Source organism: Antennarius striatus, chromosome 1 (assembly GCF_040054535.1).
Source record: "Antennarius striatus isolate MH-2024 chromosome 1, ASM4005453v1, whole genome shotgun sequence".
NCBI classification, from domain to species: domain Eukaryota; kingdom Metazoa; phylum Chordata; class Actinopteri; order Lophiiformes; family Antennariidae; genus Antennarius; species Antennarius striatus.
In genome coordinates, this window is record NC_090776.1 from 3,039,466 (window position 1) to 3,178,799 (window position 139,334).

A 139,334-nucleotide genomic window follows, 5' to 3' on the forward strand; every position below is an offset into this window, starting at 1 on the left:
ACAGTTGCGAAGATATTTGGTGGACTAACGGACGGACGGACAAACGAACTAACAGCGTAACGAACGAACACACGAACGCTGACAATTACAATACATGGCCGCTCGTTACTGCGAGTAACGAGTAGCGAGGGATTACTGAATTGGCCCCGGAACAGATCCTTGAGGTACTCCACAGGTCAGAGTCTCTCGAGGTGAAGATTTATTATTTACATGGACAAACTGAAATCGGTCGGATAGATATGAGCTAAACCAGTCTAGTGCTGAGGTCTTCATCTTCAATCTCCTTAAAGGAATATGATGATCAACAGTATTGAACGCTGCACTCAGGTCTAATCAGACTAGAACAGATAGAAGATCTTTATCCAACGCTATTAAAGGGTCATTTGTGACTCTTAGCAGTTTGTTCTAAAACCTGACTGAAAGTTCTCTAACAGATTCTTCTCTAACAGGTAGTCATTGAGCTGTTTGCCCACTACGTTCTCTAGAATCCCCTCCAGACTACATCCTCACGTTGGAATAACACCTCAACAACGTGGTCAAATCTGCTTTTATCGACTGCATCAGATTTGTTGTCTCCAGCTGTTGTCCAGGCTTGTGGAACTTCTCAGGTGGATGATGTGTTTGTTCCGGTTTGAGTCACACAGAAGAACCTCCTAAAATTACGTGAAATCATGCTGCATGTTCCTGTTCCTCCTCGGTGTCACCTGACAGCTCTGTAGAGCACCTGGTGATGCTACAGGAGCCTCCAATCACACCAGCTGCTGATGCTTCCTGTCAAAAGAACAGGAGGAGGCAGGAGAAGCTATAAGACTCCTCCTGGGGAGGGCAATAAACCCACCACCACCAGAATAATAAAGAGAGCTGTGACTAATTCATACACACACACACACACACACACACACACACACACACACACACACACACACACACACACACACACACACACACACACACACACACACACACACACACACACACACACACACACACACACACACACACACACACACACACACAGGTATTATTGTTCCCTGGGAGAATGAGTCAGTTTGGTCAGGAGAGACTAGAGAGGCGGTAAACAAAAACATGGAGAGAAAAGCGATAGATGGTTTGCTAATGGTTAGAGAATGGGAGGAGGAGGAGGGAGTGGAGAAGGGGAGGTGGAGAGGGAGAGGCAGGAGGAGGAGGAGGAGGAACAAGAAGAGGAAGTGGAGGAGGAGGAGGAAGACGTGTTTATGACTGGAGGTGGAGAAAGATGGGAAAAAATCATCGAATAGAAATGTGTAGATGAGAACTGTCTGTCTGTCTGTCTGTCTGTCTGTCTGTCTGTCTGTCTGTCTGTCTGTCTGTCTGTCTGTCTGTCTGTCTGTCTGTCTGTCTGTCTGTCTGTCTGTCTGTCTGTCTGTCTGTCTGTCTGTCTGTCTGTCTGTCTGTCTGTCTGTCTGTCTGACACCTGGCTGAGTTCCATCAGTTAATTGTCTTGAATGAATTTCTTCAGGACAACAAACCTGCTGCTGCTTCCCTCAGACCACACTGAAGGAGTTAGGGTTAGGTTATCTTAGGGCTAGGTTAGTTTAGGGTTAGGTTAGCTTAAAGGTTCGGTTAGGCTAGGTTAGGTCAGGTTAGGTTAGGTTAGGTTAGGTTAGGATAGGTTAGGTTAGGTTAGGTTAGGTTAGGTTAGGATAGGTTAGGTTAGGTTAAGTTAGGGTGAGGTTATTTTAGGGTTAGCCTAGATGAGGGTTAGGTTATGGTTGGGTTAGGTTGGTTTAGGTTTAAGATTAGATTAGGTTAGGTTAGGTTAAATTAGGTTAGGTGGTCTTAGATTATGATTAAAATGGGTGAGGATTAGGTTAGGTTAGTTTAGGGTTAGGTTAAGGTTAGGTTAGGATTAGGTTGGGGTAAGTTTAAACATCACGTGACTTAGTTTCCATCGATGTCACGTGATGAAACCGGAGTAATCATTTAACAAACCCAGATGAAGACGGGGTTTGTTGAGATGAAGAGGAGCTGTCTGTGTGCCAGAGTTACTTCCTGTCATCGTGAACATGTAAGCCGACTACATGTGATCGTTCAGCACAGGCTTACTCCAGTCGGGGCAATAAAATGAGCAGAGAGGCAGAGGGAACAGGTCGTCAGGGCGACAGGTGATGATGAGAAACTCAAATGTAGCCCATCTCACAACATAATGGACCATTTTCACATTGTTTAAAGTTTTTAGTGATAAATAAGCAAACACACGAGCACACACGCACGCACACACACACAAACCAGACACTGTTCACAAGACGCTGCGTTGGCTGTGGGATAATTATGAAGGCAGCTGCTTCCTGCTGTCAGACATTACTGACCTGTGTACACACACATATACACATACACACACCTCCAGGACACTTCAGTGTGCGTAGTGCTTTATCAACAGTTTCTGGAATGATCTTCTGTATTGTACTCGTGGGATGGAGTTAAACAAACACACACACACACACACACACACACGCACACACACACACACACACACACGCACACACACACGCACACACACACACACACACACACACCAGATCATACTGTCTGTCTGTGAGTACCTGGTGCAACACCAGGTACTCACAGACAGACGAGAGCTGGGGGTCACATCCCAGGGGGGTCTGGGTATCGTTGCTACTATTTAGTTCCTGGACCGGACCCATCAGTTGGAGGGGCGGAGCCAGAGATGAAGGCTTAGCAGAACGTTCAACGTTTCAGTCTGACGTGTGGGTTCCTGGGTTTGATCGGAACGGTGTTAGTTTATTAAGAGTGACTGAGACTCCTGAGAGTTTAGTTCTACAGGCCAGCGTTCACATTTACATCCCCAGCACTGTTTCTGTCTCACACTCCATCGGCACGCGAGCTACTTATGAAATGACAATGATTGCAAGCATATATCTAATTATACACTGTTAAAAGTAACACCCTGATCTTGAATAAGTAACATGGTTACATTGTACTTTTTGAGTTGAATCAACTTTCGATTTTTTTTTAAAGTAGAATGAACACCATAACATTACTTATCACAAACTCAACAAAATCAACTGGAGTCAACTAACATTAGGGACACTACTGTCTTAGATAAACTTAATATTCTTGGTAATATTACTTTTACTTCCATTGAACTTAATTAAAATGACTACAGGTTACTTGTAGCAACTAATAAACATGTAGAATAAACCTAATAATGCTATATATTAGCTCCATTAAATTGAGTCCAGGCTATAACTTCCAGTGAATACATTAAGCTGCATTAGTTTCTCTAAAAGTTTCATTGTTCTGAATTGTATATTTTTAGCACTACATTTTGATTAACTCTATATAGAGCATTGAACTTCTTGTCAATAATAATTTAAAATAGCAAAGAACTAGATGGAAAGACAGATTTAAATTGTACAATTTACATTTATTCAAGCAACAGGTTTCATATCAAACTGTAACCAGTGAACTGTCAAGGAACGGTGAAAACAGCAACTGTACTTGGCTGTAATGAAGGAGGTGGGGAGGAATCCCGTGGCGTCTTGCATGGTTGCGGCAGCTTCCGGTGTACCCGCGACCACAACCATGTGGATTGTAGTTCCGCGACTACAACCATGCGGGTTTCCAACTCCATCCTCTGCTGAATCACCGGCCACCAACCTGTGAATAAACATGCTTTAAAAATGAATAAATGAAATCTCGTGAAAATCATCTTCTGTTCAAGTGGTCAGAGATAACGTGAAGATCAGATCCAGAAATTTCTCCTCACCTTCTTCGGAGTAAGGAGATCAGGCTTTGAAGTTAATGGAGCAAAATTTAGCTTCAATCTTCAAAGTTCATCAGAACATTAAAGACCAGCTGGAATGAGAGACAGTCATATATATATAAGACTGTCTTACATATGAGTGTTTGACATTCCAACTGGTCAGTCACTGCTGTCATTCATCTGAGTCTAATGTTCAGAAATGGGTTTAAGACCTGGAACAAGTTATTCTCTCTGTTTAGATATGATTCAGGTGAGTTTCAAATCCTAGTCAACACCTGACCTGGAGCTTGTTATTTTGATGTGAATGCTCCCTGAACTACTCTTTAACAGTTCCCATTGTGTGTTGAAATGCTCTTACCTGCTGTACTTTAACTATTAAACATAGCCCTGAGTTCTATTGTTGTTTTACCTCCATCTGATTTCACCAATCAGTATTTGTGTGTAGGTTTCCTGTATACCCCAACACTCAGACTTCTGTCATCTTCCATGCTGGCCTCTGTCCAAAAAGTAAACTGTAGTCCTTTACGTCCTCTCTTGGTGAACTTAATGTTGCTGTCCACCAAGTTCATGTGCTCAGTGACAGGTTGCACCTCGTGGAATTCGATCTTGACCCATGTGTTGTCCACATACCGGAACCAGTGCCTTGGTTTTGTTCTTTTGAACAAGGTCAGGGCCTTGTGTTCCACTTGTTCCATGTACAAGTTGGCCACAGTAGGAGACACTGGTGAGCCCATGGTACATTTGTTAAATCCAAGTGGTGATTTCGTTTTGGCCAGGCAGTGTATGTACAGTGTACTCTTGGTTGTTCCTTCTACTTTTGATTTACAGTTCTTTGTTACAGGTGTAGCAACTAACTTATGGACGGACAAGTGCCTTTATAATATTTTCAGACATCCACTTCAACGTGGGTCACTGGGTTTATGTTATTTGTAGGGATCACCACCAAGCCCCGGACGGTGACCTGGTCCAAAACAAAGTGCACTGATGACCACCAGTCAGACGGACAGGCTGACGTCCAGCTTCAGAGGCTGAGGACCGCTGGTGATGCTGGTGATGTCCCAAAGGTTACTGTGGATTCGGTCCTGACAACTGAGAAGGAGAATCTTGAACATCAGCCAGACAGCACCACAGAAGAAGACTTCTGGATCAAGTCCCTCTCAAGAATTTCCAGCAGAGGTGAGCTGATAGTGTTGAAGAACTACCTTAGTGTGGAGCTGAACACATACACAAACTTCTGAACACAGATAACCTGTTCACAACTTTCTCAACCAAGTCATGTCAAACCATCTCTTTTTTTCCAAAAAGTAAACTGGAATGAAGGACTTTTCAATTTACAATGGGTGTATCGGGTGAGAGGGCCATGCCTCAGGGCCATTCAATACCCAAAGTAAGAGTTGTGTTCGAATTCTCAGCAGTAAGTCGGACTTGTTCCAAGTGGCTCCTGGCCTTCGCCAGGGCTGTGCTTTGTCGCCAGTTCTGTTTGTGATCTTCATGGACAGGATATCGAGGCGTAGTCGTGGTGAGGAGGATTTGCAGTTGGGTTTTTTCAGATGATGTGGCTCTGCATTATCGGCCTGAGACCTGCAGCACTCACTGGTCCAGTTTATAGTGGAGCGTGAAACGGCATGGATTAGGATCAGCACCTCCAAGTGAGGTGAGGGAACAATGGAGCGAGATTGGATGGAGAATTGGGGCAGCAGGAGCGGTATTGCAGTCGCTTTACCTGGATGCCTCCAGGGAGGGAGATGTTCCTGGCACGTCTAGCTGGGAGGAGACCTCCCACCGGCCTAGGAACGCCTTGGGACCCCCCAGTCAGAGCTGGTGGATGGAGCTGGGGAAAGGGAAGTTTGGGGCTCCCAGTTGAAGCTGTTGCCCCCGCGACCCGACAACGGATGAGCAGAAGAAGATGTATGGATGGACCCTTCAGACATAATGCACCACACAGTAGAAGATGTTAAAAAAATTAACACTCACTGGTTTCAGTCCTGGAGTTCATGAGGTCATATGTTCTCTATCGTCAAAGATGATTGTGTTTGTGTGTCTAGAGGACTTTAAGAAAACATATGTGCAACGTGAGGTAATCGGAATAGGATCGTTTGGAAGAGTCTTTGCTGGTTATCGCAAATCTGACAACTTACCAGTAAGTATGAGTGCTCACTTCTACACACACACACACACACACACACACACACACACACACACACACACACACACACACACACACACACACACACACACACACACACACACACACACACACACACACACACACACACACACACACACACACACACACACACACACACACACACACACACACACACACACACACACACACACACACACACACACACACACACACACACACACACACACACACACACACACACACACACACACACACACACACACACACACACACACACACACACACACACACACACACACACACACACACACACACACACACACACACACACAATCCCAACCTTTAACATCTAGCTGTTCATTTTGTCTTTTAGGTGGCGATCAAATACATCCCTAATGAAGACATTCAGCTTCAACCACTCGTGAGTAATTCTAATCGCTTTTCTCTTGAATTGTCTCAAAACTAAATGGTACTGATTTATTTTACATTAAAAACATCTTTCTGTACTTTTAACCTGAGAAGTGTCCAGTGTTTCGTAGCCTGACCATCCAAAGCTGTTTACGTCAATCCACTGGGCTTAAAGACAGTTTCTTGAAGTCGTTTCACCTTTCATCCAAGAGGCTTCTTCAGTTGTGGTGGTGGCTCCCTGTCCAGGATCTGAACATTGGTATCCTGAAATCAGGGTCCCTCTTTCTTGAAGGAAGACTGCTGAATCCAGTCCTGATGAGTTGGCTCTTCTGTGTTGAGCCATGTGCTTGTGTAGTGGTTGTTTAGTTTCCCCTATGTAGACATCGCAGCATTCCTCGCTGCATTTAACTACATATACCAGGTTGGTCTTCTGACTGTGGCATGGGGTCTTTTGGGTGGACAACACCTCACAGGTTCAATAAGTTGAGACAAGAACAGCCACCACTATACCTGAAGAAGCCTATTGTATGAGAGGTGAAACATCTTCGAGAAACCTTCTTAAAGTCCAGCAGATTTATTTGAACAGGTTTGGATAAACCATGACCTGGATAACTGAGAAATAATTTAATCCTGAATGTATATTTTCTCCTCTAGATCATAAATAACGAGGAATATATTATCCCAAAGGAAGTAGCGATCATGCAGCGAGTGGCAGGCAGACCAGAATCAGTGGGTAAATCACCAGCTGTGACACTGATTGACTGGTACACACTGGACAACCAATTAATCCTGGTAATGGAGAGACCAGAACCCTGTCAGGAATTGTTGGACTACATAGAGGAGGAACAACTATCAGACCATCAGGCTAAAGTAAGGATGAACTGAATGGTCCTCCATGTCTATTCTTCCTCACCTTTGTAACTGAACCAAACCTGATTGTATGTACAGTAAAAGCAAAGACCAAAAGCAGCGATCCCTTCCTCCCACACTGTAACTTTCTCTTTATCTTCTCCTCAGAACATCATGAGGCAGTTGGTGGCAGCATCCATTGACATAATATCCAAGGGAGTTTGCCACCATGACATGAATAGTAGAAACGTCCTTGTTGAACTACGTTCCGAGGTTCCTCGAGTGAGAGTCATCGACTTCGGCCTCAGCTACTTCTTGGGGGAGACATCTTTCACCAACGGTGTGATGACTGGTGACCCCAACAGCTTCTCCTCTTGTTGTTCATCCATCTTCCATGAAAGTCTTGCCTGTCAATGTCCATCTGTCTGTCTCAGTACGTACCTTCGAAAACCCTGCGCATATCCCTACAGATGACCAGCAACAGAAGATGGACTGGGCTGAGAAAATTCTAGTCTGGCATTTAGGTGAAATTCTTGAAGATATCGTGGAGCAAAGCTACATTTCCACAACTCGCAGGAGAGAAATGAAAGATATGACCCATGGTAAGACAATGATAGGCAGGGCAGGCAGGCAGACAGGGGCCCTCACTCCATGTATGATATATATACATACTATATACTGTATATACAGGTGTATATATAACCATGGAAACAGTCTAACGATTCAGCTTCCCATCGTCTGAATGTGAATATGGTCTACAGGTCACTGAAGCTTCTGACCATCTATGCTTTTTGTTCTCTCAACCTCAGAGTGTCAGGATTTCAGGAGGAAGTGTTCCCCTCTAGATCCAGTGATGCGTGCTACCCTAAAAGAACTGCAGCAGCATCCCTGGATCTGTGACAAATGACGTTCAGGTCACCCTGCTACCTGCATCAGAAGATGTCCATGTTAACTGCACCCCATGTCAGTTGTTCAAAAAAAATAAATCATGACAGGAAGTGCTTGATATTCCATATCTTTCAAAAGACCTCTGTTACATGAAAGACATGTATGAGTCCTACCTCTAAGTCACTTCCCAAGAAAAGAACACACTTCCAACACTGTCTTAAAATCAAATGTTAGTCAAGGTACTGTTGACCAACACAATTGGTCAACAGTACCTTGCCACTGGGAGGCTTCAAACATGATGATCTTATACTGCATCTTAAAAAAGACTATTCAGTTTTATTCCAAATAATAAAGTCTCTAAAATTATTTTTGTATTATCATTTTGTGTAACAAAATTCAAAATGTTACTTGTCTTACTACCTTTAGTAGATGTACTGTTTATATAACAAATAATGACATCTAAAATGTAACTTGTCTTTGTGACTGCTGTTTTGGATATATTCCAATCATTGTATGTGAATAAAAAGCACATTTCTTACAACTTTGAACGGTGCAAGCAGCAATTCTTTCAAATGTTTATATTAATTTATTATCGCACAAGGTACTTGTTGGACGTAGCAGCAGGGAAATAATTTTTGTTTCATTGACCTGATTGCTCCTTGGGCAATCCTTTGGGTCAGTGGGTATTCCTCTTGCTTCCCAGCAAGAAGGTTCTTGGTTTGTTTCCACTTGGGATCTGTGTGAGTTTAATGTTCTCCACATGTCTTTGAGGGTTCTCTCCAGGTTGTCTGGCTTCCCCTAACCCCCAAAAACAGTCATCTGAAGTGGATTAGTCACTCCAAATTGTACGTTGGTGCAAGTGTGAGTGGGTGTCTTTCCATGCAGCACTGCGATGAACAAACAACTTATCCAGAGTGTATCCATCCTCCTACCCAACGTCAGCTGGGATAGGCTCCAGTCTAAACTGATCCAGATTGGGATAAGAGGCAGAAGGCCAAACAACTACTAATTGTTACATCTTCAAAAAAATTTATGAAAGAATGAATGTCGTTATTTGCTGTTGGTGAGACATACACTACTCACAAAAGGTTAGGGGTATTTAGGCTCCGGGTTAAGTTTCAGGATGAATCTGAACCTAAGCTTGAACCTGACCCTTAAACCTGTTGGTTTTGGTCTTTTGTTTTCTGCTAAACAGAAGTATAATTATCTGGACTCTAGCACTCCATCAGAACTGAGGAAGCCTCTTGGATGAGAGGTGAAACATCTTCAACCAACCTGAAGCAAGTCCAGTTGACAGTATTAGATCAAGACGACACAAGCGATCAACAGTACCTTGCTACAGGGAGGCTTCAAACATGATGATCTCATACAGAATCTAGCGCTGAAGATGATGAATGAATGATCGAACGAAGGAACGAACGATTTGATTGCTCGTGTTCACCCCACATTGTTCTGTAACCAATGGGCGTCTTCCAGGACTCAGGATCTGAAAGAAGCTTAGAGGATGTATTTTTACAAACTGGAAAGTTTGTGAACTTAGTGATGAAAAACATGAGCAAACAATGCAGCCATATACTGTATATACAGTAATATATATTTTATATATATATATGAACACACAATAACCATGGAACAAACAACAGGAAACAGGTTTGTGTACATGTACAGCTGATTTATAGAGCCAATATAAAACCACATGGTACAGATTGTTTCTAGAAAAGACAACCAGAACACTGACGACATAAATAGTTCAGAATCTGATCAGTACAAACATCTTGGTCCCTGTCCAGAGCTGGTGGCTGAGGCAGAATGTGACAGTCAAGGGCAGGAAAAATTTTATTGCTACCTCACGTTTAAAATACTGAAGGGTTCTTAAAGGGCAGGAGATTTAGCCAAATTATGAGTTACTGGTGTAAAGACGCCGGGCCTGAACCCCAGCCAGCACGCTGGTACCCCATCCTCTACATGGAACCGTTTACTCAGTAAGACCCTTGGTCTGCTCCACAGGAAAAAAAAATTCACAACATGTGACCACAAACAACCAGAATGCATTGCACCATCGTGAACAAACTGGCTAGTTGCTGATGTCCAGCGAGATGGGCGGGGCTTTGGTTTGGATGGCGGCTGGCAACAAACAACTTTGTGTTTGATAAGAGTAAAAATGTCTTTTTGGAAACATGTTATCAAAGAAATTCCCAAAAAGGTTTGTGGTTCGTCTCCACTTCCTGGTCTTAGAACCTGATCTGCACAGGAAACAAAAAGGACGTGTCTCATTGTCATAGAAACGGATAAAAAAGAAGTCCAAAATACATTTGAGAATATTCTAGTAGAGAAACCAACAGCGGAGTTAAAAGCATTCTCTCAGCTCCGCCTCCAGAGCCGAGTGGGGGTGGAGTCTGAGTACGTCAGTGGGCGTGGACCACCTGAACCTCAGGAACCTTCCAGATGCCACCAAACATCGAGCGTTCTGTCGCAACGTGGACTCTGAACGCTGCATCAGTCCCAACAAAAAGACAAACCACGGGAATATTTCCAGTTTGTTCTGCCCTCGAAGCGCCGGGCTGAGGCTACCTGCTAAGCTAAGTAGCATTTAGTGAGCCAATAACTCACCAGATGCTAAACATCTTTCCACTTGTCCAGTTGCTCGTCCTCCTGTGATGTTATTCTTCATAAATACATTTCGATAACTGATGGTTGGAGTTTTAAACACCGGACGACTTTGGTGAACTCCTAACCGGGGCAGGATCGTCGCTCGCTCTGCGTTAGCTCAATCATGGGGGCGGAGCTCTGCTGTCAAGTGGAGTGGACTCTTCCTTGTCGAGGTGTTGCACATCCTTTTATTTAAAAAGGCCATGAGTTATGGAGTGATGCTGATTTGGGCTTGAACGCAGCCTGTTTGGCTCAACGGCGCCGCCATGAGGGAGCAAAGTGGAGCTGCGTGTTCCCGCCGGAGGACCGGGGCTGTGATGCTGAACGACGATCGTAAACGTGACGACAAACTGACTTTGGATTGTTCACAAACGCGTCTGAAAGGTGCGCATCACTTCCTTCAGTCCCTCGCACAAACAGGAAGTGAAGAGAAAGCTTTGGAGGAAGTTAAATGCCTGAGCAGCATTCAGTAATCCTGGAAATGTAGTGACCCTTGATCCCGTGCCCCAGTGGGGGTTCCTGGCGGGGGGGGTGTCAGGGGATCTGGAGCTGCAGTTCTTCGTCCTCCTCGTCCACGTCGCTGCTCGGCCCGTCGGGGTTCTCGGGGCTGAAGCGAGTCGACCTGATCTTCCCGAACAAACCCGGATTCTGCTGCTGCCGCCTCAGCCTATCAGAAACGAGGAGAGAGGCGGGGTTAACACCATCATCACGCTCATTACCTGTACTAACGGATCATCTATGTAGACTCCGCCACGCCTCCAGGACCAGCAGGAGGAACGACCCGTTTTGCCCCTGACTGGGGGTCATGTGACGTCAGAGAGTCAGTCTATCAGGAATAATCGGAAGATTCCAACCATAAAATATTTGCTGAAGTTTTGTAGTTTGGACCCCAGTGGTGAAGCGAGCCATTAACCCGTAATGACGTCCCCCGGTACCGGCTGCTAGCGTAGCTAAAAACAACAGCCTTAAAATCAGGCCTCGGTGGATCGAAATAAAAAGTTATGAGAGCAATTAACAGGAGCAGAGAGGAGCAGCGGCTCACTGAGCTGCCGTTGGTTTTATGGATTCCAGCCCTGATAGGTTCTGGACCGGCGCCCGTACCGCTGCAGCGAGGAGCACGGAACCGAACGTCAGAACCCTGAACGTCAGAACCCTGAACGTCAGAACCGATAACCCTCAGGTCAGATCTACAGTCCAACCCGCCTACACCCTCCAACAAAACACACACGTGTGTGTGTGTGAGTCTCTGAAGCCGTTACCACGCCAACATGCCTGCCATACTCTAGAGAGCAGAGCAACAGAGATCTCTGTTACTATGGTAACCTGCAACTGGAAGCTCTTTCATTAGCTGTCAGCTGGTAGAGTGATGACGTGGAGGAAACGGAGGGCAGGGTGGAGAGGAAGAAAGACGACGTGGAGGACGGACACGGATCAAACGTTCAGGTCCTGAGCGGCGCACGTTCATTACAGGAAGTAACCACTGGTTAGGTCCTGAGCAGTTCATTACAGGGAGTAACCACTGGTTAGGTCCTGAGCAGTAATTACAGGGAGTAACCACTGGTTAGGTCCTGAGCAGTTCAATACAGGAAGTAACCACTGGTTAGGTCCTGAGCAGATCATTACAGGTAGTAACCACTGGTTAGGTCCTGAGCAGATCATTACAGGCAGTAACCACTGGTTAGGTCCTGAGCAGTTCATTACAGGTAGTAACCACTGGTTAGGTCCTGAGCAGTTCAATACAGGAAGTAACCACTGGTTAGGTCCTGAGCAGATCATTACAGGCAGTAACCACTGGTTAGGTCCTGAGTAGTTCATTACAGGTAGTAACCACTGGTTAGATCCTGAGCAGATCATTACAGGCAGTAACCACTGGTTAGGTCCTGACCAGTTCAATACAGGAAGTAACCACTGGTTAGGTCCTGAGCAGAGCTTTGAGTTAACACCCACGTTAATTACAGGCGGTAATCTGTGTGTTTTAACATCAAGCAGCCAATCAATTAATCAATAATGATTCAGTGTGTGTCTGGGAGGGTGTGTATGTACGTGTGTAAGCCTTACCTTGACTGTAGGTGTTCCAGTTGCACCTGCAGGTTCTCAGATTGTTCCACCTGCTCATCTAGAGACCTCTGTAACTTCCTGGTCTGGTTATGAGACTCATCCAACTAGATGCCAGAACACACACACACACACACACACACACACACACACACACACACACACACTTTGGTGACATGAAACAACAACATGAAATATTTCCTGACAGGTGAGCAAACCAAGAGGAACGTGGATTTTTGCTGAAAACCCACTGAATGGGATTTTTGATAAAACGGAACCCCTAAAGCTGCATCTGTGGAAATTCTGATGTGTTTTTAATCGATGTCTTTAAGTTATGATGATCTTGTTTACAACCCCCGATTTATGACGACAAGTTTTCTCAAAGTCCAGTGAACTGGGTGTCACTGGGTGGGCGTGGCCTGTCTCCTACCTCATCCTCTGCCTGCCCCAGCTCCTTCTTCAGCTCTTCCACCCGGAGGCGGAGCTTCTTGACCTCTGCCTCGTGGACGTCCACCCGCCTGTGGGCGTGGCCCAGCTCGGCCGTCTTCTCCTGGAACTGCTTCTTCAGTTTGGAGTGGACGTGGCGGAGGTCAGCCAGCTCCTGAGGACACGAGCAGAGAGGAGGTGAGAACCTGAGCTGGAGGTCCCTCCAGAACGGTTTGTCTGAGGGACCCCTGACCTATCATCCCACACACACACACACACACACACACACACACCTTGCTCCTCTCAAACAGCTCGTTCTGGATGGCCTTCAGGTCCGAGTCGAGGGCGGAGGCGGCCTGCCGGCGTTTCTTGGCCAGCTGCTCCTCCAGGTCTTCGGCCTGAGCTCTCAGCTTCTTGTTGTCCCTCTCCAGGGCCAGTTTCTCCGTCTCCAGGCGCTCCCGGCGCCCCCACTCTGCAGCGTTCTCCACCTGCAGCCTCTCCATCTGAAGGACAGACAGAGAGAGCACACCCTCTTGAGCCGGATCCCAGTCCGACCATTGGGTGGGTTGGGGGGGATCCTCCAGTCTGACCGGCCTCACCTCAGCTCGGAGCTCGGCCAGCTTCTTGTCCATGCTGCTCCGGGCACCCAGTTCATCCTCCAGGTCTTCAGAGATGCGGCCGAGTTCATCCTGATGCAACTCCTTCAGGAGGTTCAGCTGGAGGGGAACAAACACAAAGATTGACGACACAACCAGCAACACAACCAGCAACGTCAGTACTGTAGCCAAGCGCTGTCCACCGACACATCTGGATGATCTTCCTGCACAAAAGAGTCATGTTTACCACAAGCTGAAGAAACGAGGGAGGAAACGTGTGAGGAGACACACGATAGAGGCAGAACAACCTCTCTGTGAAAGGATCTCAAGGACTTTTCCACACTATTGTCATGTTCAGCCTCAACACCCACTCAGTCCTTACAATCAGTGTTGGTGCTGGAATGAAGCGTGGGCAGCAGGCAGTAGTAGAACACCACCCCAAAGAATCCTGCCCTCAAGTCAAGCCCTGTGTTTACTGCCTGTAACAGGAAGCATCAGAACACCTGCACCAGGACACCTGCTTTACTGTACAGGTGAACCTCAACTTTGGTCGTTCTGGATTACAAGTTGGTTTTCAAAAAAACAACAACAACAAAAAACTAGGGACTGAGGATTACTTGTACAGTAATCCCTCACTTATTCGCGCTTCAAGATGCACGGCTTCACTGCATCGCGGATTGTAGGTAGGCGGTCACATGAGCACATTCTATTGGCTGACAGCATCCGGAAGTGCGCTACGTTCCGAAACTCACTGAACGAAACCGACTTCCGTGAGACACAAAAGTGTTTTAAACAGTCTATCAGAGTGTGGGAAAAGGTACCACAGATATAAGGTGATTTAATATCAGTATGGGGGGGTTCATTCATTCATTCATTCATCTTCCAACCTGCTTAATCCGCTAACACAGGTCGCGGGGTAGCCAGTGCCTATCCTGGCAGTCTCAGGGCGTGAGGCGGGGGACACTCCGGGCACAACGCCAGTGTACCGCGGAACTGGGGGGGGGGTTCATTAACATTAAAGTACCGTAAATAATAAAACAGGTTGTAGCTCTATCCCGGAATTCCGTTTTTCACGGGTGGTCCTGGAACACATCAACTGCGAGAAATGAAGGATTACTGTGTAAATTATTTTCCTGTGTGGACCAGGACTGTTTCACTGTGTGAACCTGGACCTGGATGGGGAGTGTGTGGAGACGAGGGGCCCACTCCCCTAATCAGACAAGAGAACCTGCTTCCAGAGAAAGCCACCAGCGTACAGAATTTGTACAGGAAGTGATGTGCTTCACCTGAACCAGGTGTTCCCTCACTCTTCTCTCTTAGCGGCACCAGTTTGAGCCTGAGCCTGAACTTCAGTCTCACGTCGTCACACCAGACGACCTCTTGAACCCATCGAACGAGAACCTTCAACAATCAGCCACCAAACCTGATGCTGGGTGGGGTTCAGCTTAGTTTAAACCTTTAAGGTGGAACCAAACTTCTGTCCTCTGCAGGTGTTGATCCGGGCGCTCCATTACACCTGGACTTCCTGGTCCCTTTCGTCCCAAATGCCCACCCCTTTGTTGTGCTGGACTGCCCCCCAGTGGAGTAACGCGGCCACTACAGTCCTACTTCTATCCAGGGGCGACGCCACACTGACTGTGTGTGACTGTTGCCTAGCAACCAGGGTGCCTCACCTGCTTGAGGGCCTCCTGTTTGCTCTTGCTGAGCTCATCGTATTTCAGTTTCCACTGACTGAGGTCCGTCTCCAGGCGCTCGATACTCCTGCTGAGCGCCAGCTTGTCTCTGTGGACGAAATGGAGACACCGCCCATTAGCTGGTGGACACAGAGGCGGTGTGTCGTGTGTGACCCATCAGAACCAGAACATGGCCTGAGGGTTCTGGATGTCCTACTCTCTCTCTTTCAGCAGGACCTTCTGGGACTCGTCCAGGCGGAGCTGCAGAGCGTTGACTTTGCTGGAGTCCTCCTCCGCCGAGCCGATGTCCTCCCACAGCTGTCTGCTGCGCTCCTGCCGGCTCAGACCCGACGAGGACCGGGACCCGGACAGGGTCACCGCTAGACCACCAGAACCACAACCAGGACGAGCCTCCCAGTCCTCAGAGTCACCGTCACGGGTTCTGGAGTGAAGGACTGTCTCCATCACGTCCACATCCTGAGAGACAGATAGAGAGACAAACAGAGACAGAGAGACAAATAGAGACAGAGACATAGACAGAGAGAAAGAGACAGAGGTCAACCAGTCTGTGTCTGTGTCTCTCTCTACTGATAGAGGACATTAATATTGGTGAATATGGGTCAGAATCTCTTGTGGTTTGTTCTGGAAACCCTTCCTGACTGATCCAGATCTTGAGGACGATGGTGTCGGTGGGTTCTCTGACCTACATGGCTGCTGTCAGACCTACAGAAATGGGCGTTGTTGAGGTGAACAATAATCCTGATTCACGTTCAGACTGTTCTCAGGTCAGTTATCCTACAGCGGGGCTAATCAATTAGCTTCAGACACGTGTGAGATGTGATGGAAGGCATCGGCATCATTTTAAACATCACATAAACCTGGTGGCTTATTTACGGTCATTACACATGACGTCCAGTAGGGGGCAGCGGTGCAGCAGTCAGAACACACAAGGCCACATGTGGGGATCCAGAACAATGGAGGCAGCGACTGGGTGGACCGGCTAACCACACGCCAACATGCTAACGTGTCATCAGGGGTTATTTAGAGCGCCGCAACCTCGGGGTGTATTTCTGTGTGTTGCTATGGAAACCTGAGCGAGCTGAAGGTTAAATCTGGCAAAGTGATCTCAGTCAAACAACCACATCGGGACGTCTGAGGCTATCCTGTTGTGTTCCAGACCAGCGGTCCCCAACCCCTGGGCCGTGGGCCGGTACTGGTCCGCAGCCCAGGGGTTGGGGACTGCTTGTCTAGGGCCCCCCCCCCATCCACCAGCACACAAACGTACCTTCTGCTGACTCATCCGTCGTCTTTCCAGGTCCACGTCCCTCACAGGTTCCGACTCTGGAGACTCCAACGGCCCCTCCACCCGGTCCAGCTTAGCGTCTGCATGGACCTGAGAGGAGGAGGAGGAAGAGGCGGGGGAGGAAGGATGGATTGATGGAGAGGAGGCGGAGGAAACTCCACTGGGGTGTGCGGGGGAGGAAGGCGGAGGCGGGGCTGCCAGCACCTCCTGCCGGAGCGTCTCGTTCTCTGCGGCCAGCTCCTGGCGCTCCCGGCGGACGCCGGTCAGCTCTTTGGTCAGGCCGTCCAGCCGCTGGCGGAGCTGCCGCACCTCGTCCCGGGCCCGGTTCCGCTCGGCGCGCACCTGGAGACGCGGAGCACACGCCGTCAGCCCCGGGGCGGCCACGCCCACACCTGCTCTGCTGGGGAACCCACCTTGCTCCACTTCTCCCTCCAGTTGGCCGTGCAGTCGGACCACCACCTCATGGTCTTCTCCATCTGCGCCGCCCGGGCCCGGGCCTCCTCCAGCTCCCGGAGCCGCAGCTCCTCCCTGCTCTCCCAGTCGGGCCTGGATTCCTCGCCCATGGCCCCCAGTGACCCCAGCCCGAGGCCCCCCAGCCCGGACGATAGCAGCAGCGGCGGGCTGGAGCTCGGGGTCCCCCCCGTGGGGCTGGGGGTGTGGGTGAGGCTGTCGGGGGAGCAGACCCCCCGGTCGGACCCCAGACCCAGGCTGCAGAGCAGAGCGCCGGCGGCGGACTTACCGCCGTCAGACAGGTGGGGGCTGGGGGTGTGGTTCATGATGACGAGTGGAGGTCAGAGGAAGTGAGAAGAGATTCAGGAGGACATCCTCATCATGGGGGTGGGGGGTCAGCCTGGACAGACAGATACACAGGTAGGGATCAATAGGACGTCCAGTCTGGACCACACCCACCAACATCACGGACTTAGTCGTGGTAGTCGACAACTACCATCCTGTCAGGAAGTAGTTCTGGGCTCTACATCCGTCTCTACAGAGAACTCTACAGGGTCATGATGCCCCGCCCCCACTGACTCAACTTGGGGCCGAAACAGACAGTCTTACCACATGGAGGGACGCTCCATCCAGCTGATCCCAGGTGTGAACAGACCCCCTCTGAAGCAGACTGAAGGTTTTCAGTTCTATGGATGTCTAAACCAAAACCAGACCGTTGCTGGTTAACTTCAACCAGACCGTTACTGGTTAACTTCAACCAGACCGTTGCTGGTTAACTTCACTCCCTGATCCGTCACGACATGCAAACACTTGTGGGTAAATGTGAGCAGAACACTTCCCGTTTGCTGACAGATGAAAACTGAAAGAACTTCTCAACACATTTCTCTCAGTCACACCTCCATCACGCCTGCCGGCGCCGCCACAAACCAATCAGGAAAGACTTCTCTGGTCCAAAGTCAGTTCTCTTTCCATGTCTTTTTTTTCTGGTTGCAGTTTTTCGTTTTCTCGTTCTATATCCTGTCATAGTTCGTCTCCTTCGTGGGCCAACCTACATGTGAACCCCACCCTCTGTCTTCACAGGGGCCATAAATGCCCCGCCGGCTACGGGGTAATAAAGTCTTTGACGGGACATCTGCCCCAGCCAACCACATGTTACCCAACCAGACTAGCATCTCAGCGCTAAAGACTCACACAGGATTTACGTGCCTGTCAGGCTGAGAGTCTGGGCTGTTAAGGTCACACACATACACACCACTGATTTACGTCAGTGTCACCATAAAGACATGGAGCGGCGAGGCACTGAGGGTTTCCCCCTGAGCTCTCCAACATTTCTGGGTGTGTTTCAGGGAAGGTTCTCTGGTCTCTGGCTGAGACCCGGGTCTGGACCCTCAGCACTCACACAAACCCACCGTCAGTGGGTTCGTGTGTCAGTCGTTGCTTCAGTCCAGTCGTCCTGATTGGACCTTCATCTCATCTTCACACACATAACACCGCGTGTGTGTGAACTTTGGACGGGTCGAGGGACGTTTAAAGACGATAGAGATTGACGGTCAAGTCAGAAACCAGTTATTAAATGATTGTTAGAACCAGAACGAATCAGCTGCGCAGCAGGTTGATGAGGTTAACTAGTTCTACTAGTTCTAAACGTAGAGACTCACTGAAGTTAAACAATAGTTAATTTAATGGAAAACATGCAGAAACAGAACCTAAACAGACGACACAACGGTTCTAATGCAGCTATCACGAGAACCACAGCTAGCGGTTAGCTACAGCTGTTGGCTACAGCGCCTCAGCGGTTCCATGAGGGACTGGTCTCCCTGGTAGCCGAGCAACGACACAATGGAGGGTATATGTGAAGGGTCTGAAAGGTCCATCTGGTCGCCCGACAGTCGACCAGGATTTAATACAGCCGCCCATCAGCTGAGCAGGTGTGAACCGGGTCCACAGTTACACACCCATCGGTGTCCCACCTGAGACATGGCCCACCAGAGGGTTGTGGTGGGACACTCAAGACGAGTCCATGCTAGTGGGATGGCGGCCCCAGGTGTTCCTGCAGCAGGGGGCCCACTGGGTCCATTTACACACAGCATTCCTGAACCATGACTCTGCCTCTGGGTTCCGCACAGAACAAACACACGCACGCACGCGCACGCACGCACGCACGCACACACACACACACACACACACACACACACGCTACAGAGCTAATCCAGCGGTAAAGACAGCACAAAGTGAGTGGAGTGGTTAGCAGTTCAGGGACAAAGAACGTGGAAGAACCGGCTCATTCAGGCCCCCTGGGACTGGAACCAGTGGAACTGGAACCAGTAAGGAATGAATAGATTAAATCAAAAGATTAAATCCATTGATTTAATCAAATTGATTCAACCACAGCAGCATGAGACCATCAGTAAACAACAACAACATCATGATGGAGGTCATCATGTGGTACCACAACACCAGCTAACAGAACAACATGTGACAGGACGAGAAGACGTCGGTCACAGTCCTGTTGTGTCCATCATTATCATCACCACCTTCATCATCATCAACACCATCATCATCATCATCATCAGTGTGTGACTCTACTGCCTCATCTCAGGAGAACGCCAAGCTAAAAACGGAGCATCGCTGCAGGGCAGAGCGGCTTCAAAGAGTCTCGCCTCCAAACAGCTGGGAGGGATCACGCAATCATGTGATCACATGATCCAGGAGGTGGAGTAGACGATGGTGGACCAGCACAGAGAGGAGAATCAGCCCTGTTCATGAAGACAGCAGGACAGTGCACCTCATGGGTGGACCGGGTCCACCACGCCGGACCCTGACCCGCTGGCCGATGGCAGACCTACTCGTTCTTCTCTGGTGCTGGAGCCTCAAACGTTTGGTGCACTCAGGAGTCTGAGCCAGGAGTCCTCTCTCCAGCAATGACCCCATGAGGTCACAGACAGACCAGGATCCTGGTCCACACTAGGAGACTGTCTGCACCTCACAATCCACAAGCTGCTATTTTAGTTTGACTACTGTCACCCGTGGACACCGACTGGAACGGTTTCTAGAAACCCAGAACAGCCAAGCACCAACAAGTACAGCTTAGTTCACAAGAAGCAGAAAAGGTTCACGGCGTTCACCTAGAGTATCTTTACAGCTAACCATTTAGCACCTCTGGAACTTTTTCTGTCTACTTTGGGAAAAGGTACAGAATGACGAATGAACTCCAACTCAAATTCAGAGACTGAAAACAAGTCCAGGTTGACCTCGGCTCACGTCGTCTGGAGGTCGGTCGTTCTCCATAACACGTCGGTGTTCAACAAAAATATACAGAAAATTTTTTAAAAAATCATGTTTACGTTACATCCACAGGTTAACCTGGAGGCTAGTTAGTTTTGCTAACATCACATCTCCTGGAACCGGTCAACGACGTAAACCGAGGTTCATCGGAACAAACTCTTCATCTGTAAATACGTTACTTTCATTCAGTGAAGATTGGCCGTCCTCAGATGGAAGCACTTACGCTAAGCTAAGCTAACAACAGTGGGGCTGTGGACAGGTCCAGGTGGGCCTCGGCAGGAGTTCTGACTGTAAAAGTCAAGCTGACACGCTTCAGCTCTGGACTGAAACAACCAGGAGGTTTTCTGATCGAATCCCGTCCCTCAACAGCCTGAGTGACATGAAGTGTATCAACACAGGAGGATTGGGGGGGTGGGGGTAGCAGCTGCTGATTCTAACATGAAAAAAGTCAAATCCAGGTCCATCAACAATCAGCTGACCCGGGGGCTTGACCCAGTTAAAACACACCGGAGGGGCGGGGCTAAAAAGAGGACTTGGGATTGGTCTTCCTGTTCTGAGACTGCCCTGTTCTGGTGTTGGATCCAGACGGTCTCTGGGTCGGACGGCGTTTCTCCTCTTCTTGGGTCACGTGATCGTGGAGGTTCCTATCCCTCACGGCTCCCGTTCACCACATCTGGCCGTGATGTCATCCTAACAAGACTCCGCCCACTGTCCAATGTGTGTTACAGGAAGTTATGAAAAGCCTCTTCCTGCTCCAGGAAGCCAGGATGACGAGTGTCCAGGAATTCAGAGGCACACACACACACACACACACACACACACCCTTTGGCTCAGATACGAGACAAACAGCTAACAGAACCCGTCTCGTCGCCGCCGTCCCGTCCACGCTGTCGTATTGATGCGTTTGACCGGCTGTCACCTCGTTCTGTTTAGCTACAGCTGGTGACCGTGATCAAACAGGCCAGAGCAATCGATCACAGTGAATCCACCCGATCGCAGACGAGATGAACAGAAACGGCTCCAACGAGGCTCCTCTGTGGTCTCAAAACACCCAGAGCATCATGGGATACCACCTGACAGGACAGCGTGTGTGAGAGGGTGGGTGGAGACATCAGAGAGGCGGTCCTTCACACGACGACAGCTTGACTTCCAGACCTCAGTCACTGAGGAAGAGGAGGAGGTGAGGAAGGGTGGGGCGCTGAGAGCAAACAGTATGAAGATCGGAATGTGTGTGAGCTGGCCCACAGGCGTCTCACACACACACACACACACACACACACACACACACACACACCGCTGGAACCAGAACAAACAGCTGACCCGGTACAGTCATGAAGAGCCAGGCTGGTCTGGGGGTGGGGGGGGCACCAGAGCACCAATGAGGTCCAGCCTGAGATGCATTCAGGGGGAGGAGGAACTACTCACAGGATGTTGATGCTCCACACAGGAAGTCACCTGTTGGGACCCCGGGTCACCTGTTGGGACCCCGGGTCACCTGTTGGGACCCCAGACACGGAACAACCTGAGAGTCCGTTGGAGATGGAGGCTCCACATGGACTCCAGGTGTCTGCAGGTTTTCCAGGTGCACCATGGGAATGGGGTCTGTCCTGACCGCACCTGGTGAAATCTGCTCAGCACATCACCAGGATGGCGCCGTCTCCTTACCTAGTTTTATTGATTATTAGAATATTTAGCCTCTGTTCACGCAATCAAACCCTGATTGATTGATTGATTGATTGATGAAGCATTATATGTGGAAATAGAACACCTCACGTGCCCCCCCCCCCCCCCCCCCACACACACACACAGACCAGCCCGGTTCTGGTTCCGACCCACATGAATAAAACTTCACCAAACTTCCGACCCCCGGTAGTTTGATCATCGGTCACACCTCAAACCTCCTGGGTGTGTCTGGACCCGCTCCGGCCGCGGGACAATGGGTCGCTGCTCCTGGTTCGTTTGTTCTCCACCAGAGTTTAAGTAAAGTTCGCGCATTCAAACAGTTTGTGCACGAGCCCCGCTACTCAACAGGAGGTCAACGGGGTCAAACCGAACCGTCACGGCGGCTCCAGCATCCACCAGTGTTTTCGCTCCCCCCGTGGACCGCAGTCCCGGGGACACCGGACACCGAGCCGAGCCCACAGCGGGCTAGCAGCTAACGCTCTCCCCTCCACGGAGGAAGGAGACGAGCACGGTGGGCTCTGATATCTGACACCGCCGCGTCAAAGCGGGGACTCGGCTCAAGCTAGACGTCCGGACGTACCGTGAACGAGCACCGGATGCCGCTTCCCTGCTTCTCTCTCCCCGTCTGGTACCCGACGTTCCCCCGCTAGCCGCCGGTGCTCCGTCCGCCGCTGGTCCGCTTCTCGCAGTTTTTCTGCTCGGTTCTGAACGGAAACCGTCGTCTGTCTGAGGATAGAAAAGAGGCGTGGCCTGAGCGCCCGGCTGACCAATAGGATACCGATATAACAGTCATCGAGCAAAATGAGCCAATCGGATGCAACGCTCTACGCATAGGTGAGCTACGATAGGTCAGCCAGGGAAATCCCGCCCAGTTGAAGTGATGGTGCATTCATGTACTCTGAGGCTGTGTGGGAAATTTGTGTTTCCTGAAAGAGAGCGGTGCTTTTTGTTGCTTAAAGCGTTTTTAAAGGGTCGTAAACTGTTTCCTGTGTGACGCTTTAGAATTAATTTACCGCTGAATCTGGCTGCAGACTGGATGCTGCGCAAAAAATTGAATAATAAACAATCTAATGTCAATTCACACGTTAAATAAATGAATAAACACAAAAATACGTCAATTAATACACATCCCGGCTATCAGATTAAACGCGTCAAATTTGTCGACGTCAATGTCGGAAAGTTGTCGATAAACTTTTCAATCTCAATGTTGTCGTTATGAGTTAAATCAGCATTCAAGTGATTTTTCACCACCGAATTTCTTTTTTCCGATTTCCAGGAAACCCTAAAATGCTCTGTTTTCTCCTCACTGGGAGCAGAGCGGTGGAATGTGATCTGATCTGCCCCCCTCCCATCAGTCCACTGCCCTCCTCTGCAGAGCAGGAAAACCCCTTCATGAGACCATTTATCACACCAGAAAGAGCAGAACTGATTCAACGCTTTGATCCAATAGTTTATCAGTGAGAAGCATGAAAGTGGATGCGTGCCCATCGCAGATTTAAATAGTGAACAGCTGAATAAAACGTTCTTTTGAGCCTGTACCTGTGTGTGCTGCATTTTTAAGCCAACCTCCACCCTGACGCTCAGTTTCTTCATGAAACTTTCCAGTGCTGACTTCTTAATGCTGTTTGTGGCTGCGCTGAAATCTCCCTGTAGCAAAGAGAACAGGAGAAAAACTGTAATCAAACAACAGAATTTTAAAAAAGAAAAGTTTTTCAAGTTGGTGGTCCTCCAGGAGGCCTGTGCGTGTTTCTTTGTTCAGGGCCTGTACACAATAACATATGCATGTGATTGGATTGGATTTGACTAACTAGAGTGTGCTCTTAATTTCCCTTCAGGGATCACTAAAGTATATTAAACCATCAATCAACTTTTATTTATATAGCGCTTAATCACATCTGAAGACATTTCGAAGCGATTTACAGATAGAAAGTCAACAATGCCCCCCAGAGCAAGCATACGTAAAATCTTAAATCTTAATTACTACAGATTTAGGCAGGATGCGGCGCACGATGATGATAACGGTAAATTGGTTTCTATATAACAAAGGTTGGACTTTGAACCGAAAATATACTGTTAATAGTGTTATTTTATAATTTAAACGTATTTTGCAGTTCAGGCTTCTGTCCACCAGAGAATATTGAGTTCAGTATTACAAATAAAAGACCATTTTAATGACATTATGTCATAAAAAGAACATTTTGTTCCATTGCAGCTGAACTATGTGTTAAAATGAGTATTTTTAATTTAAATTATTTTGAATATCAAACACATTCGTAAACGTTCAAACGCGAACACCAGTTTTTCTGCGGCTCCAAGCTCCCATTGGTTTAGCTCGGATCACGTGACCAGGAAGTTCAGACTACACCGCTCGTAGCGTCGAATTATTGAACCTAACTCTCTTGCTAAGCGGTTGTGTGACGTGTTGTTGGTTTCCCGTGTTTAATGTTAGTCCCGTGTCGCGGAGGGACTCCGCGTCGTGACTCGGTTCCGTGGACTGTCAGTGAGAAGGTCCGGGCGGTGGATGACTCCGCTGCCTTCGAGGCGGCACCGGCATCGCTTCTCGGCCTTTTGGCTAAGATCAAGTGTAGTATCTGTTCTTATCAGTTTAATATCTGATACGTCCCCTACCCGGGGACCATATATTAAATTGATTTTTGGAACAGGGAGATGGAATAGGGGCTTGCTCCGTCCACTCCACGCATCGACCTGGTATTGCAGTACCTCCAGGAACGGTGCACCCCCCAATGATGTTGAATAATAACATAAGAAGTGAAGCTGGTCATACAATATATTATTGATCTTTAAAGAGATGTAATGAATTCAAATTACATCTTAACAGTCAATCCACCAGACCTGAAGGAAGTTCTCTGGAGACGGTTCATCTCTTCTCCAGGAGCCTCTTCAGTTCTCCACTCAGGAACTTCTCTAAAGTCCAGCAGATCTGTCCGAACAAAGGAAGAGAAAATACACATTAAACAGTTTATTAAATCCTAAGGAGGGAAACTGTTGATTTGGTTCAACTGTGTCGCTGAATGAAGTTTGAGACATCACCAGTCTGATGCATGATCATACATGTACATTCACATGAACTCAGATAATATAACTGAAAACAAGGTGTCCCGCTTTCCTTAAGGTACAGCTTTGTAAAGTGGTTCTGTGTCGCCATCATGTGTTTGGATTCAGGTACTGCAGCTCCTGAACGTCTTCAATTCTGAATGTGTGTTAAACCCTAATTAACGGGTGGAATAAATTCCACGCGTTAATTACTCTTGTTTTGTAATCAAGAGTGATCTTGAGTTATATTAAGAAGTCAAGTTGTATCTACGTTGCCATATATAGGTTTTAAGTGATTTAATTTTTAAAAAATATTTATATTTAATTGTTAATGTTAAGAGCATTTTAGATAAAACCATTGGAGTTGTTTTTATCTTAAAATTATGCATATCTACATTTCAGAGCACTTCATCCGGGGGTTCATTGAGGTGTTTTTTGGCCTTTATTTTTTTTCAATATCTTTATATTTCATTTTCACATTTTCAATACAAATTCAACAAAACAACTCTTATAACCGGACACCCCTCAACCCTGGTGGTCACCTGGGGTGATCAAATCCTGGGTAGTGTTTATTAGCCAATGAGATGCGTGGGCCCCTTCTATGGTTATTTAAAGCATTTTTTGTTGTAAATATTTTTGTAGGTGGACACCAACATCTGTGAATTCTACATAAAGGGCAAAATCCAATCAATGGCAGTAGAATTGTACTGTTAGTCATCTGCAGATAGTAGTTCGTAACCTTATTTGAAGACTACATGGTAAGTGATATCTCATTTTAAGGACTGTCGTTAAAAGTTGATATTGTTGAGATAAAGGTAAGTTGTCTTTAGAAGCTGCAATTAGCAATTATCATATTAGTGAGACCACATCTGTACTCAGTGGGTACTGAGTTTAACCCGTGGATATTGTATAATTATATCCCAAGTGAGGTACAAAGAGAGGTCTTACCAGCTGCTCTGAGGTCGACTCCTGCCCACAGACGTGTGTTTTGGAAGGAGAATCTCCTAAGAAGGAAGACGGAGAAGTTGTCCTGAGCTCTGCTGGTTTTAAGTGGTGTGTGTCCCAAAGCTGGAAGCCCCTCATCTGAGGGGGGGATGTCCTAATCTCCTTAAATGTGGGAGGTTGCCTAGGAAACGTTGACACCTCAGGGGGAGGTGTGAAATCTTCATCAGGAGCTGTGAACTAAAAACTCAGTTTTCCACAAAGTCTTGGAGGCTCTGATGAGACTTAATGAATTGGGGGAAATTAAGTAAAGATTTAGATCCAAGATAACATTTGTCAATAATGTTTTTCAAGTTATGGCAAAGTAATCTTTAAATGGTACCTAAGAGGAATGGGTGACCCGCTGAGGTGGGCCCTTCCAAGTTTGTAGGGGTTGGGGGGATGGGGGGTGCCCAGGTAATGTCCACACCTCAGGGGGAGGTGTGAATGCTTCATTAGCATCTCTGAGGAAACCACTCAAAGCGTTTCACAATGTTTTGTAGGTGTTTAGAGAATCAGTGTCCTCCATCTAACCCAGTCTAACCAACTGCCTTTCCACTCTTCATCCCCTTCAGTTCCCTCCTCACTTCATCCTGACTAATCTTCACTACTTCCTGGTCCACAACAGCCATCTAATCTAGTCTCTTCAGTCTTCTAGTCTGGTTGAAGGTACTGAATTTTTTTTATTTTAATTTATTTTATATACTTTATTGTTCCCCAAAGTGAAATTAGTCAGTTGCACGCTCAAGGGCACACTGTTAACTCTAGTCATGCATTTACAGTTTCTTTCACCGTGAGGACTAGAGGTTCAACTCCCCCCCTGCTCTGCCCCCTGCCACAACCTTGAACTCTACCCTCACTCTGCCCTGCCCTCCCCCCAACACCTGAATACCCCTCCCCCCCTCAACACACCACTTCCCCTACGGGATTAGAGAGTGCAGAGATGTTTACCATCCCTTTGTGTTTCATCTCATACTTTGTGCTGTACTGTCTGTTCTACTGCTTGTGTTGTACACTTGACAATTAAACTGACTTTGACTTTTTATACTGGGTAGAGGAGAGCTCCTGCATGTTGCACCCCTAATTCTTATAATTCCATTAAAGAGTGTAATCTGAGATTAGATTTTTAAGAATTTATTTCAAGTTATGGTGAATTTATTATTATCTGGTATTGATCCAATACATCGTGATTGACGAAGTCCTGGTAATCCCGACATCTGATTGGGGTTCCTGAATGCATCACGTGTAGTCGAATACAAATGTCCCCCCCCCCCCGTAGAGTCTGATTTGCCCAACGACAGCGGTTTTATTTTGATAGGGCGTTTCCGGCTCCACATCCGGTTGTGACGCCAGCGGCGCTAGCTTGCCACCGTCTCACGCTGACATCCGGTGAAAACACACAAACAGGTAACCGCTGCGGAGGTTTACGCGACCCCGGTCGAACCGTAGCGTCTGTTCAGACATCGTTAACCCTACTTTAACGATCTGAGCGTCTAGCTGTTTGCCTCCGTGATGTTAAAGAAAGCAAACATTTGTTAAAGAAAACTTCCAGAGTTAGTTAGCAGAGCTAGCTGTTAGCTCAGGGTTAGCCACGATAACAATAGCTAGCCGCTGCTAGCTTACGACACAAATGTGCTTTCCAGCTGTCGCCCTGCTAACATTATTCCAGTAGCTGCGTTTATTACTATTTAAATTACATTTAAAATGTAAAAACGTAAATTCCACGGTGATAGTTTGTTTTCACACGTAACAAAAATGTTTCGAGTGTGTTTGAGGAGCTAACCAGGAACCACACGCTCCGACCGGGGGAACGTCACACCGGACTCCCCGCGGAGCATCACGGCGTTTAGAGGCCGCGGTCCGTCCGCGGGGACCCCGCGACACCAGCTCCACGTTCCCGGGGACGGTCGTGTGGAATGGGGGGGGGGTGTTACTTTGTTTGTGGATGTCTTGGTGTTTTTCAACTTTTTTCCAAGTTGCCTAGTTTACAAGTGATCAGCTGTGTGTGTGTGTGTGTGTGTGTGTGAAATGTTTCCGCCACGCTGAAAAAACACGCAGCTTGTCGATTGTGTCTGGATGGAGATGCTAACAGGCTAGCTCTGATGCTACAGGTTGGACATGTGGTGTCTTCGGATTAGACGGGTTTATTCTACTATGACGTCAGCGTTGAACAGACCGATGTCAGAGTCAGTCAAGGTCAAAGCTTTATTGTCAAGTGTACCATAAATGCATGGACCTACAGCACAGGTGAAATCGCAGTACTCTCTGACCCACGGTAAACAGGCAGTACAACAGGTAGTACAACACAGGCAGTACAACGCAATCAGTACAACAGGTAGTACAACACAGGCAGTACAACGCAATCAGTACAACAGGTAGTACAACACAGGCAGTACAACGCAATCAGTACAACAGGGAGTACAATACAGGCAGTACAACACAGGCAGTACAACACAGGCAGTATAATATGGGCAGTACAACAGGCAAAACAACAGGTAGTACAACACGGGTAGTACAATACGGACAGTACAACAGGCAGTAAAACAGGCAATACAACAGGTAGTACAACACAGCTCAGTTGTCTGTAGTGATGGAGGGTTAAAGTTGCCCCTTTTTGTCCCTTATCACTCCGTAATTAGCCAATGCTAATTGTCATTAGCTAGATAAGTTGTTGTTTGGCTTTAGCTGAGTGTTTGAGATGATGTCACTGAGCCTCAGCCTGTTTTACTATAAACCTAGTTTAGGACAAAGTGTTGTGACGTCAAAGTGTTGTGACATAATGCCAGACGTTGTGTCAGGCCAGAGACACACACACACACACACACACACACACACACACACACACGTCCCAGTTCCTGCTTCCTGTTCTACACACGTGGTTGACCTGTTGGTCCCATAGGGGTCACTGCATTCAGACACCACTATCCTCTCTAGCGAAGGGCTTCCACTCTTTTTTGAGATTGTCAAGAAATGTAAAAGTACATGTTAGTTTGGTCAGGTTTGACAAGTCCCACTGGAATAAAGATCCACCCTCCAGTTTTACACCTGGAACACATTCCACAGCTTCAGAAGTCAGTGCACAGTTTGAAATAGAAATGACACAAATCAAAGTGGGAAACATGAAAAATAACATTATTCAAATGTGATCTGGAACTAATGTTCACTGTAGTGTGTTATAGAGCTAAAACAATAGTTTTTACATCCCGCTTGAAAGCGGTGATGTATTGTAATTGTCAGTGTTCATGTGTACGTCCGTCCGTCCGTTTGTCCACCAAATATCTTCGCAACCATTGCAGATAGAAAGATGAACCAAAAATGAAATGATGACGTTGACCTTGACAAAACTAGTTCAAGGTCAAACTTTAACTTGTACACTCATGAACTGGATAAGATAGAAAGACGAAGGAGAAGGCCAGTGTGAGTGAGACCATAGATCAAAGCTATATATAAAGCTGTGTTGCTTATATATCTGACAGTAGATCAGGGCACTAGCTTTGATCTTTGACCTATGCCAGTAGGTCAGGGTAAAATTTTGAATTCAGGGGTGATGAACTGCATTTGTTCTAGTCATGAGGTTATGTTCAGATACTAATACAGAAATAGCTGAAGGATGACCTCAGACGCCATCGCTCTCCTGCTTCCTAACTGTGATTTCTGCATGTTTGTGATCAGGAGCGATGGAGACCACAGACGTTTGTGAGATGGACGTGGCCACCAGGAGGATCGTGGGGGGGAGCGAGACCCCTCGGGACCTGGACAGCCTATGTCAGGTAAACCCTCTTCATTACGTGTGTTTCTGTTTGGTTTTCTCTGACCTCCTATTGTTAACAACCGCTTTGCGGAGAGCGTCCTGCTCCTTATGTTCGATACGGGGACGGCTGATGAGAAACCCGACTGGACTCCGTCCGGACGAACCAGCAGCTCTTATGCTGCCACTTTAAAGCAGGCATTTCCTGTTGGAATGGGAACATCCTGTATGCATCCGCCAATCAGTAACTCCATGAGGGCTAGATCTGAATTAATACAGGAAACGATAAAAGGCAGGAAAACGACCCAACGACTAAAGGAGTAGTGCCCCTCCTTCACTAAGGAGGTAAATAATGGGAAATACAGGTCATGTTAATGTTTACTGGGAATTGTATGGTGGAACTGAAATGGTTAAAATCCAGATGAGGTCCCGACTGAGGACCTGAACAAATACAAGAACTTAGTGGGGTTTTTTTAACCAGTTTTGGTGTTTTATCACCATCGCTAACGGTTTGTGTGTGTTGTGTGAAAACGTCTTTGGAGTGTGTGTTCTCTGACATGTTGGAGTGTGTTTTCTTTGACGTGTCACAGTGTGTTCTCTGTCGTATTAGCGTGTTTTCTGACGTGTTAGTGTGTGTTCTCAGGAGGAGGTTGCGGGCTTCGCTCTGGGGGTGTGCTGCTCCGTGGAGGAGAGGGGGGAGACTCCGGGCCGGGAGGATAGCCCCAGCGATCTGGTGGAGGCGGAGCTTGATCTGGTGGAGGCGGAGCTCGACTCTGGAGGAGACGGCAGGGCCGCAGAGGACAAGGCCTTCGGTAGGAGGACAGACGGTCGGGTGTTTCCCTCACACACACACGTTAGTCAGCGGTGGGGCTGTGGCGTCGACATGACAACGTCAGTCAGACGGTCCATTATAGTTAAAGCCATTTGTTTTGTGTTGAACCTGTCCTCATTGGCTGTAGGGAAGGAGGTGGTGCTGCTGATGCAGGCCCTGAACGCTCTGGCCACGCCCGAGGAGAAGCTGGCCGCTCTGTGCAAGAAGTACGCCGACCTGGTAAGACCGCCAGTCCACTCCGAGAACCAGCTGATACCCACGATGCCGTCTGTCTGGCGCTGACTGTGGCGTTGCGTGTCTTCAGTTGGAGGAGAGCCGCCGCATGCAGAAGCGACTGAAGGCCCTGCAGAAGACCCAGTCTCAGATTGTGAAGGAGAAGCTCCACCTGCAGGGGGAGCACAGCAAAGCCATCCTGGCCCGGAGCAAGCTGGAGAGTCTGTGTCGAGAGCTGCAGAGACACAACAAGACCCTGAAGGTAGGAGGAGAGAAGGGCGTGATGGAGGCTCTCCAGCAGGGGGTGCTGACGCTCTCATGTCCATCCCGGACCCCACATAGGAGGAGAACGCCCAGCGCTCCAGGGAGTATGAGGAGCAGCGGAAGGAGGCCATGCTGCACTTCCAGATGACCCTGAGCGACATCGAGGTGCAGATGGAGCAGCACAGCTCCCACAACACCAAGCTGAGGCAGGAGAACGTGGAGCTGGCCGACAAGCTGAAGAAGCTGATCGAGCAGTACGAGCTGAGAGAGGAGGTAACGCGGCGCCGCACCGACCCGCCAGCCGCGGCGGCGGCCGTCGAGCGACGTCGCTGACGGCGTTTCTCTCCGCAGCACATCGACAAGGTGTTCAAGCACAAGGAGCTGCAGCAGCAGCTGATGGACGCCAAGCTGCAGAGGATCACCGAGATGATCAAGGAGGTGGAGGAGAAGCAGCAGAGAGAGAGAGACTTTGTGAGTACCTCCGGGGGTCTATGTGGGGGGAAAAAAGCAGACGGTAGAACCCAGACCTCAGTCACAACCAGTTAGCCCTGCTAGCCCTGTTAGCCGCCGAGCTAGCAGCAGGAGCTAGCAGATCTGTGACGCCCCACTGTGTGATCCCTCAGCTGCTGAAGGACGCCACCGAGTCCAGACACAAGTGTGAGCTGATGAAGGAGCAGGAAACACAGCTCAAACAACAGGTACACACACACACACACACACACACACACACACACACAGCTGTGACTGACGCATTCTGCTTTGACCTTTGACCCTGTCAGCTGTCCCTCTACATGGACAAGTTTGAGGAGTTTCAAAGCACTTTGGCTAAAAGCAATGAGGTCTTCACCACCTTCAGGCAGGAGATGGAGAAGGTGAGCCCCCCCTAACCCCAACACCCCCCCGCCCCAGTGGCTGGTTTAGTTGCTAGCTGCTAACGGTATGGGTTCCCTGCAGATGACCAAGAAGATCAAGAAGCTGGAGAAGGAGACGACCCAGTGGAGAACCAAGTGGGAGAGCAACAACCAGGCCCTGCTGCAGATGGCAGAGGAGGTGAGAACCTGACCCACAGCTGGACCCGGTCCAGGCTGGAGAACCTGACCCACATCTGGACCCGGTCCAGGCTAACCTAGCTTAGCTTGTGGTCCCATTAACACTGGTCACATGTTGAACATTGTTTACTGATGGTTCTCTAGATGCTGAGACGTTCTTTTCAGAACAGACGTAACAGCCTCCATCTCCTGATGTCCAACAGTATAGTAGTGTTAGCAGTATTGTGTACTGCTACAGTATTAGCAGTATTGTGTACTGCTAATACTGTAGCAGTACACAATGCTGTAGCAAAATAAACAGTATTAGCTTGTAGCAGTATGACCAGTATTAGCGTGTAGCAACAGTATTAGCTTGTACAGTATGAACAGGGACTTTGACTGACTGTCCCCTGATGTGAAGGTGATGTCTGTGGGCGGGGCTCTGAATCTGGGGGCGGGGCTCTGACTCAGACCGTGCTGTGTTGCAGAAGACGCTGCGTGACGGACACTTCAAGGCGCTGCAGGGGAAGCTGGAGCTGCTGGAGCGGCTGTGCAGGGCGCTGCAGAAGGAGAGGAACGACCTGAACAACCAGCTCAGCCTCCTGCAGAAGCAGGGGGGCCGGGTCACCGCGGCGCCACCTGACCCCCGACCCCCGGGGCCCCCAGCGCAGGAGGACAAGGTGGAGGAGGAGGAGTGTATGGGCCTGGCTGACAGCCCGGAGGCGGGAGACACCCACCGAGTCCCCAGACCCCCTGAACCGGACTCAAACACAGGACCTGCTGCAGCAGAAACACGGCCGTCAGCAGAACCAGCAGCCGCACAGGTCCAGGACTGAACCCACCTGGTCCAGAACCAGCGCAGGAACACCTGTGATGTTTTTTATCCTCCTGCCTCCGGGGCTCTGAACCCGTATATTTTTGGTGTGATAGATTCTGGAGATTAAAACCATTGTGTTCTCAAACGGCTCGTTGGTGTCAGGTTGGTTGTTTGGTTGGCGAGTCTCCGTTCTTCCAGACGCCCAATCAGAATGTGGGTCTGACAGAACAGGTGTGAAGCAGGTGGTCCTGGTGTCCAGTCCAACCCACAGACCTTCACCTGAGCTGGGGCGCTCCAGGACGCCACCTAGCAGCTGGATTGTCTGGCGTTAATGAAGCCGCGCCTACAGTTACACCCTCCCACTTCCTGTTGTGACTCTCAGGTGACGTCAGGATCTACCTGTACAGGTGAGACAACCTCCATTCCAGAATGTTCCTCTAGTCTGGCTTGAATAAACATTCTCTAGGACTACTTCCTGGGTGTGAGATTAAGTCCACAAACTAACGAAATGTAAAAGTTTTTATTCACAGAACATAAATGCGAAACAAACGGTGAAAAGTTATGAAAGTTTTATTGCAGTTTGGAGATGCAGGAAATAAAACGAGGAAGGCGTCGCCCTCAGTCTGAAGCATCAACAGCAGGAATGTTTTTAGGTCGACTCCCCGGCTACGTGTCACGTGTATCAGGTGGGGCGATGGTCGTCGACCCGTCACACGTGCGTCTGGAGGGAAGCTGCTCGCTGGTGGTGTCTGGTTGAATCTCAAAACGTGTGTTTTCTGGACGTGAAGTCACTTCCTGCTCCGCAACACAACACACTCCCTCAGCAGACATGCTGCCACCAGCAGGGAGAACCACTGGGCCACCAGGGGGCGTCAGCAGGATGGGACTGGACCCAGCGCTCTACTGGTACCTCTCCAGAATGGACTTAGACGGTGGAGGACAGAGGTTTCGTTTAGCTTGAACTGAGCCAGAGAGAAACGACCTGGAGCTCAGGGAGGAGGAGGAGCAGGAGGAAGAGGAAGAGTAGGGGTGGCCTACCGCTAGGCCTCCAGCTCAGATGCAGGGGTGTTGTCCAGCTCCTCGTCGTTGTAGATGTTCTCTGCCTGGTAGGAGGAGAACAAGGAGCATCAATGGTCGACAGGTGAGAGACCAACACTGACCTACAGGGAGGAGTCAGGAGAGAACCTCACCATCTGCCAGACTTGCATGATGTTGTCCTCGGACACGGAGCAGATGACCCACGGCTCATTGGGGTTCCAGGAGAAGTCAGAGATCTTGGCCGTGTGGCCCCCATGGATGAACTGGGGTAAAGAGGGGACGTTAATAACAAGCCAGCGACCGACTGGTGTTAACACGATGTAGGACAAGAAGGCGTGGCTTTAGGACACGACCTACCAGCAGCTCTGGGGGGCCGTCCTCTGCGTCTTCTGCTGACTGCTCCTCACCAATCTTACTAGAAGACAAAATTCAAAAAACTCAATGAGTCCCCAAGGGCCGATTGAAAGCACATGAAGCAGGATAGGTGTACAATATACACTGTAAACAGTGTAAACATAAACATAATAAACAATAAATATAAATACAATGTTTTTGTTAAATAACAATTCAAAACCTAGTTAGTACAGGACCTACTTTGTTGAAAACATAATAGGTTAGTCAGTTCAGAAACAAATTAGTTTAAAACCTACTGAGTTCAAAACTTTGTTTGAACCTAGTTAGTTTAAAACCTAGTTAGTAATAATTTTAATTTAACAAACACCAAGAAGATGCAGCGTGAGCTCCAGCCCACGACCCTCTGGAGGCCGTTAGGTGACGCTGAAATTGTTTTGACTCAAATGACGTTACCTCAGGTCCCAGACGTTGAGGCGGCGGTCGGTGCCGCTGGAGGCCAGGATGGTCTCGTTGTGAGGGGACCACTGAACCTGGTGGAACACATGGTTAGTCCCTGGTGGGTCAGGAACAGACGACCAGTAGAACACTGACGTTTACAGAACACCTGAGACCTTGAACACGGTTCTGCCGAACTCACATTAAAAGAACAGACCTGTTTCCGAAAAGGTTCTTACCTGGAAGATTTCATCTTTGTGGGACTCAAAGGAGTGGAGCTTCAGCTTGAGGTTCCTCAGATCCCACAATGCAACAGTCTGAGAGACACACATCAAATATTAGACACCGGGTAGACGGATGGAGCTCCGAGGGGACGCGAGCCTCCTCCCCACCTTGTCAGCTGACCCCGTCGCCAGGATGAACTCGCTGTAGGGGTTGAAGCTCAGACAGTTGACCTCAGCGGTGTGGGCGTCAACTGCATGGCTGGCCTTTGATGTGTTGTTGGACCGGGTGTCCCATCTGGTGGGGGACATGTATGTTATGGGAGCAAATACACCCCCCCCCAAGCCTGAAACACGCCCACACAGACGTGGGTCCTCCGGAGTCATCTGAGTCCACACCTGATGACTCCCTCTGACCCGAACCCACCCCACACAAACCTCAGGGGGACTAGAACACAACCCCTCCCGTCAGAACCAGACTCACATCATGAGCTTCTGGTCGTCGGCCACCGACCCGAACAGCGACTCGTGGAGCAGGTGCCAGGAGACGTCCTCCACCACCGCCGTGTGGCCCGTGAAGATAGTCTTGGCGTCCACGACCTTCCCCTCCTTGGGCCCGGCGCCGATGTCCCACAGACAGATGGTCTGGAGCGACAGGAGGGGGCACTGTCAGTTTGAGTCTCTGGAGTGGCCCCGCCCCCAAGTCGGGCACTCACGTGGTCGTCGGACGCGCTCAGCAGGTTCCCGCTCAGGTTGGGGTTCCAGGAGAGACCGTAGCCCTCCTTCTGGTGGCCCTTCAGCCTCAGGTCCGGGCTGCACTCCCCACTGGGATCTGGAACACACCCACACGCCTTCATTCAACAGTGGGACCGGCACCCACACCCCCACGTTTGCGCCCTGCGCGTCACCCCACCTGGTTTGGACGGGTGCTTGTTGTAGTCGAACACCAACACGTCAGAGGTGGGGGTCTTGGTGGCGATGATACAGTGGTTCTGGGGCATGTAGCGGGCCCGGTTCACCTCGCCCTCGTGGTTGATCTTGATCTCGATCTCGATTTTCCCGCTGACTGAACCGAACCCGCCGAACTCTGACGAGAGAACACAGACGTCCGGTGAGGCTGGAACACGTGACCACGCGTCAGCCCAGCCGCGCTGACTCAGCTGCCCCCGCCTGGGCATCGACCAACATACCTGCTGGGAGAGAAAACAAGTTTCAGTACAGACACAACAACACAAACCTCCTTCTCTAATATGATGTGTGTGTGTGTGTGTGTGTGTTACCTCCTTTCTCGCTGTCGTACTGCGAGGCGTCGAATTGGGCGTCGTCGTTGGGCACCTGCACGCTGGCGATCACCAGGTGGTTCTGCTCGTCAGAGGTGTGGGTCCCCAAGACCAGCCGGTGCACTGTGTAGTCCTTCCCCTCAGGCCTACACACACACACACACACACACACACACACACACACACACACACACACACACACACACACTCAGGAACCCGTTTGGTGGAACGCTTCTCAAGCAGAACCAGTCTGGATCCTTTTCAATGATTGAAACTTTATCGACACTGCAGTTCCAAAGTTACCGGGCATCGAACCCATGAAATAAATACCTGATTAGAACACACATCAACAGGTGTCCAGATGTTTGACAATCAAACTTCATTCAGCAAACAAAAGCGTCAAACCCAGAACGACCACCAGAACGTCACATGACTCAGACAGGGTGAGGAGCCTGAATCCAGCTCCAGCCACCTGTGGAGCGCTGCCAAGCTAACGGTCCGTTACTCCCTGAGGAACGCCGATCATCAGCTGATCGATGCCCATGAACGGGCGTCTGACGGGAGGACAGAAGAAACACGAACCCCCACCATGCTGCAGCTGCATCCTTAGAGGCTCCTCAAAGTGACCTGGGTCCTTGTTGGACTTCCCCAACACAGAATGAGGTTCTTTAAGAACCCATCACCTGATGGAGGACCTGGGTACACCAGACCTCATCAGGATCACACACGGATAATGCAAAGCTTCTGAACATCCGAGTCCCGTTGTTATGGTGACAGCTGACATGACGTTACTGGTCCGTGAATCAGATGAATCAAACCAGAACCGGTGTTGACCCTGTTCTAAAAGAACCGCAGACAGAACCACGAGGTTAGTGCTAACCCAACCGAACCTGATGGTGTGTGGACACACCCTGGAATTATACAGCACTGGTCTGATAACTGAGGAGGTAAACAACAGTCACGTAACGTTCGTAGGTTGAGTCCCACCTGTAGGTAGGTTGCGCCCTACTTGTTTGTACGTTGAGGACTACTTGTTTGTAGGTTGAGGACTAGCTGTACTGTCAAGGGGCGTGTCCTTGAAATAGATATTTAAACTTGTCACGATGTTGGGTTCTAGTCCATCCTCTCTCTGGCACCCTTCAAAAGGTCACCGTGAGGTCACGATGCCCGTGTTCCGCTGGTCACGTGGTCCTTTACCTGCTGACGTCAGGGAGCCACTGGACGGTCAGGCTGGGCCACTCCAGCGCGTGGGTCATCACCAGGTCGTACAGGAAGGGCGTGTTCTTCTTCCAGATCTTGTACTCCTCGTTGATGACGCGTTCTTCCACGGCATCGTCATAAACTGTGACGACAGGGCAGAGTGTGGGTTACATCCGGTCACTTCCGGTCAGCCAGCTAACCGGCTAACGCAGGCTAAAGCTGTGGCTCCGTCTGATCTGACGTGCACACACGCTGCTGTGGATGCTAACGGCTCATTGCCCCTGCTGCTAGTTGCCCCTCCTGTCCTGCCCTCCCGACGGAACCGAGAACGGCTCGTGTGACGTTCCCACCACGCTAGCATGTTAGCATTACGACAGTGAGAGGAAGAGGCTGCTCTTCCGTCGATAGTTGTGTCTGGTTAACCCGGTTGACCCGGTTAACCTACCCTCTTTATCAGCCATGGTCCAAACTCCGTGACGTGTCCAAACCGAGGGGCAGAGGGGCAGAAAGGCGAACTCTGTTTACCCCGCAGTCCGCGAGCTGGCGCCGCTCAGCTTCACTCGGAGTTGCCAGATCTGAAGGAAAAAAGCAAAATAGTGTTTTTTAAACGACACCCACGGAGGACGCGTCAACACCAAATTAACGGATACAGCTCAAATAAAGAATGTTTATGCGTTATTACTGTATTATAACTCCAGCGCGCCATACATCCCTTGTGAGCGAGTGTTTACAAAACTCTAACTGCCGGTAATTAGCGGACATGGCAACAACGCACTCTTTCCGTTTCCGCGGCAAAACGCAGGACGCCGGCTGCGGTGGCACCGCCCACATCCTACGTCATCCTGCTGCATTCTGAACGTATGGGTACGTTCCGTATTACTTTAAATATAAAGTATTCTTATAAAAATGTCTCAACACTGGTTTTTGCCTAACATGTTTACATTTTGAATATAAAATTTTGCTAAAATAATTAAAAGGTTTATAGTTTAAAAAAAAGTGTTATCTTTTGTTTTCTAAAAAAAACACATTTTCCCGTTGAAGTACACGAGTGATGAAGCTGCGAAATACGTGCAGACTGGTTAGCATCTGGTAGCATTAGCTTCGCTTTGGGGGTTTTCAATGGTCTTTTATTGCCACCGTTTTGACAAATGACTTGTTCGTTTTTTCACAGAGTCTCTTTCCTGTTAAACGCAATAAAAGCTTCCTAAAGTTCGTTCAGCTCGGCAGTAAACATCTTGAAACGCCCCTTGTGTTCTCCTGCTATTCGTCACCTACCGTATCTTCGACGTCACCGGAATTCATTCCATGACATAGACTCATGGGAAATGAAGTTTTTGGTAGCTTTGGGCGGGAGCTGCACTACCCTGCTATTCAGTTTTATAACTTTTTAAATACTTACAGGGAATGAAAGCGAAATTTGTAAAATTCAAAAAAATTATAGTATTTAAAATTAATACATTTTACTTAAATATTCGGGCGCTATCGAAACAGTGAGAAGCAGAAGACAATTTTTTAAAAAGTAGAACTTCCGGTGTAGACCCCGCCTCTCGTCTGTTGCCAGCTGGGATTGGCTCCAGCGTAGCGAGTATGAAGGGGCGGGACTTCCTATCGAAACTGCCCTATCCAGCGTAGCATTTCAGACCTGAGGCTGAAGGGGCGGGACTTCCTGCGGCTGTGTGGCTCCTGGTTGGCTGCTGCTCCGTTAGCCGGGAACTTTTTGAAGCGAGCTGGGTGTGTGTTCGTTAGCGTCCGCGGGGCTGACGGGAGGCTCCAGCTACACTTCAGACACCGGACCTTTCAGGTTCACTGCCGGTTCTGATCGCTGATGGAGCAGCGCGCCCAGGAACAGCCGCCTGCCGGGCCCCAGGAGGCCGAAGAGGCCAGGGACGTCCTGGTGACTGATCTGGAGTCCTTCGTAAACGTTGAATTTGACGAGGGAAACCACATGGACGTCCGTAAGGAGAGCCGCGACCCCAGCAGCGTGACCCAAGGTGTGAGTCCTGGTTCGGTTGGTGTCATCGGTTAGCTGCTAGGATGATGTCGGGGTTCGGGTCGGGGACTGGAGGTCTGATCATGTCCACCAATGCTGCTGTCAACCGGGCTTCAGCTCCATGCAGGAAATCAGATGAGATGATATTAGATTAGATCCCTGTTCTGTTGTCCGAGTCACTGCAAGCTGTGGGTTCTGGACGTCTCTGACGTCATCTTCATCAGCTGACCTGCTAAATGAAACCTACTAATAGTCACCCTGAAGTTTGGGACTGTGCCATTCATTCAGATCTTTGGTTTGTTTTTGTCTTCGACATCTAGAACAATCTAGAGGACTCACTAACACCAAGCCGATGACGTGACGCCGACACACCAGAATCCCTCTGCAGGACTCTCATCGCTCTTCTTTGTCACTCAAGCTCTGTTTCAGAACGAGGAAGGAGAAGAAGAAGAAGAAGAGGAGGAGGAGGAGGATGAAGAAGATGCCAGTGACGGCGGTGATGGGGCTGACAGCGGCACCGACCACTTCGGTCCTGGACAGTCTGGGACTCAGCTGCAGAGGTGTGAGCGCCACGGCGGGGGGGACCTTCCTGACACCTTCCAGACCAGCCAGCTGCTCTTCTACGAGAGGTTCAAGGCCTACCAGGACTACATGCTGGGTAACGGAGGGCGTCCCCTAGTGGAGGCTGCTAACGCCACAGCCTCCGTCCGTCCCTAATGCTGTCGTTTCTGTGTGTCCTGAAGGCGACTGTAAGCCCTCCGAGGTGAAGGCTTTCACCGCAGACTACCTGGAGAAGGTGATGGAGCCGTGTGATTGGCTGGCTCTGTGGTCCACCCACCTCTTTGATGTTCTGGTGGAGGTGAGACCATCACGTCTGAACGAAGACACTAAAACACATCTGTCAGTGCTGGCGGCGTGATCTCGGATGACCTTGTGTTGCTCCTGCTTCCAGGTGCGTGATGTGGACTGGGGGGAGCTGAAGGTGCGCGTGGCGCTGGTGCTGCCGCTGCAGTGTGAGGCCAGGGGCTGCGACCTGAACGAGGAGACCATGACGTGCCTGCTGGAAGCCACCCAGCACAAAGTCCCCCTGCAGGAGCTGCAGGCCGTCTACGAGCCGTCTGGAGACTTCGACCAGACGGCCCTCGCCCTGGAGCACCTCCGGTGGGTTTGGGGTCCACGCGTTGACGCGGTCTGTTGAAGGTCACGTCCCGCTGACGCTTCTGTCTGCAGGTTTTTCTACAAACACATCTGGAGGCAGTGGGACGAGGAGGACGAAGACGATGACTTTGACTACTTTGTGCGATGTGTGGAGCCTCGCCTACGGCTGTGAGTGCTCGTCGTGTCTGAGGTGACCTTGAAGTGACCTTTAGGTGCTGGACCTGACCTCCAGTGTCTTGCAGTTATTACGACATGCTGGAGGACAGAGTTCCAGCGGGCCTGGTGGCCGAGTACCAGTCCCTGGTGGAGAGGTGTTCCCAGTGCTTCCAGCAGTTCTCGGCGCTGCGCAACGGCCTGAGTAGCGACTCGGACTCGGAGCTGGACAACGTGTCCATGGTGGAGGGCCTGAAGCTCTACGAGCAGCTGGAGGTGCTGCGGCGCAAGCTGCACATCATCGAGAACCCCCTGCTGAGGTAGAACACAGGCTCACGTCCTCACCGCGTCTGCTGTGTGGTGTGTGTCAGAGTCACAGCCGAGTCACAGTCAGAATCAGAACCAGAACCAGAGTCACAACTAGAGTCAGAATCAGAACCAGAACCAGTAGCAAGGAAGACAGGAAGCTGCTGTCCGGCGGCTGGAGTCCCGGTCCGACACGTCCTCATCGTGGCTCTGATGTCCGAACGGGTTAACAGAACGGGATTGGGGGGGGGGGGGGTCGTAATGTTCTGTGTTCAGGTGTTTGACTGGCCCCGCCCATTTCATTTTGTGGTGTGGCAGCAACCGGGAGTCATTTATTTAAAGAACAGGAAATGATGCAACACTGAAGGAAGTGAAATAAACCAGCTTTCATGTCCACTGGGCAACCTCTGAAGACTGAACACACACACACACACACACACACATACTGTGAACACACACGCACTGAACACACACACTATCGCTCACGTTAGCTGCATCTAAACACGATGTGCTGTGGGCTAACCATTAGCTTCCTGCTCTTCCTTGTGGCGTTGGAGGTATGTGCTGGCCTACAAAGGCAATGCCCGGCAGCAGTGTGTTGAGCGCCGGGGGCCCAGGGACTCGGGTGTGAAGGTCATCCATGTGGTCGCCGCCTCCTGTAGCGCCGTGCAGCTGCAGTCCCTCCTCAGCGACAGGCTCCTCCCCCTGGGCTCCTCTGAAGACACGGAGATTCAGGTTGGTACCCAGAACTACGCGTGTGGTTACTGAATGTCGCTGGAGAAGGAAGTTCCGTTTTGATGCTAGCGCGGTCGTCATGACAGCAAAGGAGCCAACGTGACGACACTTGGGGTGTGTCCTCCTGAACAGGCTGTGTGTTCAGTTCCACAGAGATCCGGTGTCCGCCGTGGAGTCCTGCCACGATGGCGACGTGGTCTTCATCCTCCCAGGGTCCTACAGCGTCAGCAGCTCCATCTTCCTGCCGGACTCCGTCACCATAGAGGGTAAATGTCCTTTCAGATAGGGTGGACCTGAACGCTTTGGGGTGTCGTCTGCTTCCAATGTTCACTTGAATCTGGACAAGGTTCATGTATTCCATTAGAAGGGCCCCATGGAGCTGAATGCACCACCAGGGGCAGCGGCCGCTGACTGTGTTCTGTGTTTTAGGCTTCGGGCTGCCTGATGAGGTGGTGATTGAGAAGAAAGGCAAAGGGGACTCGTTTGTGGAGTCCACGGGGGCCCAGATCCGATTGTCCAATATCAAGTTCATCCAACACGACGCCATCGAGGGCATTCTGTGTGAGTAGGTCGGTCCAGGCTCGTAGGTGTCGGTCCAGAGTCGTGGGCGTCGGTTCAGGCTCGTAGGCGTCAGTCCAGGCTCGTAGGCGTCACAGGGTTCCCCCACTGATGACACCATCATGGGTTCATGTTCTCACTGCTGCCCATGGACGTCGTTAAAACCGACCAGCGCCTTACTGTCCTCTCCATCCCAGGTGTGCGTCAGGGAACCGTCACCATGGAGAACTGTGTGCTGCAGTGTGAGACCACCGGCGTCATTGTGCGAATGTCGGCCCACCTCACCATGAACATGTGCGACCTGTATGGCTCCAAGGTGGGTGCTGCCGGGGCGGGGCAGGACGCGAGTCTGGTCTTTATTAACGGTTGCGGGAATCCACTTGAAGGCACACAGCTGTTCACACCTGTACAGTCCCCTGACCTGTGTGTGTGTTTGTGTGTGTGTTGGCTCCAGGGGGCCGGTGTGGAGATCTACCCTGGCAGTGTTTGCAGTCTGGTTGGTAACGGGATCCATCACTGTAAGGATGGCATCCTCATCAAGGTGAGGCACGGCTCGCCCAGACATTTAGGCAAGGCTTTGATGTCGTCACCAGTTTGTAACTTCACCTCATTTTAATGTTGTATTTCAGAACACCTGCTTTGTAACCCCAGGTCGTGGACCGGACCGGTACCGGAAAGACTTCCTTTACCGGTACTGGTAAAGGAAGTCTTTCACTTCGTCGGATCCTGTCGGTCATCAGCATCCGACTGAACTGACGCTCCACAGCACCAGCTGGGACTCACGCTACCCTGTTTGTGTTTGCAGGACTTTGCCGATGAGTTGGATGTGATGCCGTCCATCACCATGGAGAACAACGTGATCCACAACAATGAAGGCTACGGGATGATCTTAGTGAAGCCCAACGACGGAGAACAGCACAAAGGTGAAGGTAGGTGGCGCCAGACTCACAAAGAGACGTGAAGGAAGCAAGACGTTTAGGAAGACGTCTGTCGTTTTGTTCCTAGACGACGCTGCTGGACTGACGCAGGACAAACAGGAAGCCGTTCCAGATGCTCCTCCCTCGTCTTCAGCGTCAGCCGTGAACCCGAGCAGCAGCTCAGCCGACATTCAGCCCGAAGCAGCAGAAAGCAACGATGGCGGCGGCGCCCCCGCCTCTGGCAGGAAATGGCAGTTTGGTCGTCAGCTGAGTAGAAACAAGGAGACGTCATGCAGCCGGGCGGTCCAGGACCTGATGGACCACCAGATCTTTGTCTCCATTAAGGGAAACCAGTTCCGACGCAACGGCATGGGCGACTTTGGCACTTTCTTCTACTGACACACACACACACACACACACACACACGTCACATCCTTCACTGTTTGATGACAGCTGATAGACGTCTCCATGTGGGCCTCGAACCCGTTTAACTAACACATTTGAAGTTCCAGGAATGGTTTTATTCTATTTATTCCTCGGGGCCCCGATACTGACTGTAAATGTTTTAACCTATTGTTAGATCCACGCACTGCTTTACCTTATTGTTGTGATTGGTTGTCGTGGAGGGGAGGGGCTTCCTGACAGCAACACATCATTGATGAGTTGCACATGTTGATTTTGTTCTACGTGACCTGCACACTTTGTCTTGGGTGAATTACGTCTGTTCTGTGTTCAAATGTTTTATGATGAATTTTAGAGTTGATTTACCAAAGCAGAAGCTCAATGAAAATAAAAAGTCTGGTTTTATGTAATCAGAGTCATTTGTTTTTATTTGCTCACACCATAATCCAGGTTTGTTTGATCCTGGAGTAGGACAATCAAGCTTGGATTTACCAAGACTCTTATTTACACATCTGAGAGACCAAACCTTCAAAATGGGAAACGATCTAAAAACCTGACAGTAGCTATCCTCTACCGAGGACGTCCTATCACAGTGTTCCACTTGTTGCGGTCCATCAGGTAGTTCTTATGTAGTCCTACTGACAAGATGGAGGTAAATGTGGATGAGTTTTGGTCATGTGAGGTTCAGGAAATATGCAGTTACATCAGCACTTCCATCGGGTTCTTGGGGTCCTGTTGAAACAGTCTAGAAGGTATAAAGTTAGAGTACTGATCAGGGATCAGCTCTGAGCCCCTTCCTGTTTGGTGATGGATAGGCTGACAGATGACAATAGATTAGAATCCTCCATGGACCATGATGGACGGATTAAGGACAGTGGTGAGGACAGCAATGAAGGATTAGAGACAGTGGTGAGGAATGTGGGGAATGGAACTTACCACCCTAGGATGCACGTCTTGAGGCAAACTTAATGATCAAGTGCGTCCAGATAGGGTTGTGAAGTCAGGGGTTGTTTTATATTTGAACCAGTTAACGATGAATGATGGACTCTGCCGTCTCTGGTGTCCAGTAGACAGTCTCTGGGATGAGAGTGGATTGGATCAAGTCCTGCCTGACAAAAAGATGCTTGTGGTTTTGATGATGTTGTTCAGTTTCACCTGCTGCTCCTTCTGCTGCCTACCCAGTCTGTCGCAGGGATTAGTGACACAGACGTGAAGACAGGGGTGAGGAAATGTTTCCTGGGCCTCTTCCAGCAGAGCCTCCAGCCGTTGGACCAGTCTCGAGGTTCTGTCATCTGACAACTGAGGCACCTGAGCAGGTGAGGAGCGACCGGCTGTTGAAGACCTTACAGACTCTACCTGTTGCCATGTAGACTTGCCCCGCCTCTGTTTAGATAGTGACAACATTTTTATACCGTTAAATACTGTATATTCATTCACGTCTAACAGTTTTTACTTTACAAATTAATATTTTGGTCATCTTGTCTTATCTCCTTTGCCGTTGCACCATAAATAAAGTTTTATCATTGTTGCACTGGAGAAGCCCAGTGAGGTAAATTGACGTGCGTTGGCCGTTAGGGGGCGCTACAGGGATGTGGTAGTTCTAACTGTCGGCTAAAGGTCAGCGACTGCTCGTTGGAATGTTTAACGTTAAAGTGAACATTTTTCAGTTATCAGAACATCCAAACAATTAAAAATATATTCTTTTTTACACAAAATAAAAGAGACTATTCTAATGACTATCTTTAACAAGTTGGTCATTAGAAGGTTTAAGGCAAATTTTAAATGAGAGCAACAAACATCCATCATGAACAAACTCCAGAAATGACATTTAGTCCATATGAAGTATAAACTCATCTTTGACCTTAAAGTCTTTTCTGGCCACCAACAGGTGAGTTTAGTGTTCCAGGTCAGCAGCGGTGAATCAGGGCAGAGGCACCTGTGAACACAGCGTTGGTGACTGAAAACCTTCGGTACCATCTGAGGACCCGGTGACGGGTCCATATGATCCACATGAGCGGAGCCACTCATCTCTACATCTGGGTGGCTTAAGCCAGGACACAGGATCTAACTGTGGAGTGGTTCTCACTGTGGAACGGATCTCACTGTGGAACGAAGCACAGACAAGATGAATAATTTCTAGTATTAAAAGATGGAGACGGGCCAAAAGTTTAACACGTCAACATAATCCAGAACACAAAAACAAAATCTCTAATTTGGCTTTTTCCGTTTTTCCATTGAAACAACCGCTGATGTATAGTTTTGGGGGGCAGGGGGCGTGGTTATGACCGGCCTGGACCAGGTTTCTGGCTCTGGACCGAGACTCTGGCTCTGGGTCAGGTCTCTGTCACTGGACCGGTTTCTGTCTCTCAGTTGGGTCTGTGTCTCTGGACCGGGTCTGTTGCTCTGGACTGGGTCTCTGGCTCCAGACCTGGGTCTCTTTCTCTGGACAGGTCTCTGTCTCTGGATGAAGACTCTGTCTCTGGACCGGTCTCTGTCTCTGGATTGGGTTTCTGTCTCTGGACTGGGTCTGTTGCTCTGGACTGGGTCTCTGGCTCCGGACTGGGTCTCTGTTTCTGGACTGGGTCTCTGTCTCTGGACCGGTCTCTGTCTCTGGACCGGGTCTCTGACTCTGGACTGCGTCTCTGTCCCTGGACCGGTCTCTGGACTGGGTCTCTAGCTCTGGACTGGGTCTCTGTCTCTGGATGGAGACTCTGGCTCTGAATGGAGACTCTGGCTCTGGGCCGGGTCTCTGTCTCTGGACCGGGTCTGTGTCTCTGGACTGGGTGTCTGTCTCTTGACCGTACTGTGGCTCTGGACTGGGTCTCTGGCTCTGGACCGGAGGTCACGCTCTGCTGTCCTCATGCCTGAAGCTCCATCTGGACAGCGGAGCCCCGTCCTCACTAGGACATGGTCTCCTGAGGGGACATCACTGCTTCATAGAACCGACAGTTCACGTTCCTATAGGTTCTAACACAGATCTGAAGCCTTAGAACGGTTCTGGATCAATTCTGGAGAGCCTTTAATCTTAGATGTCAGGAGAAACGTTCTGTCAGCTGCCAGAGACAGACTGACCCTCAGGAAACGACTGGAGTTATATGGTGACGAAACATCAGGAGGGACGGAGGGACGGCCCACAGACAATCTGGTTCATATCAGTGGAAAACAAAACCACATCTATGACCACGGAAAAGAAAGACTTGATCCACGTCACGAAAGAACAAAACAAAACGTCCAACGATCACGATATAAAATCAGGATAGATAGATAGATAGATAGATAGATAGATAGATAGATAGATAGATAGATAGATAGATAGATAGATAGATAGATAGATAGATAGATAGATAGATAGATAGATAGATATAGATAGATAGATAGATAGATAGATAGATAGATAGATAGATAGATAGATAGATAGATAGATAGATAGATAGATAGATAGATAGATAGATAGATAGATAGATAGATAGATAGATAGATAGATAGATAGATAGATAGATAGATAGATAGATAGACGTCATCACCGGAGGGTGATCCGTTCGAATCTCGGAGGTGGTTCTCGGAGGATGCTGAACCGCCTCCAGTCCGGTTCTGTTCCGGTTCTGTTCCGGTCGTCTGATCGACTTGGGTAGCCTCGAACATCGAGGAGCTTCGATCTGCTGGTGGACCTCATCTCCACCGAGTTCCACTTCAACCCGGTGAGGAGACTTGAACCGGAAACGGCACTTTTTTGTCGGAACTTTTTTGGTGCTGAGCGAAAGCAGAACCGGGACCCCGGATCGGTGTCGCGTCCGGTTCCTGGTTGCGTTCATCTGCTGTCGGAAATGTGTCAGTTGCTCGACGAGGAAGAACCAGGCATGGGCGACGTCGAGTGATCTGAGAGTCGAACCCACGACATAACGGATCTGCGGCCCCGCCATGGACGACGTGAGTAGCTGCGGGCCGGTCCCGGGGGGGGTCGGCGGGGTTCCGTCCGGTAACGTCCGACTAGACCCACATCTGCTCTTTTCACGAAGGCTCGTCTTCAGGAACGAACGCGGCCGGGGCGCGACCCCGTCCGTGTCGCTGTCCGGCCGGGTTCGAACCCGGTTTGGTCTGGATGCACACAGACCGGACCCGGACCGGACCCGGACCCGGACCGGACCCGGACCCGCCGATCCTCTGCAGCAACTTGTTGATGAGAGTCCGGATCGGATCCCGGAGAGCCTCGAACTCCGAGGAAAGTTGATTGTAGAGGTTCTGGAGGCTCAGGAACCGGTTCCGACCCGGTGGGAGCAGACCCGGTTGTCATTTTATTAAATACAGTTGGCTCGACGGATGCCAGAGAACACCCCCCCCCCCAGTTAGAAACAGCGCCCTTTGTGTGTGTGTGTGTGTGTGTGTGTGTGTGTGTGTGTGTGTGTGTGTGTGTGTGTGAGTAGGACTCTCAGATGAGTCCTGAATGGCTCCAGACTCCCTACATCATTGTTTTCACCCACTTTATACAAAAGAAAAGTCCTAAACTCATTTCAGTTTGTCAGAACCCATCATTTATAGAACCGATCATTTATAGAACCGATCATTTATAGAACCGATCATTTATAGAACTGATCATTTACCAGAAGTGAAGTGAAAACAGTTGTGTTTCATTTCCTTTCAACATCAACAGGAGGTGTCTGTGTAGGTTCTCAGTTATCCATGTCTGGTTCTCCAAAGCTGATGCAATGAATCCACTTCAAGAAAGTTCAAGAAACCTTCTTATCGTCCAGTGGATTCATTTAAACAGCTTTGGAAAAGTTAACAGGACAAGCGAACCCAACACAAACACACGCTGTGTGCATCATCTCTTCCTGCTGTCAGTGTCAAAACCAGTGTGGTGGTGCAACCAGAGCAACACCTCAAACACTTTCCCAACAGCTGGAGCAGAACCCATGAGGGTGGAGGGAGAGGGTCTGATGTTTACTCCACCAGCTGATTCACAGGGTTGGTCTGGACCTCCATCTCTACTGTTATCTGACATTTGTTCCGTTTGTTCCCAACTGGACACATTGAACCACAGGGGGGGTCTGGTTGTACCAGGGACAAGAAACAGATTAGAGATAACATCAGAAACAGATTAAAGATAACATCAGAAACAGATTAAATATAACATCAGAAACAGATTAAATATAACATCAGAAACAGATTAAAGGTAACATCAGAAACAGATTTAAGATTACATCAGAAACAGATTAAAGATAACATCAGAAACAGATTAAATATAACATCAGAAACAGATTAAAGGTAACATCAGAAACAGATTAAAGATAACATCAGAAACAGATTTAAGATAACATCAGAAACAGATTTAAGATAACATCAGAAACAGATTTAAGATAACATCAGAAACAGATTAAAGATTACATCAGAAACAGATTTAAGATTACATCAGAAACAGATTAAAGATTACATCAGAAACAGATTAAAGATTACATCAGAAACAGATTTAAGATTACATCAGAAACGGATTAAATATAACATCAGAAACAGATTAAATATAACATCAGAAACAGATTAAAGATTACATCAGAAACAGATTTAAGATTACATCAGAAAGAACCCAAATGAAATTAGTTGGAGCTCAAACAAGAGGTAGTGTATTATTGTTGTATTGTAACTGTGTCACACAGAGGTAATGTATTATATTACATACAGCTTCAAAGCGGTGATGTATTGTAATTGACAGTTTTCATGTTAGTCCACCAAATATTTTCGCAAACTATGCAGATAGAGATATGGAACAAAAAGCTCATTACTCAGGCAGCAAAGGGGATAAAAGTGAGATGATGACTTTGATCTTGAGAAAACTAGGTCAAGGTCAAATTTCAACTTTTGTACATTCAGGAACCAGATAAGATAGAAAGACAGAGGGGAGAAGGCCAGTGTGCGTAAGACCATAGATCAAAGCTGATGCTTTGATCAGTGACAGTCGGTCAGAGCACTAGGTTTGATCTTTAACCTATGCAAGTAGGTCAGGGTAACATTTTGAATTCAGAGGTGTTGCGGGATGTTGCAGTCTGACTGCATTGGTTCTTGTTGTTGTATTGTAACCGTGTTACACAGAGGTAGTGCTGTTGTTGTATTGTAACCGTGTTACACAGAGGTAGTGCTGTTGTTGTATTGTAACCGTGTTACACAGAGGTAGTGCTTTTGTTGTATTGTAACCGTGTTACACAGAGGTAGTGCTATTGTTGTATTGTAACCGTGTTACACAGAGGTAGTTTATTATTATTTTAACTCCTCAAATCTGGAAATGTCTGAAAATGTCTCGATTCATTTCTCGGGAGTGATTACCAGTAGTGACTGACATATCTTGGGCCTGTCTGCGAGAACATCTCCCCTCTCCCCGAAAAAAGGCCTTTTCGTCTCCGAGGTGCATTTCGTGTTAAGGCTAAGGTAGCAGCGTTTGGCAACATCCTAATTAAACACTGAACTAGTTAACTATATGTGGCTCTGCGGTGCACTGGTATCACGCCCGGAGTGTTCCCTGCCTCACACCCCAGTCAGCTGGGATAGGCTCTGGCACCCTGCGACCCACTACAGTGGAAGAAGCGGGTATAAAAAAATGGGTGGAAGTAGTTAGCTTTGCTTTGATCTGTGTATGTGTAGCCTGTCTATGTGTGTGTTCATGTGCAGTGTGTCCTTTGTAACATAGTGAACACACACACACACACACACACACACACACAGACAGACTTATCTTATTTAAGTCGAGACGAGGGGGGTGAGTGATTGAGATGCTCGTATGCAGCACAGCTGATCGGCGTGCGTTGCTGCAAAACGTGGAACTAGTTGGATACGATGCGCGGTCCAAAATATGAACTTGCGCTCGCAAGTACGGTATTTTGGATGGATTAGATTTATACATCGCTTTTCTGGACACCCAAGGACGCTTTACAGTGAATCCAGTATTCCTTCACACCTCATTCATACTTGGTGATGTTAAACTATATGTGTAACCACAGCTGCCCTGGGGCAGACTGACGGAAACGTGGCAGCCTCTCCGACCACCACTGGAACAATCACGCACTTAAAGTAAAGTGTCTTTAAAGTAAAGTGTCTTTAAAGTAAAGTGTCTTGCCCAAGGACACACTGACAAATGGCTAGGGGAGCTGAAAACGAACCACCGATCCTACGATCATTGGACGACCTGCTCTACCACTGAGCCACTGACCACTGACCGTCACTGGTTGTTTGTATCTACGAACGTTTGTAAGTTGGATGTTCGTATCTTGGGGAGCACCTGGTACATCAATCAGAGTAGTTTATTGATCCCCAAGGGGGAATTGCTTTTCATTACAGTTTCACTGCTGGAGAAAAAAATGATAGAGAATGTGAGAATAAGGAGAATTTAAGAATATCCATGCGTAACCATGTTTCACTGAAGCACATCAAGCTACTCTGTTTGAATCTGGGAAATGTTTTACGATAAGAGATCAGCCCATCCTTTATTCGTCCCACAGTAGGTAGGGTCATTTCTCTTGCCTTATTTGGTCAGAGGAGAAGCTGCCGCCCACAGACAGCTGATGGGAAGCATGTTTTAATAGTCGTTTGTCTTAAAACCGTCAGACTGACTCGCTGTGTTTTCCCTAGCCGTTGATTGTTGATGGTTGATCTTCTGCTTGTGTAGAACTGCGGTAAACTTGTGATCAAATCATTTTACGTGTTAAAGTTTCACAAGCCCAATGGTTTCTACCCGTCAGCCCTTTTTTTCAGGTGTTGTTGTTGATGTTGCAAGTTTGATGATAGTGTGAAGTCCGTTGTATTAACGTGTCCAAAAAAAATAAACTAAATACATGAAAAATAAAGTACCCCCTGCACCCCTGTTTCACCTTGGTTTAGTTAAAAAAACAGGACAGTTGACCTTTTGTCTATACTCCTAATTGATTACTGAACACTCAGTCCAACACTGATGACTTATAAATCTCTTTAATTTGGGTTAAGGCCAGGAGGAACCAAGCAGACAGCCGTGATTCCAGGTTCTAGATGTCTCTTTTCAAACGGTCGTCAACCGGCTGCTGGTCCAGGTGGTGCTGCTCTACCCATCTCTGTAGAATAATCGAGGTGTGAAGGGTGTCCGATGGTTCCACCTCTGTGATGGCTGCAGAGGAAGTCACATGTGCGCCGGGTGAACCGCAAAGAACCCGCTGGTGTGTGACGCTGGTCGTGTGTTAGAATGACACCCTAAAGATTCTAAAAGCTGCTCCTCACAAGCTAGAATGTTCGCATTCTCTCTAACCATCACAGTAAAAACATTTGTATTCCTGTTCAGTTGGATTTATGTGTCAAACAGCTGATTTTAATTAGAGAGAGTTACTTCCTGTTCCTCGTGGTTACACCGTGTTATTGCGTTGTTGTGGTCTCACTACACCGATTGGACGGCTCCAATCAGAAGCCATAAATCTGTGAAGCAGCTTCTTGTAAGAACATATTGTGACCGGACTGAATCTCATCAGCTGGGTCAGGGGTTGCCGGGTCACGAAGCTGTTGCTATGCGGATATAGACGTGAACACGCACCACATCTATTTCTGATGGAAGTCACGTCAAGTCAAACAGGAAGTCGGACACGTGAGCGTCAGGTCAACTACCAAATAAAGCATCCTGTTCCAACTTCCTGACTCAGAGAAACAGGCGACAGACACGCTTTAATGATGTGGCGCACACGCGTGATGCACGCACGAAAACATAAAGTCATTTCAAATAGTCGGAAAATTCAATTCCATTCAAAAAACTTTTAGTTAGTTGGTTAGTTCAAAACCTAGTTAGTTTAAAACCTAGTTAGCTAGTTTTAAAATCTAGTTAGTTTAAGACTTAGTTAACTAACTAACCAGTGTAAGACCTAGCTAGTTTGTTAGTTCAAATCCTAATTAACTAAATAGTTTAAAACCTAGTTAGTTAATTTTAAATCTAGTTAGTTTAAAAACTAGTTAGTTAGTTTTAAAATTGAGATAGTTAGTTCAAAAGTTGGTTATTTCAAAAGCTATTTAGTCAAAAAGTAGTTAGTTGAAAAACTAGTAAGTTCAAAACCTAGTTAGATCAAAAACTAGTTAGTTAATTCGAAACCTAGTTACTTTAAAATCTAGTTAGTTCAAAACCTAGTGAGTTAGTTCAAAACCTTGTTAGTTTAAAACCTAGTTAGTTCAAAAACTAGTTAGTTTAAATCGTAGTTAGATCAAAATCTAGTTAGCTTTGAACTTTGTTCAAAACCTAATGGGTTAGTTAGTTAGTTAGTTAGTTAGTTAGTTAGTTAGTTAGTTAGTTAGTTAGTTAGTTCAAAATGTAGTCAGTTATTTATTTAGTTCACAAACCTACTTAGTTTAAAAAGCAGTCTAGACCTAGTTAGTTGGTTTAAAACCTAGTTTGTTCAAAACTGGTAGTTTGTGCTTTCGTCACATTTGCCTTGAAGACTAAAGTCATGTCATGTCATGTCAACCAACAATAATGCCTACTCTACAAAATGAATCCACCGTAGAACATGAGTGTGACGGATGTTCCTGTTGACTGTGAGCTGCTTCAGGCTGTAGCGGCGTCTGGTTTGATCACAGTCACAGAATTCTACCGTCATCAGAACATTAACATTTGTCTGTTTCTGGTTAATTTTTTTAAGTTGGAATGGGGAGTCTTGATCACTCTGTTCAGCGGTGTGTTGATTGTTGATGGTTGAAGTCAGACGTGTTTTAACAGGTTCTACGTAGTGTCGTCATTGTGTCCCATCCACCCACCCCGGTCCTTCATCAGACGTGTGTGGTTGTGACCTCCATCCTCTTTATCATCGTAGGGTGCCAAAGAGGACCCGGCCCCGTGTAAAGGGCCAAACTTCCTGGGTAAGGCTGGCTGGGTGAAGAGAGCCACGGGTCGACTGTTTGCAGGCTACAAGGACCACTTCATCCAGGTGGAGAAGACGGAGGTGCTGGTGTACCAGGACCAGGTCTGCAGGTTTTATCTTAAGACAAGACACATTCAGACAACAGTGTGACACGTGACGCCCCAGAAGGTAGCCTGACCTCATGTGTACTGAGTGGGCTCCGGACCAGAACTTGATCATGTGACGTCAGGGAGGCCTTGTGAATCCGATGTCTAGCGGTTTCTGAACGCATTTCTGTTCATGGATTCCTGGATTTATAAATCCTGAGTGATGTCGGTTGTCAGCTTCACTCGGGCTAACACGTTTGCTGGTACTTAATATTTCAGGACTTGCAGAATTGCTTGGAAAAGATTGACCTGGAAAACTATGATAAGTGTGAAGAACTCAAAAGTACCTTCAAGAAGAAGCACAGACTGGTCCTGATCCGATCCGCCAAGTCTGGACGTAAGGTGAGCTGTTATAACACACGACATGAGGTTATAACCCTCGAGAGGAGGTTATAACACACGAGATGAAGTTATAAAACATTAGATGAGGTAATAACAAACGACAGGGGATTATAACACGAGAGAGCGTTATAACACACTAGATGAGGTTATAACACAGGAGATGAGGTTATAATATGAGAGGAGGTTATAACGCACGAGATAAGGTTAAAACACAGGAGATTTGGTTGTAACACACAAGAGACGGTTATAACACACGAGTAGCTTATAACACACAAGATGAGGTTATAACACAAAAGAGGTTATAACACACAAGATGAAGTTATAACACAGGGGATGAGGTTATAACACACAAGAGGAGGTTATAACACACGAGATTAAATTATAACACACAACATAAGTTGTAACACAAGAGAGGAGGTTCAGACAGGTTCAGGAAGTCAGACAGGGAGCTTTAGCTGCATGCTATAAGCTGCATGCTATTAGTTGTATGCTATTAGCTGCATGCTATTAGCTTCATGCTATTAGCTGCACGCTATACACCCACTTCCACCAATAATGATGTACCAACGATGATGATCCGACAAACACATCCGTCCCCGTCCGTCCACACCAACCTGTTGGCAGGTGGATGAAGATGTTAGCATCACTCATAAACATTTTGCTTCAGAATATCTGAAGCATAGTGGTGGTCTCTACATGGTCAATCGTTCTCATCTGCTAACACAAGTCTTTGTACGGTTTCCATGGCGACAGGTTCTTGACGTGAAGTTCCAGGTACAAAGTTCAGAAGAGAAGGAGGCTTGGATTGAAGCCCTGAGAGACGCCATCAATCGAGCAAAGAACAAAGTCTTTGATGAGGTCAGCATCCGTTTATCCCCGACTCATCATCACAGTGTGTTATAAAGCCAAGCGTCTGAAGGAAAGAACATTCTGGAACAGAACACGGCTGATCGAACCATATGCATCACGGTCATATGATCAGTAGGGAAGTGAAGCACCATGGTCCTTGAGAGTTATCACTACTGCATCACGTCATGCACGACTGCATGAGTGTGAGGGTGACTAACGACTATATTACCCAACATGCCGCAGCTTTACCGTCAGCGATGTCCCAATTTTTATTCAGTTGTACGACTGAGAAGATTCTTTTTTTGGCAGGTGAAGATCGATGAAAGCTGTAATTTAGAGCATGTGACTCGAACCCGACCCAAGGGGAACCAGAACCGCCGGCCCCCGAGCAGGATACACTTGAAGCAGGTGTGTGTGTGTGTGTGTGTGATAGACTCTGGTAGCCATACCTGAGGCAGGTGTGTGTCGGACATTAACATTAAATTTATCATCTTCTGAAGTCCTAACTTTGTTTTTTATGCTTCACAGAAGTTTGAAGCTTCTTTAGAGAAATGGGAAAAAAATTGTCTGACATATTTTTTAAAAATGTATTTGTTTATTTTATTTAATTTTTTGGAGAGCTTTGAGTTCTTACCATAGCAGCTTTAATTCAATTAACATTGTCTATCTACTCCTATCTTTGCCCCTGTAGGCCACCTCTGCACCATCTAAAGATGTCCTGGATTTGGATACTGTCCCTGATGAGACCTTGCCTAACGGAACCCATTGTTCCCATTGGGATGCCCCCCCTAAAGAGGCCATCCATGTTGGAATACCCCTGTCCCAGACCATTGAAGCTACAGAGAAACCAGAAGGTATCGAGGAGGAAGCTGAGGGTGAGCCTGAGCTTCAGCCCGAACCCAAAGCAGTGCCTGACGATGAACCTGGAACTGCTGGTTGCCACAAGAAAAAGGTCAGTGTACTGCTAGTTAACCACCGTCATTCAATGTAAAACTAGTTAGCTAGAGAACTTCATGGATGAAATGTGTTTGAATATTCCTCAGGTCCTGAAGCCACCCATGCCTCCGTCTAAAGACGCCAAGCCCTGTGTTTTATTTGTGGAGGAAACAGCAGTGGAGACGGGTCCTGATTCCAAGAAGTCAGACCCACCAGCAACCATTCCCAACAACCACACCCCAAAAGCCCACCCTCCTACCCCTCCGCCCAAAGAAAAGAAACCGTCCCATCCTGCTGTAGAAGGAGACCAACAGGACAGAGTCGTACCCGGTGACGATGAACCAGCTCCATCTCCGGTCGGAGGCCATGACTCTGAGAGAGCCAGTGGATCGTCTTCTGAAGAGGAGTCAGGAGAGACAAGAAGCAGCGACGTCAACAGGTTGTCCAACAGTCGGTCGGCGACCCCAACAGAGTCGCTCAGCGTGAACTCAAGTCCCCTTCTGACCGCAAAGGTCCAGGCTGAGGAAAGTGGGCCCCCTGGCACTGATCACAGAGAAGATGAGGAGACGCCACCTACTGAAGGCCAGGAGCCTACTGCCCTGCTGCCAGTAGCCACCGCCACTGAGACAGGCCTACCTGACGTCTTACTGACTGTCCCTGTCAATGACGGCTTCAGCCCCAGTCCAGCACTCTGTCTCTTTGAGGGGGGGGGGGAAGGAAGGAGAGAGGAGGAGAAATCTGTGGACAGTGGTCAAGACTCAGATGATGACAGTGAAGACACGCTGGGAGGTTCAACGTTCGCCCTGAGAGGAAGTCACGCGGTTCTGGAGGTGTTGTGCGATGAAGAGAATCTTCAAATTGGCACTAAGTTGGGGAAGGCAGTGGCCGCATGGGGGTCTCACGTTCCTTCCCAGGAACTTCCCCCTCAGTGCTCAGAGAAACCAAGCAAGGTCTGGTCCGCGTCGTCTGGAGACCTGACCAGCGAGTCTTCAGCTCGCATTCCAGAGAGGAAGCGTTCCAGAGCGGCGGCTTCCTGTGATGACGTCACAAACCTCAGCGCCGGATCACCTCTGGAGATGGAAGAGACCCACCTCCCGTTTCAGCCAGCGTCTCCGTCCCAGGACGACGAGGGCAGTCCGGCCGAGGCAACGGAAGAGCTGAAGATGGGCGACCCTCTTCTCAGGGGGGTCAAGAACCTGGAACCTGCCCAGAACTCCGGTTACAGGAAGAGCTGGTGAAAGCTGGTCATGTGATCACGATTGTCTCACTGCTTTGCAACGCGCAGGCTAATGGTTGCTAAGGGCTAGCCTTTCTCTCATACTGTTGAGCTGGCATGAAGCCGTAATGAAGTGTTTTATGTGGACGCACAGTTTGAGGGTTTATTTTTAGAGTAAGGACTAGGTTTAACAGATTTAACAGATTTAACAATGTGCTTACTGCAGTCATCAGTCTCTAACTAGTGTCTACCCAAAGTTAACTAACTCAAGACCATCATTAACTACCGACATGTGTTTGTGAAGGAACACTTCATAAACTAAATGCCTCAATTTTGACAAGTCAACTAAAAAAAATACTGTATGTAAATACTATATAAATTTATGTATGTATACGCAGGCTTGTAGCCAGCTGATGACGTCGACACGATGCAGCTGAAACCACTTTCGTCTTCGTCTGCCTGAAGCATCGTCATCGTCATACGCAACATGGCCATCATTGTGTAACGTGTGTGTGAGAATCACAGCGTTTACTGAACAGTGAGTCGATGGACTGTTACTAAACCTTGAAATGATGCCTTTGAAAGCTACAAAAGCAGTAACGTTCATGAAGACAGGAGAGTTTTTTCCTCTCTCCTGTCTTCATGTTGTTTCTGTTGTCAGGTTTAAATAAGAGCGTTTATATTTTATATGCAGCTCAGGACGTTTCTGATATTAATCTTCTTACTAATGAACTGCTAAATAAATTTAACAATTGCTACTCTATTGTTTTGTTATATTAATAAGTAATGCGTGAATTTTTCCTGACCACGGGTCACGGGGGTTGCTGGAGCCTACCACAGCGGACTAGGGGCGAGAGGCAGGGTACACTCCGAGCGCGACGCCGGTATAAATAAGTTCTAACTGCTGAATAAAGGCAAACGACAGCCGGTTCTCCTGGAGGGAACTCAAGTCTGTCCGTCCAGGAAGTGGCTGGGAGTCCGTTTCAGCCGCTGTGGTGCAAATAGAATGACAACATGGGGAAACGGGGCAAAAGTCAAATCCACCCCCAAAAACTGAGGTTCCTTTTTGGGCGTTGTGTTCCGCTCAGGTCTGGGTTGCTACAGGGAGCACAAAGCGGTTCCAGCACCAGAACCACGGCTCCAGGCCCCATGTTCTCTCAGAGAACAGGTTCTGAAGCGTGACGATACAAATGGGTTCTCATGTTCCTCACTGGTTCAGCATTTGTCACCATGAACAGAACCATATCTTAGAAACCCAGAGGTTCTCCACTAGAAATTTAGAAGACATGCCTTTAACAGTGAGCGTCTCAGTGACCCTTTAACCATGATGCTGTTCACCAGCTCCGGTCACATGACCTCTGAACTATTAATGAATATATTTGATGATAGAAACAGCAAGTCTGAAACCTACCTGCATTTTTTCACACCTGCTCATAATTTCATTCCCTTTACCTGAACTTTAAATATCAATGCAAAAACTTGTGACCTCAAACTTAAAACAGTAATTATTTCACGCCCCCCCCCATGTGACACATGTTGGACCCTCCTGAGGAGCAGCTCCAGTGGGACGGATGTAAACGGACAGGAAGCCACAGACAATATAAATTAATTTATTAAACGCTGACAGGCTGTATCGGACACAAACAGAACTTCTGACGACCCGCTTAGATGTTCTTGAATATTTCCCGACAGACGAGCGTCGGCCCTACATTTAGCTCCCATTAGCCCTACCGTCCTGCATTCACACCGACACCATGGCGAGCGTGCCACGAGTGCGGACACTCGGGAGTGGTTCATGAATGGAATACGAGCAAAGGAGAACGTTAAACTATAACCTTCTGGTCACTGATAACTCATCAGACGAACCTGTTGCCGAGCAGCGGTTACCGTGGTTACTCTGCTGTGTGTGGGGTTAGTTGTGGACCGCTCCTGTAGGTGGGACTTAAACCGACAACACAGGTCAGAAAAGGTTTTTATTGGGTCAGTCAGAAGGAAGCCACAGCAGCCAGCGGGTCCGGTCGGACGCGCTGGGGTCACATCCCTCCTTCAAAACCAACAACACATACGAGCAACTCGTCAACTCAACAAACCGATTATGAGATGCACACATTTAGGTCCCCTAAAAAGCGTGTGTGTGGGTTATTCTGCCCCCAGGACTCTGGAAAGTGTGGTCAGAACGGACGACCCCGGCTAACAGGAGATCACATGACCTCAGGTAGAACCGAGAACCCGGTTGGACGCGATCCGAAACACCTTCAGATTGGGTCTGAGCCAACGCCCCCTCCGGTGGCTAACGACACTACTTTACGCTGATGACCAGCGTCTGTTCATGAACCCTACCCATAAATTAATGGAATCTATTTTATGTCACATGGTCGGAGTGAAAACCCGATGCATACAAAAAAAAACAACTACCTAACAAGACTACGCAGCGCTTCGTCCAGATCAGATCCACCGTTGGTTCTGCTCCGACCCGACGATCCACTCAGTCCTGCTCAGGCTTAAAAAAATCTCTTCTGGTCGATTGCATACATCTTTCCTGCTGGAAGCTTCCGGAAAAATAAACCATTGCCTCGGCTCATGTTGCCCTGGTAGGAAGAGAAGAAGCTGTTGGTGACCCACCGACCAGCGGGTTTCAGCTACAAACCGGCACCAACCGGGTCGCCCTTACCTCCCTGCTTAGATGCCCCCAGCAGTCCAGCCACGTTGGATACACCGAAGCGTACGGGGGCAGGCCTGCAGCGAGCCTACGAGGACGGAGGAACCGGGAGTCCGTTAGCGCTAACACATTAGCATCGGGGACAGCAGCTCACCAGCTAACTTACCCGCAGTTATTGACGGCCATGAGGTTGGACACCAGGTAAAACGGGTAGGTTAGCATACTGGCCAAGAAGCCCGTCACCGCCTGGGAGCAGTTCTTCAGCTCTCCTGTGTGACTCATCTGGAAGAAGAAGGCAAGAAACCGACCGGTGAGGACCCGTCCAACAAGACCAACGACACCAGAACCAAACCACAGCCAGACTCAGAGGAGTCCAGGTCCAGACTTGTACTGCCCCCCCCCCCCAGAACCTTCAGTCTGTTTGGGACCGTTGTCTCAATTCAGAGACGTTTCTCAGGTCAGAGGTCAGTTTTCATCACTAAAGGTGACTAATATTAGCGTTCTGAACTGAAGAAGATCTGACTCCCACATATCAAAGGCATCAGGAGAGGGTTGACCTTTGACCTGTCCACCTTCACTCGCACGGGCTTACCGAGTCGTCGATGGCGTACGTGTTGATGAGGTGAGCCAGCAGGTTACAGATCCACAGAGACAGGATGTCACCGAGCAGACGGGGGATCAGCCCACTGAAACACACACACACACACACACACACACACACACACACACACACAGCGTGACCTTCACAAGGTCACGGCTCCACAAGCGCTCCAGCTTCACAGCCGGCTGACGAAACATCCGCTGAACACTGATCCATTTGGGCGGATCTCCCTTTCTGTAACGATGAGAGTCACACTTACGCCAAAAATCCCAGCATGCCTTCCTCTCTGTAGACCGTGACGATGGAGTCAAACACCCCACTGAGAACAGAAGAGGGTTACTCAGGTGTGCAACGGACCCCACTGCTGCTCTAGAGGGTCAGAGCTCTACCTGTATTTAGTCTCTCTCCCGATAAACTGGACCATACATCGCAGAGTAATCACTGAAAGACGAGAAGGGAAATAGTCCTGACTCACAGATCAGTGCAGCGCGCACACACACACACACACACACACACGCACACACGCACACACACACACGGGTTCCGTCCTGACCCACCATGGAAGGGATGCGTGACTATGGTGGCACAGGAACGAGCGATCATCTCCTTGGTCGTCTGCAGAACGCATGAAGACAATCAGCTGACAGGACTACATGTATAACAGTGACTCTTTGCAAATTCTCCTCTCCGATTGGCTGTTGAGGACACGCGACATGAGTGGGCGTCTCACCTCGTTGACGACGTGCTGCAGCGAACCCTCCGCAGCCTTCTGCTGGCCGCTCAGGACCTGGACACCGCGGCGACAAACAGAGACGAGGTGAGACTGCAGTCTGGAGCAGAGCCATTCTGGTTCACGGGTTAGCAGCTGATGCTAACACGCTAAACACCCCCACTGGATCACGACGGATCGGAGTGAGCTCTTACCTGTAGCGAGCCTTGTTCCTGACATTTCTGGAAGGAAGCAGAGATGAACGTGAATTTCATGTAAGTGTAAACTCTTATTGTCTGCTTTGATGAGATCAATTCTATAACCGACCTGCACGAACTTGCTGTGGACGACGGTGCCGATGGTTCCGGCGCAGAGCCTGGAGCCCAAACCCTTGAATAGACCCACTTTCCCATCAACTTTGATGATGTGTTTGGCTGGAACACCAAACGGAAAAGGTTAGAAAAAGGTTCTGGAAAACTGAAACGCACAAAAAATAAAGACAACAGAAAGGCTAATATTACAGCCAGGTAGCTATAAAAAAAATAAAAATAAAGCAATGTTGGAAGGGACTGATATATCAGGGGTAAAAGTGAGGTAAATAAAACTCTTTTGGGCACTTATGTAACCAAAAGGGTAAGTAGAACTCAAAATCATGAATCCGTGTCTGCTTTATTCCAGTAACGAGAAGCTTTCAGCTTCTAAAACCCAAAACCAGAAATGAAATTTGAAATAGTTTCAGCGACTTAAGATGTTCAACGAGCGGGACGGGAGGGGAAGGTTCCGCTTGAAGGTTCTTCATATAAAAAATAACTGAATAAATCAGGGGTTGTCAAACTCATCTTCACCGAGGGCCACATCAGCATCTACGGCTGTCCTCAAAGCGCCAGATGTAACTAATAAATGTAAATAAATGTGACTCAATGTAATGTAAATGTAACTACTACTTGATGTTACATAACTCTAAATTTATTACTCATTTTTCATTTGTCAGGTTATTAAACCCACAGAACTCCATCAATCAAGGATCAAACTATCCAAGAGAATAATAATAATAAAAAAAACAACCCCATCAAAAACAAGTCAGGACTCAAAGGAGTCAAGGCGTTTTTGTAAATGTTAAAATGGGCTGAATGACTGCATTGTGGGAAATGTAGTTTTCGGTCAAAGCGCACTTTTGACCGATTTATTTTTAGACACTCTGACCTTCTATACTTTCGCGGGCCACATAAAGTGATGTGGCGGGCCACATTTGGCCCGCGGGGCCATAGACCCGACACACTGCTAGCTCACAATGGATGTTTTTAATCTGCCACAGAAAATATATCCGAGGATAAAAATCACCGACAAAAGAAAGAACAGAAACAAAACAACTCAACACACACCGGAAGTTAAAGCTGAACATTTCTGAACGGATTTAACTTCCGGTGGGTCCGGAAGTGAGACCCACTCACCGTAAGCAAACAGCCCCGGCAGCTGGTACACCTGTCTGCCGAACAGGTTCCTGCCCAGGGTCGGAGGGAGGGGTTCGTGTCCCACCTGACAGGACAACAACAACAACAACAACAACGTCAGCTAGTCGCTGTGTGACGTCACACCGACGTCACGTCTCAGCTGCGCTACGACGTTTCACAGCTGGTCTTTATGCGTCTTTTAATCCTTTACATTTATTATAGTCATCAAGAGATCAAATTAAAAAAACAACCACCTTTCTTTCTGTGACGTCACTAAAACGCGACTGAGTCGTTAACGTCGCATTAACTAGCAAACAGCAGCTAATGCTAGCTAGCGAGCTGCAAGGAGTCCAAAGGGCACGAGCGCGGTTCCTGATGACGTCACCCCGCAGCACGTTCCTAGCTAGCAGACGTATAAACAAACAGTTAGCTCCAGCCGGCCCGGGGTGAGACCGGTAGCCGGTGCCCGGGTGACGCGGTAGCGGCTACCGGTACCGGCTGTGCTAGCCTGCTAGCCGAGCGGTCGGTGAACAGCAGCTGATCCGCCTCGTCTCCACAGACGAGCGGCTGAGAGAAGTGGAGCAAACATCCGGAGGCGGCGGACCGGGACACCGGGGGCTCACCTGGATCAGCATCTTAATGTACATGAGAGGGTGGGACAGCACCGTCAGCCCCGACCCCAGCAGCACCTGGCCACACGTGTCCGCCATGTTGGAGCCACAGCGAAGCCGGAAGTTCGCCTCTTTCTTCTGGAACCGGGGGAGGTCACAGCGCCACCGCCTGGTGGAAGAGGGTAAATACTGTCCAGCGGTGCTTCAGCCCAGCAGAACACAACATCACCCAGGACCACAAGGACATTCATTTTTAAAAATTAAATTTAAAATAAGATGTCACCCTGAATAATCTGGTGACTGCAGTAACTCAGTCTCAGATTACTGTCTCATATTTCTGTCTCAAATTACTGACTCAGATTACCATCTCAGATTGTCATCTCAGATTACTGACTCAGATTACCATCTCAGATTACTGACTCAGATTCCTAACTTGGATTACTGTCTCAGATGCTGTGCAAATCGATGAAGTACATCTGCTAAAGGTTGACAGAAACCTGTGGCCCAGTAGGAGTTCATATTAAAACTGTAGGACAAACACACACTGTCTGACTCACCATCAGCATCATGGGAACAAAAGGGAACCGCCAAAATGTTCACATCACTATATGTGAGAAATTAATCACGTAGCACTGAAAAATGAAGCTGTAGAATCTCAATCACGCCCATATCCAGGGAGAGGACGTGTCAACCGATCAATACGGCTCAGGATATGTCAATCACTCCTGTTCTTACGTCAAGACGGGAGTTGTTATGAATCGAGTCGTTCTGATTCTGAATTACTAAAGATTTCAAATATTTACTGATGCAGGAAATGTTTGTTTTCCAGATTCTAGGAGTTGGTCGGGTTAGGGAGGACTAGTATGAGTACAGTATGTAGAGACCTGAAAAAATGTGTTTTTCATGATAGGACCCTTTTAACAACATGAAGTGTAACATTGAGTGTTTATTTCTGTAAATACTGGAGCAACATTCCACAGAACTGCACATGTTCAACAGAAGTTCACATATGAAAGCCTTTTTATTGACTATTAATATTTAGTCTAGCTTGGAAGCAGTTACTATATGCTGATTTCAAAATGCAAATTTGCAAAATGATTTCACTGGACACACAAATTGTAATGCAGTCAGCGCAGAAGCAAAAACAATCAAAGTTTCATGAACGCATCCTGGAGTGAGACGCTTCTGGATTCACCTGTCGACCAGTCGGCTTCGTTTCCTCTGTATTTCCTGTTGGAACAAGAGAAAATATTGTGGATGCAAAAGATCCCCCCAAAACAGATTGATTGATCAATTGATTGATTGATTTCTCAACACCATGATTGCCCTAACAACTTGGCTTAATTTGTAGTTGAAGTTCTTTCTTCGGGGTTTCAGTCATGCTGGTTTGAGTTCAGTTTATTCCGCATGTATTTACATGTATTCATGATTTGAGTTTGTGTACTTACAAAAAACATCCAAACCAATTTACCTTCATTTAAAATTCGTACTTTTAAGGTGTGGTTGATTTTGCACGGATTGAGGGTCTGCTTTGGTTTGAATCTGAAATAATTTAAAAAAGAGCCAATGGAAACTTTGCGTTAACATACACAGACTGGCTGATCACGAGTATCCTGATGCTAACAATGGTCTGGGATATTTGGCGGTCTGGGATATTTGGCTGTTTAAATGTTGATTTATTTCACGTTTTTATTTAAATAAATTGTAAATTGCCTTGTAGATCCAGGTTTTCATTGTTTCAGGTTTGTTCTCAAAGTTTGTCCATTTTAGAGAGTGCTGAGTGTATGTGAAACTGTACATACTGCATCTATAAAGGAGGTTCACACGACGGATGTCAGTCGGACTCATGCTGGTGGCCCGGCCCATGAGTGCATTAGGGTCTGGGATGGGTACGATGGTTGGCCTCCTGTTTCTAGAGAAGGCAAACCTGTGGTGCAAATACACAGTGGAGAAAGAAGGTCTATGTTTTACTGCCACTCTTGAACTTTTCTGCCACCAAAGCTGCTCAGGTCACCTATGAGTTCCGAACTGCGTCAGGGGAAACAGTTAAACACAAACTGAAAAGGCCAAATTTGGCTAATGCACCTTCAATAGCTGTCGTGTTAATAATGAAATGCTATTATTATACCCTCATATGGATATTATGTCTCTTAATTTGGAGGCTGATTTGCTGTTCATATCCACAAAATGAACATAAGGCTAATATTTACTCTGCCTTTCTGCCTGTTCAGTAGCAAACACAGAGGGAAACACCAGCTGATTAGCGCATGGATCACAGCTGGAGCCACGATTGGAAACTGAAAACTGTTGGAACATGAATGAATATCGGAGATAAGGCCAAAAATGCTAATGTTGCTTTATATCTGTCCTACGAGCAAATACATATGTAACTGATATGACGCTGGCAGAGATCACGAAAAGTCATATGTACACAGCTTCTTGTGTCGCATTAGGACGGGTGGATAAATCGTTGTCCAATGTATGTATGACTGAATTCAGAAGCTACCTTGAATAATGCATGACAGACATGTAGTCATACGGAGTGCCAAGGTTCCTTGTTCGGATCTTGAAAAAATTACTCTCCCTTCCTGCAGGAGAAGAGAAATCGAGATTAAAATATTAATCTTCTTGAAGACAAGCCGATCGTAAATGTCTCATTTTCAGCCACTCATCCGAAGGGGCGTGGTCTTTGGATGTCCTGCACACAGTGTGCTGGTCAGGATGGTCTATGGGGCCGCTCACCGGGGAGGATGTTCTGGAACAAGATCCTGACATTTTCATCCCTGTCCGAGCGGGTCTGTTCATGGTTGAAGCCCAGAGCGTGGAGCATTTCATGTTGGATGATCCCCAGAAAAACACAACCCTGGCGAGCCAAAGATACTACCTGACCCCGACCACGACGCCCAACGAATGAGAAGCACCTGAAACAGAGCAGCAATGGTCAGTTATTAGTTCTGGAGGACATCCCTCAAGGCAGCTGTAATCTGGATCTTTCTGTGCATTCATGTGGGTATGTGTTCAATAAGAGGTGGATTTACCCGTCTTGAGACTGGATGTCCACAAAGTCCTCCTGACCATTCAAGGGGGTGAAACGGATGCAGGTGGAATTACTAAAGGACCTCAGACCTTGAACGATGTCATTTCTCTGTGTAGATGCTTGACAGGAAAAAAAAAAAAGTGCTTTAATCCTAATTCTACCGTTTGATTAATGCTATAATTCTATTTCTGTCCGTCTACAACCGCTGCCGTCAGTTTACCAGACGACAACGACTAGCCTACCAAGTACATCTGCTGCTGCTAATGCCACTAACTGCACAACCATGGCACTATTACTACTACTGCAGCGAATACTACTTCTATACTGCTATACTAACATAGCTCCAGTATGGTAGTATATATAAAGTAGTTCAATCAGGGCGTCTGATGGAGAGAAGAATCTTTACAGCCAATCATTCACAATGATCTCCTTGTTGGTTTGGACACGTTCAGAGGAGAGATGGTGAGGACGTTGGTGAAAGGGTGATGAGGATGGAGCTACCAGGAAAGAGGACAAGAGGAAGACCAAAGAGAGAGTGGATGGATGTAGTGAGGAAGACATGAGGGCAGTTGGTGTTAGAGAAGAGGATGAAGAAGATAGGCTGACATGCTGTGAAAAACCTAGTGGGCCACGCCCACAGAAAAAGCACCAAATGAAAGCGGTGTCTTCAGACATGGACCTGACTGATGGGATCTTACAGAATTGGTTAGAGATGCGGTAGGGAATGTAAACGTTGCCATCCTGAGACTTAGGCCAAAGGCATGATCGCGCTGTGCAGGGATCGGCATTCTGCAGACCAGTTGGCACTGCGATGTCTCCAAACATCACCAGAGGACCATCTGAATTCTTTCCTGCAAAATTAAGATGGATGAATTACTTTAAAAGTTTTTTTAAATTCAGGAGAGCAGCAAAAAAAAGAAAAGAAAAAGAGAATCCTGATCGTGTTGTACATCATGGACGTCACACATGCCATGACCAGAAGGCTGTGAGCCATTATCACCCACGTACCCAACATTATTGACATGGTTTATATTTAAACTGCGCTGTTGCAACAGAATCTGTAATTGCGTTGAGGAAAACGCAGTGGAGAACGACTCACCGAGATTAGCGTTAGCGCGCTCGATCAGCATGGAGACACTGTTGTCATCGTCAATGCCGTTGCCTGCAGAGAAAATTTGCTTTCATTCCTTGAAATATTCAATTTCATGTATACTCACAAAATTTGTCTGAAAAGTAGTCGTGCCTTACCGGACGAGTCTTCGCTTTTTGCAGGGTTAACCTGATAAAGTTAAAACATTGGTTATATAGGATAACTGACACGCAGCGATAGTCACGTCAACTACACTCAAAATATTGAATGTCTTTGAAGTGACCTTAGATGAAGATGTTTGTTCTGGCAGAAAATTAGCTTCAGTTTCAACATTCTGAACCAATATCTTTCCCGATTGATTCAATTTAGCTTCAGAATGTGTCAGAAAAGTGAGGTCTTGTTTAAATTCTGTGGGGATGTGCTGATGCTTACCCGTATGGAGAAACTGTTGGCAGAGCACAGGAGGACGCTAAGGACGGCTGTCTGGAGGATCATGGCTGTTAGCGGGACAGCGACGCACAAGGAAACCACCAAGGAACCAGAAGGGTTTGAACTTATATAGTCAACCAGCATTCATCCTAATATGGTGTCCTGCAAAACAACAACCTACCGACAACCACAGCTCGACTGGAGGTGGCAGTTATTTCTTCAGCTCAGAAGTGACTTGAGTAAGACGTGGGATTTGATTTGTGCAACTGGCTTTAGTGGTCAGTGATGTTCTCTAAGACAATGTGCTTTATGTGAGAATCTAACATGAAATACACGTAAACCTAAGCCTCAGATAACATAGAGACGTTTTATCGTCTTTACAATTGTTGAAAGGAAGGACTAAAAACCTTTTCACGAAAAAAAAAAAGGTTTTGTCATCTTATAAGAACCTGAACACGTCAGAGTTTCCACATGTCCAGAGCATCGTTCTACACCAGGGCTGGGCAAATGTTTTGACTGGTGGGCTAAACAGACTTCTAAAATGTGAGGAGCAGATGGATGGAGTGGGTTTTTTTTATTCTAAAGCTCTCCATTGCTCTGGACTGGTGACCCTAGGTACTTAAAATCCTCCACCTTCTTGATCTCTTCTCCCTGTAACCTCACTCTTCCACTTGGGTCCCTCTCATTCACACACATGTACTCTGTCTTACTGCGGCTAACCTTCATTCCTCTCCTTTCCAGGACAAACCTCCACCTCTCTAGCTTCTCCTCCACCTGTTCCCTGCTCTCACTACAGATCACAATGTGTAATGCAAATGATATGTAAAAAAAACCCATTAAATTAAAGGTTTTGATCTTTAACAGGCAGCAAAGCATGCATATGCATAGATTATTGTAAAAAGTATTTTACAATTGCATTTATTTCATAAAGTGAATTATATAGTTTAAACAAATTTGGTGAGCCATAAAAGGCCCTCAGGCTGTAGTTTGTTCCTGCCTGTTTTTTGTCTGAAACCCTGAGTCTACATTCAGAGAACTGTGACAGAGGAGAACATGCAGAGATCCACCTCCTCATGAAAACAACAGAACAGTCATGTTTACAGTTTATGGCTTCTGACTGATCAAAACATGTGGTTTCTTTACAGGTTATTGATCGTTTATCAGTCAGTCATGAAACACCTTCCAAGAAATCATTTAATTGACATTTGATTTTATATAAATGGTGTGACTTCAGCGAAAGAAAGCATCTGACCAAGATGTATGTATACATCAGTGTTGCATTAGAACTTTCTCTTACAAAATCCCTTTGTGTGGTTAGAACAGTGTTTCTAAAGCATTAACTTTCTTTGAGTTCTCCAATTTAGGGGCGGTTGCAATAAATGTTTACATATATATATATGTACTTTTGCCTTCAGAACTGCCTTACTACCTTAATCTTTCGTGTCGTAGATCCAACAAGGTTCTGGAAATGTTCCTCAGAGAGTTGGGTCCACATTGACGTGACAGCATCACGCAGGTGCTGCAGATTTGTCCATGCTGTCAATCTCCTGTTCCACCACATCCCAAACCTGCTCTGTTGGACTGAGATCTGGTGACTGGAGGCCATTAGAGCTGATGTTCTAGAGACCAGTCTGACATTATTGGAGCTTCATGACATGGTGTAATCCAGCTGGAAGTATCCATCAGAAGATGGGTACACTGGTCATACAGGAATGGACGTGGTCTCTGCTTTCATGTTTCTGACCCGACCATCAGAATGCCGCAGCAGACCTCCAGACGAATCAGACCAGGCAATGTATCTCCATATCCTATTGTCTGATTCTGGGGATTCTGTGTGAGTTGTTGCCTCAGTTTTCCTGTTCTTAGCTGACAGGAGTGAAACCTGGTGTGGTCTTCTGCTGCTGTGGAACATCTGCCTCATGGTTCCACGTGTTCAGAGATGCTCTTCTGCAGACCTCAGGTGTAACCACTGGTTATTTGAGTTACTCAACTCAAACCAATCTGGCCATTCTCCTCTGACCTCTGGTATCAATGAGGTGAACCGCTGCTCACTGGATATTTTCTCTTTTTTTGGACCATCATCTGTAAACCCTAGTGGAGGTTGTGTGTGACAATCCCAGTAGATCAACAGTTTTTGAAACACTCAGGGCAGGCCGTCTGACACCAACAACTACGTCACTCCCAGAGAGAACCTCAGCATCTTCATCTCTTTATTCTTATCTTCTTTACTCTTATGCAAATTAAATTTCTTCTTCTTCTCTGTTTGACTTTTCCCTTCAGGGGTCTCCACAGCGAATCAGCTGCCTCCATCTAACCCTGTCTTCTGCATCCTCTTCTCTCACACCAACTACCTTCATGTCCTCTTTCACTACCTCCATAAACCTCCTCTTTGGTCTTCCTCTAGGCCTCCTGCCTGGCAGTTCAAAACTCAGCATCCTTCTACCAATATATTCACTATCTCTCCTCTGGACATGTCCAAACCATCTCAGTCTGGCCTCTCTGACTTTATCTCCAAAACCTCTAACATGTGCTGTCCCTCTGATGTACTCATTCCTGGTCCTATCCTTCCTGGTCACTCCAGCATCTTCATCTCTGCTACCTCCAGCTCTGTCTCCTGTCTTTTCCTCAGTGACACTGTCTCTAGACCAAACAACATCACTGGTCTCACCACAGTTTTGTACACCTTTCCTTTCCTTTTAGCTGAAACTCTTCTATCACACATCACACCTGACACCTTCCTCCACCTGTTCCATCCTGCCTGGACACGCTTCTTCACCTCTTTTCCACACTCTCCATTGCTCTGGACTGTTGACCCTAAGTACTTCAAATCCTCCACCTTCTTGATCTATTCTGCCTGTAACCTCACTCTTCCACTTGGGTCCCTCTCATTCACACACATGTACTCTGTCTTACTGAGGCTAACCTTCATTCCTCTCCTTTCCAGGACAAACCTCCACCTCTCTAGCTTCTCCTCCACCTGTTCCCTGCTCTCACTGCAGATCACAATGTGTAATGCAAATGATATGTAAAAAAACCCCATTAAATTAAAGGTTTTGATCTTTAACAGGCAGCAAAGCATGCATATGCATAGATTATTGTAAAAAGTATTTTACAATTGCATTTATTACATAAAATGAATTATATAGTTTAAAGAAATTTGGTGAGCCATAAAAGGCCCTCAGGCTGTAGTTTGTTCCTGCCTGTTTTTTGTCTGAAACCCTGAGTCTACATTCAGAGAACTGTGACAGAGGAGAACATGCAGAGATCCACCTCCTCATGGAAACAACAGAACAGTCATGTTTACAGTTTATGGCTTCTGACTGATCAAAACATGTGGTTTCTTTACAGGTTATTGATCGTTTATCAGTCAGTCATGAAACACCTTCCAAGAAATCATTTAATTGACATTTGATTTTATATAAATGGTGTGACTTCAGCGAAAGAAAGTATCTGACCAAGATGTATGTATACATCAGTGTTGCATTAGAACTTTCTCTTACAAAATCCCTTTGTGTGGTTAGAACAGTGTTTGTAAAGCATTAACTTTCTTTGAGTTCTCCAATTTAGGGGCGGTTGCAATAAATGTTTACATATATATATATATATATATATATGTACTTTTGCCTTCAGAACTGCCTTACTACCTTAATCTTTCGTGTCGTAGATCCAACAAGGTTCTGGAAATGTTCCTCAGAGAGTTGGGTCCACATTGACATGACAGCATCACGCAGGTGCTGCAGACTTGTCCATGCTGTGAATCTCCTGATCCACCACGTCCCAAACCTGCTCTGTTGGACTGAGATCTGGTGACTGGAGGCCATTAGAGCTGATGTTCTAGAGACCAGTCTGACATTATTGGAGCTTCATGACATGGTGTAATCCAGCTGGAAGTATCCATCAGAAGATGGGTACATCGGTCATACAGGAATGGACGTGGTCTCTGCTTTCATGTTTCTGACCCGACCATCAGAATGCCGCAGCAGACATCCAGACGAATCAGACCAGGCAATGTATCTCCATATTCTATTGTCTGATTCTGGTGATTCTGTGTGAGTTGTTGCCTCAGTTTTCCTGTTCTTAGCTGACAGGAGTGAAACCTGGTGTGGTCTTCTGCTGCTGTGGAACATCTGCCTCATGGTTCCACGTGTTCAGAGATGCTCTTCTGCAGACCTCAGGTGTAACCACTGGTTATTTGAGTTACTCAACTCAAACCAATCTGGCCATTCTCCTCTGACCTCTGGTATCAACGAAGTGAACCGCTGCTCACTGGATATTTTCTCTTTTTTTGGACCATCATCTGTAAACCCTAGTGGTGGTTGTGTGTGACAATCCCAGTAGATCAACAGTTTTTGAAACACTCAGGGCAGGCCGTCTGACACCAACAACTACGGCACGTTCAGAGTCACCTCAATCACTGTTGAGGTGATGCGCGGTTTGAACTGCAGGAGATCGTCTTGACCACGTTTACAGGCCTAAAGGCATCGAGCTGCTGTCATGTCATTGGATGATTAGAAATTTTCGTTAACAAGCAGTTGGACAGGTGTGACTGATAAAGTGGCCGATGTGTGTGTGTGTGTGTGTGTGTGTTCTGCATAAATAAAGCTGCAGAGAGATTTTAACACTACGTCCATCATGTGCTGGAGGACGAGTCTACTTCCTGATGTTTCCTTCACTGTGTCGGACACAGCAGCTCCATCGCTGGCGTTTCATCAGCTTCTGAAACGGAGAAGTTGTGGTGGGGGTGTCACCTTAAAATGAGGAAAACCAGTGTGTTCCTCTGCTGGGGTGTTACATAAACTGTTGTGTGCTCTTACTGGTAAAATCTGGATCCGTATTCTCTGTTACATCATTACGATCCATTTGGACAGAAGTGTCAGATACAACAAATGATTCCTGGACGTAGCTAGTGTTCTGACAGCGTTCTGGTTGCTTGAATCCATGGTGACACGAGACATTATTTAACATTATTAATTAATTCCACATGTCAATCAGAATTCTGTGAAGACTCAAACGTGACTCAGGTGGTGTAATGACTCAACAACCTCGCTGAGGTTCTTGTCATGCTATCAGGTGTTTCTGCAAACAGGAGCGGTTGGATTGCAGAACATCAGCACAACAAAAGCTTCACGTGAAAACATTTAAGAAAAAGGAAATCAAACTGGTTGGAAATATCAATCCTGCACCATTAAAAAAAAAAAAAAATCTTCTCTTCTCTTCTCTTTCAGAATTCTGGCCAAGCCAAATGTTCTTTTCCCAAACACTCCTTTAGTTTTTGCTCATTACGGTACTTTTTAAAAATCTTTTTTATTTATAAAACAATCGTAATATTACAATGTATGAATGCTGTTATGTATATTTATACATTTATTCAAATCCACCTGGGACTTTTCTGTGTGGAGAATGATAAAGGAACTTAAACATGATTATAACTGTAGTTACTGACTAAGGGTGAGTTTAATCACTTGAAGTTCTGCTGATGGTGTTCTATGAAGGGCGCCATCAGCGTCACATGGTTCCTGGTGTTTCCTGTTGTGTGTTGTGTTTTATATAAAACAGTGTGTTGAATGTCTCACACTGATAAGGTCAGAACAACAACATATGTTCCCAACTCAGAATCTCTCAGCTCTCCATTTTAATACTGGGAGGGTACAAAAAAACAAAAAATATTCTCAAGTTCTCCAAAGTTGTCCCTGAAAATATTCTGTAGAATAAGAAAACATTTATTACTTGGATTAACATTGAGCACAGGAATCATGCTCAGTGTTTTATTCACTTAGAAAGATCAAGTTACTCACAACAGGTTGGCTTCCTTACTGAAGGAATATCAAGAATCTAAAATCATAAATATAGAAATCATAAAATAAAGATTGTTATTGTATCATTGTTAAAAATATTATTTGACACATTAGTTCAATCCTGCTCTTTACTGGAGGTGGAAGTTTTGCAGTAATTGAAGCAACTGTTTGATATTTGTGATTTTATCAAACATAGTATAGATGATTGTGGTATTGTATGAGGAAGTCTGGAGTGGCAGAGAAGTATGTTAGAGCGGTGCAGGACATGTATGAGGACTGTAAGACAGTGGTGAGGTGTGTGTAGGTGTGACAGAGGAGTTCAAGGTGGAGGTGGGACTGCATCAGGGATCAGCTCTGAGCACCTTCTTGTTGCTATGGTGATGGACAGGCTGACAGACGAGGTTAGACAGGAATCTCCATGGACTATGATGTTTGCAGATGACATTGTGATCTGCATGAGAGCAGGGAACAGGTGGAGGAGAAGCTAGAGAGGTGGAGGTTTGTCCTGGAAAGGAGAGGAATGAAGGTTAGCCGCAGTAAGACAGAGTACATGTGTGTGAATGAGAGGGACCCAAGTGGAAGAGTGAGGCTACAGGGAGAAGAGATCAAGAAGGTGGAGGATTTTAAGTACTTAGGGTCAACAGTCCAGAGCAATGGAGAGTGTGGAAAAGAGGTGAAGAAGCGTGTCCAGGCAGGATGGAACGGGTGGAGGAAAGTGAGTGTGGGTTGCCACAGCAAATCAGTGTCCTCCATCTAACCCTGTCTTCTGCATCCTCTTCTCTCACACCAACTACCTTCATGTCCTCTTTCAATACATTCATAAACCTCTACTTTGGTATTTTACTTTGGCAGAGATGAAGATGCTGAGGTTCTCTTTGGGAGTGACCAGGAAGGATAGGATCAGGAATGAGTACATCAGAGGAACAGCACATGTTAGAGGTTCTGGAGATAAAGTCAGAGAGGCCAGACTGAGATGGTTTGGACATGTCCAGAGGAGAGATAGTGAATATATTGGTAGAAGGATGCAGACTTTGGAACTGCCAGGCAGGAGGTCTAGAGGAAGACCAAAGAGGAGGTTTATGGATGTAATGAGGGAGGACATGAGAGAAGAGGATGCAAAAGACAGGGTTAGATGGAGGCAATTGATTCGCTGTGGCGACCCCTGAAGGGAAAAGCCAAAAGGAAAAGAAGATCAAGAAGTATACGTAGATGATTTTGATTTACTAAATTGTAGTAGGGCGGCACGATGGTGCAGTGGGTAGCGCTGTCGCCGCGCAGCAAGGCGGTTCCGGATTCGAGTCCCGCTCTGTGTGGAGTTTGCATGTTCTCCCCCGTGTCTACGTGGGTTCTCTCTGGGTTCTCCGGCTTCCTCCCACCTCTAAAAACATGCACTTCAGCTTAATTGCCCATTCCACATTGCCTGTAGTGTGTGAGTGTGAGCGTGCATGGTTGTCTGTCTTTGTGTGGCTCCGTGGTGCACTGGCGTCACCCCCAGAGTTTGCCCCGCCTTGCGCCCTATACCAGCTAGGATAGGCTCCAGCTATCCGTAACCCGCAACAGTGGATAAAGCGGGTCAGAAGATGAATGAATGAATGAATGAATGAATGAATGAATGAATCATAGTAATGAAGCATTTTTTTGCACCAGCTCAGTTTATGGGACAACATGGCTCACATCTGGGTTTCCACATATATTTTTAGCCAGACAAGTCCTACTATATGGACTCATGCACATAGCTGCAGGCTGTTATAGAGAATTATACTTCACCCTTTCACACAGAGACCGTAGGACACCCCACCGACGTTCTGGCGTCCATCTGGAACAGATGTGACGTTTCACACATGTTGCAACAGCTCTTGATTCTGTTCACAGTGATAAAGGTGTGCAGTTGTATTTGCACATTTATTATTAGCTCTTCAGGGACGTGGCCTGTATAAAAAGTCTTACTGGAGAAGAGAGAGACATCGTCTCTGCAGTCTTTCAGGTCAGTCCTCACCTCCTTCACTGTGAAGGAACTCGTGTTTCAGCTGAAGTGATTCAGGTCATTTTTGAAGCCTTGTAGTTCTACCCTGACTTTCTTTTTCATGTGTTTCTCTGGTTTGTCCAGATCTCTTGCAGACATGCTGGTTTTCTCGTGGACCCTCCTGGCGCTGCTGCTGGTGTCCTCTTCCAGAGCTGAGGTAGAAAAGTCCAAACCTCACTTCACCTCTTACCTGAAGGACAGCAGTTGTCCTTCAGCTACACCTGGAGACGAGTACAGACATGTTCCTATGTAGGGTGAAACATCACGGTCATGATCTTATGTCTCATCCGTCATGTCAGTACTCTTCTACTTCAAGAGGCCAACGACTTGCCGGACTTAGCCTGTTGGCTGCTTACCTAGCATGTCTAAAGTGTAATAAATGTGTCATAGAGTAAATCTCAAAAACGTCTGCTAAAAATAACAATGACACAAAGTTAGACTTTACGTACGTTCAAGTACGACTAGTCTGAGCTAGTGACACTCGGTTGGCCCAAAATCTTTAATACTAATCTAATCTCAATAATAATCTTAAAATACAGAAAATCCATTTTTCCAGGGTTGACATGTAAATCACTACGATTTATACGACACCTATAAATCTCTATGAAATCATCAGGTAGTGTGGACTGCCGGATCCTTGGTCTATCACTATCACTTTTAATATTACTATCACTATCAGTATTAATATCACTATTACTATCACTATGACTATTATTCTCACTATTGCTATCACCATTGCTATCACTGTGACTGCTGAATGGGAATACTAGTCCGTAAATATTCCCCAATCCGGCTTCGTATCAAGCTGTCAGCTCCATGACATGTAATAATCAGGTGTCAGGAGGTTCGACTGTCTTCCTAAAACTATTGTTTTTTCCTTTTCCATGTTCCTGTTGGTGAAAACAGGAAGGTAAGAACGCTTTAAAACCTCTCCTTTTCACATGAATGAAGTATTTTTTGGGAGTTCCTTAAATTCTCAGTGATTGAAAGTGGTTCTGATGTTCCACATGATGTTGAGCACAGCTCATACATGTACCTGTTGTGTAGAAGTCGCTACCATAGAGGAAGTGATGTCTCAGGAACTTCCTGTTGGCGAGCTGTTGGACAGAGCCAACCGAGACCGCGGTGAGTAACCCTGTCTCTACTGGATTACCCCTGAACCAGACCTGAATGTTGCACACATCATCCTGAAACACTCCACATGCACCGTGAACACTGGTGCTGCCACCTGTGGGCCGGTTTGGACACGCCCACACCGGTTGTACCTGCATGTCCCCGACTCACCTGTGTTGGTCCGGCAGTCCCTGACCTGGATGAACCCGTCCTGATCGGAGGCGACATCGCTATCGACCAAGAATCGGACAGGAACGCCGACCCCTGCACCTCCAGAGGCTGCATGTGGCAGAAGTGGACCGATGGGAAAGTCTACATTCCCTACTACATCGCCAATCACTACTGTAAGAACTGGCTTCTGTTGGGTTTGGTTTCATGAGGCAGACACATGACTTCACCAGGACATTTATATTATAACTATATTACATCATGAAGCCTAACACTAACAGCAGCAAGTGGAATTTATCCCCCCAGATAAAACATGAAAAATATTTTAGTAATACAGGTAAACCTGTGTTTATATCATTAGCTGGTTCTAGGAGATGCAACATACCCTCTCTGAAAACGGTGTTAGTTGATTGAACTCGTCTCCAGACTACACTGTAGATAACCATTCCCAGTTCTGTACTGAACTTTATTAATGAATACATTTTAATAAAATTTGATCAGTATGAATCTATTTTAAGCTGACAATTAAATTTTATTTTTTAATATTGTACAGAAAAATGTCTCTGTCTCGTCTTCAGCTGCTTCTTCCTCATTGTGGAAGTAGCAGCTCAATAACATGTTTTATTCTCATTTAGTGTATATTAACATGATATTATGTGCTTTTAATGGTTTTACTAGTGATTTAATGATTTCAGTATTTGTGGTGTAAAATGACGTGAACTTGATTTTTATTTTTCTGAGTTTTTTATTTGACAATAGAAGTGTAATTCCAAACAACGTAACTCCAAACGACGTAAGCCGAGGTTTACCTGTGCTGTCCAAAATAAAGTATTGGATTTCGACCAACTGTAATACACAGTATACGTAGATCATTTACACTATGTACATATGAATTCATATATATATGAGTATGGTGAGGATGTGATGGTGTTGAAGTGCTTCAAGTGTCCTCAGTCTGTGGCATTTCCTCCCAGCCTCCAGAGAGAGAGCCATCATCACTCGTGGACTGGAGTCCTTCTCCTCCGTGACCTGCATCCGGTTCAGACCCTATCAGAACGGAGATCAGGAATGGATCAGCATCGAGTCCAGGAACGGGTAATGCCGTGTCCCCCCTTCATTAACCACAGAACAATACCTACTGAGTGCGTTTTAAACTGCTCTGTGTTCCTGTCACCAGCTGCTACTCATACGTGGGTCGTCAGGGCGGGGGCCAAACGGTGTCCTTGAACCGTCAGGGCTGCCTGTACCACGGTACCGTCCAACACGAGCTGCTCCACGCCCTGGGCTTCAACCACGAGCAGACGCGCTCCGACCGAGACAACCACATCCGGGTGTACTGGGAGAACATCATCGATGGTCAGTCAGACCAGCCCGGGGGTTGGGACGGAACCAACTCCATGAAACATTACTTCTAATATAGTATGTCAAAATGTCATAACATAGTATGTTCTCTCTGCAGAAATGAAGTACAACTTCGACAAGATCAACACGCTGAACCAGGGAACGCCCTACGACTACAACTCCGTCATGCAGTATCACAAGTACGACACACCTTAAGCCTTCATCTCTGTACTCAAGCATCTCGCACACTGTCTCCGGAGGGATTGTCCTCCTCCGGTTACTCATTCACACCCTCTGCCTTGTGGTTTCTGTGGTTCTCCAGGCACGCCTTCTCCAAGAACAACCAGCCCACCATGATGCCCATCCCTAACAGCAATGTGTCCTTCGGCCAGGCTACCCAGATGAGCAGAAACGATATCGAACGGGTGAACAGGCTGTACAAGTGCTGTGAGTAGACCAACATGACCAGTGTAGTCCTACCGGTAGGGAACTCAGACACCACAAACACACGAACCAAGATCAGAACCTACACTCATGTCTGTCAGCACTCCCCAATATGTCTGTGGACAATGGATCTCCTACCAGACCTGGATCAGGGAATCAGTCTGTGGCGACGCTTGGTGGTGTAGGACTAATAGGTAGAACTGCACCAGGAAGAACCCACAACCCTCTGCACTAGGATGAACCCTGGACAGGCTGCACCAGTCTTAGGCCTGACAGCCACTCTGAAGGTTTTGATCCTGGCTCCTCACAGCAGTCAGGGTCCTGCTGGTATGGGGACATGGGGGTTTGTGGACCCTCTGAGGACACAGTAAGGGATCAGGTCCCGGTCCTGCTGCCGGGTTGACGACCTTCTGCGGTCCTCTCCAGCTGTTCCTGTGTAACGACTGCCCACCCTCTATGTCTACTGGTGTCTCCTCCGTGCTCAAGAGACACCGCTAATGCACCGTCCTGGAGGAGATGGACTTCCTGTCAAACCAGTGACCATATCCTGTCAGTAGATCAGCCATAGCATCTCTACAGCACCACCTAGTGTCAGACACTACATTGACCACAGACCTCCACCCATCAGTCCACAGACTCCACACACAGAAGATCAGGAGAAATAAAAATCATAAAAGAAACGAGACGAAACGTGAAAACATCCTTTAATGTAACTGTAACACAGCTGAACACGTGTTTCCTGTAATGACATGAATTTCCTCTGCAGAAATGGGACGCGGCCTCAGCCCAGCTGTCCTCCTGAGTGATGAAGGGTTCCTGAGGGGCTGGAGGTTCAAACTGTCACACAGAAATAAAGCTGAAGACATGTGACTGCTGCCTGGTGATTTCATGATGCTAAACAGATAGCAGGAATGCTAATGCTAAGGTCACATAAAAATAAAATCATGTATTAAAGATGCTCAGGTTCATGATCATAATATCAATCCTTTCAGTTCAATCAACCAAGTTTTATTTATAAAGCACTTAATCATGGCAACGGACATTTAAAAGCGTAAAGGAATTGATTAACATGTTAAAAAACGCTGTTTGCTCCCGTTAAATAACGTTACAGGCAGAGGCTGGTTAGCTTAGCAACATTACAAACAGGGAGCTAATGCTAACCATCCTGCTAGCAGTACCTGGTCAACAATCATCTGTCATGGGTTCAGCACCGGTACAGATCTCCACACATGCTGTCCCCTTAACATCTTCATCATCATGGCACTCCTCGGGCTCCTCTTCCTCACTTCTGCTGCTCTGCCAGTCGGTCCTCCACCTTGTCAGCTGTCAGGTTGTACTCACAGGCCCTCAGGGCCCCCAGGAGCTCGTCCGTTTGGGCCTGAGCTCCTCGGAGCCTCCTCCACTCCTTCAGCAGCTCCACCGCCGTCTCTTCCAGGTCTGTGGGGTGCCTCTGGGACACCGACTCCAGCTTGGGCTCAGACAAGCCCAGCTTACGGCCCAGCTTACGCCACTGCCTGCCCAGGTTCTGAGACACCACCTCCGTGGCCACGTCAAGTCGGGCTGGAGAGGAAGGACACCGAGGTTTAGGACCACACGTTAGAATGGAACCCATCAACGCAAACACCACAGTAAAAACATTGTGTTGGGTGTTTTGTCTTGACCTCCGTCTCCGCCGAACCCCTGAGACCGGCTCACTGAACCCCAAGGGTTCGATGACCCAGGTTAAGAAACCCAGGTTAAGAACCACTGGTCTAGAGACAGTGTCACTAAGGAAAAGACAGGAGACAGAGCTGGAGGTAGCAGAGATGAAGATGCTGAGGTTCTCTCTGGGAGTGACCAGGAAGGATAGGATCAGGAATGAGTCCATCAGAGGGACAGCACATGTTAGAGGTTCTGGAGATAAAGTCAGAGAGGCCAGACTGAGATGGTTTGGACATGTCCAGAGGAGAGATAGTGAATATATTGGTAGAAGGATGCTGAGTTCTGAACTGCCAGGCAGGAGGCCTAGAGGAAGACCAAAGAGGAGGTTTATGGAGGTAGTGAAAGAGGACATGAAGGTAGTTGGTGTGAGAGAAGAGGATGCAGAAGACCCTTTACCCTCCCGGAGGCTTTTGGACCATTGACACATGACTGTAGGACAGAGAGTTTGTTTGTGTCTGTTCCCGCCAACTTCCTGCTGTGCACTGTTCATGTTGACATGAAGACATCGAAAAGGACGGCAGAGAAGAGCGACAGTTTCCATGGCAACACAAGATGGTAAAGGAGAACAGCCTGAAGACATTGACGCAAACCAAACACCAGAACAGAAAACATCAAACCGTGTTCCGAAGGACTACGAGCTACTAAAGCCTGAACACAGCAGGACCTCTGAGGTGTGTGTATACATCATTTAATTACCCCTCTCACCGGTTCTGTTAAATACCCCTCTGACCCCGGGTGAGTTAAATACCCCTCTGACCGGGGTCAGTCCTGTTCAGGACAGCAGACTAACACCTGGACTGGGGGCGTTTGCTTGCAGCCCGGCTCCGCCCCGCGGGGCGGGGTCATACCGCACCTCTCTCGCGCTCGTCCGGCTGGTTGTCGGGGTGTGACGCGGTGGTTCGGAACTGCGTGAGTTTCTGGACCAGGTCCGGTCGCCGGATCTCCGCGAGCAGCTCGGACAGACGCTCGGTCCGGTCGGGCGCGAGACTTCCTGTCTCCGTCAGCTTCTGGAACAGTTTACTTCCGGTGTCGATGCTCTCGCGGTCGCGCTTCCGGATCAGGGGGACGCACAGGAACTTGAGTTTGCTCAGCTCGTCGGGGGACAGCTCGTCGGAGATGGACAGCAGAACCGCGTTGAACCGGAAGGAGGACATGGTGAGAGGCGCGAGCCCCGCTTTCACTTCCCTCTTCTTCTACGGTTCGACCGGCAGGTGAGCAGCAGGTTGAGCCCACTAGAGCCCCCTGGTGGACGGCCTCGGTAGTCCACACCTGTCCACCGTGGACGGCCCTGGTTCTGTCTGGGGCTCATTTCTATCACCATTCAGTGTAAAGAAATACTTGTAGCTGGAAACAGCGTTTTATTAGGGTTAAAGGTCATATTTTCATTAAGTCCCGCCTCCTTTAAACACGCAGACTCGAAACATTTGTTTATTGTTTACATGTTGATTATTTACTGGAAATTTAAATTAGAAACATATTGTCAAACTTCACTAGTTCACTAACTAGTTCACTAAGTAGATGAAGAAGACAAGTAGGGAGGGGTTGATGGCCCATGAGTCACATGATCAGGATCAGCCTATCAGCACACTGGCAGCTCCAGACAGAAGGGGTCAAGGTCTGTCCACTCCAAACACTGGACAACAACAACAACAAAGTAATGATGCAACAAGGCTGATTTCTGTTTTATTTATTTCAAATGCCCCCAAATTTATTTGTGTGTTTTCCTCAGTCCCACTTTAAATGACACATTTCCACTGAACACCAGGTGATGATGTCAGGAACACCAGGTGATGATGTCAGGAACACCAGGTGATGATGTCAGGAACACCAGGTGATGATGTCAGGAACACCAGGTGATGATGTCAGGAACACCAGGTGATGTCAGAAACACCAGGTGATGATGTCACAGAAACACCAGGTAATGATGTCATAGAAACATCAGGTGATGTCAGAAACACCAGGTGATGATGTCAGAAACACCAGGTGATGATGTCAGAAACACCAGGTGATGATGTCAGAAACACCAGGTGATGATGTCACAGAAACACTAGTTGATGATGTCATGAACAGTGATTACAGTCAAACATGCAAAATGAAATAGTTGAACAGAAAATGTTTCGGATCACAATATTTTAACAACATGTCAACATTCATGTTTGGACGCCTCTGATACTGAGCCCTCGCCTGTAAGGTCAGACCCCCCCTCCCCCCAACAGAAGAAAAACAAGGGTTGGATCCAACGGCGCTGGGTTCACACAGCCACCAGAAGACCCACTCTAGTGGGCGGGGCCGTCTGAGCGCCAGGGGTGCTACTGGTTGAAGGGGCGGAGCTCATGCATGACATCACTTTGTATTTACATTTAAATCTTTCCAGATGCGTCTTTAAGAATTCCAGTTAATTGGAACGGATTTTTAAAAAGTTATTTGTGCTTCCAGCTGTCGAGTCATTTTTAAAAAAAATTTCTAACATGACAAATTGCAGAAGAAGTAAATATTGGAGATTCTAGAAAATAATTTTACAAACTGCGGCCGGACACAGAAAGCTTCCAGGTAATCCTGACGCCCACGTGGCATATTCACACAAACCAACAACAACAACAACAACAATAAGAATAAAATCTGTGGTCGAGCTGAACTCCACAGACTGACGGCAGAACGGAAATCTCCTCACGCCGGTTAGAAGCAGGAGAACCTTTTCACAGATCATTTGGACGGACTGACTGGACCGTCAGTGCAAACGATGCATTCAGGTCCTGTGGGAGACGTAAGAACTACGACTCCCGTTTGGCATTGCTTTCACTGATGTCCTGAAGAATGATGTCATCAACGAGAAAGTCCCTGGTGGGACGACCCCTATGGCTTTAGTGTTAAATACATCCAACACACGCGTGCGTCACGCGTGTTCTAAAAACATTCTATAAATGGTGCCTTAAAATGTCTCAACCTTTACACGTTAAAATTCAAGAGTTCTACCGTTGCGTGTCCTCTGAGGACGTGACCAAACTTTATTCTGTTCTAGCATTTAAAAAAAAAAAATCTTTCAATTTCATGTAGAAAAATCAATTTTCCAAAAATCGCCAGTTGCCTGATGAACATGCAAACAGGCAGGAGGACGGTCTGAGATGCACAGGTCAAAAATGAGGTTGTAGCTTCCCCTAAATAATCAATAAAACAACGTAGATCCAACTAAAGCTAGTCTAAAACTGCTAACGTCACCAGACCCTCTCTGGGTCGGGTCGGCGGCTGCTAACCAGCTGCTAACCAGCTGCTAACCGGTTCTGTACCGGTGTTGTGCTTCAGGCGTCCTGCTGTTTGGAGTCGTTCTCCGTATCCGGGGCGACGAGCAGCTTCAGCGGGATCTGCTTGTGGTAGCGGTCGCGGGCGTTACTCGGGGTGGAGGTACAGGGCGAGGTGCAGGTGTCCCGGTTGAGGTTGTCCCTCATCGCCAGCCGCTTGCCCTGCTCCTCCTTCATGAACAGCTCCACCATCAGGATCTTCTCCTTGTGCATCTGCAGCGTGATGTCCTTGGGGATGTCCGGGATGAGCCAGTCCACGAAGTCGCTCATGAGCATCACCACGTTCTGGAGACAGGAGAAGCAGGGACAGGTGGGAGAAGGTCCGACACGGACGCCTGCGTATCTGATAGATGTGTGTGATCACCGTTTGAGAGCCAATATATGAAGAGCAAACAGTGTGTGTGATGTAATGATGATGATGATGGTGATGATGATGATGGTGATGATGATGATGGTGATGATGATATCTGAGCTCCAAACCTGAAAGACGATGACGAAGGACAGACGTGCAGCCAGAACGGCCCAGAACTGCTTGGAGGGCTCGTATGGGGAGCTGGACCAGGGGGGCTCCCGGTAGTCCTTGTACCTGGACACAGAGACCGGAACTGAATACCGATCAGAGCGATTGGTGAGCAGCATCTATGAGGTTATGTGTGTCTGTATGTGTGTGTTGATGGACGACCCAACACATCCAGGTCCACTGTGTTTCTGAGTGGGGGACCCTCACACCTGTGTCCACATCAAATCTTCTATCTGTTGGAGTTTAAGAAGCTTCCAATCATGGCATTTCTGGAGAGAATTTTTGTTTTTACAAAAGTCAAAGGTCACTCTGGATGTTTTCGTTGTGTCATGCGTGTTCTCTCCAGGTTCCTCCACCTCCAGGAAGAGCTGAGGTAACTGCTCACACCGAACTGTCCATAGGTGTGAGTGTGTGGTTGTTTGTCCTTCATGTGGCCCAGTGATGGGCTGTCGACACGCCTGGGATGTATCCCACTTTTCACACAGTATGGTTGACATTTGTTTGGTCGACAGTTTGAACCATTCACACCTTCTACAAGCAGTTGTTCGGTTTTATCCATCGACCATGTTCACGTCCCTGATGGGTCGCAGCTCAAAATGTTTGGGAAGGCAGATCTTAATGACCTCGCCGTCCAGCCTGCAGCGAAGGTTTAGAACCAAACTCCAGTCACACCTTTTGGAAGGCTGAAGCCATCAGACGTTACCAGTCCCTACCTGCATATTTGGACCTGGTAGCCCAAGTGCATCGGCTGGAAGGGGTCGGTGCCCGGCTGGAAGTCGGTGACATTGAAGTAGGACAGGGTGTGGTTGATGAAACCGTGCATGGAGCCATCGGGGCTATACATGTACTGGTAGACCAGCCGCGGGATGAAGTCAGACGTGAAGGCGATGACGAAGGCCTGCAGGGAGAGAGGTCAGCTGGTCCATCATCTTCATCAAGTCACACCCACACAGGTTCTTCATCATTAAGTCAGCTGGTCTCTGGAGGGACGACTGAAACTCACATTGACGATGACAGCCACCTTGCTGAGGCCTCTTAGGAGGTTGTACCAGATCCCTACAGGAAGAATGATGAAGAGTGTTGGAACAGTTTCAGATCTGTTAGTACATTTATGTCTAATTTTGCAAACTCTTTGGTTTGGTTCAGCCCATGAGTAGAGAATAAATATATGTATGATAGGGTTCTCATCTTGGGGACACCAGTGGGACCCCGTCGGTAGACACCTACCAATGTTTTTGGTCTTGACGGCGTTGGGTCTGCGCAGCTCCGTCACAAACTTCTTGGCGTCCAAGCGAATCTCAATGATGTTATTCAGGAGAGCAAAGAGAGGAGCCAGAGGGAAGGAGGCCACGAAGAGAGTCACCATCCCGAATTGGATGACTGCAGCGGATGGAGGAGAAGTAGGCGTCAGAAGGACTGAGTGTCGCTGGTGGAATGAAGCTGCGGGTTCAGTAAAACTTTATAAAATTATAAGAAAAATCAAAGGTAGACACAACTCTGAACCCAAACGCGAATAAACAGGAAGCCTAGTGAGCAACACTTTACTTGGTAACCTCTGTGTGGAGATTCAGGACCACAGAGACCTGAATCTTCATCCATCAGACATTTGTGAGAAATTAAGTCTAATCTCAATTTTGGATTCTTGATTTACAGCTAAAAACATTTTGTGATGACGTGTGACCACCAATGTCAGGTCAGTTTAGTCCAAAAGGTTTCTCTGACATACGGTGTTTACAGCCAGTGGACAGATGGACATGAGGTCAGACACCAACATGTGATCAAATCATGGACGCTTGAGACGTCATGAACAGGAAGTCAGATGGAGAATTAGCAGGAAGCTGCAGCATTCGTGTGAATGTTGTGTTTGAACTCACTCATCTCCATGTATTCGGGGTTGAGGCCCACAAATGGACCGAGGATGTGATCCTTCTCGTGCCGCTGAAGGGTTTTGTTCAGCTCCTCCTCTTGCTTTGAGTCCAGGTCCGACTTCCTCGCTCGCAGCAACTTCTTCAGCTTCCTGCACACATGGACAGCTGATGATAGAGCGATGGCGGCGCCGCTCTGAAGCCTGTTCCTGTTCATTCATTGTGTGTGTGGTGTGAGGAACATGTGACTGGAGCTGCTGAACGCTCTACTCTGATTGGACCGGCGTGTTGTTGATTCCAAAGTCCCTGCAGAATTCTTGAGCCTTAGTGTTGAATATGAAGTGTTTTTGGAGGAACGAACCAGGATTTTGTATATGTGCACAAGCATGGGGGGGCGTGAAGCACATTCCACATTCAGCAGACTTAAAGGGTGATGAAATGGAAATATGCACTACAGATTCCATAATAGGTCTTTAAGATCTACTGTTTGGGTGAGAGTTCCTGCAACGCCCGAAGTGTTGAGACTCAGAGGAACCCAATGCTCATGGGAGATGGAGCTGTTTCCACAGATGTGGAGAAGGCTTCCTTTAGACGCAAATTCTCATTTCCAGATTTAGAAATAGTTTATTGTTATTTCTATTTATCAGATGCTTGGGGCCGTGCTCTGTCTGCTAGGGGTGGGCTCTGAACTTAAGGCTCTGTCTGCCAGGGGGTGGGCTCTGAACCTAAAACAGAAGCTCTCTAAGCGTCTGAATAAGATCCTCCTCCTCATTCAGGCTGGATTCTACTTTAACCTGTTGGATTCTAATGTGTGATCAGACGGTGTATTCACGCAACTGACTGAGGTCAACACTGAACCAACACACCTGAAGGTAAAACCCTAACCCTACAGGCTGTTTTAAACCGTAAGTGAGAAGCGTGTCGGTTGTTGAGGTGAGACAGAAAGGTATTGCCGTGTGGTCGGTCAAACTGTGGTTGAGCTGTTGTGTGTGAACATGATGGGATGGTGAAAATGTGCGCGTGTGACATGTATGAGCTGCACTCACGGGATGCCAATCTCAAAAAGGTTATTCTGAATGAGCTGCTTGCCCAGCATGGTAATGCACAACTGGATACACAGCTCCATGAGGCAGCCTGCATGGGCACACTGGAAAGAGACATAGTCAGCAGGACGCAGAGGCACAGGACACCACAGCGAGACACAGGTCCTGGAGAGAGGACGCCAGTTAACGGGGGACGGGACAGGGGGCTGGGGATGAGGGAAAGGACAGAGAGACGGGGACAGGGGGAGGGGGGACTGGAGGGTGAAGGACAAGTGAAGAAAGACATCCAGAAAAAATGACACAGAAAAGAGCCAAACATACATTTATACACATATGATCAGGGTGGAGGATCTGGGTGGGGATTGAGGTGAGGGATCTACGTCGAGAGTCCAGGTGAGGGATCTAGGTGGAGGGTCTAGGTGGGGATTTAGATGGGGGATATAGGTAGAGGATCCAGTTGGAGGATCTAGGTACGGATCTAGGTGGAGGATCTAGGTGAGGGATCTAGGTGGAGGATCTAGGTGAGGGATCTAGGTGAGGGATCTAGGTGGAGGGTCTACTTGGAGGATTTAGGTAGAAGATCTAAGTGGGTGATCTGGGGGGGAGGGTCTAGGTGGGGATATAGGTAGATGATCTAGTTGGAGGATCTACAGTAAGTAGAGGATCTAGGTGGGGATATAGGTGGGGGGTCTAGGTAGAGGATCTAGGTGGAGGGTCTAGATAGAGGATCTAGGTGGAGGGTCTAGGTGGGGATCTAGGTAGAGGAGCTACGTGGGGGATCTAGGTGAAGGGTTTATGTGGGGGTCTAGGTAAAGGATCTAGGTGGGGATCTAGGTGGAGGGTCTACTTGGGGATCTAGATAGAGGATCTAGGTGAAGGGTCTAGGTGGGAGCTAGGTGGAGGGTTTAGGTAGGGGATCTAGTTACAGGATCTAGGTAGTGGATCTAGGTGGAGGGTCTACGTGGAGAGTCTAGGTGGGGATCTAGGTGGAGGGTCTAGGTAGAGGATCTAGGTGAATGACAGCATGATTTGTATGGATGAGCTGGAGACGTGTTTGTTAGCTACAGGATAGCTATTTGCTAATGCTATGTAAACCTTCCTGTTAAAGTGAGCAGAACACCTGGCTGCTAAAGTTAGACAGAGTGGGACTGAAGGAACATGAACACCAGTTGGTCCAGCAACCAGCAGCGCACGACTAACGGGTATAGAACCAACGAAGACGACAACAGTGAAGTGACGTGAGATTAAAACACTCCATCCTCAGCTACACTACTTAATGCTGTTCAGCTGGCTGGGTTCACAGCCCCTGTGCTGGCGGTATAGGTCCAGGTTCATGCCCTAAGCCCGGAGCTGGGGCGGAGAACCACATGCAGTCCAACATAGAGCAACAGGGTGTTTGGGGTAAGTCACCTCTTCCATGCGGTACGATCCAACAACATACAAGTAGTTCCCCGGCTGTCCCACCAGCCTGCAGAGACAAAAGGAAGGCACATCGTTTTGATGTTCTGTTACCATAGCAACACCATCATCACCATCAAAACAAGCTTTACCTGCCCCTGAAGAAGGCAAGGTAGACGATGGGCGTGAAGGCGTTGACGAACTTCAAGATGAAGGTCTTGAAGATGAGGCGCTCCTCGAAACTCTTGTCTGTCTTTGGAACCTCTGACGAAGAACAACATGTCCACACACAAAGCATTAGCTCACACATTAGTAGTACGTCACAATACCTCACCCATTAGCTGTACGTAGCATTAGCTCACCCAGTAGTGGCACACAGCGTTATAGACTTGAATGTCAGTAGGGTATGCTAAGAAGTGACCCTACCAGGACGGCCACCTTGTCACCACCACTAGCTTGTTGACCGCAACCATTCATTCGTTCATTCATTTTCTACCGCTTCATCTGCCGCCGCGGGTCGTGGGGAGCCTATTCGAGCTGACAGAGGGTGTAAGGTGGGGAAAATCTGGGCGTGACGCCACTGCACCGCGGATCCACACAGAGACGCAGACAAACACGCACACACGCTCACTCCTATGGTCAATTTGAGACCGGCCAGTTAACCTGAAGCGCAATGGCTTTTGGCTAGTTTGGTTTTTCAGTAGGACTACAGACAAACTGCCTCACAAAAGTCTGAATCTTCACAGTAGGATGTTTCTAGGGTCAGAGGACAGGTAGGTCTCATCAAGATGTGGACAAAGGGTAGGTTTCACTTTGTCCACTCATTTAATATTTCTATTTATTAAAAAAACCCAACATAAATATTAAAGAGTGGCTTTGCCGTCTGTAACATATACAGGTTCAGGTTCCTACTGTGGTGTTAGTCCTACAATCTGAGGCTCTGTCTACCAATCAGTAACTGGTTACAGATTGGTGGAACGGATACTGGGATCCGACCCCAGGAATCTGTAACAAGTAGCCATAGATAGTAGCCAACGTCACAGTATGTTACTAGTTACTATGAGTAGGTTTTTGGTTCAGGCCCCAGGGGACCGTTAACCCTCAGCATTTTGATCCCATTCTACTTCCTGGACCTTTGCTGTAAACACCTACAATCTGTTAGTTTGTCTGTTGTTATTGATGTAGAAATAAGATCTGTGGCACAACAACCCCTGCCTCACATGTCCCCCCCGCCCCGAGTCATAGCAGGAGGGACAGGAGGGTCTCATCTGAGTCCTAACCTCACCCATTATGGTGAGCCGGCGGGCGATGGCGCCGTAGATCTCATCCAGGATAATGATGACGATGAGGTTGATGATGGCCGCGGTGGTTTTGACGGTGGCTCTGACGTTGGTTCGTGCTGCCTGGAAGGTGCTCATGTGCAGCGCTGCCTTGATGCTGATCCGGTACAGGATGACCCCAAAGACGATGGCAAAGGTCACAGTGATCTGAAGTCAGAGAACAACCAATCACCAGTGACCTCGTCAAACGAATGAACGATAGAACAAACCTGTTTGTTGTTGGGTCGAGTCGCTAACAGCAGGACGCTAACCAGGTAGGGTCACTAACAGCAAGACGCTAACCAGGTAGTGTCACTAACAGCAAGACGCTAACCAGGTAGTGTCACTAACAGCATGATGCTAACCAGGTAGGGTCTCTAACATGAGGACGCTAACCCGGGTGTGCCAGACAGGGAGGAAACGTCTCTGTAAATGTAGCTTTTTATTAGCACGGACAATCTATTACATCCACCCTCATAGAGGAATCTCCATTTTTGCTTTACTACATGTTCTAAAATATAAAACTCTCATCTTGTAGCGGTTAATTAAAATGTGATTTCAGCTCCGCCTCATGTAACTAGCTAACCAGCTAGTTACCTGGCGGCACTAACTCAGTCCACTAAGTTTTGGACTGGGGACCGGACGCTGTGTGGACTGTACGATATAAATGTGTGAATATACAGATTAGAAAAAAGTAATTTTCCCACAGGATCAATATCAATATCAAAATCAATATTGATTATAATTGATAATAACTATTATTATTATGCTGCACTATTTGATCGTAGACAACAAACAGACAACCAGAAGCAAGATTCAGCCCTGTTTCATCAATCCTCTCGATTTGCTGTGATGGTGTCCTGTTGAGCCAATAAGAGAGCTTGATTTACATGCCTGTGATGTCACACGTCTGTGATGTCACACGTCTGTGGTGTCACACGCCTGTGTGTCACACGCCTGTGTGTCGCCGGGGAGACTCACCATGAAGCACATCACGATCACAGTGGTCAGGTAAGCTGGCAGCCTGTCCACACATGTCAGCTTCACCTTTTCACCCTGAAAACACATACAGACACACGCGCCCGCGCACACACACACACACACGCACACATACACACACACACACACACACACACACACAGGCACACATACACACACACACACACACTGTTAATATGTTATGTAAAAGAAAAATAGTACATAGAATATCTGAGAGACTTAGCTATGTTGGTGTGTGTGTGTGTGTGTGTGTGTGTGTGTGTGTGTGTGTGTGTGTGTGTGTGTGTGTGTTAATACTAGTATGTTTCTGCCGCTGCCTTTCTGTCAGTAGCATCTCTTATGCCGTGGGCATTGAGATGCACCCAGCACACACACACACACACACACACACACACACACACACACACACACACACACACACACACACACACACACACACACACACACACACACACACACACACACACATGCTCGGGGCTAGGTTGTCACTGTTAATACTGAGGATGGCGACTTCAGGCTGCGAAGCGTGCATCATGTGTGTGATGAACCCATGACCTTGGCGGAGGACCGTCGGCAGTCTGTTCAGATCACCAACACGCCTCCAGAGGGCGTCGGTTCACCAAACGTCACGCGTGTCTCTACTGGTGTCAGATAGACTTGGGTCCATTCCCATGCCTGGCGCACACATGGGGATGTGCTTCAACCACCATCAACGACTGGTCAGAATGACTGTTAGGGTTAGGGTTAGGGTTAGGGTTAGGGTTAGGTTTGGGGTTGGAGTTAGGGTCCAGGTTACGGTTAGGGTCAGGTTAGTGTTAGTGTTAGGGTTTAGGTCAAGTTAGGGTTTAGGTTAGGGTTAGGGTATAAGACAAGATTAGGGTCAGGTTAGCGTTTAGGTCAGGGTTAGGGTCAGGTTAGGGTTGAGGTTAGAGTTAGGGTTTAGGTTAAAGTTAGGGTTAGGGTTGGGGCTAGAGTTAAGGTTGGGGTTGGAATTAGAGTTGGGGTTAGAGTTATGGTTGGGGTTAGAGTTATGGTTGGGGTTAGGTCTGGGGTTAGAGTTAGGGTTTAGGTCAGGGTTAGCGTTATGGTTACGGTTGGGGTTTGGTTACCACTGGACTGATGAGTCAGTCAGAATTCGCTGGCAGCTGGCCTCCTTCTTGACTGACATTTCTAAAACCTCCGTTGCGGAGCAGAACCAGATTCTGCATCTATTTCATCTTCATAATCTCTAAATGAATGACTAAGCACTGCTGAGTCACACAAAACAGCCAATCATGATGTCAGCAGCTGACAAGAAGAAAACCCTCTGGAGGAGACGGACATGAGCTCTTCCCTGATGCCTAGTGGGGACTCTGTGGCAGCATTATCTGGACCGAGGACTTCCAATAGAACACACACACACACACACACACACACACACACACACACACACACACACACACACACACACACACACGCTCTCTGCTCTACCCGTCACGTAATTAGTGTTTGTGCTAATATAAGAGGCTTCCTTGCCAGTCCTGTTATGCTTCCTGTTCTCAGCCCTCCCTCCTTCCCTCCCCCACTGAACCGTCATCCCTTCCCCCGTCTCTTCTTTGGGGGGTCAGTGAAGTACTATCTCATCTCTTCTCACTGATGTTTTACGTTTTTAAATATATTATTGCAAATTCTAGAAATCATATTTAACTGCGGTTTTTGAGTTTCCTTCACCTACAGTTCTTCATATTTGTCCTTTAAATGACTATAAAGTCCACTGTGCCACTGGCGTTGCGCCTGGAGTGTCCCCTACCTCACACCCCCAGTTTGCTGGGATAGGCTCCAGCACCCAGTGACAATCTGCTTTGAGTCTAATGTCAACACTAAATGCAGGCAGCGCCCTCTATTGGTAAGACGGTGAATAAAGTACCTTCACTTTGCTATTGTCTTAATTGCTCTTTGAGATGATCATAGCTTTCTTTCATATTTTTGTGAATTGTTATGTATTGTCATCTTAATGAAATGACTGAGGATTAGGGTAAAAATTCAAACCTCTGTTGGACACGTGAGCACACATAGAACCCAGCACACATCAGTCAGTGAATGAGGTTCTACATGAACACATTTACTACTACCTGAATGGGTTTTTACCTTTAGATTAGAATGTTCCATTTTCATTTTTTTTTCCATGACCCGGAAATCGTACTCGGCCCGGTTATGGTCCTGGAAGAGAAATCCGTCAGCGGATGGACTTTTAGAAAGACGCAGGAAAATAACAGAATATTCTGTAACAGCTGACACGCACATGGGCGGAGCCAAACAGGATCATGTTTAAAACACAACCAGTGAAATGAAGACTGTTATTTGAAGCTCAGCAGTGACTCGTTTAGCTTCACCCAGAAGTTCAAGTCCAACAGAAACCCAGAACCCAGCAGGAACACACGGACAACCCTGGAACACTTACTCCGTCAGTGTCCCAGTGTTTACTGGCAGCGTTTGGTGGGAGTGGGAAGAGTGGGAAGTGTGGGAGTACTGGCAAAAAAAATTGAGCTTCTTCAAGTCAAATCTAATGACTGTCTTGGAAAATAAGTGAAAGTTAAACTGTTGATGAAATAATTCATTGATTACTTTGACACTGACAGAGGTGAAGAGGAATCAGATTGAGGACCGTTGATGTCAGGGGTGGGGGAGGGGAGGTGACGTCATGGGGGTCAGGGGGCGGAGGTGATGTCATGGGGTTCCACTGTCCACGAGTGCTTCTGCTCCTGTGGGCGTGGAGGGAGGAAAGTGTGATGAGCAGGTGAAAGCAAAGGAAGTGTGGAAGAGGAAGAGGAAGAGGAAGAAGAAGCGGAAGTGTGTGTCCTGCTGTCAGAAACCATTAAGCAGCAGCAGCAGCAGCAAGTGTCAAGATCAACATCAGAGAGGAGAGGAGAATCAAATCAAGAAGGAAGAGAATTAAAGTTAGAGCTCGCTGTCATGCAGATCGGAGTCTAGGACAGAAAGACAGAAGGACGGACGGCAAGAACACAATTGAGGTGGATCCAAACCTTGAGATCCTCCTGGAAAACAAACAGACAAACAGAGGAAAACACGTCAGGAACAGATTCACACAGCGTGAAGACATTCTGAGAGGACGGCGTGGACGTCCACTCGTCTCCTGCTGGTTCATGATGAGTCGTTACAAACAGGACAACGAAACTAGACACATATATTGTTGCGTGAGTGGTTTTTGGCTCCGGAGGTGTTTTCTCAGGTCCGTTGTTAAATCACTCCGAGCACTGAGATCTGAACAAAGCAGTGATTTCAAAAGTGGCTAAAGGGACTCTTCAAAACACAAAATAAAAACAACTGTCTAAAAGAATATTATGGAATTATTATTAATTGTAATTTTTGAAAATTTTTAAATACCGTCTTTTTTCTTTTACAACCACCCGTTCACACACTCGACCTATGAATGAACGTATGAACTGAAGGCTCACCTCCTCTTCCTCTCCGAAGCCGGTGAGGTCCCAGGTGTAGTTGAGCCTCATCTGCCGTCTCTTCCAGTGCTCCATGAACAGAACCGCTGCAGAAACAAGCCCCAAGAACTTAAAACGGGCCCCAGGTGGGAACGACCACAAACCCATCAGCGACAGAAGGAGTCCAAACAAACGACAACGTTCATGACGTCAAACTGGATGTTAGCATTAATGTCCGATGCTGGTTAGCGTAGACTGCTTTGGGTTGCTTAAGTCCTGCCAGTGAGGACTCACTGGAGGCCTCACTGGAGAAATCATTGGAGGGTTCACTGGAGGCCTCACCGGAGGACTCCCTGGAGGCCTCACTGGAGGCCTCACACTGACCACAATGGGTTTCTTTAGAGACGACACACATCTCCACCTCAGGATGCGTCTTCTCCTGACGCCCCCGGTTGGACCATCAATCGTCTGCTGACGTCCTTGGCGTTAATAACCAGTCAGATGATGGCGGTCACACATTTCCAGGTACCCTCCCCCACTCAGGTCTACAAACCCTGATCCAGATGGAAGCCCTGCTGTGACTCGTCAGCCTCGAGCGTCACACACACCCATCGCACCTCGCTGCGAGCAGATGGCAGCCCGGTTCTGGCAGGACATGAGAGCAGGGCCGATCTAAGTGTGTTCGTACCCCAGAGAGCCATGAAGACGGCGAAGAAGACGGTGGCCGGGTTGTCGAACAGGTGGCTGGCCCGAGCCGTCCCACAAGCCGACACCAGCTTCCAGTAGCTGCAGGCGTGGTCGCACAGCGGGCACATGGTGATGTTGTTCCGCGGGTCGCAGATCTCCATGCTGAGGAGGAGGAGATGGAGGAAGGGGGAAGAAGGAGAAGTAGAAGTAGAAGAAGAAGAAGAATGAAGGACACACTCCTGCAGACAGCAGTTCAGGATGTGGCTGCTGTGAAACCTGTAGGTCTGCTCCGCAGCAGTCTGTTCCTCGTTGTCATGGTAACCAGACAGCAGCACAAACAGATTGATGGTTTCAGATATGTGGGCTCAGGTTTACTGATGAAAACAATGTTTTCAGCAGAATCACCTGATATGTGCTGGTCTCTATGACAATAAAGTGCGGATCGTACTCCCGTTAAACCTGGGGTCATGACTCAACAGAGTTCCTCCTGTCAACATGTTGTTGTTGTTGATCGTATTGATCTGACACGCATAATCAATGTATGAGAGTTGTAGTAGTTGGAAACATTATTAAATGCAGGTTTGCCCCGCCCCAAGGCGTGTACTACAATGTCAGTTCAAAAAGGTGTTGCTATTAATCAGGCTATGTCGCCACGGCTACGGATGCTGCACAGCATACCTGACAGCGTTAAAACAGTGCTGCAATAAGGTGGTGTGTGCACACTCCATTTTATATTCACTACAGGGGCCTCACAGCTGATCTGGTGTTAGGGGCACTGCAGCAGGGGCCCGAGTCGAGCAGCGGAGCCCGGAGCCTTCGTTCACTCGTGATTGGTTCCTCCTCTGGTGCCTGATCTCCTTCAGGTTTAAGGTGGGGAGCGCTCACTGGTGATGTGAGCAGCGCTAAAGCCTGATGAAGTGTTCACCATGGGGTCAAAGCTTGGTGTGAGGAGTCACGTTGCAACTCATCGCTCTGGACCAGGCTGTGTTCACGTCCCGCTTAACTACCGTAAGTATCATGAAGATCAAATTAGAATCACCTCAAAATGATTGATTGTAAAATTGCAGCTTCCACTACTGGAAACCTCCACAGGCTGATCGTGGAGGTGTGGAGAGGAACCAGAACTCACAGCTGCTATGTCTGCTCGTGTGTGTGTGTGTGTGTGTGTGTGTGTGTGTGTGTGTTCACCTCGGTATGTTGTCGTCCACAGTGGCACAGCCGTACAGGAATACGATGACGCCGATGATGGCTGCAGGAATCAGCATCTGGGTGTAGACCCCCAACCAGGCGAAGTAAAGCCCCACCTTCTCCCCGAAGTACTTCCTGTGGATCCAAAGGTGGGTGAAGGGTTAGTAGAAAGTCACTCTGACGAGACCTGGCCCACATGGTGGATCTGGTCTGGGTCTTCATCGATCTCACCTGATCAGTCCCAGAGGCTGATATTTGTAGAAGGCACTGTAGCTGGCCCACTGTTCATACAGCAGCTGGAAACAGGCAGAGTGAAAGAGAGTTAACTAGTTCAAGAGTCAAAGAGAGTTAACTAGTTCAAGAGTCAAAGACAGGTTACTAGTTCAAGAGTCAAGAAGAGTTAACTACTTAAAACAATTCACAAGGAAGTCTATTCCAGAAGCACAGAAGTGTGACAAATGTCATGTTTGACCTGGAACGTCACATGAAAGTTCTTCCAGCTCAGAAAAGCCTGGTTATTAACATGTACGTACAGATGTTATTAACATGAATGTATAGGTGTTATTAACATGTATGTGCAGGTGTTATTAACATGTATGTACAGATGTTATTAACATGAATGTATAGGTGTTATTAACATGTATATACAGGTGTTATTAACATGTATGTAAAGATGTTATTAACATTTAGGTACAGATAATCTTTATGTACAGATGTTCTTAGCCTTTACGTAGAGATGTTGTTAACATGTATGTAGATATTATTGACCTTTATGTACAGATGCTTTGAATGTGTATGTACATATGTACAAATGTTACAAACATGTATGTACAGATGTCATTAACCTTTGTGTACAAATGTTTTTAACAAGTATGTACAGATGTTATTAATCTTTACATACAGATGCTATTAACCTTTATGTACAGATGTTATTAACATGTATTTACAGATGCATTAAACTCTGTGTACAGATTTTGTTAACATGTATGTACAGATGTTATTAACCTTTGTGTACAAATGTTTTTAACAAGTATGTACAGATGCTATTAATCTTTACATACAGATGTTATTAACCTTCATGTACAGATGTTATTAACATGTATTTACAGATGCATTTACCTCTGTGTACAGATTTTGTTAACATGTATGTACAGATGTTATTAACCTTTGTGTACAAATGTTTTTAACAAGTATGTACAGATGCTATTAATCTTTACATACAGATGTTATTAACCTTCATGTACAGATGTTATTAACATGTATTTACAGATGCATTAACCTCTGTGTACAGATTTTGTGAACATGTATGTACAGATGTTATTAACATATATGCTCAGATGTTATTAACCTTTACATACAGATGTTATTAACCTTTACGTACAGATGTATTAACCTCTGTGTACAGATGTTGTTAACATGTATGTTCAGATGCATGAGGTGACTAATGCTGTAGAGCAGAGGGGTCATTGTCACGCTGCGTCTCACTGACAGTATAATTACTGGGGGGTTTTAGGAGGCTGGAGGAGCTGACTTCAGACTCAGCTGCAGTGTTTAACGGCTGTTACCCCAACGTATGACTAATTAGTCTTTCAGCTACTTAGAGTCATTGATTACTATGGAAACCCATTCAAAACTCATCTAAATCGGCCAAGGGTTTCATTATTACCCCACCACGGATGTAATGGAGAAGATCTACATGAAGACTGATGGATTCAGGTTCCGTACATTTGAAAGAGTCTATTAGAGAAGATATCACCTGCTGACTCCTCCCTCCATCAACATGAGAGTAAACCTGACTGACATGACTATCGGACTCCTAATTTAGTGCATAAAGTCCTTTTCAGAGGTCAGAGGTCAGCACTGACTACAGTACCAGAAGTCCTGGTTCAGTACACATACGAAAATGAACTTCGATCAATAGCTGACCAGTCCCTTGTTCTCACCATCATCCTACCAGTGGCCCCCAATCCTCAGACTGTGGCCCTACATTTAAACAGTCCGTCCTTTAAGGTTATGGTGGATAAATACAACAAAATAAAACAAAACGAACAGCATCAGAACTGTTTTCATCCTAAATATAATAAAATCCAATTAATCCAATGTGTATCAACTTTATTAGCAGCGTCCTCGTAACGTCACACCAACGTTTGTTTCTGGGTGGTTCTGCTAGCTTGTGATCTAAACCATCAACACAAAAATCACTTCAAATGTCCACCTTTGAGCATGAATATGACAAAGTTCTCAATTATTGAAAATGAAATTCTACTCTCAGACGTTACTTTATTTTAAGAACAAAAAACAATTTATATTTTTATTTATTTCTTAATTGCTCTGCCTTTTTTTTGTTTGTTTCTGTTTTGTTACAAATGCTCATGTGGACGCGGCCTGAGAAGCTTCCATCGAGCTGCTGAATTTCCTCCCTGACTGCACCACCCACAGCGCTCTGTAGGGGGCATCAGTGAGCAAATCTGTGTTGGTTATTCAGGTTTAGTTATCTGCGTAGAGGTTGTGTCTAGCAGCACATCACACCAGGACAGAATCTGAACACTGTTCAGACGTCTGGCCACGAACACAAGGGAGAAAACACTCAACTACCCAGCAGCCCACTCATGACACCGAAAAACGATATCTGACAAAAAAATCCACAGTGAGCTGAAACTCAAGCTCCTCTAAACACTAGTGGGGCGTGGAGCTGTCTGGAGGAGGGGGAGGGAGGCAGCCTTGCCCAGAGGTGGATTTAGAAAATCCGCCTGAATCTGGTCGGACTGGCCTGGTAGGACTATGGAATCCCCCAGAGCCCCTCGCTAGATCAACAGGAAATTCAGCTCTGTCTCAGAATCATTTAGATTGTCCAACTATTAATCATGTTAATATCGGTAGGATTATCAAAGGTTAAAGTTCAACATTAAATCTCAGTGAAACCACAACAGCAACAAGCTCAGCAGCAGAAATCCTTCATGTGACAGTCCTAGGCCTGATTAGCCTACAGTAGACCTCTGTATTATACTGTCAAAGCCAGCAGCTCCACCCATCTGGAACCGATCTGTTCTCGCCAGGTCCAGGTATCACCTACTCTACGAGGTATAACTCCTGAATTTAATCTCAACCTGCAGGGAACACTGCTGACATATTAACATACTAACAGCTTTTCCTAACAACCACATGTATGTGTCTGAAATTCCGGTTAGACGCCCTGCAGCTACCTTGGCTGCTGATCTGACACTGATCTGGTGACGCACGCAGCCTCTGGCTGTTAGCATGTAGCCTCTGGCTCTTAGCATGCAGCCTCTGGCTGTTAGCATGTACCCTCTGACTGTTAGCATGCAGCCTCTGGCTGTTAGCATGCAGCCCCTGGATTTTAGCATGCAGCCCCTGGCTGTTAGCACGTAGTCTTTGGCTGTTAGCATGCAGCCTCTGGCTGTTAGCACACAGCCTCCGGCTGTTAGCATGCAGCCTCTGGCTGTTAGCATGCAGTCTTTGGCTGTTAGCATGCAGCTTCTGGCTGGAAGCATGCAACATCTGGGTGTTAGCATGCAGCCTATGGCTGATAGCATGCAGCCACTGAGTGTTAGCACGCAGTTTCTTGCTGTTAGCACGCAGCCTCGGTGTTATCTTCATTACCTTAACACAGACATAACTACACCGCTAACCGCCACATGTTGACCACACATTAAATGTCATGCAGCACGTTCCTGAGTGCAGTCAGTGACATGGGTGTGCTACGTGGTTAGCATTAGATAGTTAGCATTAGAAGTGGATGGAGCTGAGCTGTAAACCTTTTGTTGTCCCCACATGGACACGTCAAACACAGCAGAAGAACACCCAGGTGCGGCGCCGGAGACAACCTGGCCCGCTTTTAACAGTGAACCTGACATGAGATCTATGTAGGCTGTCATGAGAACCTTTGTAGGCTGACATGAGAACTTATGCAGGCTGACATGCAACCTTATGTAGGCTGACATGAGAACCTTTGTAGGCTGACATAAGAGCTTATGTAGGCTGACATGAGAACCTGCAGTATGTAGAACCTTAGTGGGCTGACATGAGAACCTTTGCAGGCTGACATAAGGCCCTACTGTATGTAGTCTGACATGAAAAACTATATAGGTTGACAAGACAACCTTTGCAGGCTGAACCAAGAGCCTTTGCAGGCTGACATGAGAACCTATGTAGGCTGACACGAGAGCTTATGTAGGCTGACATGAGAACCTTTGCAGGCTGACATAAGAGCCTATGCAGGCTGACAAGAGAACCTTTCCCCATCACTAACAGTCGACACTGACTGCATGAGGTTCCGTCAGACAGGAGGGATCACTAATGGTTTCATGACTAACAGGAACCACCAGAAAACAATAGTTGTGACAAACCTCACGTCAAGAAGAAACTTGTCAATCATCATTTTTGTCTAATGAAAGGTGACGTCACGTCTCATAACACAATGGAGTGTGATCAGACAGTTCAGGAGGAGAGGGTGGGCCTTTGATACGAGCTACAGTCAGTCGTTTTAAGTAGTACTACCAAAGTCTTACTCTAGAATCAAAGTTAAAGTCATTGGTCTAAACTTTGAGTTGCTCCATATTTAAACTGAGAGTCTTGCTTGACTCACCTTCCTGTCATTGGTCACTGCATTCAAGCCGACGATGTCTCCCTGAAACACAGAACACACACGTTAAAGAACGCACACACACGTGAACACAGAACACACAGCAGGACCCCACAACACTGTCCAGAGTAGGAACACACGGTGTCGTGATACACATGTGACTGATACTCACATCATGTAGCGGGTAACCTGCTGTGTAGACACCGTTAGCTAGCAGGCTAGTGAGGCCTGCAAGGAGAGGCACACACACACACACACACACACACACACACACACACACACACACACACACACACACACACACACACACACACACACACACACACACTCCACTGTGATGACTTAGCCCCCAGATGGAGTGACAGAGGATGTTTCTATTACAGGTAACGATTTTACCCCTGGGGTATTTGATTTACCCTTGGAGTATCTTACTTACCCATGGGGTATTTGGCTCTGGTGCACTTTGTCCTCTTCAGGACCTCATAAACCTGAGGAGACAGACAAGAACACTCGACAACGGGCAGCAGTAAACAGGTGGTTGTGTGTTTGGGGCCCAGCTTTTACACACTCCTACTGTGTTCTATTGATGAACCCTGGTAGGAAGCCAATCGTTACTGTGATTGAGGGGATCGGTTTAATAACGAGCAGCTAATCACCTGACCCTGCCATGAATCAAGCTGTGGAGCGTTGAGTGGGAGTGGATGTGGCTGCAGCACACGTATGATGTGGAGGCTGCAGCATCGCGCCGCTCTGACTCTGACACACAGCTCTGACTCACACGGACAGATATCGGCTGGAGCAGGGCTGCAAACCCACCGCTAAGCTGCTACATGGATACATTCAATAATCTCAAGCCGCGTAGGCGTGAACCCATGTCCACGGCGGTGTTTCCTGTCGAAGGAGTCGCGTCTATTCCGAGAAACACTTACGATTGAGCTGCGAGTCTTGCTGTCGAAGAACTTGTCTCTGTCGGAGAGGTCGAACCTAGAAAAACACAAGACGCGGTTCAGTTCTAGTTTGTGTACAGAAAGAAAGAGGATCAATGAGATGACAGTGATTAGATTATGATGACTTTGTAGGAGAGAAAGATGATTAAAGGACCCAATGACAGCCTTTAAGGCAGTAATTTTTTGAAGGCAGTTATTACTGGTTTTGTGTTATGTGATAACTTTTATATTCTATCTACTCCTATCTTCGTTAAAACGTATGAAGACTAAAAGGACAAGACAATGAGGACAAGAGAACAGATCATCTCCTCTTTAGCCACTCATTCGCTTCGTGGATCATGGGTAAAGCCAAGAGACGGGGTACACCCCGAACACATTGCCAGCGCATCGCGGGGAAAGATTCAAGTTGAGATTCTTTTTTAAAATTGATAGAAAACTTCTATCTTTCCTTTAGTAAAGCATTTGTCAATTCAGATAAGCACAGTCATTTTATAAACAAGCTATAAATAAAGTTGGTAGATCTACTGGTTAGGATCTACTGGTTAGGATCCACTGGTTAGGATCCACTGGTTAGGATATACTGGTTAGAATCTACTGGTTATGATCCACTGGTTATGATCTACTTGGTTAGGATCCACGGGTTTAGATTCAACTGAACACTAAAGACTCAGTTATAACGTCTGGCTTCACACGGTCAGTCATAGGTTCTACTCACAAGTGCTGCTTCTCCCTGGAGAAGGGGTGGGACAGGGGCTTGATGTTCGAGGACATGGTATTGTCCACGTTTGGGTGGAGTGGAGCGGTAACTTTGTGGATGAACATTCGGATCTTCTCCACTACATTACTGTCTTGTTTCACCTCATAAACCTGTGGGGGGGGGAGGGGCACAACAGAACAACATGGGCTGATGAGTTCATCAAGGGGCACTGAGCTCAAAACCAACGGATAAGGAACGTCTCCCTAGACGGAATCCACGCCTTCATAAAAGGTTCTGGTTCTGTGGTTCAGATTGGGATGTACATCTGTCTAGAAACAGTTGAAAGTTCTGCCAAATGTTTTCATTTGAATTTGGTTAAATTCATCCATCCATCCATCTCCAACTGCTTATCGGGGGCCGGGTCACGGGGGCAACAGTCTCAGGAGGGATGCCCATACTTTCTTCTGCCCAAACACCTCTTCCAGCTCCTCCGGGGGATCCTGAGGCGTTCCCAGGCCAGCCGAGTGACATAGTCCCTCCAGTGTGTCCTAGGTCTTCTCCGAGGTCTCCTCTCGCTAGGACATGCCTGGAACACCTCCCCAGGGAGGCGTCTAGGAGGCATCCAGAATAGATGCCTGAGCCACCCAAGCTGGGTCCGCCCAAGGTGGAGGAGCAGCGGCTCTTCTCCGAGCTCCTCCCTGGTGACTGAGCTCCTCACCCTATCTCTGAAGTTTGCACTCAGCCACTCTACGAAGGAAACTCATTTCAGCCGGTTGTGTCCGGGATCTTGTCCTTTCGGTGACCCAAAGGTCATGACCATAGGTGAGAGAAGGAACATAGATTGACCGGAAAATCGAGAGCTTCGTGTTGTGACTCAGCTCCTTCTTCACCACGACAGACCTATAGAGCGACTGCATCCCTGCGGCAGCTACACGATCCATCTGTCAATCTCACGTTCCATTCTTCCCTCACTCGTGAACAAGACCCCACGATACTACAAGTCCTCCACTTGGGGCAAGGACTGTCCATCAACCTGAAGAGGGCACCCCACCCTTTTCTGGTCGAGGACCATGGCCTCGGATTCAGAGGTGCTGATCCTCATCCCACTCGCGTCACACTCGGCTGCAAACCGTCCCAGTGCACGCTTGAAGGTCCAGGTTTGATGAGGCCAACTGGACAACATCGTCTGCAAAAAGCAGAGATGAAATCCTTTGGTCCCCAAACCGGACTCCACCCGGATCCTGGCTGCGCCTAGAAATTCTGTCCATAAAGATTATTAACAGAACCGGTGATAGAGGGCAGCCCTGCTGGAGTCCAACATGTACCTGGAACAGGTCTGACTTTCTGCCTGCAATGTGAACCAAGCTCTGGTGTAGGTCATACAGGGACCGGACAACCTTCAGCAAAGGACCCCGAACCCCATACTCCCAAAATACTCCCCATAAGATACCATGAGGGACACAATCGAATGCCCTCAGATGAACAAAATACATGTGGACTGGTTGGACAAACTCCAAACCCATCCCCTATGTTTTCCTCGGCGGGTGGTAAGTCCACCAGAAGTTGGGCCCACATCGCCCTTTCAGGCTGAGCCCAGCCAGGCCCAGTGGGCAGAGGCCCGGCCACCAGGCGCTCGCATACGAGCCCCAACCCCGGGCCTGGCTCCAGGTTGGGGCCACGGTTGCGCCATACTGGGCGATGTCAGGGTCCTTGATATTTTTCTCGCAATAGGGGTTTTGTTACTGCTCTCAGTCTGGCCTGTCATCCAGGACCTGCTTTCCAAGGGAGACCCTAGCAGGAACATAAAGCCCCCGACAGCATAGCTCCTGGGATCATTCGAACACTCAAACTCCCCCACCACGATAAGGTGGCAGTTTACAGGGGAGTTAGTTAAACTGGTTAAATGCATTTTTATTTAAATTGAAATTCTTATGAGAACAACACTTCTTTACAGGTTATAATCCCAAATCAGTACCACATGTAATGTAAATGTTCACATCCATTTACCATGTGTTATGGCTGTTAGCATGTGTGCTGTTAGCATGTGAGTTATTTTTGTACAGTAAAGTTTAAGTTTGCATGCAGGAACCATCTGTTTTATCATGGGTTCACTACCTTCTTTGTTGGCATCTTGAGCTTCATGAATTCAGCCTCTCGACAGAGAATGTTCCACGGGGCGTGGATCTTCAGGAAGCCGATGCCGAGGATCTTACTCTGCAAAACAACAACGTCTTCATGAAATATTCCACAGTGTGAAAACACCACCGCAATGACACGCAACACGTATTTCAATCACATCGCAAACATGAACACGTGTGTCTTAGTTTGCATGTTATCACTGACAATACCAACGTAGTCCGTCTGCATGAAGGCAGCAAGACCCAATAAATTAATCATCTGTAGTCATGAAATGAATTGCACTCCAAACTGTGTTCCATACAAGCGTTAACATGACACCAGACTTCCTGTTCCTTTAACATAAGACATGTAACAGAAGTCGCTGCAGGACGGGACACTGAACCCAGGGCGTGGTGACTCGTTCTACTTCTTCACAACAGGAAGGCTCTGGATTGGAATCCCAATTTGGGAATTTGCATTTTGTCTGCAGGAGCTTCCTCCCTGCGCTCCAGGAACACACGTCATTTGTGAGGCCAAGGCGCCGATGAGTTAGTCCTACGTTGGTCCTGGTCATTCCTGTCCTGTTTAAATCATGTCTTTCAGCTGCCAGGTGTCCAACTACCCTGTTTGTGAAATGTCTTGCCCCAAACCGATCTGTGATCCTCAATATCTTTGATTGAATATTGATAAAATCACTTCCGCTCCCAAACGCTCCGTGTATATGGGCGTGCCTCTAAGCTTTCTCTATCAACACCTCCTTTCTCCCTTGGGTGCACGTGCGTTTTGTTTACATGTGCCACGTGAACGCCTGCGCTACTGTCAGATCCACCATAGTCTGGAACTTTTTAGCTTCCGGTAACTTCATAGCTACGTATTCTGCTCATTTTCTCGTGTTTTTCAATCTTGTTTTCCATGATATAACTGTTAATTTTTCTGCACTAAGCGTGGAACTACCTTCTCGGTCATGTAACTCGTGGCTCGCTGTGTAAACACGATGAGACCGGCTGGTGAACATCGTGGAGGATTTTTTGGGAGAAAAACACACAGTGTCAGCACATGGGATAGACATCAGGGGAGGACATAGAAGATGATTGCAGACAGGAGATTATTAAAGCTGTGTTTCCCGACAATCGTTATGGACAATGAGAGATCCCTGGCTAACATCCCATGTTACCTCTCTGGTAACATGGGATGTTACCTGGAGAGGTAAGACAAAATGTATTGCATTCATGAAGTATATTGAACTGTTGGCTCTTGCGTGAAGTCCCTACTTTAACTCCGTCCACTAACCTATGTCACAGTGTTGAGGAGGATGAATGTATCAATATAGCACATTATAAATAAGATGAAAACGTGCTGTGTGTGTGTGTGTGTGTGTGTGTGTGTGTGTGTGTGTGTGTGTGTGTGTGTGTGTATTCCACACACTGAACCACGTTGGTCTTTTAGGGAAGGAGCACTGACCACCATGTGTCACCACCCAAGCCTCACCGACTCGTCCTTCTCCAGCTCCAGCCCCGTCTCCAGGAGGTTCTCCTCGAACTCCTCGCGCCTGAAGCGCTTGTCGTCCTCGTGGTAGTCCGACTGCTGGTCCTGGGCCGCGATCTCCGGGTCCTCTTTGGGCTGCAGCGGCGCGCGGCTGCTCCTCAGGCTAATGCTGCGTCGCAGGCGCCGCACGAAGTTCAGCTTCTCCTTGTCGAACTTGGGTGCCTTGCGTTGGGTGCTGCTGGGCTTCTGGATCTGGTACGCCAGCACATAGTCCACCCTGCGGCGCCGGTCCGAGAAGTAGGGGCCCAGCCGCGGGTAGAGGGGCGAGACGTCGTCCAGGTAGAGGTTGCTCATTGGCTGGAGGAGAAACAACACAACAACCTCATGTTAATGCACAAAGCTCTCAAGGGGGGGGAGGGGGGGCAGTGTGATTAAATGTTGACACACACACACACACACACACACACACACACACACATGCACAGACGCTGCATTGACTGAAGCTCCTCTAATGATTCAGTGCTCAGTAAATATGAGGATTATTTGAACACACATTGAAGCTGGAACATGATCTAGATACACAGAACCACGCTCCATCTCTAGAAAAAACAAAACCATGCTCTATCTCTAGAAAAAACATGTGGACACTTGAACGTGTGTAAAATTGAACAGATCGCACACATGATGCAGTAGGTTATACTCTGACTACAGTGTTCTGTGCTCAAGGTCATGTGACTCATGCATGTGGCGTTAGCATGAAGAAATATTCACGCCGCGTCACATTGGTCCTGACAGATTACAGCCCCGGGAAATAGAGGTGCCCCAGGTGTGGGCATCGCCAATGAGCTGGGTTCATCCTGATAGGAGCTGGGGTCCTTCTGTGTTCAATATAGTGTGTCATCTTTACCTGGTGCTCCAGACCAGGATGGGCCTAGAACCCAACTGTCTGACTTCATAACAGAGGAAACTAGCCCAGCGGTTGCTTCATCAGGTCTGGGTCACGTTGAAGTATTCTAGTCCCATCCTACTCCGGGGTCAAGTCCTCACAAGCATATGTTCAGGACTAAATGAAAGACTGTGCAGATGTGACACACAAAATAAAAGTGACTTCACAGACTTAAAGTCACATGTCAGGACATCGCCAGTGGTTATCAGTTCAGTCATCAACGACAACTGGAGTTCACTTGACGTCAACCATTTAGAGGTATGTCACGAAGGTACGCATTAGACTGATGATATACATTCTTAATATATTCATATTACAGACACAGTGTGCTATGTATGGTAGATACGTAGCATGTAGCATAGCATAGGTGCTACAGGTATCAAGTTAAAATCAGCTTGAAGTCAGCTTTGGAACACCCCACAGCATTCACAGTGTTGTTAGTCAATGTTAGTAGCATTAACTCCCAGCCGTTCAGCTAGCCCCCACATCTTTCATATTTTCATGCATTTTTGTGTTATTGCTTGTGCTGAATTCCATGTGAGGCATCATGGGAATTCAGCACCAGCGATTCCACGTTCCGATCTGACCTCGAGTATTTCTTCAGAGATGGTTTCTCCACAAACGTTTCAGAGAACTGATAGCTGAACGTTAGCCTAAGATGTAAAAAACCCCGCTGAACCCATTTTTATACATATAAACGGAATTCTTTAAGTTCAGTGTATATTAGAGTGAGACAGATGGGGGTATACAGCAGAGGACCAGGTCTCTGGTGAAGATCCAATCTGGGAACTGAAATCACACTCACCAGGGAATGACCTTGGCCCTCTTGTTGCACTAGAGCCCCAACAGCACCAACAAGACCCACCAGAGCCCCAACAGCACCTACAACATCCACCAGAGCCCCAATGGCACCAACAACACCCACCAGAGCCCCAACGGCACCGACAACACCCACCAGGGCCCCAACGGCACCGACAACACCCACCGGAGCCCCAACGGCACCGACAATACCCACCAGGGCCCCAACGGCACCAACAACACCCACCAGGGCCCCAACCGCACCGACAACACCCACTGGAGCCCCAACGGCACCGACAATACCCACCAGGGCCCCAACGGCACTGACAACACCCACCAATGATACCAACATGATTCTGTTTCCAGTTGTTCTAGGAGGAGAATAACGTACTGAAGGCAACACGACTGACACAGAAATCACAGACACAAAGTGAACTATTTATGGCTTTAAACCACCAGAACGAGATGAATGTTCTGTCCTCTCAAGTCCTAACTAACAATGTTCTGCATGTCAAACTCCTGGAGTTTGCAGATGACACAACTGTCATTGGACTCATCCAGGACGGGGATGAGTCTGCACACCGACAGGAGGTGAGACAGCTGGTGGACTGGTGTAGTCGCAGCAACCTGGAGCTGAACACGCTCAAGACTGTGGAGATGACAGTGGACTTTAGGAAGTTACCCTCCCCTCTGCTCCCCCTCACCATCACAGACGGCCCTGTGGACTCGGTGGAGAGCTTCAAGTTCCTGGGGACTACTGCTTCCCGGGACCTGAAGTGGACTCTCAACATCAGCTGCATCCTCAAGAAGGCCCAGCAGAGGATGTACTTTCTCAGGCAGCTAAGCACGGTCTGCCACAGGAGCTGTTGGTCCTGTTCTACACGGCAGTCATTGAATCGGTTCTGTGTTCCTCCATCACAGTCTGGTTCGGTGCTGCCACCCAAAGGGACAGGACAAGACTACAAAGGACAATCAGGTCTGCTGAGAAGATCACTGGGACCTCCCTGCCCTCCCTCCAAAAGCTGTACTCCTCAAGAGCTAGGAGTCGGGCGGAGAAGATCATCTCAGACCCAACACACCCTGGACACCGACTATTTAAAAGTCTACCCTCTGGGAGGCGCTACAGAGCCCTCCTCTCAAAAACCACCAGATTAAAGAACAGTTTCTTCCCCCAAGCCATCAGACACTTAAACTGCAATTGTTAAATTATTTGTCTCCAGTCCTTGCATCCTGTTTACATATGCACTCAGCACTTGTACATTGTGTCCCCCCCACCTACTGCGTTTTGTGTCTTGTGTTTTGTATTTAGTATAGTTATTTATAGTATTTAAAGTAATTAGCATAGTTAAATTAAATGTATGAATGTACAGTTTGAGACAACACCTCCTTTTTCAACAAACGATGGCCAATAAAACCGATTCTGATTCTGATGTTTGGTTGTCGTCAATCACCGTGAATTTTAAGCACATCCAGCAAATCAGATAGAGAATGGAGAGTTTCTGGACATCAACAGGAGCTGTGGTCTGAGAATGGCGTCCCCTATGGCGGCGGCGGGGGTGGGTGGGGGTGGGGGGCACCTTTGGACCCCTATGGACCACTGGATCTAAATGACACCTGTCAGGCCCAGTCAAATAATCCCTTCAGGCTAACAGCACGTCGTTACAGCAGCAGAATTCTGATGTGTGTTTATAGCGTCACACTCAGAGTATGGCCCCCAGCCTCATCACACACACACACACACACACACACACACACACACACACACACACACACACACACACACACACACACACACACACACACACACACACACACACACACACACACACACACACACCCACACACACACACACACGCACACACACACCAGTCATCAGCACTACGGGGTTCAGAGACTGTTTCTCAGTGGACGTGTCAGGATGGGGCGGGGCCTGCATCATTCACCAATAGCAACGCAGTTCTCACTGTGCCACAGGGAAACACAGCAATCTTCTGCTGGGCTTGATTTACACACAGCGTCCCTCCAACGCACACACACAGTCACACACACACACACACGCACACACACACACACACACACACACACACACACACACACACAGAGCCAAATCCAGCCCAGCATCCAGTGGGTTTCATGTTAGGGGCGTTTCACAATATCAGTAGGGACGAAGCTGATGCATGCTGGGAGATCAGAGATTACTATTACTTTTAATAATATTACTGTAAAACATCATTAGATAGATAGATAGATAGATAGATAGATAGATAGATAGATAGATAGATAGATAGATAGATAGATAGATAGATAGATAGATAGATGTGTGTGTGTGTATGTGTGTGTGTGTGTGTGTGTGTGTGTGTGTGTGTGTGTGTGTGTGTGTGTGTGTGTGTGAGTGAGAGAGAGAGAAAGAGACAGTGTTGTAGCTCTTCATTAAGACCACAAATACATCAATTGTAGTTTATCGTTCATTACTGAAAATGATCCTGTCACCATAACCCTTTCAGCCCTAACTCCAACCCTAAACCTAACACAAACCTCTAACCCTTACTCTAATCCTAACACTGTCTCAAACCATGACCCCCTAACTCTAAAACCAACCACTAACCCAAACCCCTAGCTCTAACTCTAAGACTAAATCCAAGCCTTATCCTAACCCTTACCCAACCTTATCCCTAGCCCAACCCCACCTTAACAAATCCTAACCCTAGGAAATCCTAACACTAGCCCAATCCTAACTCTATGCCAAATCCATCCCTAAACCATCTCTAACCCTAACAAAACCCTAACCCCAACTCAACCCCAACCACACCCTAACCCTGACCCTAACCCTAATTCTAACTAAACCCTAACCCAACCCAAACCCGAGCCCAACCCTATCCAGTCCCTGACTGAATTTGTCTTCTGTAAGTTGAACTGTGTGTACTTGTCTTTCTTTGGTACCCTGATTCTCCTGCACCTCAATGTCCTCCATTACTCCTCAGGCCTGAAGTGATTGGAACCTTGCCTTTGCGTTTGTAACCACTGCCGTGGTCGTTGCTGTTATCCTCTACCCTCAGTATATCTGCATTATACTATCACAATATTAAGTGTTACATATGAACCGTCATTTTCTGCCACTGGCTATTTTCACAAGTACTGAGAGCTTCTGTATCAATAACAGTTATTGCATCATAAATATTTATATCTTTTCATCTGCATTGAATTTATTTACAATTGACTTTTCTTGTAGACAAGGGGCCACATGACTGTTTTCCCCACAGTCATAATTTAAATGTAGTCAAACATTTCTGGGCTAATGAAGAAGAACTGTTCCAGTTTCCACCACTAACCCCCTCAGCCTCAGCGTTAGATTATCTGCTGTCACCCTGCAGCTGTGGAACAATGTGGTCTCTTACTATGGACTCGTTGTTTCTGGCATTGGTGTTGCCCAAATCCATGCCCAGGTGATCGCTGTCATTCCTCTTCATGATGGTGGGGTCCCCCTGCTGAGGGACGTCTGAGGGTTCGAAGCCCAGAGGAGGAGAATCTGGAACAGCAGGGAGATGGAGTTAGCATTAGCCATCAGTGTTAATATCTCAGAGATTAACAAACCCCTCCACCATGAGACAATGAGTCCACCTGCACCTACAGGGAGGCCCCCCAGGCTGGTTGTAGACCCCATGAAGTCAGAGACACGAAACAACTTCAAACAAGCCCAAACCCTACATGAACACCCTAACCAAACCCTACATGAACACCCTAACCAAACCCTACATGAACACAGTTGACATAGGCAATTATGCTATTAGGCTAACAATATGTAGACGTGTGGAGGGGCTCAGTCCACAATGAAACAAGTCCACGGTCCCTTTCCCGAACCCGTCCCCCATCACCAGACTCTGTCCAACAGCAGACAAGCAACTACATTGGGGCCGCCCTCTGCTAAGGAAGGGTAAAAATAACTCGACAAACTGGAGGATGCACTTGGTTAGACACCCCCCCCCCCAACAGGAAACAGTGCTGATAGACGCCGTCATGGTTCAGCTGCGGCGCTACGAGACGCAGTCATTTATTAATGGATCAGGCTTTCGAGGGTTCGTTAATATAATGTGATTACCCACAGTTATGCAGTTTATACTGTCTCACACACACACACACACACACACACACACACACACACACACACACACACACACACACACACACACACACACACACACACACACACACACACACACACACTGTACATCTTCATATTCAGCGTTCTGTAATAATAAAGCATGTAGTATTCTACATGCTTTATTATTACCTTGGGCCTCGAACCTCCTCCACCTGTCTGGAACCTGACACCGGCCACGTTCACACACCATTCTGTTAGCGAAGGACTGGTCCTCCTGTGACCAGGTGTGATCGGCTCCCTAGAAAACGGTTTGGCGACAGCCTGTGGAACCGGTTCTGACCGGTAGCGGTGACATTTAGCAGGTGAGGTCAGCGTGAACCTGAGAACCAGGATCCCTCCTCCAGACCCATGGCGTCTTGCCGGCATCCGTCTGCTGACTGTCAACAGAGACCTGATCCTGTGTTGACCCAACAACCAACCGCTCTCCACACGGCAAACATCACAGGAGGACCCACGGATGACGGGGCTGTTCCACCAGCGAGCGACTGGGATCACCACCCTCCAACCCGCGTCCTGAATGGGTCTGGACTAGGGCCTTAAGACTCATTAGGAAGGTTGGTGGTTCCATTCCTGGTCCTCGCAGGCTGGATGTGGACCTGTCCTTGGATAGACGAGGTCCGCGGTGTGGATTCAGGAGAAAGTCACACCATGAATTCCCCTCCACAGGGGGGGGGGGGTTCATATCTCCAACCTGCACCCGGCTGTCTTCAGGGGGTGCAGGTGGATACACACACACACACACACACACACACACACACACACACACACACACACACACTGGTGCCGCACCTGCCGTCTACCTGAACGAACCCGGAGATCCGCACCGAAAATTGATCGTTAATCGTTATTCTGTCGTTTCATCGTCCCGGGTCATCCCGGTACCGGGTCATCCCGGTACCGGATCATCCCGGTACCTCTTGTCAGCACCGTGTGCGGGGACCGAGCGCTCTTACCGGGCTCCGCTCGTCTCCGGTGCGGCTCTGCGCTCCCGGCAGCCTCCTCTTCATCATCTCGTCGCTCCATGGGTGTTTGAACGCCCCGAACCCCCCCCCTTCCTCCAGAACCCGACCAGACCCTCAGCACCTCTCACCGCCTCCCTCCAGTCCGTTCCATGCAAACGGTGAACGGAACGCGTCCAATCACCTCCTGATGATGTGTGGACAGCTTGACGGACCGCTCAGAACGCTCCGCGGGAGGCGGAGGGGTCCGCGGACCGGTTCGGGCTCATTGGGACGAACGGAATAAAAACGGTTGATGGGTCCCATTCAAGACCGCCCCCCCCCCTACCCCACACCCCGGGATGAGAGCCTCGCATCAGATCCCACGCCTCCACACGACACCGCCCGGTCACTCTGTGGCGGCGCGTTTGGAGCGGAGCTCCAAGAACATCGTGCGCGTTTTGATGCGTTCAGGTCCTCCAGGAAAACCCACAACACCAGCTGAAGGAGTGATGACAGCTTCAAGGTGCCTGGGATATTAATTCAGCTCGTGTCTGACCAAATTAACTAGTATTCTAAGGTAATTAACCAGTATTCTAGTTAGTTCCTGAACGTGTCTAGGTTGTCGTGATGCCCGGGAGTAAACTCTGGAATGTTGACGTTCAACTTCAGATTCAACAGAAATTCATCGTCACATCAACACGTGACCGGACCAGAGCCAGAACCATGCTGGTCCGTGTCGGGGTGGGACGTCGGAATAAAACAATTAAATGTTGAAAGCGGAACACAGAAGAGCAGGAACACAGAAGGACAGTATGACGTCGTGTTCGAGGCTCAGGTGTGAAATAACCTGAGTGTTTGCATACGCGCGTTGAACTCTGGGATACCGTTAAAGCAGACTGGAGATATGTGGAAGAGCAACGGCTCTGTTTTCCAGAACGCGAATGAATGACGCGCTGTCATTTTTCCTCTGGGATTTGAACGTCGCATCTTCCGAGCGGCGCGGCATGCGGCGCGGCAAGCGGCGCGGCGAGCGGCGCGGCGAGCGGCGAGCGGCGCGGCATGCGGACAGCCGGGTATTAATACATCTTTTTAATACATCCAGTACGCAGAACTAACAGACAGACTAAAACGTCCCTGCCCCCCCACTGACCCGTGTTCACTCGTGTCTGAACCACCACAACAAACTTGTTCCCCGCGATCCGTCCCGTTTATCTCCGCGCCGATCAGCCGCTGACGCGCGCACCGCGCCGGCTGACGCACCGACGGAGGGACTTCTGGATTCCCTCTCTGCTGCTTCCATCGTCAGAAGAACAGATGTTCATTCTGACAGACACACCTCGATGTTCCCCACAATACCCACGGTGCAACCGCCGCAGCGAGCGTATGGGAGGGGTCCTCCGTCCCCCCTGGGGGACAGAAGACACGTCCCTCCGCTCCCAGTGGACAGCAGCATATGACACCGCTGGTTTTAGACGCTGTCCAACCGGTTTAACCGAGAACCGACGGGGAGAAAACATCATGACAAAAAGGACGACGCCTCCAGCAGCTGCCCTCAGCTTTGGAACCAACACCCCGATAAAGAGCCCCAGTGGGGGTAGAAGGGCTTACCTTTCCGTCAGAGCAGCGGAGACGCGCCGTCGGTGGAGGGACACCTGGGCTTATGCGTGGGCTGGGCCCGGTAACACGGCCTACACCTGGATGGGCGGGGCAGGAAGCGCTGCGCCTCCTCCTCAGGTAGCTTCTCACCGCAGCTCAGACAGGCCATGACGTCACAACACGTTCAAATGCAAACAAATGGGATGGGAGCTTGTTTTTTTAACATACCTCCCCCCCCCCCATCTCACCTGTGTTCAGGTGTGTCTCTCCACTGGGTTCTGATCCCAGTCCCACCCGGCTGAGGGTTTGTGGGTGAACACAGGCGTGTGTGAACACGCAGCGGAGGAAGAGTCAACACGGGTCTCACAGAGCCCTGTTTGAAGGAGACTTTTTACAAGACACAGACAATTTAGTTCATTGTTGCCTAGCAACCACAGCCCAAAACAAACAGGATGAGTGATCGACATGACACCGCCCGTCAGAACGGCACCGGTGCTCCCACAGTGTCAAAGGTCATCGCTCGTCTTCGTGAACTGTTTAGTCACATCTAACGGCAGCAGCTACACTAGTAGTACTACCAGTACTACTAGTAGTAGTAAAAATAGTAATGGTATTACTAGTATTACTAATAATAGTAATACTCGTAATACCAGCAGATTAGTATTACTAGTTCTGACACACCTCTGGTAATACTAGTAGTACTAGTATTACTAGTACTATTACTAGTCCTACTAGTCGTTCACACTGGTAATCATCAGCCTTGGTCTGGATCCTCTTTTGTAACCTGTTTGCGTCTTCCCACAGTGGAAATCTGGGTGGGGTCCTCCGAACTATTTCCCACTGGTGTGTCAGAGTAACCACTGGTGGGGGGCCTGTGGACTAGAACTCATGCCAGTCCGGCGCTGCAGGTGAAGGTCAGATCAGGTCTGAATCCACAGGTCACGCCCACGGCTGACCTGCGTAACCTTGAGGTGTTGACCAGACAGCCGGTAGGTTCACCTGGTAGAATGTCTGATCAACAACGTTTGAATGATATTCATCTGAGTTTCTCTGCAACAAGCTGGTCCCTTCTAGGGGTAACGGGAGACAACGACACCTGAAGTGTGTTCCGGACGTGCGTTCTACTTTGTAGTTTGGTTTGGTTTGGTCACTACAGAAAATCCTGCTTCACAAAAACAGGAGGTTGGAAATAGAAGCAGGGTTTTCACTGCTCTTTGGGCGATCTCAGGTTACTCTGCCTTGACTTTAATCACAGTTGTGGGCGCTTCATTTTGGGGTAACGGCTGGTAATCTGTCACGTGATCGAGACCTGTCAAGAGGCACAGGCGCATGCATTCGTCTGTGTGCCGTTCCGCACAGAAGTAATTTGTCAAAAGAAAACATCTTTAGACTGATGATCAATAAAAAAAAAAAGAAAAACGCAACTGTTCTGTGCCGCTCGGTAACTAATGGCCCGCAGCCCGGTGGTTGGGGACCACTGGTTCCTGCGAATGTGTCCCACACACACACACACACACACACACACACAGTGTTGAGCAGTTCAGTGTGTTCACACAATGTTGTGTGTCTGTGAGCTGGTTGTGAGACGTGTGTTGTGTGTTGTGTGTTGTGTGTTTTGTGTTGCTGTGTACGTGTCTTCTGGTGAGATGGACGCTTTGCCCCAAATGAGATGGCAGCTGATTGTGGGGGCCCCATGAAAGCTGAAGACTCACATTCACACGTATGGAAAGTTTAGCGTGAAGAGTCCACCTCAGTTACTTGTTTCTGGAGGATGGAGGAGCCCAGAGAGACCGAGACAGACTCAGAGAGAACCACATACTCCGAGAGAACCCACGAAGACAAGGGAGAACATCCAGAAAGCAATCAAACCCAGAACCTTCTGGCTGTGAGACATCAGTGGTAACCACTGCAGCAGTATGCTGGCCTCCATGAAGCATTAACGTGGTTCTAAAGATAATATTTGGTTCTGTTGTTCCAGGCAAACAACCTGAGGGTTCTCCATACCGCTCCACATCGACCTACTGATGAAGACATTTATGGAACGTGTTTGAAGTGAAATCAGTGGTATTGCTCAGCAAACACACCGGTGGGCGTTTCAACCACCAGCGCAGACATTATCATTAAGTGATGGTAGGACATGTGATCAGCTGGCTGGAACCCAGACCAGACAGAAAAACGTGTTCAGGACGTCTGATCAGGTTCCTGATCTCCTTACCACAGACTTGTTCCTTTCATGTGGGTATTGGTTCAACTGTTTGATCGCTGGGTTCACCTGTTTGTCTTTGACACACATCTGATGTGTTGATTTTAGATTCTATTTGTTCTTGTCCCGGCTGGCAGAGTTTGGACCCAAATGCAGAACACTCGTGGCAAAGTTTTCAATGAAGATTGAATCAGTAACGCAAAAATTCAGAAAGCACAAGAAAACTCACAAAGTCCAGCAAACTAAACGTGCGGGCAGGGGTACAAAAACAGTCTGGCCCAGAACCAAAAGAGTCCGACTTAAAAAGCCTCAGGCAAATAGGCCTGATCAAGTCCAGGTGTTGAGATTAGGGGCAGGTATGGAGATGAGACTCCGTCCAAAAGTTCGCCCTCTCCTCCTGCCCCACCCCAGCACAGCAGAGCAGCAACACCGAACCGTGACAGTTCTGTTATATAACCGTCAACTCCACTCGTTCATCTCCAGTGGGGGTTGGACTATTTGTCCTCCTGTAGATCTCCAGGAGAGGAGGACATGGAGGCTGGACCCCGTTCAGATTTGGTCTTCATGTCCGTCCAACTGGACCCCATTCAGCTGTGAATGCATCACAGCCCACGTTCACACCGCAGCTAAAAGTCACACACAGCTGAGTGTTTGTGCCCAACAGAGGTGTGTGTTGTGGGTTCTGTCCCCACACAGTGTGAATGTCTAAACGCATGAAGTCCATTTAGTTTAGGACTCGCTAAAGGGTTCTGATCCCATCTGGTTCCTGCTGACGTGACCCCAGTGTGACCAGCAAGAATCTTCAGATGTTAATTTGAATCATGGGTCGTAGGTTTAAGGCAGAGCCTATCTCAGCCTAGAGGTCCAGCCTAGATAGACAACGAGCCCCCCCACACTGACGGTAAACCAGCTGATCCAGTTAACCTCAACTAGAAAACCCACAGAGAACTCAGAGAGAACATAGCGAGAACCCAGAGAAAACCCAAAAACAACCCAAAGAGGACACAGAGAAAATCCACAGAGAACTCAGAGAGAACCCATGAGAGAACCCAAAGAGACCCAGAGAGAACTAGAGAGACCAAGTGAGACCCAAAGAGAACCAGTGAGAACCCAGACCGACGAAGACACGGGAGAACATCCAAACTCAACACTGAAAGCAATCAAACCCAGAACCTTCTGGCTGTGAGACATCAGTGGTAACCACTGCAGCAGTATGCTGACCTCCATGAAGCATTAACGTGGTTCTAAAGATAATATTTGGTTCTACTGTTGTACCGGGTAAACAACCTCAGGGTTCTTCATACCGCTCCACATCAACCTACTGATGAGGACAATTATGGAACGTGTTTGAGGTGAAATCAGTGGTATTGATCAGCAAACACACCGTTGGGTATTTTTTCTCAACCGCACATTATCACGAAATGACGGTAGGACATGTGATCTGCTGGCTGTGAACCCAAACCAGACAGAAACACGTGTTCAGGACATCTGATCAGGTCCTTGATCTCCTGAACACATACGTGTTCATCTCATGTGGGTAACAGTTCACTGATTGATCGCTGGGTCCACCTGTTTGTCTTTGACACACATGTGATGTGTGTAGATTCTACGTATATGTTCTAAAGAATGGGGCGACATGGTGGCGCAGTGGGTAGCGCTATCGCCATGCAGCAAGGCAGTTCCGGGTTCGAGTCCCGCTCTGTGCGGAGTTTCCATGTTCTCTCCAAGTGTCTGCTTGGGTTCTCTCTGGGTTCTCCGGCTTCCCCCCACCTTCAAAACATGCACTCCATGCTAATTGGCCGTTCCAAATTGCTCGTAGTGTGTGAGTGTGAGCTCCCATGGTTCAGGGGTCGCCACAGAGAATCAATTGCCTCCATCTAACCCTGTCTTTCATGCCGGTGGATGCAGTGGATGCAGTGAAAGATGACATAAAGGTAGTTGGTCGGAAGATGAATGAATTAATGTTCTAAAGATTTTATATAACCATCAGCTCCATTCATCATCCAGTGGGGTTTGGACTACATGTCCTCCTGTAGATCTGTAGGAGAGGAGGACATGGAGGCTGGACCCCGTTCAGATTTGGTCTTCATGTCCGTCCAACTGGACCTCGTTCAGGTGTGAATGCGTCACAGCCCACGTTCACACTGTAGCTAAAAGTCACACACAGCTGAGTGTTCATGTCCCTCAGAGGTGTGTGTTGTGGGTTCTGTCCCCACACAGTGTGAACGTCTAAACACATGAAGTCCATTTAGTTTAGGACTCGCTAAAGGGTTCTGAGCCCATCTGGTTCCTGCTGACGCGACCCCAGTGTGACCATCAGGAATCTTCAGACTTTAATTTGAATCATGGGTCGTAAGTTTCACTTCCCCCTGTGAAATCTACGACCCAGGGGGACCTGACCAGCCCAGATAGACAACGAGCCCCCCCACGCTGATCGTAAACCAGTTAATCCGGTTCACCTCAGCTGGAAAACACAGAGAGAACCCAGAGAGAACCCGAAAAGAACCCAGAGTGACTCAGAGAGACCCGGAGAGAACCAGAGAAAACCCAGGGAGAACCAGAGAGCACCCAGAGAGAACCCAGAGGGAACCCAGAACAAACCCAGAAAGAACCCAGAGAGAGCCAGAGAGAACCCAGTGATAACCCACAAAGAACCCAGGGAGGAATGGCGAAAAGCCAGAGAGAACCCGGAGAAGACAGAGAAAGAACCCAGACAGGACCCAACGAGGACTCAGGAAGAACCCAGAGAGACCCAGAGAAGACCCAGAGAGGACTCAGGGAGAACCCAGCAGACACAGGAGAACATATAACCTCCACACAGGTGGAACTGAACCCAGGACCTTCTGGTTGTGAGGTGACCCTGTCCACCCTGGTACGTTCAGAATAGGACTAGTGTGGATTTTCTCCCACTGAATCCACTCAAGTCCACCAGGACAGTGGACAGTCACATGACCTGACAGCAGGAAGTCGTGAAGATGTTAACGGTTTACTGATCAGTCATAGCATAGCATTAAAAAGAAAAATTAGTAAACAGGAAAGGTCAGCCCCGTGGTTTAATTCGTCAGTCCGCGACCTTAAACATCGCTTCTGCAGACTGGAGAGAATCTGGCAATCGACAAAAACTGACCTAGCCTATTCAACCTGGAAAGACAGCTTCATGTTATATAAGAAGGCTCTCGGTAGAAGTAGAAATACTTACTACTCTACATGAATAGAGGAAAATAAAAAAAAACCTCAGTTTCTTTTCAGCACTGTAGCCAGGCTGACTAACAAACACAACAGTATGGAGCCTACCAATACTTTAAATCTGGAATGTGATGACTTTCTTAGGTTTTTCCAAAGCAAAATTACAAATCTTAGAGATGAGATCCATTATGTATTGCCAATCACAAGTAAATTAGTGGAGGAATCGACTATTTCTGGCAATACCCTGGAGTGTTTTCAGCAAATGGAACTCTCCGATTTAAACTCCCTAATTTCCTCCACTAAACCCACCACCTGTCTTCTAGACAAAATTCCAAGTACGCTCCTCAAAGAGGTTCTACCATTAATAAATAAACCTGTACTATCTATAATCAATCAATCCTTAAAAATAGGTTATGTACCGAAATCTTTCAAAGTAGCTGTATTCAAGCCCCTCCTGAAAAAACAAATCTAGATGCTGGCATCCTCTCAAATTACAGGCCGATCTCTAACTTGCCATTCCTATCTAAGATCCTAGAGAACGTAGTGGCCAAACAGCTAAATGACTACCTGTTAGAGAACACTCTGTTAGAGGATTTTCAGTCAGGTTTTAGAACAAACTACAGTACGGAGACCGCACTGCTAAAAGTCACAAATGACCTTTTAACAGCGTCAGATAAAGGTCTTCTGTCTGTTCTAGTCTTGTTAGACCTGAGTGCAGCATTCGATAATGTTGACCATAATATTCTTTTAAGGAAATTGGAAGAGGAAGTTGGGATTAAAAACTCAGCACTAGATTAGTGTAGGTCATATCTATCCGACCGATTTCAGTTTGTCTATGTAAATAAGAAATCTTCAGATCAAGGGACTCTCACCTGTGGAGTACCTCAAGGATCCGTTCTGGGGCCAATTCGGTTTAATCTGTATATATTACCATTGGGAAATATTATATGGAAGCATAACATTAATTTTCATTGTTATGCTGACGATACTCAATTATATTTATCAATTAAAACAAATGAATCTGATCAGCTAATTTAATTGGAATCCTGCCTCAGGGATATTAAATCCTGGATGCTTCACAATTTCTTAATGTTAAACAGTAACAAAACTGAAGTGATTATTATTGGGCCGAAGCATCTTAGAGATGATCTCTCTAACATGGCAATTCACTTAGATGGCATTGCTCTATCCTCCACCAACAAAGTCAGGAACTTGGGAGTGATTTTTGATCAAGATCTGTCCTCTGATTCTCATATCAAGTCTGTATCCCGGACAGCCTTCTTTCACTTGCAAAATATTGCGAAGGTTAGAAATTTCTTTGTTACTTCTAGATTGGATTACTGCAATTCCTTATTATGGGCTGTTCTAGATCCTCTGTTAGGACTCTACAGTTAGTTCAGAATGCAGCTGCCCGCTGACTGACTTGAACTGGGAGGAGAGAACACATCTCTCCTGTCCTAGCGTCACTTCATTGGCTCCCGATTAATTATAGAATACAATTCAAACTCCTTATGATTACATATAAAGCTCTCCACTGTAAGGCTCCATCTAATGTGGAGAGTGTACCACCCCCCCAGGGCCCTTCGATCTGAGGATGCAGGATTTTTGATGACCCGTCAGGTTTTTAAGAGTAGATCAGGAGGCAGAAGCTTCATTGGGAGACCTCCCAACCTCAATCCGAGGGGCAGACACTCTCGACTTATTTAAGAGTAGACTTAAAACCCTCCTCTTTGATAGAGCCTTCAATTAGAAATAACACTCACTCCACTAGATATGCTGCTATAGGCCTAGGCTGCTGAGGGTATTTTCTCCGTCTCTCCCATTAAAGGGAGATACTCTGGAGCTTCTGTCACTTCTTTCTTTATCTTTCTCTGCTCCTAGAATTTATTATTATTGTCAAATTACACTCTCTGTCTGCACGATACTGCCGCTGTCGTTGTGCCTCTGTTCCACAGGTAGAGAACGCGGATGGAAAACAGGATATCGAAAGGCCTGGAAAATCCCGGCCCCAATTCAGCGACAGCTCACTATGGACATTAAACTGGCCTATCTGCCACTCTCTCTCTCTCCCTCTGTCTCTTTTACTTGAACTATCTCTTTCCTCAATGTATTTCTATTTCCCAACCAACAGGTCAAGGCGGACGACCACCCTCCAGAGCCTGGGTCCTGCCCGGAGTTTCTTCCTCAGTGAGGGAGTTTTTCCCCGCCACCGTCGCTTATGCTTGCTCTGGAGGGCATTGTTGGCTTTCTATCTGTAAAGCGCTTTGAAATGTCTTCAGATGTGATTAAGCGCTATATAAATAAAAGTTGGTTGATTGATTGAGTTCTGTTTGATTGATTGATAAAGGATTACATTAACACTGAACTAATGCTGAACGTTATTAATACCAACACACAGGGTACACACACAATCAGAAACGGTGTGGGATGAGTGGAATCTGAACCAGCATGTGGAACCAAACACCGGGGTCTTCATAGATAGACAGACAGATACTTTATTAATCCCGGAGGGAATTGTACATATCCACTGCTCAGGCATTACATAACGAATAAATACTGGATAAACACCAGGAGAAAAAGAAACACTGACATAACAAGACATACCACAAGACATACATTACACTAACAGACAGGCACATGCAGCACTAACAGGACTTATATACTAAACTATAACTAAAATATAAACAGTATAAAATTTAATTCAAATATAAACAGTATAAAATTAAATTAAATCCATTCAACCCCGTGCTGACCTCGCCACCTCCCCCCCGCTCCTCCTGAGAGAGTCATTGTACCCCTCGATGGCACGGGGCACGAAGGAGGACCTCAGCCTCTCTGTGGAGGCGCTGTGTGACAGCAGGAGGTGCTTCTCTGCTGGGAGAAGGTGGTGTGTAGGGGGGGGGGGTGTTGTTCATGTAGCCATAACTTTAGACATGGTCCTGCTCTCCAGAACTGTCTCCACAGAGTCCAGGCCCAGCCCGACCACTGAGCCCGCTCTGCAGATGAGTCTGTTAAGATGGTCCATATCTCTTTTCCTGGCCCCCCCACCCCAACACACAATGGCGTATGACAGCACACTGGTGACTACGGACTGATAGAACATGAGAAGGAGCTTAGGACAGATGTTGAAGGAGGCCAGCCTCCTTAGGAAGTACATCCTGCTCTGCCCCTTCTTGTACACACAGTTGGAGTTGAGTGACCAGTCCAGTCTGCTGTCTAGCTGCAGTCCCAGGTACTTATAGTTTTCTACCACCTCCACCTCACTGCCCTCTATGATCACTGGCTGTGGAGAGGGAGGTGCCCGCCGGAAATCCAGAACCATCTCCTTGGTCTTGGAGACGTTGAGCTGGAGCTGGTTCTGTTGGCACCAGTCCACGAAGTCAGCCACCAATGCCCTGTACCCCCCCCACCCTCCCGGATACATGCCACTTTCATCACGTCTTCATTCCTCCTCTTCTTCACTCTTTCTTCTACCGTGGCTTGTCATATCAAAGGGTTTGTTGTCATGAAAAAATATTCAATGACCAGGCTGGTAGACTAATAGTAGGCTAATGGTTAGTTAATGCTGAATTTAAAACAGTTTTACATGAATGAACTTAAAAGACCTCAAACGTTGAATTTTGTGTTCCGGCCACGATGTGAAAGGTGAAGGTGATGGAGATGATGGAGACAATGGAGACGATGAAGATGATGAGGACGATGAAGATGATGAAGACGATGATGATGAGGAAGATGTCCTAAAGACGCTTCAGGACCATGGATGAGGGCCAATCACACCAGCATGACAAGAGCGCTCAACCTATTGCTAACGGTCTGTAAAGTGTAACATGAACACCAAACAGGTTCAGATTTCACGTGTCATGTTAACATGAGTCAGGAGATCTCAGACTCAGTGACCAGTTTGCTCTGCTGTCAGACTTCCTGTGGTTCACCACTGTGGATATGTTCATCAGTGTGGACACGTTCATTCGGTGTGGACACCTTCTTCAATGTGGATTCGTTGATCCAGTGTGGACACGTAGATCCAGTGTGGACATGTTGATCCAGTGTGGACACGTTCATTCAGTATGGACACGTTCTTCAGTGTGAACACGTTCATCATATAGATACGTTGATCCAGTGTAGACATGTATATCCAGTGTGGACACGCTCATTTGGTGTGGACCGTCCTACCGTGTGGACATGTTCTTCAGTGTGGACATGTTCTTCAGTGTAGACACATTGCTCCCCCGTCCAACCAAACCGCTCCACATCAACCTCTTGAAGACAATTATGTAGTGTGTTTGAAGTAATATCAGTGGTATTGATCATCAAACAGGCTGATGGGTATTTGTTCTCAGTAGTGCACATTATCATGAAGTGACTGTAGGTCATGTGTTCTGCTAGCTGGAACCAAGACCAAACAGAAACACGTTTGCAGGAGGTCTGATCACGTTCCTGATCTCCTGAACAGAGACGTGTTCTTGCCATGTGGGTATTGGTTCACTGATTGGTCTTTCTATAATGATGAAGTTGGACAGTTGAGAACATAAAACCAAACCTGGCACCTGAGTATAAAGCCAACATGAGTCTGCTGTGAACCCCCCTCCCTCATCAGTCTGTGGTGGGTTATTTCAAACATGGCTGTTTACGTTGCAGGTAGGAACTTGCAGCAGAACCTATCTGACATAATGGTAGGTCCATCTCATGTTCAAGATGGTAGTGAACCATGTTACCTGACCTACCTTCAAACATTTCAACATCACGGTTTGTACTGTTTCTGTGATAGATTCACACCTTTAGAACCCTTCTCCCACTCAGGTAGATGGGACTCAAACCACATTCAGTCTTTTCATTGTTTATTGGTGGGTGGGAAGAAGAAGCCAGAGCGAAACGGAGTGCCTGTTAGAACACAATCCTACTTCTATAAAAGTTCACAAACTGTTTTCATTGACTTCTGGAATCAGGTAACATGAGACTTGAACTCACCTCATCCTGTTTCCAACAACAGAAGGACGTTCGGTGATGACAAATGGTCTGATTTGCAGATATAAATGAATCAATCAATCTATTATACTGTAGATCAGTAATGCTGTGGTAGAGTTGTAGATAGAGCTGTAGGTAGAGCTATAGGTAGAGCTGTGGGTAGAGCTGTGGATAGTACTGTGGGTAGAGCTGTGGGTAGAGCTGTGGGTAGTGCTGTGGGTAGAGCTGTGGGTAGAGCTGTGGGTGGAGGTGTGGGTACAGCTGTAGGTAGAGCCGTGGGTAGAGCTTTAGGTAGAAACTGCAGGTACAGCTGTGGATAGAGCTGTGGGTAGGTGGAGCTGTGGGTAGAGCTGTAAATAGAGCTGTGAGTAGAGCCTAGGGTAGAGCTGTAAATAGAGCTGTGGATAGAGCTGTGGGGAGAGCTGTGTCTCACACACACACACACACACACACACACACACACACAGACACACACACATTCCCATTCATTCGCACACACATCGACACACACATCGACACACATATTCACACACACGTTCACACACATTTTCAAACACACACACACACACAAACACACATTGACACACTCTTGTCGCGGAGCCTGCTCAGGGACTCTCAGGCAGCGGGGATGGAACCAGCAACCTTCTGGCCGTCGCTGTGTGTGACACACACCACACTGGTGATAAAGTGAAGTGAGGAACAGGTGATGTGGATCTCTACATCGGATGGATCCTCTTTTCACGCCTCTGTCCATCCAAACACAACAGACGACACTCTAGAATTGCTGTCAGACCGGTTTCCTCTTTGTTGTGTAGATGTGGGTTCAAACTAACGCTAATGCTAACGCTAAAGCTACAGAGGAAACAGCTCGTCCAGGATGGTTCCTCTGCATTGTTCTGGTGAGGTCCAGCAGCTGAAGCCGTGTGTGTGTGGTTCTGGTCCTTCAGTGTGAACGGGCCCCGGGTCAAGTAGTCTTCCTCACACCAGCAGAAATAACTCCAGTCACTGTTCCCATGAGCCGTCGTCTCCACTTCCTGTCATCCCCCCACTCATCTAAACACACACAGTCTCTGACACACACACACACACACACACACACACACACACACACACACACACACACACACACACACACACACACACACACACACACACACACACACACACACACACACACACTTCCTGCTGTGACAAGGCTGAAATTAAAGCAGGCTATTAGTCGGACCTCTTCACTGAGAAATTTGGGACATTTTCTCACAGTCAATGAAGATAGTGAGGCGATAAGACACCAGCGTGTACTCACACGTCGTGTGTGTGTGTGTGTGTGTATGTGTGTCTGTGCGTGTATGTGTGTGTGTGTGTGTGTGATAAACAGGATTGAGATCTTGATAGAATTAGTTTGTAGGCAGCTCAAATCACCTCATCTGTTTCCTGTATCGGATCCAGACTGTATGATCAAGTTTTCTGTGTGTGTGTGTGTGTGTGTGTGTGTGTGTGTGTGTGTGTGTGTGTGTGTGTGTGTGTGTGTGTGTGTGTGTGTGAATCACTCATGGCTCGCTGCAGTTCCTGTCAACTGTGAAAGTGATCCCACATGGAGGACTACGGTCCACGCCGTCTGTCCTTCTGTCTCCACGTCCGTCTCAGGTGTGAAACGGGTCCGTCTAGCGTGTGAAACGGGTCACACACTTCATTGACACGTTTTTAACGTGATGACAGCTCCAGGCGGATCTGTCTATGACACTGACGCAGGTGAACACATTTTTTGGACAGACACGTAAATTCTTTCTTTTCTGCGTCCTTCCTGTCTGTCTTTTCTACCATATCATCTGAAAACATTCTCAGTGGATTCTAGTTGGAGACGGATCCGGATCAAAGTTCTGACCCTGGAGATGTCTTTGCAGCCACCGGTGGAGACGTGGTTTAAACAAACACAATAAAGAGCAGCTCCATCAACATCAGCATCAAGTCTGAACAAGCTGCAGGACGCAGCCGTTCTCTGGCGGTTGTGTAACGCTGTTTGGAGGAGGAGTAGCTTAAAAGACAAAGGTTAGCTCAATGACACAGCTGACCTCTGACCTTAACACACACACACACACACACACACATACCAGTCTGTAATCAGACTGGACCAGGGCATCAGGAGGGTTTGGGTTCAGAATGAACTAACTTGGTGATCCGGCGTTGGTCACATGACCAGGTGAAAATATGATCACCCGGTGTGACTTGGTGTCAGCCTGTTATCTGTGAGCTGCTGCTAGCAAACCAACACCCTGAGACATACCTGCACCATCTCTGTGGGACGGGCTGGACGTAACCTGACGGGCAGGTTTTCATTGTATGGTGGAAGTGGTGATGATAGTGGGTGGATGGGCGTGGTGATGAAGGTGAGTGGGTGTGGTGATGAAGATGGGTGGGTGTGTTGAGGTCAGCTGAGGAGACGAGGAAGAACAACAGCTCAGAGGTCCCTCAAATCAGAACCAATGAATCAAATTCACTTTACTATCACACTGAATCACATTTATATACATTAATCCCTCGCTTATTTGCGCTTCAAGATGCGCGGCTTCACGGACGGCTTCATCACGGATTTTTAGTAGTCAGTCACGTGATACTGTACGCGCATGCTATTGGCTGACAGCATCCATGTATGCGCTGCTTTCCGAGAGTCACGGTTCCTCCTGCAACTTCCTTCAATAAAAAAGTCTTTTAAACAGTCTGTAATAACCCGTGTTGTTCTGTTGTGTGTGTGTGTTGCCCTGAGTTGGCCTACACCTGTGTGTTCTGCATGTTTGCGAGACTGAGAATGGGGCGTGAGAGCAAGAGTGAGAGTGCGAGCAGGGGATCATTGTCAGTTCTTGTTTGTTCCTTGTTAATCAATCAATCAACGTTTACTTGTATGGCGGTTAATCATATCAGCAAACATTTCAAAGTGCTTTGAGAGACAGACAAACCCAACAGAATCTTCCAGAGCAAGTATTATATACAGCGGTGGGGAAAAACTCCCTCACTGAGGAAGAAACTCCGGGCAGGACTCAGAGTCTGGAGGACGGTCATCCGCCTTGACCGTTTGGATGGGAAAGGAGATACAGTGCGCCCTCGCACATCAACGCTTGCGACTTCACCTCATCGTGGATTTTTGGTAGACATTCACGTGATACCATACGCGCATTCTGTTGGCTGACGGCATCTGGAAGTGCGCTACGTTCCTTGAGTCTCGGACTTCCGTGAGACACAAAAGTGCTTTAAACAGTCGATAAAAGTGTGGGAAAACAATACAGATAGAAGGTGGTTTAATACCAGTATGGGGAGGGCTCATAAACGTTAAAATTACCGTAATAAGAAAGTTTGTCGCTATATCGCAGAATTCGTTAATCACGTGTGGACATTGAAGAGTGAAGAGCTTTATATTTGATCATGAAGATATTGAATTTTATTCTAGATTGAGGGAGGGATGCCAAATAAAGACCGTTGAAGGAACATTGTGAGCGTCATCCTTGCCCAACATAAGAAATACTGGGGGGGGTTACAAGTCTATAAGAGTGTGGGAAAAGGTAATACGTGCACCCTTGGGTCTTTAACGCACATATTTTGACAGGGACCCATGATGATCAGACTGCGTGTGTCCCTGGGACGTAAGCTTTAATTACTTACAATAGTAAAAAAAAAAAAATCGATGCTATCTTTTTCAGTTATATAATACTGGGGGAAAAAAATGCACTTCCATTCAATGAAAATATTCAGTTTATCCTTTTCTCCAGAAACCAACATTATGTTTTGATCTCACATGAGTTTCTAGTCTGAGCCTCACTTCCGTGATTCAGTCTTATTAAAATTGACCAAACAGCAACATCACGTCTGTTCGTTTTACACGCTGCAGTGAAAGAGCGAGGAGAAGTCTTACATTATCACCATGCCTCGGAAAAAGATGCAAAAGTTGGAGAAAAACCAAGTGATAAAAAGTGCTTTCCTGAATAAACAAAAATCAATGAAGAAAAAGAGACAGATATTACTGTAAATATTACGAACGAAGACACAGAAGAGGCCAAGCAAAAACCAGCAAAAATCTGAGCATTTGAATCGCAATGGACGTGATTGTTTCCATGGGTGAGGCACAGCTAAATGTCAGCACCCAAGACAAAATAATGAGGGTTCAGCTTACAAAAATATGTATAGAGAAGGCTCTTTCAGCTTGGTGCAGTGTCCACAGGAGAATATATGAATTACAGACAAAACTATTGAGTGAAAAGGGAAAGTGAAAAAAAGTGTGTTGCATCTGTCTCTATTTCTAAAACTACGTATCTGTCTATCTATACATACAAACATACATACATACATACAAACATACAAACTGGTAAACTGGTAAATGACTTTTAGTTATGGGATAAACCACAGAACCCAGAGGAAATCCATGAGGACATGGGTTCGAAGCCCTGATTGAGCGTCTCGGTGAACAAGGTTTTGGTGTGGATTATTACTGCCCTCGTGTGGCAACTCCAGGAATGTACCCAGGTAGTTCTGGTGGGAGCAGGTTGGTGATCCAGGAGTTTTTCACCCGTCAGGAATTTAGGATTGACTGAATAATTTTGTATCCCAGAATGTCTTTGAATCAACGTCTGGAACATTTCTCAAGAGATTCCTACAAATTTTTAATCTCCCTACCTATATGTTTGAATAAGCTCACTTGAAAACGTGCCTGTGTAGGTTCTCAGTCATCCAGGTCCTGGTTATCCAAAAGCTGTTTGAGTCGATCCACTGGACGTTAAGAAAGTTCTTGAAGACGTTTCGTCTCTCATCCAAGAGACTTCTTCAGCTCACTTGAAAACCTCACGCTTTTTAACCCTACCCACTTCAATCAAGCGCCCAACCAATCACAGCACATCTGCCAGAAGGAATCACGTGAACAAGAGCTCCCGAGAGCATCGTTGAATTAAATAAACAGCTATCACCGTAAAAAATACTCTATTTTCTGTTTAATGTTCATTGACATATAATGCAAATACACTGTACACAACAAAACTATAGTTTTCTTGTGTACAGTTTTGGCCGGCTTCTACCCGGAAGTTTGGGCCTCTAGCCGAGTTAGCTCCAGTCTTCACATGTCTCTCACTTACGGAGTTGTTTTGGCTTCGTCATACATAGCGGTTTATATTCTTTGATTGTGACGGATCTCAGCTTGTCGTGTGGGGAACCCCGATGCTTTATTCACCAGGACCGAACTCACGAAGCCGGCGTCGAACCAGATGGCCGACCATAACACCAAAACGGCTTTTGTCTTTGCATTCGTCCGTCCCACACACACACACAGCCGTTACGGCTCTGTCGCACACAACGGTTTGTTTTCTTGTGAACGCGGAGAAAAAAGGAGAAAACAAACGAAGACTGATATTATTGTTTTCTCGTGGAATTTCCACGGGTTCCTGCTACTATAATATAATGTAATATAATATAACATAATATAATACAGTGTGACCTTGTTACTCGTGAATAATGTGTTCCAGGAACCACATGCGAATAACAAATATATATATGTGTGTGTGTGTATATCTATATATATTTATGTTTATAAATGTAATATTATGTTATTACTATTTATCTTATTATTTGTGGTAAACGTTCTGATCCCTCCCCATACTGATATTAAACCACCTTCTATCTGTAGTTCGTTTTTCCACACTCTTATTGACTGTTTAAAGCACTTTTGTGTCTCAGGGAAGTCTGAGACTCACGGAATGTAGCACACTTCCGGATGCCGTCAGCCAATAGGATGCGCAAACGGTATCACGTGACTGCCAACCAAAAATCCGCGATGAGATGATGTCATGAGTGTTGATGCCGAATTTGCGAGGGCGCACTGTATAATACGTATAATATAATATAAAAATGTAGCCTTGTTCGCTATGGTGATGGACAGGCTGACAGACGAGGTTAGACAGGAATCTCCATGGACTATGATGTTTGCAGATGACATTGTGATCTACAATGAGAGCAGGGAACAGGTGGAGGTGAAGCTAGAGAGGTGGAGGTTTGTCCTGGAAAGGAGAGGAATGAAGGTTAGCTGCAGTAAGACAGAGTACATGTGTGTGAATGAGAGGGACCCAAGTGGAAGAGTGAGGTTATAGGGAGAAGAGATCAAGAAGGTGGAGGATTTTAAGTACTTAGGGTCAACAGTCCAGAGCAATGGAGAGTGTGGAAAAGAGGTGAAGAAGCGTGTCCAGGCAGGATGGAACGGGTGGAGGAAAGTGTCAGGTGTGATGTGTGATAGAAGAGTTTCAGCTAAAATGAAAGGAAATGTGTACAAAACTGTGGTGAGACCAGCGATGTTGTTTGGTCTAGAGACAGTGTCACTGAAGAAAAGACAGGAGACAGAGCTGGAGGTAGCAGAGATGAAGATGCTGAGGTTCTCTCTGGGAGTGACCAGGATGGATAGGATCAGGAATGAGTACATCAGAGGGACAGCACATGTTAGAGGTTTTGGAGATAAAGTCAGAGAGGCCAGACTGAGATGGTTTGGACATGTCCAGATGAGAGATAGTGAATATATTGGTAGAAGGATGCTGAGTTTTGAACTGCCAGGCAGGAGGCCTAGAGGAAGACCAAAGAGGAGGTTTATGGATGTAGTGAAAGAGGACATGAAGGTAGTTGGTGTGAGAGAAGAGGATGCAAAGGACAGGGTTAGATGGAGGACACTGATTCGCTGTGGCGACCCCTGAAGGGAAAAGCTGAAAGCAAAACAAGAAAAGAGGCCGCAAGAGGGCACAAGCCAGTGTCTTATCGTGTCGGTCCCAAGCCCGGATAAATACAGAGGGTTGAATCAGGAAGGGCATCCCATGTAAAACTTTTGCCAAATCAAACATGTGAATCAAATCTATGACTTCCATTCCGGATCGGTCGAGGCCCAGATTAACGACTGCCATCGGTGCTGTTCACCTACAGGGTGCCGGTGGAAATTGGACAACTGTTGGTCGAAGAAGGAGAGGAGGAAAGTGTGTTTGTAGGAAGAGAGAGAAGAGGAACACCAAGAGTATAGGACTGAGAGTAGGGACGTTGAATGTTGGAACTATGACAGGAAAAGGTAGAGAGTTGGTAGATATGGTGCAGAAAATTCGCTTCACAGAGACAGGAGGTTGGAAATGGAAGCAGGGTTTTCGATACTGCCTTGACTTTAATCTAAAACACTGGTGCAGTTGTGAGTGCTTAATTTAGGGGTAATGGCTGGTAACCTGTCACGTGACCGAGACCTGTCAAGCGGGACAGACGCACGCATTCGTCTGTGCGTCATTCTGCACTGTGACGCCACTTTTCAAAATAAAAAAATCTTTAGACTGGTAATCAATTTTAAAAAAAAAGTCAAACATTCTGTGCCGCCCAGTACCTGATGTCCTGCGACCCGGTACTGGGTCGCGACCCGGTGGTTGGGGACCACTGACATAGATGGATGTAACAGAGAATCAGATTATTTTTCAAAATAGAACATCTTTCAGACTTCGAAATTAATAAAACGGAAGTAATGTAAATTATTTTTTCTTTCTGCATTGCCCGCTACCTAATGGGGACCCCTGGTTTAAAGCACTTTTGTACACTAGAATAGAGTACACTAGAGTATAGTACAGTACAATAGAATAGAGTAGAAAGAGTACAGTAGATTACAGTACACTAGAGTACGCTAGAGTAGAGTGAAGTACACTAGAGTAGACTACGGTAGAGTATACGAGAGTAGAGTACGCTAGAGTAGAGTATGCTACAGCAGAGTATGCTAGAGTACACTACACTAGAGTACACTAGACAGGGCTCGAAATTAACTTTAATTCTTGGTAGCACTGGTGCTCCCAAATCTAGAAGTTAGTAGCACCAGCAAAGACTTTAGGAGCACCTACCCAAAAGTAAGGCAGTGACGGAGTGATAGAGACCACTTCGTCCATCTCCGTTCCTCGCGCCTCTCTCCCTCGCCCAGGAGAGCAGCCACAGCTGTGCTTTCATTGTTTCCTGGCAGGACCGCGGTCCTGCTCAGACTGTTTCACGCACATTCCCCGGCAGGTCCACACTCACGTGTGCGCATCAAACAAACTGTCGCGGTAGTGCGTTCGAGGGTGCACACTCGGCGTCTACACGTTTTCCCCACATCCACACAAAACTGAATGAGAGACGTTCACCTGAGGATGCTGCGTTGGTCCGCCTCCGGGTCAGGGGCCAAACCGAGGCATTACCTGGGTGTGGCTTAAATAGCGCATTTTGGCGCGCTTATAGGCAAGCCCGGTACCTGGACTGAACCATTTTGGTTATTATTGAATTGTTTTGTATGTTTTATGTTGCCCCAAACTCCACCATGCTTTTAATGAACATTCGTTTGCATTTTTCTCGGTCATTTTGCCCTCAGCTCGGACTTCAGGGGACAATTCTGCGCAAAAGTTCTGCTTTTTTTCATAGTGGCACTTCATGTTACCACTCTTAATTCATGCTACGTGTTCAGACCATATGAAGTAAAATAGTGTTGAACTGCCTGACGGACGAATAAACATAGATTCTGTCCACTCCTCGTTAACCTCCCTTCATTTGGAGCTCTGCTGTCTCCCTTCTTCTGTACTGCGCAGTAGCGGTAAACTAATAGCGGTAGCGGCAGCGAGCTGTCTCACTTCCTGGAGCACTGACAGCGCAGGGTAGACAAACGATCTGATTGGCTGAACTGAGTGGCGCTATTATCGTGTTAACTGGAAGAGCAGCGCCCGCTGTCTGTAGCCACAAACTGCAAGTAAAAATGCGCCAAGAAAATCTACTCTCGTGAATTTATCATGGAGTGGTCAGAACAGAACAGAACCATCACGCGGTCCGGATCCAGATCGCGGTCCCCCATTTGGTGACCCCTGCTCTATGGAGAGAGAAAGAGTATGCGCTATAGTATGGTACACTAGAGTAAAGTACACCAGAGTACACTAGAGTAGAGTACAGTACACTGGAATAGAGTACACTACAGTACGGTACACTAGAGCACACTAGAGTACGCTAGAGTACACTAGAGTGAGGTAGAGTACACTTAAGTACACAGTACAGTACACTAGAGTAGTATACACAAGAGTAGTGTACACCAGAGTAGAGTCTCCTGTTACCCCTAGATCAGCAGTCCCCATCTGCTAATTATCATCATTGTAATTATTATTATTTGATTGACTTGTTTACTCTTTTATTGGAAATGATCAGTATTTCTCCTACGTTGAATGCACTGATTGTAAGTGGCTATACAAAATAAACCTCATTGGTGCAGTCACTTTAATCGAGTTTTTAATATAATTATTTCTTACAATGATTTTGTTTACAGAGATGTAGATTATCAATTTATGAAAAAAGTTATTTATTGTCTGTTGATGGGTGCATTTCACATAAAACTACTGCGGATGATTCATTATTAGACTACAGCTGTCCTGGGGTCATTAACGATTATCGAGCAAATGAAGACTGGTCCCTAAAAATATTGTCTTAGATAAAACCAGTCCGTGGTGCAAAAAAGGTTGGGGACCAGTGCACTAGAGTAGAGTATGCTACAGTAGAGTACACTTGGGTAGGGTCAAATTCACTAGAGCAGAGTACACTAGAGTACACTGGAGTAGAGTACACTAGAGTAGTGTACAGTACACTAAAGTAGAGTACACTAGAGTGCAGTACACTAGAGTGCAGTACAGAAGACTACACTAGAGTAGACTACACTTGAGTAGAGTACCCTAGAGTACATTGGACTAGATTACACTAGAGTACAGATTAGATTACAGAGTAGATTACAGTACATAGAGTACGTGAGAGTAGAGTGCAGTAGAGTACAGTGGAGTACAGTAGAGTTGACTACAATAGAATAGAGTACACCAGAGCACAGTAGACTACACTCAAGTACACTGGAGATTACACTACAGTTCAGTATTGTAGAGAACAATAGAGTAGATTACAGTACACAGACTACACTAGAGTAGAGTACACTAGAGTAGAGTACACTAGTGTACACTACACCAGAGTAGAGCACACTAGTGTAGATTACAGTACACAGACTAAACTAGAGTATGGTACACTAGAGTAGAGTACACTAGTGTACACTACACCAGAGTAGAGCACACTAATGTAGACTACACTAGTGTAGACTACATTAGAGTACACTAGTGTAGACTACACTAGAGTACACTAGAGTAGACTACACCAGAGTAGAGTACACTAGAGTAGAGTACACTAGAGTAGACTACACCAGAGTTCACTAGTGTAGACTACACCAGAGTAGAGTTCACTAGTGTAGACTGCACCAGAGTAGACTACACCAGAGTAGACTACACCAGAGTAGACTACACCAGAGTAGAGTACACCAGAGTAGAGTACACCAGAGTAGAGTACACCAGAGTAGACTACACCAGAGTAGAGTACACCAGAGTAGAGTACACCAGAGTAGAGTACACCAGAGTAGACTACACCAGAGTAGAGTACACCAGAGTAGAGTACACCAGAGTAGACTACACCAGAGTAGACTACACCAGACTAGACTACACCAGAGTAGAGTACACTATTGTAGACTACACTAGAGTAGACTACACTAGTGTAGAGTACACCAGAGTAGAGTACACTATTGTAGACCACACTAGAGCAGGCTGCTCTCCGGTGGGTGAGGCTCCTTGTCACACCCTTTCCTCCCCAGCGGGCGGCGCTGCGGCCACATTCCGTTTCACTTCCTTGTTCTTGTACGGATTCTGAAGTTACCGCAGGATGAAGTCGACCGGACGACTGTCGGTATTCGTCTAACCGGTGCTTCACCGACAGAGGCTGACACCATGGCGGACCGCCGGGACGACGACCGGAGCCCGGACCCGGAGCCTGAGGGCGCAGCGGGCGGAGAAGGTACGTGGAGCCCCGGCTCCGGCACCGGATCGACGGCCTTTGTTCGAAACTTCAGCGAAACCTCCGCTCCACCAGACTTCCGGCTGCCGAGTCGGTGGACCGGCCGGTGCGGGTCGGGCAGGTTCCCCCCCCCCGGGCCACACCAACTAGTCGTTCTAGAGTGTAACTTTAGACGGGTTCTAACATGTTAGTCCCGCCGTAAACACCACAGAACTGGGGAACTGGGGAACTGGGAGCCGAGCCTCGGCCCGTCCAGGTGTCGGTATGTGGAGCCGGTCGGGTGGACCGGCCGGGGTGTGACCCCGTCCCGGCCCGTCGTGGCTCCTCACGGTTCGGTGAACGTGTTTCTGCGGGTCGAGCCTTCCGCCTCCGGACGGCCGCTCCAGACGTTCATTTGTTGTGAGTGACGAACGGTGACGTCATGACCAAAGAAAATGGTCGGAGGTGCGCTCTTCCCGGTGACGTCACGGAGGTGCGTGAAAAAACACGGTGATAAGACGAGCTGACGGTAGAGTGGAAATGCACGGGTGTGTGACGTCACCACGCACAGCTGCGGTACTGTTTTTATGACGTTTAGAATGAGAGCGATGATCACGTGACTAAAAAGGTGACCTTAAAACACCTGGGTGGTTGGGGGCCGGATTCAAACGTAACGCTGGAGAGTCGGACAGGTGGTGGTACAGGTAACACAGCTACAGGTAACACAGCTACAGGTAACACAGCTACAGGTAACACAGCTACAGGTAACACAGCTAAAGGTAACACAGCTACAGGTAACACAGCTACAGGTAACACAGCTACAGGTAACACAGCTACAGGTAACACAGCTACAGGTAACACAGCTAAAAGTAACACAGCTACAGGTAACACAGCTACAGGTAACACAGCTACAGGTAACACAGCTACAGGTAACACAGCTACAGGTAACACAGCTACGGGTAACACAGCTACGGGTAACACAGCTACGGGTAACACAGCTACGGGTAACACAGCTACGGGTAACACAGCTACGGGTAACACAGCTACGGGTAACACAGCTACGGGTAACACAGCTACGGGTAACACAGCTACAGGTAACACAGCTACAGCTAACACATATACAGGTAACACAGCTACAGGTAACACAGCTACAGGTAACACAGCTACAGGTAACACAGCTAAAGGTAACACAGCTACGGGTAACACAGCTACGGGTAACACAGCTACAGGTAACACAGCTACGGGTAACACAGCTACGGGTAACACAGCTACAGGTAACACAGCTACAGGTAACACAGCTACAGCTAACACATATACAGGTAACACAGCTAGAGGTAACACAGCTACAGGTAACACAGCTACGGGTAACACAGCTACAGGTAACACAGCTACGGGTAACACAGCTACGGTTAACACAGCTGCAGGTAACACAGCTACGGGTAACACAGCTACGGGTAACACAGCTACGGGTAACACAGCTACGGGTAACACAGCTACGGTTAACACAGCTACAGGTAACACAGCTACAGGTAACACAGCTACAGGTAACACAGCTACAGCTAACACATATACAGGTAACACAGCTAGAGGTAACACAACTAGAGGTAACACAGCTACAGGTAACACAGCTACGGTTAACACAGCTAAAGGTAACACAACTAGAGGTAACACTGCTACAGGTAACACAGCTACAGGTAACACAGCTACGGTTAACACAGCTAAAGGTAACACAACTAGAGGTAACACTGCTACAGGTAACACAGCTACGGGTAACACAGCAACGGGTAACACAGCTACGGGTAACACAGCTACAGGTAACACAGCTACCGGTAACACAGCTACGGGTAACACAGCTACGGGTAACACAGCTACAGGTAGCACAGCTGCAGGTAACACAGCTACAGGTAACACAGCTACAGGTAACACAGCTACGGTTAACACAGCTACAGGTAACACAGCTACAGGTAACACAGCTACGGGTAACACAGCTACGGGTAACACAGCTACAGGTAACACAGCTACAGCTAACACAGCTACAGGTAACACAACTAGAGGTAACACAGCTACAGGTAACACAGCTACAGGTAACACAGCTACAGGTAACACAACTAGAGGTAACACAGCTACAGGTAACACAGCTAAAGGTAACACAACTAGAGGTAACACTGCTACAGGTAACACTGCTACAGGTAACACAGCTACAGGTAACACATCTACAGGTAACACAACTAGAGGTAACACAAATAGAGGTAACACCGCTACAGGTAACACAGCTACAGGTAACACAGCTACAGGTAACACAGCTACAGGTAACACAGCTACAGGTAACACAACTAGAGGTAACACAGCTACAGGTAACATAGCTACAGCTAACACAGCTACAGGTAACACAGCTACAGGTAACACAGCTACAGGTAACACAGCTACAGGTAACACAGCTACGGATAACACAGCTACGGGTAACACCGCTAAGGGTAACACAGCTACGGGTAACACAGCTACGGGTAACACAGCTACGGGTAACACCGCTAAGGGTAACACAGCTACAGGTAACACAGCTACAGGTAACACAGCTACGGATAACACAGCTACGGGTAACACCGCTAAGGGTAACACAGCTACGGGTAACACAGCTAAGGGTAACACAACTAGAAGTGACAGCTACAGGTAACACAGCTACAGGTAACACAGCTACAGGTGACACAGCTACAGGTAACACAACTAGAGGTAACACAACTAGAGGTAACACCGCTACAGGTAACACAGCTACAGGTAACACAACTAGAGGTAACACAGCTACAGGTAACACAGCTACAGGTAACACAACTAGAGGTAACACAGCTACAGGTAACACAGCTACAGGTAACACAGCTACAGGTAACACAGCTACAGGTAACACTGGTACTGTAGTCCTGCTCTGACAAACAAGTCCACCCGTAACCAACCAGGTGTGACCCAATGACGCGTTGTTTTTGTCCTCATGGACACTCTCTCCATGTCATATTTACATCACACACATTGATCTCTATGACCTTTGACCCTTTGTGGATAGCATTGATGATTACCATTATCATTATTTGTGCCTCTTTAATACTCAGAACCTACAGCCTTAACAGTAGTTGTTGGCTCTAATCCACTGTCTCTTTGCACCAGATGTCATCGATGATCACATCCTGGAGACGGGCGCTGTGGTTCTCAGAGGGTGAGTGTCACCAGAGCGCTTTGATTATCATGCTAATGCTAACGAGGGTAGGATGTGCTTGAATGGGTTAGATCAAACCTCTCTCACCTGTGAACGAACAAATAAGTCAATCTAAATGATAGTATTACTCTCAATGATGTCATTGACCAATCAGTGGTCTGCATTGTGTCACAAGACCACCTCGTACCTGCTAGCTTGCCTGCAACTGCAGTGAAGCAGGTACTAAAAAGCAGTATCAGGTACTCGCTGTCAGCCGAGTGGAGCCGGTACCAGCAGTACGACGTCGGTTCTGCTTTGGTCCAACCTGTCAGAACAACCAGTCAGATTGATGGAATGCAGCTCCTCCCTCTTTTGGGACAACTGCCAGGCGTCTTCGCTCCAGTCCCTGAACGAGACTATAAATGAGAACCAGTCAGTTCTGTCTTCCGGTACCGGCTCCTAAATGGACGGGTCGGGACAGGGGTCTCCAGTCAGAGCAGGACCCACCGTGGGGCTTTAGATGTAAATATTGCGGCATCATCTGCATAAA

At 47.5% G+C, this 139,334-nt stretch overlaps 11 protein-coding genes, 2 long non-coding RNA genes and 1 other non-coding gene across 24 annotated transcripts in view; 7 read left to right on the forward strand and 7 right to left on the reverse strand.

Moving 5' to 3' along the window:
• Positions 1-9,711: 9,711 nt before the first annotated feature.
• Positions 9,712-22,911, reverse strand: ccdc102a (coiled-coil domain containing 102A). Of its 2 annotated transcripts, XM_068315386.1 has the most exons (11): positions 22,761-22,911; positions 17,176-17,612; positions 16,967-17,104; positions 16,745-16,852; positions 15,677-15,936; positions 15,460-15,568; positions 13,790-13,906; positions 13,484-13,693; positions 13,195-13,365; positions 12,768-12,871; positions 9,712-11,376 (listed from the first exon to the last, which is right to left on the reverse strand). In XM_068315386.1, exons 2-11 carry the CDS (start codon positions 17,536-17,538, stop codon positions 11,244-11,246), a joined length of 1,713 nt encoding a protein of 570 aa, XP_068171487.1. In that variant the 5' UTR covers positions 17,539-17,612; positions 22,761-22,911; the 3' UTR covers positions 9,712-11,243. The 2 variants fall into 2 exon arrangements, with proteins under 2 accessions (XP_068171487.1, XP_068171479.1); XM_068315378.1 differs by having other exon boundaries at positions 16,745-17,104.
• A 1,821-nt stretch (positions 22,912-24,732) lies between these two features.
• LOC137601134 (U2 spliceosomal RNA) lies at positions 24,733-24,923 on the forward strand. The gene has a single exon (XR_011037035.1). It is a non-coding gene; the product is annotated as a U2 spliceosomal RNA (small nuclear RNA).
• Positions 24,924-29,663: 4,740 nt separating this feature from the next.
• On the forward strand, positions 29,664-33,265 carry txlng (taxilin gamma). The gene is made up of 10 exons (XM_068317868.1): positions 29,664-29,985; positions 30,607-30,775; positions 30,923-31,014; positions 31,100-31,270; positions 31,351-31,545; positions 31,624-31,743; positions 31,896-31,970; positions 32,052-32,144; positions 32,227-32,322; positions 32,789-33,265. Exons 1-10 carry the CDS (start codon positions 29,893-29,895, stop codon positions 33,134-33,136), a joined length of 1,452 nt encoding a protein of 483 aa, XP_068173969.1. The 5' UTR covers positions 29,664-29,892; the 3' UTR covers positions 33,137-33,265.
• A 404-nt stretch (positions 33,266-33,669) lies between these two features.
• LOC137597007 (histone-binding protein RBBP7) lies at positions 33,670-38,417 on the reverse strand. Of its 4 annotated transcripts, none has more exons than XM_068317888.1 (13): positions 38,328-38,417; positions 38,091-38,220; positions 37,643-37,787; positions 36,446-36,591; positions 36,079-36,252; positions 35,882-35,997; positions 35,650-35,810; positions 35,337-35,463; positions 35,184-35,261; positions 34,963-35,039; positions 34,513-34,570; positions 34,308-34,418; positions 33,670-34,220 (listed from the first exon to the last, which is right to left on the reverse strand). In XM_068317888.1, the coding sequence occupies exons 2-13, from the start codon at positions 38,104-38,106 to the stop codon at positions 34,158-34,160; spliced, it is 1,272 nt and encodes a 423-aa protein (XP_068173989.1). In that variant the 5' UTR covers positions 38,107-38,220; positions 38,328-38,417; the 3' UTR covers positions 33,670-34,157. The 4 variants fall into 4 exon arrangements, with proteins under 4 accessions (XP_068173989.1, XP_068173981.1, XP_068173996.1 ...); XM_068317880.1 differs by having other exon boundaries at positions 36,079-36,255; positions 38,328-38,416; XM_068317895.1 differs by lacking the exons at positions 37,643-37,787; positions 38,091-38,220; positions 38,328-38,417 and having other exon boundaries at positions 36,079-36,358; positions 36,446-36,586.
• An 18-nt stretch (positions 38,418-38,435) lies between these two features.
• Positions 38,436-44,257, forward strand: shcbp1 (SHC SH2-domain binding protein 1). 2 transcript variants are annotated; one of them, XM_068317835.1, is made up of 13 exons: positions 38,436-38,509; positions 40,054-40,293; positions 40,379-40,494; positions 40,588-40,796; positions 40,866-40,961; positions 41,036-41,266; positions 41,810-41,987; positions 42,133-42,253; positions 42,417-42,548; positions 42,743-42,861; positions 43,000-43,086; positions 43,351-43,474; positions 43,551-44,257. In XM_068317835.1, the coding sequence occupies exons 1-13, from the start codon at positions 38,506-38,508 to the stop codon at positions 43,859-43,861; spliced, it is 1,968 nt and encodes a 655-aa protein (XP_068173936.1). In that variant the 5' UTR covers positions 38,436-38,505; the 3' UTR covers positions 43,862-44,257. The 2 variants fall into 2 exon arrangements, with proteins under 2 accessions (XP_068173936.1, XP_068173928.1); XM_068317827.1 differs by lacking the exon at positions 38,436-38,509 and adding an exon at positions 39,404-39,636.
• Positions 44,258-44,284: 27 nt separating this feature from the next.
• Positions 44,285-47,524, reverse strand: LOC137597066 (uncharacterized). The gene is made up of 3 exons (XR_011035604.1): positions 47,389-47,524; positions 45,726-45,966; positions 44,285-45,247 (listed from the first exon to the last, which is right to left on the reverse strand). It is a non-coding gene; the product is annotated as an uncharacterized lncRNA (long non-coding RNA).
• A 127-nt stretch (positions 47,525-47,651) lies between these two features.
• On the forward strand, positions 47,652-57,956 carry plekho2 (pleckstrin homology domain containing, family O member 2). 2 transcript variants are annotated; one of them, XM_068317847.1, is made up of 7 exons: positions 47,652-47,791; positions 53,662-53,811; positions 54,075-54,197; positions 54,951-55,055; positions 55,356-55,454; positions 55,738-55,998; positions 56,090-57,956. In XM_068317847.1, exons 1-7 carry the CDS (start codon positions 47,783-47,785, stop codon positions 57,218-57,220), a joined length of 1,878 nt encoding a protein of 625 aa, XP_068173948.1. In that variant the 5' UTR covers positions 47,652-47,782; the 3' UTR covers positions 57,221-57,956. The 2 variants fall into 2 exon arrangements, with proteins under 2 accessions (XP_068173948.1, XP_068173958.1); XM_068317857.1 differs by lacking the exons at positions 47,652-47,791; positions 53,662-53,811; positions 54,075-54,197; positions 54,951-55,055 and adding an exon at positions 55,089-55,255.
• Positions 57,957-58,792: 836 nt separating this feature from the next.
• mtch2 (mitochondrial carrier homolog 2) lies at positions 58,793-63,493 on the reverse strand. The gene is made up of 12 exons (XM_068317948.1): positions 63,242-63,493; positions 62,619-62,703; positions 61,495-61,601; positions 61,383-61,409; positions 61,189-61,245; positions 61,016-61,073; positions 60,848-60,899; positions 60,718-60,777; positions 60,450-60,543; positions 60,024-60,139; positions 59,870-59,945; positions 58,793-59,786 (listed from the first exon to the last, which is right to left on the reverse strand). The coding sequence occupies exons 1-12, from the start codon at positions 63,326-63,328 to the stop codon at positions 59,700-59,702; spliced, it is 906 nt and encodes a 301-aa protein (XP_068174049.1). The 5' UTR covers positions 63,329-63,493; the 3' UTR covers positions 58,793-59,699.
• Positions 63,494-64,162: 669 nt separating this feature from the next.
• LOC137597031 (hatching enzyme 1.2-like) lies at positions 64,163-67,909 on the reverse strand. The gene is made up of 9 exons (XM_068317934.1): positions 67,789-67,909; positions 67,515-67,545; positions 67,366-67,428; positions 66,965-67,117; positions 66,268-66,385; positions 65,972-66,150; positions 65,736-65,817; positions 65,032-65,156; positions 64,163-64,459 (listed from the first exon to the last, which is right to left on the reverse strand). The coding sequence occupies exons 1-9, from the start codon at positions 67,849-67,851 to the stop codon at positions 64,386-64,388; spliced, it is 888 nt and encodes a 295-aa protein (XP_068174035.1). The 5' UTR covers positions 67,852-67,909; the 3' UTR covers positions 64,163-64,385.
• A 7,601-nt stretch (positions 67,910-75,510) lies between these two features.
• Positions 75,511-79,854, forward strand: LOC137597039 (high choriolytic enzyme 1-like). Of its 2 annotated transcripts, none has more exons than XM_068317965.1 (8): positions 75,511-75,760; positions 76,510-76,513; positions 76,651-76,728; positions 76,905-77,060; positions 77,859-77,979; positions 78,062-78,240; positions 78,344-78,425; positions 78,548-78,680. In XM_068317965.1, the coding sequence occupies exons 1-8, from the start codon at positions 75,665-75,667 to the stop codon at positions 78,678-78,680; spliced, it is 849 nt and encodes a 282-aa protein (XP_068174066.1). In that variant the 5' UTR covers positions 75,511-75,664. The 2 variants fall into 2 exon arrangements, with proteins under 2 accessions (XP_068174066.1, XP_068174060.1); XM_068317959.1 differs by lacking the exon at positions 75,511-75,760 and adding an exon at positions 79,436-79,854 and having other exon boundaries at positions 76,155-76,513; positions 78,548-78,672.
• fadd (Fas (tnfrsf6)-associated via death domain) lies at positions 79,357-81,567 on the reverse strand. Of its 2 annotated transcripts, none has more exons than XM_068317984.1 (3): positions 81,224-81,567; positions 79,848-80,229; positions 79,357-79,493 (listed from the first exon to the last, which is right to left on the reverse strand). In XM_068317984.1, exons 1-2 carry the CDS (start codon positions 81,522-81,524, stop codon positions 79,952-79,954), a joined length of 579 nt encoding a protein of 192 aa, XP_068174085.1. In that variant the 5' UTR covers positions 81,525-81,567; the 3' UTR covers positions 79,357-79,493; positions 79,848-79,951. The 2 variants fall into 2 exon arrangements, with proteins under 2 accessions (XP_068174085.1, XP_068174077.1); XM_068317976.1 differs by having other exon boundaries at positions 79,357-79,506.
• Positions 81,568-81,754: 187 nt separating this feature from the next.
• ano1a (anoctamin 1, calcium activated chloride channel a) lies at positions 81,755-114,559 on the reverse strand. Of its 3 annotated transcripts, XM_068316467.1 has the most exons (27): positions 112,827-113,079; positions 111,110-111,240; positions 105,973-106,326; positions 104,482-104,580; positions 102,385-102,536; positions 101,652-101,706; positions 101,159-101,210; positions 100,895-100,950; positions 100,726-100,767; positions 96,351-96,415; positions 96,120-96,254; positions 94,933-95,093; positions 94,266-94,351; positions 93,834-93,845; positions 92,938-93,009; positions 90,793-90,867; positions 89,778-89,979; positions 88,645-88,756; positions 88,505-88,562; positions 87,098-87,198; positions 86,061-86,203; positions 85,414-85,566; positions 85,190-85,242; positions 84,900-85,084; positions 84,147-84,252; positions 83,655-83,951; positions 81,755-82,003 (listed from the first exon to the last, which is right to left on the reverse strand). In XM_068316467.1, the coding sequence occupies exons 1-26, from the start codon at positions 112,894-112,896 to the stop codon at positions 83,667-83,669; spliced, it is 3,015 nt and encodes a 1,004-aa protein (XP_068172568.1). In that variant the 5' UTR covers positions 112,897-113,079; the 3' UTR covers positions 81,755-82,003; positions 83,655-83,666. The 3 variants fall into 3 exon arrangements, with proteins under 3 accessions (XP_068172568.1, XP_068172569.1, XP_068172567.1); XM_068316468.1 differs by lacking the exons at positions 81,755-82,003; positions 112,827-113,079 and adding an exon at positions 114,423-114,559 and having other exon boundaries at positions 82,958-83,951; XM_068316466.1 differs by lacking the exon at positions 81,755-82,003 and having other exon boundaries at positions 82,958-83,951; positions 112,827-113,078.
• LOC137596169 (uncharacterized) lies at positions 82,014-82,832 on the forward strand. The gene is made up of 2 exons (XR_011035512.1): positions 82,014-82,331; positions 82,376-82,832. It is a non-coding gene; the product is annotated as an uncharacterized lncRNA (long non-coding RNA).
• A 20,859-nt stretch (positions 114,560-135,418) lies between the features above and the next one.
• Positions 135,419-139,334, forward strand: part of zgc:153993 (uncharacterized protein LOC767645 homolog) — a 9,215-nt gene continuing 5,299 nt past the window's right edge. The window contains exons 1-2 of the mRNA XM_068321154.1: positions 135,419-135,624; positions 138,757-138,805. Coding sequence (XP_068177255.1) covers positions 135,558-135,624; positions 138,757-138,805 — 116 coding nt within the window. The 5' untranslated portion in view covers positions 135,419-135,557. The remainder of the gene's footprint in view (positions 135,625-138,756; positions 138,806-139,334) is intronic.

Excerpts from the sequence above, each read along its gene's own strand:
- ccdc102a (XM_068315378.1), bottom strand. The coding sequence starts at position 17,538 with ATGAACCACACCCCCAGCCCCCACCTGTCTGACGGCGGTAAGTCCGCC. Across the intron at positions 13,907-15,459 it reads AACAGGAGGCCCTCAAGCAG|CTGAACCTCCTGAAGGAGTT; the intron begins GTGAGGCACCCT and ends GTTCCCCTCCAG. Across the intron at positions 11,377-12,767 it reads CTGGAACACCTACAGTCAAG|GCTGAGGCGGCAGCAGCAGA; the intron begins GTAAGGCTTACA and ends CGTTTCTGATAG.
- LOC137597007 (XM_068317880.1), bottom strand. Across the intron at positions 35,998-36,078 it reads CAAGCACCCGTCCAAACCAG|ATCCCAGTGGGGAGTGCAGC; the intron begins GTGGGGTGACGC and ends GGTGTGTTCCAG. Across the intron at positions 34,571-34,962 it reads CTCAACGTCTGGGACCTGAG|TAAGATTGGTGAGGAGCAGT; the intron begins GTAACGTCATTT and ends TTTGTCTTCTAG.
- LOC137597031 (XM_068317934.1), bottom strand. The coding sequence starts at position 67,851 with ATGATCCTCCAGACAGCCGTCCTTAGCGTCCTCCTGTGCTCTGCCAAC. Across the intron at positions 66,151-66,267 it reads GACATCCAGTCTCAAGACGG|GTGCTTCTCATTCGTTGGGC; the intron begins GTAAATCCACCT and ends GCTCTGTTTCAG. Across the intron at positions 65,157-65,735 it reads TCTGTCATGCATTATTCAAG|GTTTGCCTTCTCTAGAAACA; the intron begins GTAGCTTCTGAA and ends TTTGCACCACAG.
- LOC137597039 (XM_068317965.1), top strand. The coding sequence starts at position 75,665 with ATGTGTTTCTCTGGTTTGTCCAGATCTCTTGCAGACATGCTGGTTTTC. Across the intron at positions 77,980-78,061 it reads AGCATCGAGTCCAGGAACGG|CTGCTACTCATACGTGGGTC; the intron begins GTAATGCCGTGT and ends TCCTGTCACCAG. Across the intron at positions 78,241-78,343 it reads CTGGGAGAACATCATCGATG|AAATGAAGTACAACTTCGAC; the intron begins GTCAGTCAGACC and ends TTCTCTCTGCAG.
- mtch2 (XM_068317948.1), bottom strand. The coding sequence starts at position 63,328 with ATGGCGGACACGTGTGGCCAGGTGCTGCTGGGGTCGGGGCTGACGGTG. Across the intron at positions 61,246-61,382 it reads AGGAACAAGGCTCGCTACAG|GTCCTGAGCGGCCAGCAGAA; the intron begins GTAAGAGCTCAC and ends CGCGGTGTCCAG. Across the intron at positions 59,946-60,023 it reads ATGGCCGTCAATAACTGCGG|GCTCGCTGCAGGCCTGCCCC; the intron begins GTAAGTTAGCTG and ends CCGTCCTCGTAG.
- plekho2 (XM_068317847.1), top strand. Across the intron at positions 54,198-54,950 it reads CCGCCAAGTCTGGACGTAAG|GTTCTTGACGTGAAGTTCCA; the intron begins GTGAGCTGTTAT and ends CCATGGCGACAG. Across the intron at positions 55,056-55,355 it reads AGAACAAAGTCTTTGATGAG|GTGAAGATCGATGAAAGCTG; the intron begins GTCAGCATCCGT and ends TTTTTTTGGCAG.
- shcbp1 (XM_068317827.1), top strand. The coding sequence starts at position 39,471 with ATGGAGCAGCGCGCCCAGGAACAGCCGCCTGCCGGGCCCCAGGAGGCC. Across the intron at positions 41,988-42,132 it reads CTGAAGACACGGAGATTCAG|TTCCACAGAGATCCGGTGTC; the intron begins GTTGGTACCCAG and ends CTGTGTGTTCAG. Across the intron at positions 42,254-42,416 it reads GGACTCCGTCACCATAGAGG|GCTTCGGGCTGCCTGATGAG; the intron begins GTAAATGTCCTT and ends TCTGTGTTTTAG.
- txlng (XM_068317868.1), top strand. The coding sequence starts at position 29,893 with ATGGAGACCACAGACGTTTGTGAGATGGACGTGGCCACCAGGAGGATC. Across the intron at positions 29,986-30,606 it reads ACCTGGACAGCCTATGTCAG|GAGGAGGTTGCGGGCTTCGC; the intron begins GTAAACCCTCTT and ends GTGTGTTCTCAG. Across the intron at positions 32,145-32,226 it reads TCAGGCAGGAGATGGAGAAG|ATGACCAAGAAGATCAAGAA; the intron begins GTGAGCCCCCCC and ends GGTTCCCTGCAG.
- fadd (XM_068317984.1), bottom strand. The coding sequence starts at position 81,524 with ATGTCCTCCTTCCGGTTCAACGCGGTTCTGCTGTCCATCTCCGACGAG. Across the intron at positions 80,230-81,223 it reads GCCGGACGAGCGCGAGAGAG|CCCGACTTGACGTGGCCACG; the intron begins GTGCGGTATGAC and ends CTTCCTCTCCAG.
- ano1a (XM_068316467.1), bottom strand. The coding sequence starts at position 112,896 with ATGGAGCGACGAGATGATGAAGAGGAGGCTGCCGGGAGCGCAGAGCCG. Across the intron at positions 102,537-104,481 it reads TCAAGATGCCAACAAAGAAG|GTTTATGAGGTGAAACAAGA; the intron begins GTAGTGAACCCA and ends CCCCCCCCACAG. Across the intron at positions 85,243-85,413 it reads CGTCAAGACCAAAAACATTG|GGATCTGGTACAACCTCCTA; the intron begins GTAGGTGTCTAC and ends TTCTTCCTGTAG.